Source organism: Oreochromis aureus, linkage group 5, assembly GCF_013358895.1.
Source record: "Oreochromis aureus strain Israel breed Guangdong linkage group 5, ZZ_aureus, whole genome shotgun sequence".
Lineage (NCBI taxonomy): Eukaryota > Metazoa > Chordata > Actinopteri > Cichliformes > Cichlidae > Oreochromis > Oreochromis aureus.
This window is the reverse complement of record NC_052946.1, coordinates 4,527,078-4,671,256: the sequence shown is the minus strand read 5'-3', so window position 1 is coordinate 4,671,256 and position 144,179 is coordinate 4,527,078. Positions and strand designations below refer to the sequence as shown.

Here is a 144,179-nt window from a genome sequence, read left to right as displayed (position 1 = left end):
TTTGTCAGAATTTTGACATTTTGTTAATGCACCTAGCTGTTTTGTGTTACTGTTTGTTGATGACCCTGCGTTAGGTGTCTCACATGGGATTTGTTAATACACACAAAAAAATCACAGTATGTAGAAACAGACACGGGCAGCTGTTAATATGCAGCACGCTCTCTCCCATCTCCCTCTCTTTTGTTATTCAGCTTGAACGATCAGTAGACTGAAGGTTGAGAAAAGCTTACTTTCAAGCTCTCCTGCTGTTTTGGGTGTTTTATTTGGAATGATTGGGCCTTGCAACATCTGAGTTTTGTCCTTGTGCAATATCTGAATGTAACCCTTTGATTACATGAGAGGCACGGCATTTCAGTCTTCTATTTTTTTTTTCTTGGAACAGGAATTTCAAAAGCTTCTTTCCCACAGCTGAAGCAAGAATAAATGAGAATTTCTTCATCTGCTGCCAAGAAGATGCAGCATTTCTTTTCAGCTGGACACACATGCATTGCATATCCCAACACATATCCATGTAAATGCTGTAATAGTTGAAAAGGATCCACAGTAGTACAGTACACAAGACTGGGATATTGATTTTTCTACAACTATTGGATGTCTTTAGATATATGATGGTGTGGACAATACAATGCCCACTGAAAATGCATGCATTCTGTGCCTCTTTGTCTGGCAAACAAAGCTATCCTCAGCTGAATGCAGGGAATTTCGACAGCCTGCCTGGATGCTCAATACTCAGATCCATCAGTGGCCACCAACCAGTGAGTTTTATTTTTCTGTTTCCAGAACCATATCAGCACTTTTCATCGTCTGCCTCTGATAGGATGAGCAGCGAGTTGGAGCCAACAATGTGACCACAGATATGCTATCTGGCATCTGACATCTGTGGTGGTTTGTCAAAATGATCGACAGGAAAGCAGCTTTAGACTGTGCACCAAAACATAATATGTATCATCGCTTTTTCTATTCAATTTGGTCCCCAAAGCAAAAATACTAAAGCTGATGTGTACAGAGAGCTCAAGTGAAACTAGAATGTCTGGGATGTAGTGCAGCAGTAAGAAAACCGAATTCCAAAACTTCTCTGTCATCTATGTTGACAGCATACATACTTGGAACACGAGGTTATGTTGATATTGTGGTTAGATGGTAAATTTTAAATTTCATAAATATTGGTCTTTCAGCATTTGTTTTGTGCTAGTTTCACTTACAAACATCATAAACCCTTGATTGATGGTTAAAAACTAACTTTATTGTCAGTACCGTTGAGGAGAATTTGTGAATTTTTGGTCCATGTAAGGTTTCTAATCGTAAAACGTTGCCAGTTTTATTTGTATGAAATCATCTCATTTTAAAGTCTATAAAGTGGTAACATGTGACTGGAGCCATTGGAGGAAATACTGGTGTGCATGGGTCAATGGTTGCACAACGTGAAAGCAAACCTGGAAACTAAAATGTGAGGAATTTTAAAGTCAGAGTGGGAGCCGTTGTTTAAAAACTAGATTACATAAAACATTTAGCCAATTTATACTATACTATACTATACTATATCTTGCCTTCAGTCACAATCAGATGTGACTGAAGTGCAGATTTCAGCTTTAGTTTGAGCGTTTTTTTTTTCAAAAGTTTTACAGTGCATCCAGAAAGTAATCACACTTCTTCACTTGTTACACATTTACATTACACCTTTAATCCAAAATGGATTCTATTCATTTTCACTTCAGAATTCTGCACACAATATCCCAAAATGACAAAAAAAAGTTGAAAATGTTTTAAAAAATATATATATATATATATATATATATATATATATATATATATATATATATATATATATATATATATTGGGCTACAATGTTGAGCATTTGGGAGTCAGAATCAAATATTACTAGAACATTAATACACTGAATATTTTTATGATGCATTTACTGAATGGAGTTAGTAGATGGGCTCAGTCTATTGCTCCAGGGGTGTCTGGTATTCCTGCAATGCCTTGCAATACTCCATAGCATGTTACTCTGAAATTAGTCATCATAAGGGAATTTATTAAACTGTCTTTGCAGTTGGAAACAGCTGACAAGCTATTGGTCTCTGAAGAGTAGCTGTCTTTTGAAGGCACAGGTTGTAATAACTTAGAGCAGGTTATTACATATGTTAATGACATATGTGGAATTCTGTGGCACCAGAAATTTAAGTTGTTCTGTCATTATTGGCTACATCACAAAAAAGAAAAAAAAAGAAGAAAAAAATGCAAATAAAAACTTCCTATACAAATTGGCTTCAGGTAGATTAAATATTTTAATTAGAATAAAAATTCAATGGGAGTACATGGGTATAAATACATGAATTTAATAGTCATTTTATTCTTTGAGCAAAAATTCAGGTCTGGAAATATTGAAAAATCACTATTTCTGGACCATGTTTGTATCTGACTTCTTGCATGATGAAGCTTTAACCTGAATGTGGATGACATGGTGAACTGTTTTCACAGACAATGATTACTGCGGTGAAATCCCTGACACAATCATACCTATTTTTAATGCAGTGCTACCTAAGGGCCGGTGGATCATGGGCATCAAATACTGATTTTCAGTTTTGTCCATTGCACACAGAGATTTCTCCAGAATCTTGGAATGTTTGATGATGATGAGACATTCAAAGTCTTCGCAATTTTATGTTGAGGAAATGTGCTAATATTTTTCATGAAGGAGCAAAATTTAAAAGATCAACAATATTGCTCTAATAGTCTTTAGCATTCCAGCAATGCCATGGATTCCTCCACGGCATGTTGTTCTGAAAGTGTTCATCATAATGGAACTTAATATCCCTGGGCATTAGCCTGATGACTCCATTTTTTACCCTAGGAATGACACGGCTCTGAGAAGGAAACTGGTACCTGAGGTAAAGAATAAAATTAGTAAAATATTGTACTTTAAACATTTAAAATGTCTTCTATGATCTACTATTTGTCACACACACACACACACACACACACATATATATATGTATATATATATATATATATATATATATATATATATATATATATATATATATATATATATATATGTATATATATATATATATATATATATATATATATATATATATATATATATATATATATATATATATATATATATATATACATATAGATATATATATGGCTCAATGGAGGAAATCACTTAATTTATTTTCATTTTACAAGCATCCCACCCCTTTTATACCAGTATAACATGTTCAGACATATCCGTGAAGGATATAACACTGAGAAATCATTTATTCGCAGCACTCACAATTCATTTTGAGAAAAACATGTAGACAAAAACATGTACTGCCCAGAATTACAGTATGCTGAAATCAACAAACTGTTGATGTGAACACTCACAGTGTTATTAATGCGTCTTTGATGGATTCCTTCCTTCTTTCCTTCCTTTGTTCTCTAAGCCTACAGAAGGCTTTTTCAGTTGCATTCAGATTTACTTGTGACTGCATGTTGATGCACAGCAACAGCTTTCAAATACAAATTCCATTCTATACTATTATATTTGATTTGTCCAGCTACATTTGAGCTCCTAAAATAGAGCACATAGCAGTAATTCCCCTGTGGGTGAGATGATATTTTGTTAAGTTAAAAGTCTGTATTTTAATTGCATCTTAATTCATTTCTTTTCAGATCTAATGTTGTTGTATACAGGATCAAAATTATATATAAAATGTGCCAATTTCCACAATCTTCTGAACCCAACTATATAATCTTACTTTGACATACAAATGAACGTATATCTAAACATGTACTGCCCAGAATTACAGTATGCTGAAATCAACGAACTGTTGATGTGAACACTCACAGTGTTATTAATGCGTCTCTGATGGATTCCTACCTTCTTTCCTTCGTTCGTTCTCTAAGCCTACGGAAGGCTTTTTCAGTTGCATTCACATTGCCAGAAATGTATTAGAATGGGGTGCTGGTTTAGCTCAGTGCATTGAAAGGGCGACCACATGCCATACGGCTGAGAGCGGCGCACGTTTGAGTCCGACTGGCGGCCCTTCTCTCTCTCAAGCCCTGCTTTCCTGTTCTTTAGCCATTGTATCTGTCAAATACAAGCTGAAAAAGGCCAAAACAAAATATATTCGAAATCTGTACCACGGAGGTAAAATACTGACAGGTAGTTCGAATTCACACCGAGCTTACTGACATTTGTTTTAAAGCAGATTTGATCAAATTGATTCCCTTTTTTTCTGTTTCAGGGAACTGTTATGTAACCACAAAAGTGTTGTGTGTGCCTGACACCAGCTATCATTTTGACAAATATTTTGTCACTAACTTTCTGGCGTCCAAAATGAGACAAAAAAGATTTTAAAAAATGGTCACCATCAGGTGGGAATGTCTCAGAGAGAGGCAAATAACAATGCCCAAAAGCCGACATGAGAACTTTTTTCTTTAAATACTGCTAGTAGAAAAAAAAAGGTAACATTTGATCTTTACACTGATTAATCAACTAATCATTTCACTTTGGTTTCACAGTTCCTGGGGAAATAATGAAGCTGACATATATTACAGCAGTCAACAGGGGTCCAATAAACAGATTTTAACCCAGGGGTTAAAAAGGTCATGGTATTTATCTGGTAGTGGGAATCAACCATGTTGGGGTTTTTCATGTTGTGTAAGGAAGCAATTTTATATTCCATCTTCATATGTATACAAACTCGAAGGTAAATGCATGCAGATTACTGGCATTTTTTTTCTTTTAATAAAATACCGACCGATGCTATTACCTGAGCTAGAATATTTGTTTATACCAATACTGATGCTTTTGCTGGGAATAAAATTGACACTTTAAAAAATTTCTTCACTGTCAGCAGAGTTAAATACATATTTTGCTGCTTGCAGACCCACATAATGAGAGAGGAGAAATAAATGTAAGACTTAAAAGCTATTCAAACACATTTCAGCAAAATGCCACTTTGGAGTTTTGTAAACACTGGCAGTGATTAAAAATGAATCAAAACAAGGGTCTCTCATCAAAATAGCACTGAAAGAGGAGACAAAGCTTTAAGGAGGAAACTGCCAGATGTCATATGTATACCAATTCATCCCTAACAAATAGAAAAAAGGAAGATTATGCGTCAAACACTTTGTCGTGTTATGCCAAAGATAACCACAGCCCACTCAAAATAGTAATAGGTCCATCAGTATCTGAATGTTGGCTTCTTTCACTCTCATCAGGGATTGATATTGGTGTGATGCTTAGTCACCTGCTCAGGTATCTGATTTAAGTAAAGGTACTGATTGAGCATTGTTCATTAGGTTCATATGCATTCTTATTATTAGAACTATCAAAGCTTGGAAAAGCGGCACAGACCCAAAACCACTGCTGCCTTAATGTATCCTCATTGTCAGTACTAGTGTGCTAGCTATCTCTCACAGAGGAGGAAGTATGTGCTCTTCTTGATGGGTGCAATAAATCAGCCCCTGAGCTGACAGTCAGCACAGGGCTGATCAGAATAAGAGTGGTGGTTGCAGTAGGTAACCCAGTAGAACTGAAAATGCCAACGATGTGTCCATTTCTGCATTTACTCTATACATCACACCCTTAAATCATTTTTCTGATGGCTTCTGGTTATAATATCGTCCTATTATATTTCTTTACAATGCAAAGTGCTTTAGCTTTCTATCAGGTTCTGAATAAGGCATTTTCTTTGCTGTTACAGAAGGGTTACTGTTAAGTCTGGAAGCAGAAAATGACATTTACTCTTGTTAAAATAGTTTTAATGCCCAAAGGTCATTTGGCCAAAATTAAACACATTCTTTAATGTGGTTTCCTGTCTTTAAGAGCACATTCAGGAGCACCTCTAAAATAAGAAAATTAAATCACAACTATAGGAGAAGCTGTAGTAAATAGTACAAATTCAGTGCATTAATTTAACATCAGTTTGTGTCCTTTTTGAATTTTTACTCTTTTTAAAAGTTTTAACAGGATGTATAAAAACCAGGTACATCTTTACTGCTTTAATGCTGTGTGTAAACACAATATCGCAATATCCTCAGGTGTGGATGCAAGAGTAATTTCAAACTAAGGTCAGACCTACATCTCAAACTCCACAGGCCTCACTAAGCATGTTAAATGTTAAAATCCATGACAGTACAATCGGAAAAAGACTGAGTATGACTTATTTGTAGAAAAAAAGAGAGAAAGGTTCACTCTGAAAAGAGCATGAACATGATATCATGGCTTGGGTTTGGAAAGTTGCATCTGAACAAATGAGAAGAAACAATGTTCTGGAACAATGTTTTTTGGACAGAAGAGACCAAAGTACTCTCTACTTTGGCCTCTTCTGCACAACGCCATGTTTGGCACAGCACCATCTTATGTAGCGGTATGTTTGAGTCAGCTAACGTTGCTTTGCTTTCTTTCAGGAACAATTCATTCAGTTCTTTAGAATGAATTGTTTTGCCTCTGTGCTATGTTCTTCCTGTCCTTGCAGAGCTGCCCTTCTCAAGCCGTGTATGGCAACAGCGGGAGAGGGACTATTGGGGAATAAATGTACATTCATCCTGTACTCCGCAATTTTTTTGGTGGGGTCATTGTCCTTGAACCAGGGGAAACGTGGGAAGTCCTGGTGATCCTGGAAGACCATGAAACAATAGAGCAACTGTTCTACATCGGCTGCCACCGCCACAGTTTCCTTACGGAAGTGAGTGAGGACACCTAAAAGTGTATTATTTAAGTTAGGGCCACATAGCAGGATGTCATTAAGGGAGACACCATCATAAGGCTGGAGTTGCGCACTGCCCATACTTGACCTGGTTTACTTGGATGATACACTCCAAAGATTGGCAAATACCAGCACTCTTGTTCACCAGTGGGTGGTGGCACTGGTTCAGCATGACCTGCCTCAAAGATCTTCTTCATAAAGGCAATCATATGTTATTTCATGTCTGCCCTCTTTTTCAGCATGTACTGTAACATCAAAAGATGGTTGACTGCTTGGGCTCAATTGCTGGTGAGTTTGCGCCTTGGTTGCCTGAAGGGTAGTGCTGCCACCCAAGTATGTGAGTCATCCATGAAAGCCTCCTTGTCCATTATTTCCAGAAAGACTTTGTCTTTCACAGACATAGCAGGCTTGCTGTCATGTGGTGTTTACTGGAAGACCCCTTTACTAAGGCTGTCTTTCCCATCAAACAGGTTTTCCCATGTGTTAGTGCCTGGAAAATGAAGCTGAAGCACTGGAGTGTCAAACTATTCTTTGATGTGGAGAATGTTAGTGCAAGGGTCGAACAGAGATGTATGTCCGAAGCCTCTAGATTGTCTGCATGTGGCGCTCGATCCAGTTCTGCAGTTCTTCCTGCTGTCAGTGCCGCCACCTGCTCCCTCCACGTGACCACCATCTCGGCCACCATTTGGGCCAGCTCCTCCCCTGGCTCGCCCGGTACTGGGTCTGCCATGCCCCCATCCTGGGTTTCGGCACCACTGTGACAGACCCAACCACTCGTTCAAGCTCTTCAGCATACTTTTATTAACTACGGTTGCTTGTACACACAACTTGGCTATAGCTCTGCAGCTCACTGCCGGACACATACCAACAACAACAAACATTCAGTCAGCACAGACTTTAAGCTGGCAAGGTGTGATTGCAGATGCTGTGCAGGTGCGTCCACCTCCCCTGCAGCAGCACCGCAGACCATGCCCTACCACACTCTCACTGTCTTACTATTGCAGCATGGTCTGGGAGAGACATCTTGCAACTTTCACTACAGTCCATCAGTCTGGAATAGAGTTGAGAGGATTACCATATCTAGCAATTCAAAATGCTGACAGTAAAGTCTGTACAGGACATATGTGGAACATGACCCAAACAGTAGACCAACAAATGGACTTAAATCACAGGAGATTGTCAGGTTCACACAACAAAGCTTTAACAAATTAAGATGGAAGAGGAAAACTAAAAGATGCTAGCTCTCAACCAACACTGGCAAGGGAGATGGTTTACTTGGAAAGCTGTGACCAACAGGGTCATAACATGGGCTGATATCTAGAAGATGCCTCAGGCAAAGAGTTTCCTGATCAGAGTCACATTTCATACGCTTCCAAGTCCCTGGACTGGACTCCACCTATCCGACCCTGACACACATCCTCGCTGTTTGAAAGGCAGCACTGAGGCAGGGCTAAATACAGATGGCGACCTGGCCAGGTCCTCGGCAAACAAGCCAAAATATTGGAGTCACACAGGATAGAAACAAAAATTGCTAGCCCAGATACGTGACAGCAGCTCATCCAGTTCAACAGCGATGTCCCTCAAAAGAGAGGACACTCCTATCATTGGGAGGTTATTGGTAGTAACAGCTGACCTTGGCACAACAACAATCACAACAACACCACTACGTCCAGATATTGTGTTCAAGTCATCATTTTGCCTTGGAACTGTCCCATAGATGCCATTTTTGCTCAGTCACTTGTTTATTGCTAAATGATGAACCCTGAACTTAACTAATGCAAGTGAGGCCTTCAGTTCTTTTTTTGTTGTGATCCTCTGGATAAGTCATTGATGTGGTCTTGGAGTAATTTTGGTAGGCCAGCCATTCCTGGAAAGGTTCACTGATCCAAGTTTTCTCTGTTTGTGGATAATGGCTCTCACTGTGGTTCACTGGAGTCCCAAACCATAGAAATGATTCTGTAACACTGTCCATGCTGATAGATGTCAGTGACTAAGTATGTCATCTATTCTTGAGTTTCTTTAGATCGTAGCACGATGCATTGCTTTTTTTTCTTTTAGTCTATTTCATTTTAACAGTGATTTCTTGATTTAATAGGTTTAGCACTAATCAGGCATGGGTGGAGCTAGTGAAATAGAATAGAATAGCCTTTATTGTCATTGTACAGGGTACAACGAAATTGGAGTGCCACTCCCTTGGTGCAAAAATACAATAATAAATATAAATGTAAAATATAAAAGGTACATTAAAACAAACAATAGTAAGTACAATATATACAGGATAGCAGCATTAATATAATGACAGTAAGAATAGCAGCATAATAATTGACGGTGACAGTATGGAGTAGCTAAGCAGTTTCAATTGTTTTTGTGCTTATTTACTATGGTGATAGCTCTGGGAAAGAAGCTATCCCTGAATCTGTTTGTCCTGGTTTTATGTGACCTGTACCGTCGGCCTGATGGTAATAGTTCAAACACTTGATTGCTGGGGTGAGAATGGTCCTTGATGATATTGCCAGCTCTGCTGAGGTACCGAGAGTTTGCAATGACCTCCAGGCTGGGCAGAGAGCAGTCAGTGATCTTCTGGGCTGTGTTGATGACCCTCTGCAGTGCTTTCCTGTCTGCAGCTGAGCACCCTGCATACCATGTTGTTATGCCGTACGTTAGGATGCTCTCTATGGTGGCTCTGTAGAATGTCACCAGCAGCCTCTCCTCCAGGTTGTTCCTCCTGAGCACTCTCAGAAAGTGGAGACGCTGCTGGGTCTTTTTTTACCACCGCCGTGGTATTTGCAGTCCAGGAGAGATCATCAGAGATGGTTAATCATAGTTAATTCATGATTTAACAAGATGAAGAAATATTGTTTCACATAGGGCAAGGTAGGTATGGAAAGTTTTGTTTTATCACTTAATAAATCAAGTCATCATTTAAAAATTAAATCTTATCTTTACTAGGGTTGTCTTTTCTGACTACATTGTACTTTCAATCTCTATCTGAACTTTGAATCAAAGTTCAATTTGTTTTGAACATTTCCTATTGCTCAGTTTGTTCAGTGGGAAAATAACAAAATCGCTTCTTTGGAGCCCCCTAATGCTTTGCACTCTGTGCTTTGTTTACTCTCCAATAAACATTATTCGATGGATGACTTCTCTGTAATGGACTTATTCAGGTGTATTGACTAAAGCCTGTAATTCACTGCATTCAAGGTATAATGCCTGTGGCTGTGTTAAGAGATGTAGGTGTTTAATAAATTCACAACAACAGCCACATACAGTGTATACACTCCTGCTGAGTTACTGTCTTCATGCTGCCACCATAAATTGAAAATACAATAGAGGGCAATTAGGAGATTATAATGCTAATAGTCACATGGGAAGTCCCAGTTAAAGCCAGACAGAAAATGATGGTCATCACAAAATATATAGTGTAAATTTTCTTGGGAGTTTTCTAAACAACTTAGCTGTACTTTTATTAAACATAAGGCAGGTGAGTTGTCATGGACAGTCCTCCTTGAGCAATCTTATCTTAATGACCTTGTAGTACCATATCACCCCATTAGAGTACGTCGCTCTTGCACTGCAGACTTACTTGTTGTTCCTAGAGTATTTAAAAGTAGAATGGGAGGCAGAGCCTTCAGTTTTCAGGCCCCTCTTCTGTGGAACCAGCTTCCAGTTTGGATTCGGGAGACAGACACTATCTCTACTTTCAAGATTAGGCTTAAAACTTTCCTTTTTGCTAAAGCATATAGTTAGGGCTGGACCAGGTGACCCTGAATCCTCCCTTAGTTATGCTGCAATAGGAGTAGGCTGCCGGGGATTCCCATGATGCATTGAGTATTTCCTTTTCAGTCACCTGAACACACTCAACATGTGTTAATAGACCTCTCTGCATTGAATCGTACTTGTTATTAATCTCTGTCTCTCTTCCACAGCATGTCTTCTATCCTGTCTTCCTTCTCTCACCCCAACCGGTCGCAGCAGATAGCCCCTCCCCTCCCTGAGCCCTGTTCTGCTGGAGGTTTCTTCTTGCTCATAGGGGGTCATATGATTGTTGGGTTTTTTTTCTCTGTATGTATTATTGTAGGGTCTACCTTACAATATAAAGCGCCTTGAGGTGACTGTTTTTGTGATTTGGCGCTGTATAAATAAAATTGAATTGAATTGAAATTGAATATGGAAATGTCAGGAGCTTTTTATTTACTATGAGTAAAAGTCTGATCCAATTAGTGTAATGTGTAATAAAAGCACAATGTGTAGGAAAAGATTGCTGCTATCTGTCTTCACTAAGGAGAACCTGCTTTACCAACTAATGTCAAGTTTTTATGCTTTGTCTGTATCTCTGCTGAAGTCAGTATTTGGAATACTGGATTTCTGATTTTTCTGGTTATAAGCCATATTTCTATAAATTATTTATGAACAAAGATTTCTTTAGCTAATCAAACTAATTAAATGATGTTGACAAAGGAAGCAGATAAGGCTTATCATGTTTCAAGTCCAAGTTCAAGCTTTACAGTAAAGGGAAGCACTTTCCCCTACTCCTTCTAAAAGCATGGCAGGCTGTTTAATGGGGTAGTTAACCTAAATTACCACAGTGAAGCTTGTTTTCTCAAAAATTATTGTTTAAAAGTTATTACTGCCAGGCTGTTACTTAATACTCCCACTAACTAGTAAAAATAAACAGATGATGATTGTGTCAGTTCTGTCAGCTGCCATTTTTCTGCCATTGCAGAAGAAGACAAAGTATCATGTTGTTTTATCTAATTATCAAATCAGCTTTACTGCTTTGACACTATGATGAAAAAAAATTTACTCTTACTAAAATGTATCCTTTGTACTGCAGTCAAAACAAAAACAAAACAGTATTCAGATGGACAAGGGACACTATAATGCTATAAATAATGTTGGGGGTCTTAAAAAGTAGCCTAGCATGTCCTATAAGAAATGTGATGGCATAAAAAGCTGTCAAAACTCCTCAATCTAAACTTCTTTGTAGAAGTCAATGAAAGCCACTTCCCATACTAAACCTATATTGAAGCATTCCTTCTCTGAGGTCCATTTCTCACAGCTTACACATACCGAGCAGCTGAACATAAAGCAGGAGCAGTCATTATTACAAAAAAAGGATGTGTGCACACGTGTGTGTGTGTGTGTGCATGTGTGTGCAAGTGCACGCTGGCTTTGAGCATTGCTTGCATCACTGACTACTTTTTTAATTACAATTAAAATGATGAGTGGATAATTGATCTGAGCTACTTTCTTCATATATGGTGATGTATTAGCGTTGATACACATACAGAAAATGCATGTTTATGTAATTGTGTTCAAAGTCCTTAAGACAAGTCTTTTCACCTTAGTATTGCTAATGAATGAATCAATCAAATGATGATCTAATAATAAGGGAGCAGGGATAAAGTCAACAGAGCAATTACCAGGATATAGTTACCGGACTATGTCTGATAAACAGGGGCTGAACCAGATCATGACAAGGAGACATTCTCCACCATGGCTATAGAGTAAATTGTCTGGATCACACTCTCAGAATCATATTGATGGTTTACATTGTATTGTTTGATTGTAAAGCATACATCATTCATGAAAACACAAGAATTGGGTGCACAAGTTTAAAATTATTAATGTAGTTAATATGACTATGTCTGATAAACAGGGGCTGAAACTAATCAAAAACAGCAGGACACAAAGGGAATATGAAGGGGTCAATAACAACAGGTACAGAGTGCATAAGACCATACTGCAAGCTTCAGGAATCAATGAAATCCAAACAGAATGTAAATTTTAGTCACAGCGAAACAGTTTACATGTACTTTTTCCTCTTATCCAACTCAAACCTGTCGACTCACCTTAATACAGGGATGCATGTTTAATAAAATATTCAGATTTTTTTAAGTACCACCAGCAATATTTCTAAACAACATTAAGACTGAACAAGAACCTCTAGCACAGTGAATTTATTTGTATCATTATATTTTGCCCCTGTTGGAGGAAGATGGGCATACTCTTGTCCAGGCTTTCATGTCACTGAAAAGGTATGCTTTAAAATGTAGTGGTACAAGTCTCTTCTTTAACCATTCAACAATTATTCCATGATATTAACATATGAGCCTAGTGAGCCTTAACTAAGGGAAAATCTGACAGGAAGCAGCAATTGCAAAAAGAGGCTATAAAGCTTGGTGGTTCACTCCTCATCGTGGTAAGTGCTGTTTGCCATTCAAGATTCAAGATTCTTTATTTGTCACATGCATGGTTATACAGGTATAACACGCAGTGAAATGTGACCTGATTCAACTTAGTTATGATCTTTTTTGACCTGTATTGTCTTTAGGGAGACTGTTACGGTCGCTGACCTCTGGTGGCTCTCCCTCGGGGAGAGAGAGAGTTTTTTTTCCTCTTCTTGTGTTGCAGGTGTGCCTCATGAGCCACAGCTGAGGGGTGTTTCAGCTCGTCAGCCACGGCATATAGTCTGCCATCCTAAACTGCCACACCCCTGCCATTTTCCCCCATTTTGCCAGAGCTGTGAGCCATAGTGTTTTGGGCAGCAGGCCTTAGTGTGTGTGCGTGTGAGAGAACTTAAAACTCTGAACTTTGTTTTTCTTTCTTTTATTGTGAGCAGAGGTGTACCCTGTGTTAATTAGTTCATCGTTGTGGAAGCAGGTAGGGGTTCTCTGCCATTTTTGTTTCAACTGTTTTCTCCTGTTTTGGTTAGACAGGGAGCTCAGCCATTGTATTTTGTTTGGGTTAGAAAGTTCTTGGTTTGTTTTTTTAGCTAAAAGGGGTGTTTTGTTTGTTGTTTTGGCCTTGGAGACCCTGAAGAAGAAAAGAGCTTCCTGTGTTTATTATTTTACTGTAGTAGTTTTGGGCAATAAATCATGTTTAATGACATCTGTTTTCCAGTAGTTCATATTTTCTTTTTCACTTTGTGTTACCCCCCACCCCAGCCAACACTTCGTTCTTAAGTGGGGCGTAACATAAGTGGGGGCTCGTCCGGGATTTATTTTGGATATGGCACAGTTTAGCCTGGGTGATTTTATAGCTAAGCCTGCATTAGATCAGCTCGATGCATGTAGGAAGGAGGATTTATGTGCTGTTGCTGCACATTATGAAATCCCTGTGGCTAAGTCCATGAAGAAGAGCGAGTTAAAGTCTCTTGTTGTCAGTGGGTTGGTTGGGAAGGGTGTGTTCCTTCAGACGTGGACTCGGGGATGCCGCGTCAGTCCTCGACACCGCTGATCAGCCCGAGGTTTGTGCTGAGGAGGGCGGGGACACCCACGGTGGTCAAACCAGGTGGGGAAAGCCACCAGCCTCTCTTCCACGGTTTGAGCCCTTCTCTGTCGAATCCAGTAATTCCAGTGTTAGTGCACGCTTAAAGGCACGCGTTTGGCTCGTCTTGAACTTGAAGCCAAAGAAAGGGAACGTAAGGATGAGCTTGAGTTCAAGCTAAAGTGTCGGCAGCTAGAAGCTGAGACATCTATTAGGTTACGTCAGCTGGAGTTGCAAGCTAACAAATTGTCTCCTGAGCCTTCTGCTCCACCTTCAGTGAAGGATGAAGATAACCTTAGTACTCCTTCAGATAATTCTCCCTTGCTCCTGCACCTCCGACATTTGATGTAGGCAAAAACATTGCCCTGGTTCCACCATTCAGGAGACTGAGGTGGAGGCCTATTTTAATGCGTTTGAGCGCATTGCTGTGGCTTTACATTGGCCCAAGGAGGTTTGGTCCCTTTGCTTCAGTGCAAATTAAGTGGTAAAGCACAGGAAGTATGCGCAGCTCTCACTATTGAGGACAGTCTTGTGTACGACAACATCAAAAGTGCTATACTCAGAGCCTATGAGTTGGTGCCTGAAGCTTACAGGCAGCGTTTCAGGACCCTGAGGAAATCCACTGCTCAAACATTCCTTGAGTTTGCAAGGAAAAGGGATACTATTTGATAGGTGGTGTCAAGCAAGCAAAGTTTCAGAGTTTAACGACTGCGTGAACTGGTATTGCTGGAGGAATTCAAAACTGTGTTCCTGAGCGTACAGTGCTGTACCTAAATGAACAAAAAGTTGCCACTTTGCAAGAGGCAGCTGTCCTGGCAGAAGAATTTGCTTTGACGCACAAAAGCGTATTTGTGGGAAAGTCTGAATCACCCTACCATGAACAGATGAAAAAGGACACAAAGCCGCACCCTCAACAACCTAGGGGTTCCTCGGGTTCCAAGTCTGATAGACAATGTTTTTACTGTCACAAAGTGGGGCATATAGTTTCTGAGTGTTTGGCCCTTAAACATAAACAGGTGCCCCAGCAATCAAAACAAGTGAAAGGGGTTGGCCTGGTCAAGTCACTAAACTGCCCCTCTCATGTGACCACGAGTGAACCTGATAAGTGTTTTAAACCCTTCATTTTTGATGGTTTTGTCTCCTTGACAGGGTTTCCTGGGGATCAGAAGCCCGTGAGAATACTGAGGGACACGGGTGGCTCACAATCATTTCTATTGGCCGACGTTCTGCCAGTCAGTGATGAGTCATCTTGTAACGCGAGTACAATAGTGCAAGGTATTGGGATGGCCTACATACCCGCACCATTACATTGTGTTCATGTGCAGTCGAAGTTAGCCTCTGGTTTTTCAAGGTTGCGGTGAGAAACTCGTTTCCTGTTCAGGGTGTTGAGTTTATAATGGGAAATGATATTGCTGGGGACAAGGTACTCCCTGTTCCTGAAGTGGTGGATAAACCCAGCCGTGTCCCAGAAGAGGATGAGCTGTTGAAATCCCACCCTGATGTGTTTTCTGTCAGTGTTCTTACCAGGTCACAAGCTCGTAAGCTGGAGGAAGTGACCCTGAGTGAGACTGTTCTTGGATCTGTTCTAACTGGGGACAGAGAGCCGGCTGTTAGCCCTTCTAAACCAGCACTCGATGAACAGGGTCTGACTACTCTATCTGAGGTTCTTCCTTTGCCAGTCTCACGTGAGTGTTTGAGCCATGCTCAGGAAAAGGATGAGTCACTTGCTAAGTGTTTTAAGGAGGTAAGCGAGTTAACAAACAATAAAAAGGCACACAGGTTTTATCTTGAGGATGGGTTACTACTAAGGAAATGGGTCTCAAGACCTGCATTACAGCAGGAAGGAGGTGATGAGGGTTGGGGGTGGTACGCCAAATAGTCATTCCTAGGGATTACCGGAGTGGCATATTGCAGCTTGCGCATGAACACCCATGGTCAGGTCATTTAGGAATCACTAAAACCTATGACCGCGTTCTTCAGCACTTTTTCTGGCCAGGTCTGAAGAAAGACGTTGCCAAGTTTTGCAAAACATGCCAGGTTTGCCAAATTGTGGGTAAACCTAACCAGACAGTGCCACCTGCTCCTCTCAAACCCATCCCGGTAGTTGGGGAGCCTTTTGAGCGTGTTTTAGTGGACTGTGTGGGTCCTCTACCCAGAACAAAAGCGGGTAATCAGTTCCTCTTGACAATCATGTGTGCCACAACCCGTTTTCCTGAAGCCATACCACTTGAAAAATCACCGCTCCCACTGTAATTAAGGCTCTACTTAAATTCTTTTCAACATTTGGTCTGCCTAGAGTTGTCCAAACTGACCAAGGCAGCAATTTTCAGTCAAAACTGTTCAAGCAGACTTTACAATCACTTGGTATCAAACACATCCCTTCCAGCCCTTACCATCCCCAGTCACAAGGTGCACTAGAAAGATGGCACCAGACCATAAAGTTGATGATGCGAAAATATTGTCTGGTGACTGACAAGAACTGGGATGAGGGACTGCCATTTCTACTGTTTGCAGCTCGTGAAGCAAAACAGGAGTCCCTTGGTTTCAGCCCTGCTGAACTAGTTTTTGGGCATAGTGTGAGAGGGCCACTAAAAGCTCTAAAAGAACAGTTTTTATCTGATGTGCAGCTGCAATCAAATGTGCTTGAGTTTGTCACGCAGTGTCGGGAACGTTTGTACCATGCCTGTGAAATAGCTAAAAAGTCTCTGTCAGCAGCCCAAGGGAAGATGAAGCGGCGGTATGACAGGAAGGCAGTGCAGCGTTCTTTTAAACCTGGTGATCAGGTACTCATGTTGGTGCCCACATCTGGTCCATCTCTGTCAGCCCAATTTGCGGGACCATATGTGGTAGAGAGCAAAGTCAATGACACAGACTACATTGTTCGCACTCGGATAGAAGGCGCAAAACACGGCTCTGCCATATAAATATGCTGAAACTGTTTCACTCTAGGGAAGACGATCACGAGGGCTCCATCTCACTCATTTCTGTGCCCATAAACCATGATGATGGTTTGGTGAAGGGTAGTGAAGGTCAGCAGAGTGGTAGGCTCGCAAACTCAGAGGTTCTTGGTGCCTTAGACACGCATTTCTCCTATCTTCCTCATGACGAGAAAGATGACGTGAAAAATCTGATCCAAGCGCACCCTAGTCTGTTTGGGGATGTACCATCTAGAACCCCAGTGTTAAAGCACGACATTGGCGTGGGTGATGCGTGCCCTATTAAGCAACACGCATACCGGTGCCCCCACTCAAGAGGGAATTAATGAAAAAGAGGTACAGTACCTGCTTGAAAATGGTTTGGCGATACCTAGCCATAGCTCTTGAGCTCTCCATGTCTGCTGACACCAAAGTCAGATGGTTCTCCTCGTTTTTGCACTGATTTTAGGAGGGTAAATGCAGTCACAGTCCCTGACTCATACCCCTTGCCTCGCATGGAAGACTGCATAGACAGTATTGGAGCCGCCACCTACATAACAAAGCTAGATCTGTTAAAAGGGTACTGGCAGGTTCCTCTAACTAGCAGAGCCTCTGATATTTCAGCATTTGTTACTCCAGACCATTTCTTGCAGTACACAGTGATGGCGTTTGGCATGCGGAATGCACCAGCCACTTTCCAACGACTTATGAACTTTGTGTTAGCGGACATTAACCATTGTAATGTGTAGTTGGATGACATTGTGGTATATTCTTCTTGCTGGACTGATCATGTGAGTGCTCTGAGGGATGTTTTTGCTCGTTTAACCCAGGCTTCCCTAACTCTGAACCTGGCAAAGTGTGAATTTGCCAAGGCGGTAGTGACATACCTCGGAAAACAAGTAGGACACGGCCAGGTGCGTCCCGTGAATGCAAAAGTGGAGGCCGTACTGAGCTACCCGGTGCCCACCACAAGGCGGGAGCTCAGGCGCTTCTTGGGTCTAGTGGGCTACTACAGATGTTTCTGCCGGAACTTTTCGACAGTAGTGGCTCCCCTGACTCATCTGTGCAGTCCAAAGGAACCCTTCGTATGGACTGCTGAGTGTCAACATGCATTTGACTGTGCCAAGTCTCTCCTTTGCAGTGCCCCTGTACTGGCTGCTCCGGACTTCAGCAAGGCCTTCAAGCTGGAAGTGGATGCAAGCGCTACTGGCGCTGGGGCAGTACTACTACAGGATGGAGTTGATGGCATCAGTCACCCGGTTTCCTACTTCTCAGCTAAGTTCAAGCCTCATCAACTCAACTATTCCACCATCGAGAAAGAAACCCTGGCCATGTTGCTTGCTCTGCAGCATTTCGACGTGTACGTGGGGTCAACCACCGCTCCTGTTATGGTTTATACTGACCATAACCCTCTGGTATTCCTAAACACATGTACAATCACAACCAAAGACTGATGAGATGGGCGTTGCTTGCTCAGGAGTACAACATAGACATCCGACACCAGAGAGGTATCGACAACGTGGTGGCTGATGCACTGTCCAGGACCCAGTGTTAACCTCAATAACGGACTTGGTGACAGTTGTTAAAAGTGTCTGCTTCACTGTATGTGATATTTTATGTGGGGGGGTGTTACGGTCGCTGACCTCTGGTGGCTCTCCCTCGGGGAGAGAGAGAGTTTTTTTTTCCTCTTCTTGTGTTGCAGGTGTGCCTCATGAGCCACAGCTGAGGGGTGTTTCAGCTCGTCAGCCACGGCATATAGTCTGCCATCCTAAACTGCCACACCCCTGCCATTTTCCCCATTTTGCCAGAGCTGTGAGCCATAGTGTTTTGGGCAGCAGGCCTTAGTGTGTGTGTGTGTGAGAGAACTTAAAACTCTGAACTTTGTTTTTCTTTCTTTTATTGTGAGCAGAGGTGTACCCTGTGTTAATTAGTTCATCGTTGTGGAAGCAGGTAGGGGTTCTCTGCCATTTTGTTTCAACTGTTTTCTCCTGTTTTGGTTAGACAGGAGCTCAGCCATTGTATTTTGTTTGGGTTAGAAAGTTCTTGGTTTGTTTTTTAGCTAAAAGGGGGTGTTTTGTTTGTTGTTTTGGCCTTGGAGACCCTGAAGAAAAGAGCTTCCCTGTGTTTATTTTTACTGTAGTAGTTTTGGGCAATAAATCATGTTTAATGACATCTGTTTTCCAGTAGTTCATATTTTCTTTTTCACTTTGTGTTACCCCCCACCCCAGCCAACACTTCGTTCTTAAGTGGGGCGTAACAGAGACATCCTAACTTGTTAAGACACCATATGAAGAGGAGCTTTGAAAGTTAGGCTGAACAGAAGGCATCCTGGCAACTACCCTTAACCTCAAGCACCTCCTTCATCTGCTGACACTTTGGTTTTAAAAGCCAAGGTGGAGATGTGTTTAAATGGTTGCCTGTTTGTTGAGAGTGAACGCCAAAAAGTACACTCGAGTGATAAACCACGTCAATACAGCAACAACAACAAGCCGGCTTTAATTATTTTAACATAAGTACTGATGAAACCAGGAGACATATTTAGCATGCACATAGAGTCATTGCTTATGATCTACATGTCCAACTGACACCTCTGTTTAGAGAGAACTACAGGTAATAGATTTATAGGTTTTAATTATCACAAATATTACGGGATCTTGGTTAATGCTGTTTCATTGCTCATAGAACAAGCATGCTAGCAGTTGGGTTAAACTGGGCAAACTTATTATGAGCTACATGCACCATCATACTAATGTCAGCCATGGATCTAATTTGATCTTGTTCACTATGTTACTGAACAACATTTGTCAGCTAGCACTCAAACAAACAAAGCATTAGCTGATAGGAATATAAAAGATTGTAAATGTCATGGTGCAACCAGTTTCTTAAATATATCCCTCGCATTCATCCTCTGAGGACCATAAATGTCTGTACAAAACTCCATGGCTATACAGCAAAAACTTGTTGAAATGTTTCAGTCTGAATCAAAATTTATGCTTCTTGTGTAAATTGATTACATAAACTCTGGCTCTAGCACCTCATTAACATTCCTTTTCATGACACGTTAGTAGGCTTGGCAGAAATTAGTGAAAATGTGAGTTTTCGTCATTGTATTTATTTATGTTCTTTTTAGTCATTTTCATCCCATATGTTGATGTTTTTGATGAATAAACTAATTTTATTTTGTTTTATGTTGTATTTCTTGCTAAGACATCATTGTTAGGTAACCAGTGCTGCAGTATGTATAACTGCTGGCAACAGGAGGTGTGTGGGACCAAAGATAAACATTTCTCAATTTCCAGGCGAGAGACTGAAGTGAATACCAAAGAGAGTGAAGAATATGACATATGACCTAGTAATAAATATATTAGAGGGTTACCTAGGCAAGTGAAGCCTGAAATGTCCGCAAGCAACTGGCCATCAGCTTCACGCTGATGTGCGATGGGCTAATTGCTCCCAATCTGGATGTAGCTTTAGGCGCCACATGTTTTTAGCCACCACATTTAATTCATTTCAGTTCAGTTTTATTTATACAGCGCCAAATCACAGCAGTCACCTCAAGGCTCTTTATATTGTAAGGTAGACCTTACAATAATACAACAGAGAAAACCTCAACAATCATATGATCTTGTGGCGGGGTGTGGCTTGGGCGTAGCTCCAGGGGAGGTTGAGACACGCCGGAGCTCCATTAGCTCATCCTGCCTCCCCTGGATAAAAGAGCATGCCGGGACCTGAGGTTGTTGTTGTTGTTGTGTGGCTGTAGCTGGAAAGCTGCAGCCGAGTGTTGTGAGAACAGCAACCGGAAATATAAAGTATTGAATGTATGAACTATGTGGTCGGGTCCATCATTCCTGTTACAGACCCCCTGTGAGCAAGCACTTTGGCAACAGTGGGAAGGAAAAACTCCCTTTTAACAGGAAGAAACCTCCAGCAGAACCAGGCTTAGGGAGGGGTGGTCATCTGCCGCCACCCGTTGGGGTAAGGGAAGTTAGACAGTGACAGTGTGTTTATTTAAAGTGATTAACAATGTGCAAAACAGTTACAACAAAGATGTGATTTCCTGCGTAGTGAAGAATCTCAGCTCCCGGTGCAATAATCCGTCTTTGGATACATGATCTCCTCAGTCCCCACAGAAATATTTACTAAGGTTTGAGAGTTTTCTCCAACGAGGTGTGAGTGGCTTGAAGTGGGAAGTGCCAAGGTCCTGATGTAGCACAAAGGTGAGAATACACACACTCACACAACACAGAAAACGGAGAGATAGGGGCTCCGGACAGAGGGAAAACAACAACCACAAAATGGCAGGTCATGCCAGCGAGAACCGGGGGATCATGACAACCTAAGTGAACAAAATAGAGTCTGAATCAGTACTTGTTGTTTTAAAAGCTCAAGTGTTCCTGTATAGTAATATGATTTTTCAAGTGTTCTATTGAACAAACTAATTCAGACAAAAACATGATTTTTCAATCTTATGCAATAATCTCCACTGGTGTATTTTTCCCCTGTTATATCAGCTATTTTAGATGTTATTTTGTCAGTTATTCCTAATGTTTCAGTAGGGATCCATCCATAGATCTCCACATCTCTTTTTGAGCCATGTGGTTCTTATAAGACTCAGTTGTATTGACGTTTGTAAACTAGAGTCACAATTAAATCGCTGTCACTTAAATGTAAACTGAATTTCCAAATGTTTTACTCAGCTTTTGATGAGTCTGCCAACACTCAGTCACAGAGGTCATGAGAGCGATCACATTTATGCCAAGCACATGAGGCGAAGAACTTATGATCATAAAGTGAAAAGCTCAGGCAGAAATACTGATGTAACCCCACTGCATCATACTTCAAGAGGATAAGCTACTGTACTACTTATTGCATCATATTTCAGGAGGATGAGAAATGCAAATATGATGAAAGCCTGTAATTACAAAAGCTGATGTGATGATTTGTCATCAGCTACTTTTATCACCTCCTCACCAAGTACTATACATTTATGAATAAAAACAACAACCAAACAAAAATGACAAAAAAGTAAGAGTTTGTTTCCCATTGCACCATAACTGTTTCTATAAAAGTTACAAAGCTATTAGCTGTAGCTAACGAATCAAATGCATCACTCTTTTTTTTTAATGAAACATTCTAGATAGACACAATACACTGTAAACACAACATTAAAGGTGCATAACAGACTGCAGTAGAAATAGCTCTGGTCTTGTGCTACATATTCTACACTCATTGGCACAATTTTTAACCAGTGTTGCTTCACTAAACAACCACTAAGATCCAGTATTTAGAACAACTTTGGATATAGAATAACATTAGCTTCCCAACTTGCAAGCAGTCTGACATGTTAATGTTTAGCAGCTTTATGCTGACCCTCAAGACCATTTGCATCCTAACATTTAAACAAATGACAACAGTCGTTATTTTTCTTGGACTTTACAGGCTGCTGTGAAGTCTGAAGGAGGAATGGCAATGGGTAAAAATAATTGCTCTACATATGATGCTATAAGGGGATTCTGTCTTTTTAGTCATGTCTTTTGATTGAACATTGCACCTGTGCAACTGACTGTTGGAATATGGGTTTTAGTTTAGTTTGAGTTTGGAGCTTTGCATTGCCCCAGATGAGGCTTCAAGCTGTTTGACAAAAAGCAGCAGTTGGTGATCATGTATATCCACGGAAACAAGTGGTTATCACAGTAGGTTCACTCCTTTTCCCGGGGCTAGGGAAAAAAGCTGACAAGAAGTGATGATGAGTAGCGAGGAAGGGGCATAAATGGAGGGGAAAAGGACCCGTCAGAGCATTTGAAGTTTATTGTGTCATTAATCGCTGACAAGATAAAGATGGCATAGAGGAAAATAAATGACAGCAGCAATAATCTGATGGCATAAAGCAGAGGAGGTGACTATATCATCAATTTAAGACTGCACTTGCTTGGCATCAGGAATTACACTATTGCTAGTGTGTTTCTGTTTCAACCATGTGGCTGATATGTTGTTTGTTTAATTTAAGACTAAAAGAAAATTAAAAGAATGAGAGGTAAAACTTGAGGGGGTAGGGACAAATAAGTAATTACTTCTGCCTACTCCTTTTCAAACAAATAATGAAATGATATTTGGAAATGATTGTGAAGGCACATGTTTGAAATAAAAATGAACTGAACTGAACTGAACTGAACTGATGCAGGTGCTGCTTTTCTCCTTTAACTAAAAAAGGCATCCAGAGGGTGCAACGAACTATTTACAGGTTTTTGCATCCCGCATTTTGAAGCATCAGAGTTAGCATTTTGCTGTAAAAGACAAAAGTAGGGTGGCTGTAGCTGAGGGAACACAGCAGGTCATCTACCAATCTGAAATTTGGTGGTTCAATCCTTGAGTGCTCCAGTCTGCTTGCCAAAGTATCCTTGGGCAAGATACTGAACCCCAAGTTGCTGCGATCAAGTATCGCAGCAAGTATCAAATGGTATAAAGAGCTTTGAGTGCTCAAGTACAGTAGAAAAGTGCTATATAAGAACCAGTCCATTTACCACTCTTTTTGATAGAATCAACATTGTTTTGCCAAGGCTTTTAGGGATTCTAGGTATCCGTATATATATATATATATACCTCATTGCTTTTTGTCCAGTGCTAAGGACAAAGGAGGTATCGCAGACTAAAACCACATCTGGGGTGGGGCCGGTGCAGTGTTGTTCTACTGTGGACCGCCCTGGGCCAGTGCCGGATGGGGTTTTCCCGGTGGCGATAGATGAGGTGTTCAGACCTTTTGTCTCTGTGGGTTCTTTGTCACTGTCTGGTGATCCTGCGGACCAGGTTCCAATCACCATATTAAGGGATACGGGGGCAAAGCATTCCGTAGCGCGGCGTGGAATTGTGCCTTTCTCTCAGCAGTCGTATTGTGGCTCTGATTTGTTGGTGTGGGGAATTAAGATGAGTATTTTGCGCATGCCGCTTCATACTGTTACCTTGTCCTCGCCCTTTGTATCGGGCATAGTGCGTGGTGGGGTGCAAGATCAGCTGCCAATTGAAGGCAGTGATCTTATTCTGGGAAACGACTTGGCTGGGGGAAAGGTGTTTCCGGCCACTCCTGAAGTCACTGAATGTCCTAATCCGGATATTTTGTGTCATCCTCTTCTGGACTTGGCGACTCCACAGTTTTCCCAGCATGTGTTACACGTGCTCAGGCTCGTCTCCTTAGTGACGTGGTGGACATATCTGAGACGTTCTTGGATGGTTCTGACTCACATAATAGCCCTTCCCGGAGGTAGCGATGAGAAATCTAAGGTTTTTAGTGTAGTATCAGAGGACTTGTGTTTGGCGGTGAACAGGGAGCAGCTCGTTGAGGCTCAACAGTCTGATGATACTTTGTCTGCCTGCCGTTCTGCTGCCTTGCAGCAGGTGGCTGCACCTGGTCCTGCGTCCTACCAATTTGACCACGGGGTTCTGTTGCGCAAGTGGACTCCGGTGTCTGGGTTAGAGGGTGATGTGGTCACTCAGGTTGTGGTGCCGACGGAGTACCGACCCCAGGTTTTGAGTCTTGCCCATGAGCATCATCTGTCAGGCCACTTAGGGATTAGAAAAACGTATGACAGAGTGCTCCGCTATTTTTTTTGGCCAGGGCTTAAATCTGATGTGGCTCTTTATTGTCGGTCCTGTCATGTTTGTCAGGTGTCTGGCAAGCCCAATCAGGTCATCCCTCCTGCCCCTTTACATCCTATCCCTGCAATAGGTGAGCCCTTGAACATGTCATAGTGGACTGTGTAGGGCCCTTGCCGTCAAGACCAAGGCAGGTTACCAGTATGTACTTACCATAATGTGTGCGGCTACACGGTTTCCAGAAGCTATTCCCCTGCGATCGCTCAGGGCAAAGGCCGTTGTGAAAGCACTAGTTCAGTTTTTTTCTACATTTGGGTTACCGAAATACATTCAAACCGACCAGGGATCTAATTTCCTGTCTAGGGTTTTTGCTCAAGTTATGTCTGAACTGTCTGTTAAGCACCGGGTGTCTAGTGCTTATCACCCAGAAACTCAGGGGGCATTGGAGCGATTCCACCAGACTCTAAAGGCCATGTTGCGGAAGTACTGTGTTGAAACTGATGCAGAATGGGATGTGGGCCTGCCATTGTTGTTGTTTGCCATTCGAGAAGCCACACAGGAGTCCCTGGGTTTTAGCCCGGCAGAGTTGGTTTTTGGGCACACTGTGCGTGGACCCTTACGTCTGCTCCAGGAGAGGTGGCTTGCAGACCAGCCGAGACCCGCGCACAATGTACTTGATTATGTGAGTTCGTTTAGGGAGAGGTTGCACGCTGCGTGTGAGTTGGCACGTAGCTCGCTTTCTAATGCCCAGAGTAATATGAAGGAGAGGTATGATAGGAAAACCCTCAAGCGTACCTTTCTGCCTGGTGAGCATGTTTTGGTTTTCCTACCAGTTGTGGGTTCATGTCTTCAAGCTCGCTTCAGTGGTCCTTATGAGGTTGAGCGCCAAATCAGTGACACAGATTATCTGATTAAAACCCCAGATAGGCGGAAAAAGTCCCGGTCTGTCACATCAACATGTTAAAGAAATATGTGGTCCGTGAAAAGACTCATACCAACATGGGCTCCCCTGTTGTGACGGTGGGATCACCCTCCTACCAACCTGAGGTGGATGGGTTGCATGAGCACCAGGAACCAAGTTCTGGGGCACGCTTAGAGAATTCTAAAATCCTGGAGGATCTTAAGGCTCATTTGTTTTACTTGGATGAGCCCCACAAGCAGGACATATATAGTCTGATTTGTGGCCATACCATGCTTTTTAGTGACAAACCGACTCAAACCACCGTGCTTGAGCATGATATAGATGTTGGTGACCACAGGCCCATTAAGCAGCATGCCTACCAGGTCAACCCAGTAAAGCGGGCTGTTATGAAGAAGGAGGTGGAATACTTGCTGAAGAATGGTTTTGCGGTCCCTAGCTTCAGCCCCTGGAGTTCACCTACCCTTTTGGTGCCTAAATCTGACCAAACTCCACGCTTCTGTAATGATTACCGCAAAGTAAATGCCGCCACTAAACCAGACTCTTTTCCGCTCCCACGTATGGATGACTGCGTAGATAGGGTGGGGTCAGCCAGATTTGTCACAAAGCTGGATCTTTTGAAAGGTTATTGGCAGGTGCCCCTTTCACAACGGGCGGCTGAGATCTCTGCTTTTGTGACACCAGACCACTTCCTGCAATATACTGTGATGCCGTTTGGGTTAAGAAATGCTCCGGCCACGTTCCAAAGACTGATGAATACGGTGCTATTGGGTGTCCATGGCTGTGAGGTTTACTTAGATGATATTGTAGTTTATTCACCAACATGGCCAGAGCACATGGACACGCTATGGAAGTTTTTGCCCGGTTGAAGGATGCCTGTTTGACAGTGAATCTTGCCAAGTGTGAGTTCGGCAAAGCTGTGGTTACCTATCTGGGGAAACAGGTGGGACAGGGCAGGTACGCCTCTCACGGCCAAAGTCCAGGCCATTTTGGATTTCCCAGTACCAACAACACGGCGTCAACTTCGCCGTTTTCTGGGTATGTGTGGCTACTACCGTGGGTTCTGCAAAAATTTTGCCACAGTGGTTACTCCCTTGACTGCGTTGACAAGTCCGTCACACCTCTTTTTGTGGAACTCTGACTGTCAGGAAGCATTTGACTCAGCCAAAGCCCTGTTGTGCAGTGCCCCAGTGTTAGGTGCCCCTGATTTTACTCAAGGCGTTCAAGTTAGAGGTGGATGCCAGTGCTTATGGTACAGGTGCCGTACTTTTGCAGGAGGATGACCGGGAATTGATCACCCAGTGTGCTACTTCTCAAAAAGTTCAATAAGCATCAGATGAATTACAGTACAATTGAGAAGGAGACTCTAGCGTTACTTTTGGCCTCCAACATTTTGAAGTGTATGTCAGTTCCAGCCCCGCACCAACTGTTGTTTATACTGACCACAATCCCCTGGTCTTCCTTTCTCGCATGCGAAATAACAACCAGCGCCTTATGCGTTGGTCCTTATTGCTGCAGGACTTTAACATTGACATTCATCATCTCCGAGGGGCTGATAATATTGTGGCCGATGCACTATCCCGAGTAGAGACCTAGATTCAGCATCTCTTAAAGGGTGGAGATGCTTGATTTTAGATAGGGGTGTTATGACCCAGGTCATTGTTGCCGTGTGGTGCTGTTACTTGTCACACCATGCGGGGGCATTGTTTGTACTCTGTGATGTCTGTGTTATGCAAGTTTCCAGGTGGAGGCTGACCATTGGTGGAAGAGGGAATGAGGCCAGCTACAAATTGGGACCTGACTGGGCCGGCAGTCTCCTCCTACTTCCTGTTTCCAGTGAGCTGCGCGGTTGGGGCCCTTCGTGCCGTGTGACAGAGCTAGGCTGCAGTAAAAACAGTGTAGAGAGTCGTTTATCTGGACATGGTAGCTGTAGGGGTGGGAAGCCATTTCTTTTACAACCTTTTCTCCTGTTTCGGGTAGGGAGACAGGTTAGAGGTTTGTATTTTTCTTTTGGGGTTGACTCACTATAGGTAAGTTAGTTCTGATTTATTTCCAGTGTGTTTTGTTTGTTGTTTTGGCCATGCCCACCCTGACGCTCGCTACCTGTCAAGTTAATAAAACGACTAGTCATTGTAAAGCTGTGGCTGTGTGATTTACTTCTTTTTATTATTTTTCTTGTGTTGCACTCCAGCGCCCCGGGCGGTGGTAATAATATATATATATATATATATATATATATATATATATATATATATATATATATATATATATATATATTAGTAATTCTTACACTTTGCTTATCATTTTCTAACTTCTCTCTAGCTGATACAACTATTATTATTTTATGTCTATTTTTTTCCCTCTGTCTGTTACACTGCCATGAACCGAGGATCACATGAAAGCTGGACCCAAAAGCAGACTCAATACACTCACTGAGAACTATGTACAAGATTTTACTTACAGAGGGAACGGGAGCAAAACAAGGATAACAAGAGTGAAGCAGGAGCCAGAGGGACAGGCACAGCTCATTTGGAAGGCTGTCCTGAGAGGCCGTGATCGGGACCACGGGAGCTCTGTAACAGAGGGAGAAGATACTGGCAGGTAAGGGAGCAGATGAGTAAGGAGAATCTGACAAAGGTGCTATTGGCTTACATGGAGGGCCAGGCTGAAGAGCTTTGGGGAGGATTTCCTTGGGACAATCCAGAGAGGGGAGGAATGGTTCCCTGAGTTGCCAAGAGCATCTGAGCTGGCAGGAGGACAGGCAGATGAAGTGACTGGAGGATGATTTCTTTAATAAGAACTGACAATGGAGGTGGAACAAGGAAGCCAGTGCTGGAGGAAATGAACAACAGGTGGTGAGTCCAGGGCGGGATAGTGCAGAGACCTGTGCACAAGTTAAACATGAAGAGCAGAGCGTAGACAACGCCTAGTTACCACAGTAGGTGAGTAAACAAACTAGGGATGAGTCCTCCTGTAACTGACAGTGGGTGGGGGTCGGGTGCGACACTGGTGGCTCCATCAAGGAGAGTAGCTAGGGAACCATCCTGATAACAAAACGCAAAAAAACCCTCAGCTGCTCCTACGGACCATGACAGCAACCCCCCCCTCCCCTCAAGGGTTGCTTCCTGGTGGCCGTCCAGATCGGAGCCTGCGGAGAGAAGCGTGAAAATCGGTGATCAGACAGGGATCCAGAATAAACGACCATGGAACCCAGGAACGCTCCTCCGGGCCATAACCGTCCCAGTCCACCAAATACTGCCTCCCCCATCTGGCTTAAATTGGAAAACGTGGAACCTTGGAGGAATTCTCCAGGATGCAGGAAGCTTTAGCCCAACTGCCACTGGACTGATGACGGTGTCAGTCTCATATGGACCAACTTGCGGAAGGCAACCCTAGAGGAATGTCCCTGGTGGGTAACCATACCTTTTGCCCCGGTATGCCCCAGTTTTTGGCATGTCATTTTCCAGGACGATGTTGCTTGACATGCTGGACTCACCACAGCCGAAAATAATATTTGGGATGACAAGAACACCGGTGTAAAGGCGACTACTTGTTTCAACATTCATTTTCACCTTGCCACATTTGAGCAACATTGTGTAGATGTGTAGTTTTAAGCAACAAAGCTCTTCAGTGATCAACTGTGATACCAATGTCACAGTGTTCTGCTCCATGAACCATGAACCATGCATGCAGTTGCAGATATTAATTGAGATCTAGACTGGATGGTTCCCATCCAGCATTGAGGGGGTGCAGGGAGTGTCATACAGCACTATTAAATCTTTCACTAAAACACTAAAACTTAAATCAGGGCTAATTAATCCCATTGTAAAGAATTTTTTAACACCCTGTCAGGCTCGGGAGAGGCACAGGATTAGATGATGCTTATAGGAGGAAATCTCACAGTTCTCTGCAGAACACAATAGAATTGAATTACATAGCCAGACAAAGTGAAAGATAACACTAAGAGGAAAAAGGGTTAAGGAGGTGGATCACATTTATATCATATACTTTTTATATATCCCCTCATTTTTGCCAACATCTCTACATACTATCAGGGAAAGTGCCTATCAGCAGTAACCTTGTGTAAGATAAGCTCTTACAGGGTTTGTTCATTGACAGGGTCCATTTCCTGCAGTCAACTGATCCTATGAGGCATGTGATAAAAAATTCATAGGCCTTCTGATTTAAGATCTAAAATAACAGACTACCTTAATATGTTGGAATCACTGCCTCAGGGCTGAAGCAGCGTGGAAACATTACCATATGGAGCTGTCAGCAGCCACAGCTTGTGGAATACATTTTGTGGAGGCTAAAATCACTTTTTCTTTCCAAATGCTTCTTTGTTAGATACAGCATAAGTACTGATTTAGCTTGTAAAATAACTCAAATCTGAGCTTTAAGATGATGAGAACAACGAGAGAAATGAGCCATGGGCTTCTTTGATGCTTGACACATAAATCTCAACTTAAGTGTCAAATAAAAGAATTATGTTTTGAGCTAATACGGATGTCAAGTAGTAAAAAAAGGACAAGTTCTGCATAGTTTTGGCCATTAATAAAAAAAGTGAAATCACATCCGAGTTGCTAGACTATAAAATAGACATTTTAAAACAAATATTATGCACTCCAGTTTAAAAGGGCACTCCACTGATTTATGGGCCCAGTTTTTCCAGTGTTCATCTGATATTTCTACTCTCACCCAAAGCTGGTTGAAGGAGACAGCAGGCCAGAATCTGGATATTCCTTCCTTGTATGTTGAACTGAAAATACATTTATTGTTGATTTTCTTCATGTGGCCTGTTTGTTTACCTTTGAATTAAAAGCACATTATTGTCAGTCTTTAAGTCAGGCATTAAGTGAGGTGACACGATTAAACCAACAAAAGCAGTTTATATGAAAAGACTGCAAGTTTATAGGATCAATCATTAAAAGACTAAATCGCACAACTCTTTTCAATTCACCGCCCACCTGTTTCAAAATGCTTGCAGCAACACTGATCACTGGTTTCTATTGCTGTTTCCATTCCAAAACACTTAAATTAAATGCCTTTGTTTAATTTAACTAGAGTCACTAGTTTTTGAAGTAATTAAGATAAAAGTGGATTATCTTTGCTCACTTCTCACCTCTTCTGTTCTGTCTCCTTCTCCAAGGTCTTCTGGCTAAAAGTTTCCCCAAAACCTCCCAACACTATTTTAAGTTTCTGGGAGATACCAAGTAGGAATTCACCGAGGGGGATTAGTTTAAATTTACTATTATTTTAAGTAATGCATAAAGTGACTCACAGTAATAATAAAACTTCAAGTTTCAAAGTGTTGAATATTTTATACATTTATATATATATGAAGTTCTGATGAAATGCAGGGTTAGACTTCTCTGTACTTTTTTAGTGGTTGAGGTCAGAAGAGATTATACAATGTAACCAGTTTCTAGAAGGCTCACAAACTGTGTGTAGGCTACACCATTAGTATTCAGAACCACTGTTAGTATTTATGTATGTGTTCACTCTTGGATATTCTGTATGTCACCTGTGGCTTAAGCCTCCTACACTGAGTGTCTAACTGCTAAATAGCCAGATTTTACTAAACAATGATCAAAATCAGAATAAATAAATACTTAGCAACCTTCCTGTATGAAATTTAGCGCTGAAAAAATGCAAAAACAATTTGTTGTTTAGTTTTTATTCTTTCTCCAGCCCTCATTTTGCCCCCTTTTAAGGAGTGTTGGTTTATAATTACTTATTATATATTAATGTGTCAGTACTCTGTAAATGTACTGCATTAAACAAATAACTGTGTATATTACAACTTATGAAAGAAATAATCTTGTAATATGAATATAGTATGATACAGTTATGATACAGTGAATGATCATGAATAATATCAGGGGGGTAATCTCGCCTAATTAAATGACAAGAAAAACACTACATGTTCCATGTACTCAGAACACACAGTAATCCTTGATAACCAACATCAGATCCATTTTAATAATAAAAACGTGAAAAGCGACAAAATGACGATGACGTTGAGGAAGAATATCAGAGTATAGTATTCTGGTATACCACCACACCTAGAAGAGCAACATCTACATCAAATCTGTTGTTATTGTTATTGCTGCAAAACAAATAGTAATAATTATGATGTCTTAATAGTAATAATGTATTGTGTTAAGTATGAAATAGATGCTTACTATTAGAAAGTAGGAAATAATTCAAACATTTCATATTTTTGTGTGCCTATGTATGGATGTATGTATTTTTACATATGTGTATTTGTCTATGCAGTGCCATGAAAACTGTTTGCCTTCTTTCTGATTTATATTTGTCACAATTAAATGTTCTAGATTTTGTAAGTCACTATTAAACGTGTTAACGTTAACAGTGTAAATAGTTAATGTAACGTAAAACCATTCATGTGGGTTGCCCAACGTATTCGGTGTTTCCCACGATGTACTAAAGATCAGCTCTTATACCAACTGAAGATTGGGTGCACTGAATGCAAGCATTTGTTAATGGCTGCTGAGAAAGGTGGAAGGTGTTTTTACTCTCAGTGTCCACACATATTAAATGCAAGGAAGATATTCTCTGCTGGTGTGGATCAATTAGCATTCTCAGATACACAATAGGGGACACCATTAGAGTCGGTGTAATCCAATAAAGGCAGTCAACAAAGGGCCTCCAGGGGAGAGCAGAAATGAAAATGGGTCTGATTTGCCATTACATCCCCAGCTGATAGCAACACATAAATACACATGCACCACACACAGAGGCTCATTTAATTCATTACTAGAGCCTCAACATAGAGCAGAGTCTCAGGCTGCATTTGCAATAGTGTTGTGTTGTTTAATGGTGTTGAACTGAGCCTTGGTACAATGTACAAACAGCTAATGGGTAAATCAGCATGCAGTCCTCTAAATTGTGATCACATAAAAGATTGAATTTCTACTTGTGTTTCATTCTAATTTTACGATACTTTGGTAGAATATCTTGTACATACCTGCTAGACATGTATTGGTAAGGTGTTCTAATATTGTTCATCATTTTACTAAGATGTTCATTCATTGAGAAAAGTATCTAAACTGTGATTAAGAGTAAGGTTACAAACATTGCATTGTGCAGGTGCAATCATCTCTCAGCTTGTATCCCAGTATACTCTTTCTGAACAGCTGGTACTCCTACAGAGGCTTTGCTCCCGTCGAATGCTGCCTCTAGCTGTGCTCGCACATACATTGCATTAGGCCTGTGACAGAGTAATGTATGTGGTTTCATTTGTCTCAGACATGGTGATCTAAGTTTTTATTTAAACCTTGCTGCTCTCACAGATCATATTTTATATTCCGCTAAATAGACATGGCTTGTGGTTAAACACTGCTCTGTGATTGGTAAGCAGGAAAGGATGTTTTTCAGGGAGAGAGGATGTCTTACGTGGTAAAGTTATACTCAACACAGGTGGTCCACAGTTTTTTGTTTGTTTGTTTTTTTGCTTTTTCATTTAAAACCTGATGTATTGTAAACAAAAAAAACTTAACCACTGTTCTCAACATAACCTGACCTCAGAAAACCCCAACTAGTTCAACAAAGTTTGATGAAAGGGGTCTAATTATTTTTTATTTAAAAATTCGAAGTATGGATAATCAAAATACTACTGGGCCTAACACAGAACCCTGTGGAACTCCAATGCTAACTTTTTTGTATGAAGAAGACTCATTGTTCATATTAACCAAATGCAATCTATCACAAAGTACAACTTAAGTCAGCACTGCTCAGTTCCTTTACTTACAGTTATCTATTCTATTAAAATGTTCCAATCAACAGTATTGAACACTGAGGTCTTGCAGGACAAACACAGAAGCCAGTCCGCTGCCATAGGCCAGTGCTGTCTGTGCTATGATGAACTCTTTAGCTACACATACAGTTAAGCCCAAAATTATTCATACCCCTGGCAAATTTTGACTTAAAGTTACTTTTATTCAACTAGCAAGTTATTTTTTGACTGGAAATGACACAGGCGTCTCACAAAAGATAATAAGATGATGTACAAGACGCATCATTGTGGAAAAAAAATATTTCTCAGCTTTTATTTACATTTGAGCAAAAAGTATCATGTCCAGAATTATTCATACCCTTTACAAACTGTCACAGTCTCTGGGAAAATCCAAAGTTCCATACCATTCCAAATAGTCAAAGCTGTTCTAAAGCATCCCAATTACCCTGATTAATTGGAAATAGCTGTTTTGATCAACTCAACAGGTGAAAAACAGCAGCTCTCTGCAGGTGGTCTGTGGACATTCATGGCTAAGACAAAGGAACTCAGTGAGGACCTGCAGCTGTGCATTGTGGCTGCTCACAAGTGAGGAAAGGGCTACAAGGCCATATCCAAATGTTTTCAAGTTCCAGTGGCCACAGTGCAAAGTATTATTAAAAATACAAGATGTTCCGCACTGTGGAAAATCTCAGAGGACATTGTCGGAAGCCAAAAGTGAAACCTGTGCTGGCCAGGAGAATAGTGAGAGAGGTGAAAAAGAATCCAAGGATCACCACCAAGGCCATTCTGGTGAATCTGGGCTCTGCTGGTGGCAATGTCTCAAGCCAGACAGTCCAACGGACACTGTTGGGTTCCACGGATGCAGACCAAGGAAAACGCCACTTCTCCAGGCACTTCTAAGGCATGCAAAAGCTCATTTGGCCTTTGCAAATGCTCATCTGGACAAAGAAGAAGGTTTCTGGTCTTCAGTGTTATGGTCAGATGAAACAAAAATTTAATTATTTGGTCACAATGATGTTGGCATCATTGTGATCATTTAACATAAAAATGGAGAAGCCTTCAACCCAAAGAACACCATCCCCACTGTCAAACATGGTGGTGGGAACCTAATGCTTTGGGGTGTGTTTTTAGCCAACGGACCAGGAAACCTAATCACAGTAAACAGCACCATGAAAAAGAGCAATACATGAAGATTCTCAACAATAACATCAGGCAGTCTGCAGAAAAACTTGGCCTTGGGAACCAGTGGACATTTTAGCACGACAATAACCCAAAACATACAGCAAACGTGGTGAAGAAATGGTTAGCAGACAACAACATTAACGTTTTGCAGTGGCCTAGCCAGAGTCCTGACTTGAATCCAATTGAGAATCTGTGGAGGGAGCTAAAGATCAGGGTGATGGAAAGAAGACCCTCCAACCTGAAAGATTTGGAACTCATTGCTAAAGATGAATGGGCAAAAATGCCTGTGGAGACATGCAAAAAGCTGGTCTGCAATTATAGGAAGCGTTTGATTGCTGTAATAGCCAATAAAGGCTTTTTTCTATTGACTATTGAGAAGGGTATGAATAATTCTGGACATGATACTTTTTGCTAAAATATAAATAAAACCTGAGAAATATTTTTTTCCACAATGATGCCTCTTGTACATCGTCTTATTATCTTTGGGGAGACACCTGTGTCATTTCTGCTCAAAAAAGAACTTCCTTGTTGAACAAAAGTAACTTTAAGTCAATATTTGGCAGGGGTATGAATAATTATGGGCTTAACTGTATATATTACCATTCCTCTGCAACTTACCACACAGCTGATTTACAACATTGCTTCTTGAAATGATGGTTAGATTGCAAATTGGTGTATAATTGGCAAAGACAGCTACTCGAATGAAGGCTTTTTAAATAATACTTTATTATAGCAACATTAAAAGACTTTAGAATTTAGCCCATTAATAAAGATAAATTGATCATGTTTAATACTGGGGGTTTAATTAATGGTAAGACATCTTTGAACTGTCTTGTAGGAATAAACATGCTGACGATTTGGAGGAAGTAATTATTGAGGTTAGCACTGTGGTTACCTACTGTGATGATACATCTGTGGGAAGGCTGTGATTATTGTTTTTGCATTCATGGTTAAATAGTTGTCATGCAAGTGTACAAAGGTTGATTAGTAAAGTCAACTTTGAAATGATTTGTAATCACTCAGGCTCAAAATTTCACTGACCCTTAACTGTTGTCATAAAACTCTATTCTTGCAGACAACACAGCACAAAGCAGACGAAGCCTTCTGCTGTTGACTCTCCGAGCTAAAAACCATCAACAATCAGTCTGTTCTTCCACATTACCTGCTTACACTGTTAGTCAGCTAAACTGACTAACAGTTTGACTAACAACAAATATGATGTGAAGAAGGAAACACAGCTGTGTCTGATTACATCTGTAATTAGTCAGTTTTTAATTACTGTATCACAACAAATGTGTTGATACTAATTAAAGAAGTTCAGTGACAGGTGATTTTTATAATCTGTCTGTGTAGTATTTACTTGTAATGACTACAGCATTTTTCACCCATTTAGGGTTTAAGTTACACCGTCAGATCTTCTCTTACTGTAATGGAAAGATTATGGTTCAATTTCACACAGAAAAAGGTCCACAATGACTTGGACACAACATGTGTTACATTTGTTTAGAACCAATATTTCTTTATTGAACCTTATCCACAATGCTTTTGTGAACTGTTGTGGTGTATTCCAGGAAGCAGGCCTAGTGAAAACTGGGTTTATAAACTTCTACATTATAAACCTCTCATTCCTCTGAATAAGAGGAACCTGAGAACATACAATCTAACAAACATTTTATTTTATTTATTTTAGTTTCTCCATATGTCATCTCTCATGAGCCTTGAAGCAGCTGATGATATGTGGTGTCCTTTTCTCATTCACCCAATTATCGTTCATTCTATTATTATTATTATTATTATTATTATTATTATTATTATTGTTGTTGTTGTTGTTGTTGTTGTTATTATTATTATTATTATTATTATTATTATTATTATTATTATTATTATGTTGTTGTTGTTGTTGTTGTTGTTAATTTCTATAACCATCAATAATGGAAAGGGATTCTAAGATCCAAATTAAAGATACTATCATTCCCTGATGATCAAAGTTACAGAACTTGCCATTTTCTGTCACATCTTGTTTACCTGAAAAATATTCTCCAGCTTTTACATCTCTAAAGTTATGTACCACAGGTATGGCCTCAGGCCCAAAAATATTCCATCATAAACTGTTAATAGGTTTAATATTACAAAAAGACAAAGGTTTTTATCAAGGATACGATTCTATCAAATGGACAATTAATTCAAAAATAGTTTCATAGAAAGCTGTGTGCAATTCCTCTTGAAATTCATCATCGATTAAGCAGGTAAGAAGTGCTGCTGTCATTTGACAACATTTGGCTAAAGGACACTTCACAAGTAAGTGAAACACGCTGTCCTTAATGATCGCTGTCCTGAGTGATAGCAGGGACACTAATGTGGTCCAACAGTTTGTGCATTCTAAGGGAAAAAATGACACTGTGGACCTCAATAGCATTTACAGTCCCGGGTGTACACTGAAAGCAAAAGTGATGGATGATTGCAGTGGTGATTTTCACTGTCTTATTTACCCTGACGACTTTTTACTCCAGATGGCCATTCGGCCTGAGGTCAATTATCTGTCCATCAGGATGGAGGAGAAGTCTGTGAAGAGCAAAGGTGATTATCAGTACATGTCTGGGATTATCATATATATATATATATGTGTGTGTGTGTGTGTGTGTGTGTGTGTGTGTGTGTGTGTGTGTGTGTGTATAAAATAAACGCTTTCTTGAAAATAGATAAAGAAAGTGTAAACTTATGAACAGAAAATATATTCTTCCTCCATCATTTGTGTTCCTTTAGTCTTATAGTATTCCACTTACACCTCCTCTACTGTATGTCACAGAAAACCAAGTTAGCCCGACAGTTGTTCATTGTTCAGTGGACACTTTGTAGTTTATGTTGTTGCTAAAACAATAATGTAGACAATAATGAAATATGATATTTAGGTCTCATTGGTGGTGGTGTAATAGATTGAAATGTGTTTTAAAATTCTGTTTCATTTTTGTAAGTAAAATAACAATAAAAAGACAAAAATGAAGAAAAAAAAAAGCAAAACATACGAAACGAAAAATAATTGGACTAGATCAGTGAAGTCACCAATGAGCTTGACAGCGTGGGAAAGTGAAAGTGATGTAAAGCATAGTTAGAGACCAAACTCCTGGGAAGCAGGCAGGTGTGTGACTAATTCAGTTCAATTCAATTCAATTTTATTTATATAGCGCCAAATCACAACAACAGTCGCCTCAAGGCGCTTTATATTGTAAGGTAGACCCTACAATAATACATACAGAGAAAAACCCAACAATCATATGACCCCCTATGAGCAAGCACTTTGGCGACAGTGGGAAGGAAAAACTCCCTTTTAACAGGAAGAAACCTCCAGCAGAACCAGGCTTACAGAGGGGCGGGGCCATCTGCTGCGACCGGTTGTGGAAGAGAGCCAGAGATTAATCACAAGTATGCTTCAATGCAGAGAGGTCTATTAACACATAGTGTGTGAGAAAGGTGATTGAAAAAGAAATACTCAATGCATCATGGGAATCCCCCAGCACCTACACCTACTGAATACAGATCTTCCTTATTGAACTTATGCATAACCTTTGAAATGAAATAAAAATAAAAACTAATGAGAAACTATAAGAACTCTAGAATGATTCAACATATTAGAAGAGAGGAAAGAAACAGAATGAAGCCAATGTTTGCATAAGTGTTGAAAAAACGTCCCCAATGGGGGAAAAGATCAATCTTTCTTATGGGTAGTTCAATCAGACACTGCAGCTACATTTGATTTGCTATTAATTAAGGTGATGTGAAAAACAACAATGGTAATGTGCTCAAATGACACGTCACGTCAATCATTATGTAGCAATAAATTAAGTCCAATAGCAAATCAGTTATTTAACATCCATATGACACATATTTACCACACACACACAGCTTATTGGTATACAGCTTGATCCAAAGTGCTCTGTAAATACGGACTATAATACCCACTAGGATAAAGCACAGGCAGATTAGTTGCACACTATGCCTCTGGCAGTTAATGACATTAAGAAGAGTCATTCAGTTGTCATTAAACTGGGACAAGAGGCTTTTCACTGCCACTAAATGCAACAAATATAGTGGGCTTTTCTTTAAAATAAATAAATTAGACAAAAGACAATAAAAAAAACCCATGCAAATGTACGTGTGAAAGGTCATTATTTTAACCTAACACGTTAGAAGGAGCCTGTAGCAGCAACTGAAATGACATTATTAATGTTTCATTTATCAACACTAGGCCAATAAATCAAGTCAGTTTGAGTTATTGGAGAGCAAAGTTTACATGCACACATTTGGATGATAGAAGCAAATGCTAAAAAGCCATCAGGTTTGGTTTATGTGAAAAGGAAAAAGATGAGCTCTTCTCATCCTTCTCAACCGTTAAAAAAAAGAATGAAATTTAAATATGTTATTAAAACTAATTCCCAACTCTTACCCCAAATCTTGAAACAAAACAAACAAAAACAGAACAAAAAAATTAATTACTAAAACCATTCATGGAAATGGTTCTATTATTGAGCTCTGTAATATGATTTTTGACACTGACTTTCTAATTATAATATTCAGAGCCAGAACCACAACCCCAAGCAACATTTACTGACAAAGAAGACATGAATAATAATGGTTAGATGGAATTGGTAGCCTGATGGTTCTTTGGTATTCCCAGTTGTGTTTGGTAGCATCACAAGGCCAACTTGGACATAGTTTTAAATGAATGTTTGTTGGCTTTCCTGAAGATGATCTACTAAAGTCCAGCTGAAAAGTTCCTCACTGAATCTCCAACTCACCCAGAGCCTTTGAGTACCAGTCATCTCCATCCATGCTAATGTACCTGAAACTGGATATGCCATGATCAGATACAGCCCTGTGACTGACTGGTGACCTGTCCAGTGTATGAAACTGTATTGAAAGCCAAAATTGACAGAAAAGCCTTGCTCACCCAGACATATCTGTGATCTGACATGTGTGACGTGTCAGTTATACATGGGTGTGGAACATGACGCTATGGCTTTTCAGATGTAATACATTATGAATCTTAGCACATCAATGACATTAATGCCATACATCAATGAGGAGTCTAAGGAGCTTGGAAAGAAAAGTGTCTGGACTTCTTTAAGTTTCCTTGAAGACGTTTCACCTCTCATCCGAGAAGCTTTCTTGTTGTTAATAGCGCACTTTAATTATGTTACAGTTACATCCACTTGGTTTTACAACCCATCGTAATCTGTCAAATCCCTTGTGTGCATTCTGAGGCATATTACCTGAGTTCCTGACTTAATGATAGTGAGGTCTTATCTGAGAAGACTGCACACACAAACGCTGTCATAAATGTACACCGGAGTCTTTAGTGAGTTTCGCTGTGCAGCAATTAAACGGGGAGAGAAGGAGGGGAAACAGTCAATATTCTTGCTGAGAAGAGTGCACAGTGAATTAAGCTCCAGCTTCTGGCTTCTCATTAGCATTTTATTATACTGCTCCATCACCATGCATGTAGCAACAAGGCCAAAAACCTCACCAAGACCTTGAGCTGCACTATTTTTCATGGTGGCTTATGTAACACTCATGACACCGTGTGTTCTGCTCTTGGTGAGAGACAGAGTAAGCACAGAGGAGAATCCATCAAAAATCCTTTTCTTAAAGCCCCTGCAAGTAGAATTTAAACCCTTAAATGGACCTGCCTCTAAAGCTTGTGCATACTAAAATGTTAATGTTAGAAACCTGTCTCCAAATGTTGTGTGCTGGTCAGACATGCTTTGGGTATCTAGGTCTCAGATTAGACAGCTTTACTGCTTTTAAAGTAGTCAGCAGGACAAAGTCACCTTCCATTACCAAGCTCAAGAAAAGACTCTGGAGAAAATAACACCTCATTTCCCACTGATATCTGTTTCTCCACTTATAACTAACTTTGCCTTGCTCTGCTAAAAAGACATGCAATCTAAGTAAGTAAACTATAAATACATCTCAGAGTATTGCCCAAATATTCTTGACTTTAGTTGTAGGGCTAAACTGTAATCTCAAAATCAATACAGCTTTTAAAGCCATGAAATCTAGCTGAGGAAATAATGGTATTGGAAAACAAGCATCAAGAGCACAAAGCATTCTTGGAAGCTCTTTGTGTGAATGTTTGACTTTGATGCTGAAGAAATCTTAAAACCACTTCAAGGTCATCTCCTCCTCCACTTCAGGGCTGTTTCTACTACTTCTACTTTATTTAGATTAACCCTAAAAGTCAATTACATCTGGTGAACAGGTTGGATGGTGAGCAAATGATGAATGTTGATGATTAAATTCCAGTAGGTCACACTGCACCATGGAGGAAATATTTATCGTGTGAATGTCAACAAAGTCTTGCATCTGACATCATGTGCAGTTTGTTTGGATAAAAGAGTGATGCCCGTCCACTTCACATATTTTTAGACCTGCAGTCATAACAGCATTTCAAATTGCAGAATGTTATATAGACAATTTGCAGCACGCTGTGTAACTCTGTTGCTTCCAGGCTGGACTACTGTAATTCTTTATTATCAGGATGTCCTAAAAACTCGCTGAAAAGCCTTCAGTTAATCCAAAATGCTGCAGCAAGAGTCCTGACAGGGACTAGAAAGAGAGAGCAGATTTCTCCTGTTTTGGCTTCCCTTCATTGGCTTCCTGTTAAATCCAGAATTGAATTCAAAATCCTGCTCCTCACATACAAGGTCTTAAATAATCAGGCCCCATCTTATCTTAATGAGCTTGTAGTACCATATCACCCTATTAGAGCACTTCGCTCTCACACTGCAGGCCTACTTGCTGTTCCTAGAGTATTTAAAAGTAGAATGGGAGGCAGAGCCTTCAGTTTTCAGGCCCCTCTTCTGTGGAACCAGCTTCCAGCTTGGATTTGGAAGACAGACACTATCTCTACTTTCAAGATTAGGCTTCAAACTTTCCTTTTTGCTAAAGCATATAGTTAGGGCTGGACCAGGTGACCCTGAATCCTCCCTTACACTGTTAAAAAAAATCCTAAAAAGACAGTAATATTCCGGCAGCTGGGGCGCCAAAATAATACCAGAAAATAACAGAAAATAACTTTCTCATAAAAATACGGTTATTTTCAGTAATAACAATACAGTTTGTTGCCCTAATTTTACACGGGATTTTGCCTTTCTCAAGTGCTTTTAAACATTAAATTAGTAACATTTTAATGTGATTAAACAATGAAATTACCTATAAACAAGGTCAATGAATGCGGCAATATGAATAATAATACTTAAATGTACAGAAATATACAGTTAACAGTTGGTTTAAATAACAATAATGGATTGCATTTATATAGTGCTTTTCGAGACACTCAAAGCGCTTTACAATTCCACTATTCATTCACTCTCACATTCACACACTGGTGGAGGCAAACCACAGTTGTAGCCACAGCTGCCCTGGGGCAGACTGACAGAAGCAAGGCTGCGATAGAGTGCTATCGGCCCCTCTGGCCATCACCAGTAGGTGGTAGGTGAAGTGTCTTGCCCAAGGAACCAACGACCGAGACTGTCCGAGCCGGGGCTCGAACCGGCAACCTGCTGATTACAAGACGAACTGCCAACTCTTGAGTTGGCAGTAAATAAATATTTGATGTAAAAAAAAGTTTATAAGAATCATTTTATATATTTTTCCATAGCATTACATTTGAATTTAACAGTTCAATCTTTCAAATAACAGACAAATATTTATGAAATTATGATACATTTGTTAATGTATTTTAACAATCTAAATATGCATATGTACAGACAGATACATTTTAAAAACAACAAAATTATGCTTTATTACATTTACAGTGATTTTATGTTATTTTACATTTGAAATGTGAAATCACAGTCTATTTATGTAAATTTAATGATATTATAGAAAAACAGTAGAAAACTGTAAAATACACAGTACAAAACTTTTATATTACTTTTTTTTTTTACGGTGTAGTTATGCTGCAAGTTTTTCCTTTTCAGGCACCTTTCTCACACACTATGTGTTAATAGACCTCTCTGCATTGAATCATATCTGTTATTAATCTCTGTCTCTCTTCCACAGCATGTCTTTTATCCTGTCCTCCAACTCTCACCCCAACCGGTCGCAGCAGATGGCCCCGCCCCTCCCTGAGCCTGGTTATGTCGGAGGTTTCTTCCTGTTAAAAGGGAGTTTTTCCTTCTCACTGTCGCCAAAGTGCTTGCTCATAGGGGGTCATATGATTGTTGGGTTTTTCTCTGTATCTACTGTACAATATAAAGTGCCTTGAGGCGACTGCTGTTGTGATTTGGTGCTATATAAATAAAAATGAACTGAATTGAAAGGAGCCAGTTGAGGTGGTTCGGGCATCTGACAAGGATGCCCCCTGGGCGCCTCCTGGGTGAGGTGTTCCGGGCATGTCCCACCGGGAGGAGGCCCCGGGGCAGACCCAGGACGCGCTGGAGAGATTATATCTCTCGGCTGGCCTGGGAACGCCTTGGTGTTCCCCGGATGAGCTGGAGGAGGTGGCTGGGGAGAGGGAGGTCTGGGCTTCTCTGCTTAGGCTGCTGCCCCCGCGACCCGACTTCGGATAAAGCGGATGAGGATGGATGGATGGATGGATGAATTGAATTGAACTCTGCATGAATTGGAACAAAGTGTGACTACTTCAGAAATTACCCAAAAATCCCAATTTTTTTTTAGATTTCTTCACCATCACTGGCGCATGAGTAAAAAGTACTGACAATGAATATATTGTCAAGCTTTATTGTAAATAATTAGTTTATAAAACAGCACTTTTGTTGCTGCCAGTCACAAATGATTGCACTGCAAGTGAAATCGATGGTGGCAATGGCTTCCACACTTGGCTGCTTAGTATACTTTATGGAATTCATGAGCAAGGATTTATGATGTGCAAGTGGAAATGAATTTGTTACATAAAAGATAAGATGTTTGTGCAACTGTTTTATGGCACAGAATTCAAATACTAAACGTTTCTCCCTCTGAAAACCAGAATCAACTTTCTTGGGTTTGTAATATGCTCTGTGACATGAGCTGTTCGTTTCTTCTCCATACTTTTCTCTTCCTGCCACACTGGTGCAAGTTAATCTTGGTTTCACTTGTATATATATATACATATATATATATGTATAATTAAAATCTAATCTGGCCTTCTTATTCTTCAGTGTAACTTTGTTTGTACCTAACCCTTTGTATCTATAGCCGTGGAGGCATCTCTGGTGGATCACACTTCACTTGGACATGAAAGTGCCTCTCAGTCAATTGTGCAATTCCTTGTAAATAATTAATGAACTATTTATAAAAATGGTAATTCCTAAACAGTTAATATAATACTATTTATAAACTGCTTTAATTAAAGCTGAACATGCGTACTTCGGTCACATTTTCATTGTTTGATCTAAAATCTACTCTGGTAGTGTCATGAAGGAAAGTCACACAAAATGTGCCACATCCTTCAAATGCTTATAGACCTAACTGTGAAAAGGGCAGTGAAGATTAAGCTATGGAGGGGGAGGAGAGAGGAGGGCAGACCAGAAAGACAGAGATAGCAATTGAAAGGCACCCTTGGGCAGGAAGTAACAGTCTGTGCTAGAACTTGGACAGATGCTGTTCAGGGGGAAAAAAACAAACATAATAATCAAGTAACATTTTAATTAAACACACAAAAACAAGGCACACGTACTTGAACAAAGACTTGAGTCCTCTCAGCATAGCACATTTCCTCACACGCAACATGCAAATGTTCTTTTTTCTTCTGGATCATTTAAAAAGGAAGCACAGTGTTTGTTGTTGTTTGTTTGGGTATTTTTAAAAAATATATTTGCCATGTGATTTATGTGGTCCAGTCACATACTGTAGGTATAGAAAGCACACAAAGAAGATCATAGCTATCAGGCATCATACAATAAATCATAAGCAGAGTCTGAGATCTTTAAAAAAAATGTTTAACAAAACTTAAAACAGTCTGTGCTCTATCCACACTCAAAAAAGTAGTGCACAGACTTGGTAGGGGGATTATGTTTTTTCTTTGATATGTACAGTTCAGTGACAGCTATTAGCTACAGGTGCTTGCATCGGCACATTCGTCAAAGCAGTCACACCCCTGACTCTAATCCTTAATAGTTGAGCTACAGAGCAAAGCTGTTTCTGTTCCAGGTTGAATATATTCTTATTTTTTTCAGAAAAGTTGAACACTTTAGTATGAAACTCTGCAGGCTGTATTACTTTCAGATACAACCTCCAGTGGCCTCCTAAGGAAAACTTTTGACACATGCACATTGGCTTCATGTTTCAGCCCCAGAGGCTATGTTAGCTGTTAAACAAGCCCACACTTGCTACACTTGTATTATAGCAAAATAATAAAAGGCCACACTGAGAAATATAAATAAAAAAACCACACATTTTTGATATTTATATACATGCATACATCATTTTCAAACTGCAATGTGATTCAGATATATATCTTCATTTCCTCATCCTCATCGCTGTGGTCATTCTGAGTCCCCGTTATGTCTTTATTTGCGATTTCATTCTGTGTCTATGATCCTTCTGCATCTCTCTACGGCCTTGTTGCATCCACTTGTAGTAATTTTAAATTACATAACTGTCATTTTGTATTTACTTTATAGTCAGGATTTCTCTTTTAAATCACTATCTTTGTACTTGTGCTGCATTTGTGTGTGGTCATCGCGCGTCTCTAAGGAATGGAAGAAGAGCACAAAGAGACAAAGAATGACCACTCAGGTAGTCGATTTTCATTTCTTTGTGGTAATTCTGTATCTGTGTTGTCTTGGCCATTCTGTCTGTAAATGTATTCCTCTTTTGTGGTCATGTCGCTTTGCTTTGTGGTAATTGTATATCGCATTCTGGTCATTTTTATATTTTAATGTTCTTTTTGATGTCATTCTGTAACGTAAAAGGACCATTAAAGAATGCAAGATGACTGCAAAGCGTTTACATTTTTTTGTTCTTCAGTTAAGTACATTTCATAATTGGTGTTGCCAAGACATGTTGGAACTCGGTAAGGCCCTGTCTGACACAGTTAATGTGTCGAATGTAACAACATGCACAACATTGCAGGCAGAATTTGAAACAAAAGGCAAGCCTTTAATGAACTGATCAAATCTCCAAATTAGATACAAAAACTCAAACAAAACCAAACTTCTGATTTTCAGACAAACCTTCTGAGCCATTTTAACATTGGAGTCTATGGAAGAGTTGGAGGGAGGAGGCTGTGCATTGGTGACATTTATGAAAGAACCATAACACCTATTACAATAATAAACACATTGGATGAAAGAGGACAGCGATGGCTACGTTTTGAGGGTAAAATGATGGCTGTAGAGCGAACATTGTGAACACAGCAGCAGTTTTAAGAAAAGATTTTAAGATCAATTCCCCCCCTCCTCTCACTCTAGCAGTTGAGCTGTCTCACTCTAGCCCCAACATTCCGTCCCATACACACCCATTATAAACTCTGAAACGGATGAAAAACATCATGAAACTTAAACTGGAACTGAAGAAAAAGTATAATAGATATTGAAAAGATAAATACAAGTTGAATAGTTGAACGTCTTGGCTTCGTTTTAAAGTTTGAATGGTGGCTCTATGTCAACGTATGTGGAAGTAGATACAGTTGAAAGAGGAGTAAGTTGAAGGAGAATTTGAAGGATCTCCCCATTGAAATACATGGGAAATTTTTGTTGAAAAAGTTGAATAAATTTAAAAATATAAATGTTAAAATGAGAAAAATACAAGCACACATGTCCAAAAGAAGAGGAATCTAATGGTGTTTGAATGGTTTTTCTAAGTTGAACGGTTTTGAAGGAGATAGAGTCCAAAAAACGTACGGAAAAATAATAATAAAGATTCGAAGAACAATACCGTGAATGCTTTTCAAGCATTCACACTAATTAGTCTCCGAGAGGCAACAAACTTGTTTACAGAGAACTGGTAACCAACTAAAAGTGATTACAACTGAAATTGAAAGAGCAGGATTACTTTGGTTTTTAGGCTGAAAAGTTTCAATTTCTTTAAACTTCTGTCTCAGAGAAGCTCCAACTGTACCACTGATTCTGTGTGCAGCATGCATAGAGTACACATGACATTCGTCCACTGAACGGTGCACACATTTCACTTCATCAGTCACACAGCGGGCACAAAGTATAAACACAATCAATCACAACACAGCCCCAGCCCAAAATGGTTAGTGACTGATGAATGAAAGAGAAGGCTGTTAGCTGGAAGCTATGCCACATTATGGATTAGTTTGAATGAACACGAACAGCTCGCACCCATCGGAAGGTTCCTCCACGTTGATTATCGTTAGTGTGATTGATTTTTTTTGTGAAACACGAATCAGGTTTATGATACACTGAAGCCCCATGGCTTCGTAAATTCTCAAAACATAGGATTGCAACACAAATTCTCACTGATCCCGTTCAGCTCCCACAGTGAGAAAAATCACACACACGCACGCACACACATAAACACACTCAATGTATATTTCCATTAGCACTTCCCACTGTGCTAACATGAGGCCCGACTACATGACTCACAGATCACAAAATGACCATTTGGCACATTTTTCATATAATCATTATTCTATTTAGCTTCATGTTCAACCCTTTCACACCAAATTTAAAAAGTAATTAAATGCCAAGAACTGAAGCACTTCAGTGTAAGTGTGTAATGAGAAATCATTTACATTTACATTAAGAGAGAACAATTTTGTTTTATTGTTTTATTATCGAATTGCTTGTGTAGTCACTCAATAATTGAATCACCCAGCACTGTTATCTATTTTGAATAAAGTAAAATATCTTTATTGTTTTGCAGGAGAGAAAACTAAATTCAGTTTCCAGCAGAGTCCATTAACCACTTTTGGCTGGAGTACTGTACTGTCTTTATTAGGCTACATTAAATTTAGGGGCATCGCTTCCTTTTTATGAGTCAGTGGAACAAGTCATTTGTCACACTTTCCTGTTTCAGATTTAAAAAATAAACTGTAATATTAGTCAAAGGTAACTCAACTAAACACAAAATACAGTTTTCAAATGATGATATTTTTTATTTAAGGAAAAAGACCTATTCAAACCTAGCTGACCCTATGTGAAAAACCAATTGCCCATTAAACGTAATAAGTGGCTGTGCCACCTTTGGCAACAACAACTGCAAACAAGTGTTTGTGATAGCTGGCTATGAGTGTTTCACATCACTGTAGTGGAATCTTGTTCTGCTCTTCTTTGCACAACTGCAAGCAGGATAAAGTAACAAAATAAAGAATAAAGCTAGTGTAGGCTACATTGTTAAAACCACAGGCCCACGATGAAAGCCTTATAATGTAAGGTATTCCAACAGATTTTTTATATAAACTAAGTTAAAGTAAAATAGAAAATAAAACTTACTGTCCATAATGCAGAGCAGTTTATTCAGTGACCTTCTACCCCTTGTTCACTCAAATGCCTCCAAATTCTGGCCAATGAAGATCCTGGACTCTTCGATGGGCAATTTTTTGGCAAACAGGATTTGCAAAGAGTAAAACCTCCAGATAAGGGCAAGATTTGGGGCAGTTTTTATGGTATTCTGTTGCAGTCATTAAAAACCATCATATCAAAATCACAGGCTTCTTACTGACAGGCTGGCCTGACCTGCCATATAAAACCAAATGCTTTTCTTTAATCAGTGACATTTCTTTCCAATGACAATAGACTGATTGGATGTACAAAGTAAACATATTGAGGAGCTGTGTTTTTCTCATCTCATCTCAGTCTGTTATGCTGTATTGGTATATCTTTATACTAAATAAAAAGAAAAAATTTTTAAGTCGTTTTGTGTAATTCTTACTATACAATGGTTTGACTGGTCAGGTGTGATTGGGCTGAGCTAACTTAAATGAAGTAAAATCAGTCTGACACCCCTACACTGGAAAAAAATACAAACAGGTCACCAACATTTAGTTTAATTCTCTTTTTTCAGTCTTTTTACACGTCATTACTGTGCCCTCACTGCTCACCATTCATCAAAATTTCAGTTTTAACTAAAGAAAAACCCTAAAGCTTAATGCTGCCGCCACCATGCTTCACCATTGGAAGGTTGCTCTTTTGGTTAGGTGTAGAAATGTTTTTGGTCCTTTGCCTCTAGTATACCATTTGGAATTATAGCCCCCCAAAATTAACCTGAACATATTTGCTGACATGCTTTTAAAAGACTTGATGTGTAGCTTTGTGTGGTTTAGTTGGGCATGGATGTTTTGCTTCCATCTTGAAACCCTAAAATACTGAGACTGCTGTCACATGTAGGCCTTTGGGTACCTTCCCTGAACAGGTTTAGTCTTTTCTTCTCATCAGTTTTGAAGGGATGTCTAGTTCTTCACTTGTGGTTGACTGTCAAAGCATGTTCCATGGTATATCTAATGCCTTGAAAAATCTTGATTACCCTTCTCCTCACCTCCTTGAGTGGACTTTTTTATATCCAGTGTATGTATATCTGCCTTATTATGCTTCGCCCCCTTTCAGCATCAAATTTATTTTGCCACCTTTTGTGAGAATAGTTTTTCTTGCTATTTCAGTACCTGTCAACATCCCTTGTCCTTTGGCATCCTGTTTTTGTCTGCATTTGGTTCTTCCCATTGAACATGAACTCCAGCGTGAAAATAAAAAATAGTTCTAAACCAAGATTCATGATGTTTAGTGCATCAAGATTTGGGGACTGAATAGCTGAATGCCCAGTAGTGTCATTAATAATTGGTAATCCATCTCTCCAATTTAATGGCCATCACAGATAATTGGCTACACTAGCTGGTTCCTATGTTTGATTACAACTCAAGGCTCAACATCACGGCTCAACATCATGCATCACTGTGTAAAGCAAAAGAAAACATCCTTAAAACAACAGTTACACATGCACAGTCAACGTGAAAAGCAAACTGTTATGTCTCAAGACCTAGTTTAATCAAAACTGAGTGCTCTCTGAAATATCTGGAACTACTGGAAACAACAGAAATGAAGTTAACCATGAAGTAAGACTGCAAGTTTGTATGTTTTATTTGGTTTTTCAGTTCCCACAAGGCATCAAGACCTGTTATAAGCAACCAGGAGCTTTTCCCTCCCTCTGCATCAGTTCACTATTAAAAAGCAGTTTATACCATGTACACCTTCCTTGCCAAATACTTGCGTTACAGTAATGTCAAAGCTGTAGAGGTTTTTTTCTTCCCCCACACCAGAAGGAATGTTTTAAATGTTACAGTGCAAATGTCACAATTACATCAAAATAATATAATGATTAATGGCTGAAATCCACACAGCTATTTTAGTTTCAGGGGCTATAGCTCATGTCTCGCTGTCATGCTGTAATGGATTACAGGGACATTTGAACAGAACAGAGCCATTGTTAATGTTATTAGTAACAGCTGTGCTTTTCATAATGACAAGTTCTGCTTTTGGAATGGAGTATTTCATCTAAATTCAACTCCAAGAACAAGAAGAATAGCATCTATTCCAGTATATATTATGTGACACAACAAAATGTCTCTTCCATTTTTACAAAGCCCAATTTAAATTATAAATGAACATTTTTAGGTCAGCCATCCAAAGGGCTAATGAGCTCATCCCATGGTGAAGTGTCCACTGTCCACCAGATCATTTGTCGACAGTTCACAAGAATCACTACTTCTTCTGCATCATTGGTCAGAATTTAATCAAACGTATTATCACTAATGGGTCTTCACCCCATTTGTAATCAAGGTCATGATCATATTTGTTGTTTTACAGGTGCTTTTCCCTTTTACAAGAATCTGTATTCCTGAGAGTATTGATATGAATTGTACATCTACATGAAATGACTACGTGTGCCCACCTGCCACCTATTCATTAATACCGTCAGGTTTATTTATGGTATAGCTGCTAAAGTTATTGGTGTGATAGCTTCAAACATTATGAACTTATTTGAGACCATGGAGGGAATAGTCTATTAAATAATAATTGTTTGACTCCTACAATAGGAAGGTATGGTTGGGGTTTTCATATGAACCTCATGCTAAAATCACTAATATGGTCATTGCAGTGACATGCTGATGCTTTCACATATGCTCATGTTTGCATATTTGTGCATTTAGAACCATCATGTTCTAAATTTGTTCATTTATTGAAATTATAAACTGCATGTTATATATTTGTACAGTGATTCAGTGAAGTTTGCATCCTGTTACAGTCTTTGAATACTTCTTGGTTTATGTTTCCAGTTCCATCTTTCCCCCCCTGACTTGTACTCGCTTGTCTGTTCGTCAGTGTTACTTTTCCTTTTAGTTATACAGAGTTGAAAAGGTTCTCCTCTGTTTGATTGCAGTTTATACTTGCTTGCCTTTGTTCTGCTTCCACATTTCCTGATTGTTTGCATCACTTTAATTGTTCACACCATATGTCTGTTTTCCCAGTAAGCCCATTGTGTATATCCAGCCATGTTCTCATCAGACTGCTAGACTGTCCGCTCACTCATTAACTGCCTGTGTTTATAACTTGAGTTACATTTAGTCTACATTAAGTCTTCAGCCTTTGTGTGCAGCACAGGTTTTTTATTTATCTCGTAGCTTGATTTCTGTTCATGTTTAGTTTTTTAGATGGTGGTGTAATTTACAAGGTTTCAGGATCTCATTTGTCATCACCCCTGAGCAGGGGACATGGACAGTCCTCGGATTGTATTTGGCTCCCACTCTTGTAAACCTCCGTGAAAGTACTCACTTGAGTACTTTCTCTGTGTCCTTCTTTTTTCTTTCCTATATTAATTTCAATTTTCTAATAAATTTCTAGATAAATCCTCATTGTCAGCTTTCTGTTTGTTTAGCAACCATCGATCCATGTTACTTATGTTTCCTCCACTAATCACACTTCTCTGTGATTCACCCTCACTGAGCTATAAAACATATCAGTCAAATGCAGTGTTAACCGCCTAGGACCTGGCGTCCACATATGTGGACATCACATTTGACCAAAATACTAAATATTGCTCTACAATGGCCTTATATCCACTTACGAGGACATTATACTGCCACTATTCTATCGAAATTTAAATCGAATGGCCTCATATGTGGATCTCATTTTTCTCAGAAACAAAAATCAGGTAAAAAAAAAAAAAAAAATCTTCTAATTCTTTGTTTTTACATTCATCAGGTCCCAATCAGCCCAAATAGCAAAGAGAAATTAAAAATGCATGCCATGAAAGAGTTTGGGTCTTAGGAGGTTAAATTAAATGTGTCACTCACCTGGGACTCAAACCTCAATACATAAGCAGTAAATTAGCTGTAACGTAAATTCAATGTAAAGTGCCCTGACCAGAGTACTCAAGTTATGATTTGGCGCTTTATAAATAAAATATAATTAAAAAACAGTATAATATAACCTGGTAGATAAGGTTAGGGTTAGGGTAGGCTGGTGATTCTCTGCTTGTCTGGGTGGAGTCTTTCTTTCCTGGGTTTTGTTTCTCTGTAACCTGTTCTACATTGTTTATTGACACATGGTGTTTAGGAACAAGGCTCACTCTGACACATATGGTACTGTGCTAAAGTCTCTTTTTTTAGAAAAAAAAGTATTTAACTAGTTAAATGAGAAATACATGTAGCAATTTATTCAAACATCTGCAGATATACACAGAATATAGTATATAAGGTAAAAATAGACAAAACGAGCTTGAAAGTCGATATTTGGCATAACTACCTTCAACACCCAGAACCATGTTTTAGCAATGTACTGCTACCAGGGGTCAGCATCAAATATTTGGAAGAACATGTAAAGTGGCTCCTCTTGTTTGACCTCTATGACCACTTTCCTGATGACTCATTGGACATTACAGGCGTAGTTGTCCATTTTGTGAATGTTGGTTATTCTAAATGTCCTCTAAGGAAAACAATCCAGAGTATGCTCTTGCCAATCAGTGTGCAGTTTGTGGTCACCCTTTTTTCATCTAGGACTACATACAAGCATTTGTGTGGAGGCAATAATGCACAACCATTACCGTCTGCCTACTCAGAGACACAAAGGCAGTACTATAAGTTCTGCTAAGAAAAGCATGTCCCAGAAACATCCATTATTGTAATTCTGTCTATTCATATTGGCATTTTTTTGTACATGGCAACTATTTACTACTCTAGGTAGTAAATAGTTTAATACACAACCTTCAGCTGTTTATTATATTTAGCAACAAAAAAAAACACCCAAAGAAAACTTCCTTTAAGCTTCTTTACTTTTTTATTGCACACTTTTATTAAATCACAATTCATATTTGTTTGTTTTTTTTTGTTGTTGTTTTGTTTTGGGCTAGAGGATCACTGCCTTACACATCATCAATTCTGTTTGATGCAGAAAGATAATTTTGCCGCGGGTCAAAATATGATCCATGCTGCAGCTATGAAACACACTGCCTGAACTCTGGTCTGAAAAAAACCCTACAGAGTGGCGTCTCTTTGTATTGCGCTCCTCTCCTGTCAGGAATGAGAGTGTTGTGGTGACGTGGGAGCAGCTGTCAGATGTGTGGCTGGATAAGAGGAAACTGGGTGCACGCTGTGACAGCTCATTGATGTCCGTGCTGTGGGGGCCTACCACTCCCTCCCGTGGCTCCACAGCATATTCTCTGTCAGGACCATTGTGCTGTGAGTGGCAGTGGTCAAGGCTCCTGCGGGAGGCATGGGTACATGCTAGGGCACACAATTTAAATCCTAGGATTCTGACAGTGCGCCACCATGAACAGAATGCTGTGAGCTGGTTTAAAACTAAATGATATTCAAAGTCTGTTGTTTCTCACAGCTGCTCAAGAACAACCAACTGTTACAGATCATTGCCACAAAACATCTCAAGAAGCTTTGTGGTGACTTAATCTAATTCAAGTTAGGTTGATTAAAATATAGACTAATTAATTTAATGCTAAAATAATTTGACCTGAGTTAGCCAAGTAATATGGTATCTAAGACTGATTTTACCATAGTAATCATCATTAAAATTGTCTTTAACAAGCATAAATGAACAACAACAACAAAAAACAAAAAAAGGGAAACATTGTTCATAATTTGTGGCTTTTGCTAACACCATCATGTTTACTATAATGAGAAGGGAAACAGCCACAGTTATTCACTAGGAAATATACAGTGAGTGAGGACAGTGAGGACATCAGCCACTGATGTTAACTCAAGAAAACTTCCACAGTCTGACTGAAGAATTCATCTCTTAACATCAACCACATTCTTATAGCAAAACCACACTGAGTTACAGTTAGGCTCCATTTTATTCACACACTAAACAAGCATAGTTTAATCATTAATGACTTCATCATCTGGAGTGAACTCAACTACCTCCACATCAGCACCAGTAAGAAGAACAATGAGAAGGAGATGGTGATTGACTTCTGGAGGAAACCACCACCCAGGAACTTCATATCATCAGTAGTCAGACTGGACAACATCCACACATAATAAATACTGTTTAAAAATACTTGCATGTTAGTATCACACTACTGTACTTTATGTACATATAAAAAAGAAAAATCTTGGTCCATTTTGTGCTGCTGTAACACGTGTTCTCTATCATATCGAGACTACCTCTCCACTCCATTACATATTCCATATGGACGGGGTATGACCCCCCTTGGTCGTGGCATCATACCCCGTACATATGGAATGTGTAACGGAGTGGAGAGATAGTCTCTCACTCAGAGAACCAAGGTTACAATGTAACTGTACAATTTTTCCCAGTGTGGGATTAAATCAAGTCTGTGTCTATGTCTAGCTGACTATTTGATATGCAGAAACAGTCTTTCACAGGAAACAGGGTGCTAGCCTTTGGTTGTCCTTACTGTGCTCAGATTTATTACTTATTGTGCAAAATATCTCAAAACTGTCCGTGGTATTAGTGTGGTCTTTAGAAAATCAATATACCAAACAGTATACCAGTATCTTGAGCCAGAGACGTGTGTTGGAGCAATTCCTTACACAGGGCCTCTTGCTCCAAGAAAGACTTTTGTAAATAGCCCCTATCTTTTTAGATTTGAGTAAGTTCATCTCTCTTTAGCCCAGTGAAATGTCATTAGTCCACTGTATTTGCATATATTATATTCTGATGTGCAGCAGCAACACTAATGGGAACAAGAAGTGCTCCGAGAGCACAAACTGAAGTGGCTCAGGCTCTGGGCAGTACTTACTTCAAAGGGAATTTTTAAGGGTATTGTATTTTATATCTTTTAATTTAGTTTTCTTTGTTCTTCTGAAATGCACTTTAGGGAAGTTTGTAGTGCAGTAAAAATAAGCAAAGTGTAGCATGACAGATGTTTGCTTTGATTGAACAAATATTATGTAGATGTAGTTAATGGATGAGATGTACTGATTTGTAAATGACTGGGAATGAATAACTTGAGCTTAATATATAATATTACACCACAGAATATTTATAACTCTTTTTTTCTTTTGACAATAGTTTTTGTTAGAGATATAAAACATTTTGAAGGCAACTTGACTGAAAAACAGATGAGGTCAAAAGTCAATGACATTATTGGTGCAAACAATAATATGATATTTAGGATCAGTATCATTTCCTAAATGTTGGCAACACAAACAAAGGCAGTAGAGTTTTAAGCATAGTGTTAAAGATGAAAGACATTTTATGAAAGCTTGACTTTATTTGACCTTGAAGAAGTGGAATATTTGGATGTTACACTTCGATATTACACTCCTACAAAGTTTGATCAGAATTCATTAAAAACTTTTTGAGCCATCATGCTTACAAACAGAAAGAATGACATGCATGCACACAAACACTGCCAAAAACATAACCTCTTTGGCAGAGGTAATAACATCTGCTCTATGAGGCACACAAACAAATCAAGTCAAGCTGCCAAACATACAGCTGGGTGAAAACTCTGAGACCACTTCAAAAATGTGTTATATTTTCAAGCAAATCTAGAAATAACTTACAAATCTGAAGAGTTAGAAACATTCCAGAGAAAGCTGTGAGATGTTAAGAGGAAAATAAATATTTTGCATTTCTCATTGTGTAGATCTAACGATGCTCGCGCAGATTAGTGGCACTGATTGTGTAAACACGTGTAGCAAAGGTCAGATTTCAATGAATTGCTTCCTCCCATTGAAGCGATGTTTGCTCAGCAAAATAAACCGGAGGCGTAAATTATAAAGTAAGTTCGACATAGCAAGGCTTTCTTTGCATGAGCTGGCTTAACAAAACCTAAAGCCGCAATCAGATAATGGCTGTCATTGCAAGGCTTATCAGGTTTCTTTGTTAACAATCCCTCTGTACATGCTGATATAAAGGGTGTATTTGACATGTCATTTGAGCCTTCGTGGAGCATTTCGCCTACTTCAATAAAGTGGTTTAAATGAACAGCTATAAACAATATTTTAAAACAAAATGGCAAATGCAACAATGTTGGTGTAAATAGTACAGAACAGGGATGTTGGGAAATTAATGGAAACTGTGTAAATGTATAAGGACATCTGTGTCTGTAGCTGCAGTGACAGCAGTGTAAAACACACCTGGCAGCAAAGGCCAGACAAATTGGGAAAAATAATAAGAAACAATTCAACATAGTTTGTAGTTCCTGTGCTTTTATTGTGGTTTTTATTAGACACTGTGTCAAAGGAGCTGGTCTTTTCAAATAACAGAGGGAACCTTATAGAGTGTCCAGTGAGATCCAAGTGCTAGTGGCTCCCTTGGCATTTGTTTGTCCAAGGTATGTGTAAGTGGTGAAAAGTCTTCATTTTGCAGCTGAAGTAGATACTATAGTTTTACCTGAGTTTGTCCCCAAATAGACATAAGAGTCCTGTGCACTTATCAGTGTTTGCTCATGTGCTTAACCCACCAATGCATATCTCCAATCATTCTTTAGACAGAGAAGAGTGCAGAGAAGTCATTCTCTCTCATGACTTAATTGTGTTCATGGTGGCCAAAAATGGTAAAGAATTAGATGGTTCATTTGAAAATGTGCAGCTTTCTACTGAGCATTTTAGGGTGATTATCACGGATTCAGACCAGACCAGATGGTGTAAGCATCTTCTGCAAAAAGGTCATAGAGCTGGAAAATATAAAGCGAGATCTAAAGAGTAAAAGAGTGAAATCAGAACCAGAGCATGAAAATATGGCATTACTATGTCACTATATGCACTATTAATGACAGGGCATCCTTGTCCCCCAGCAGGCTGAGGGATTTGTGTTAGAATTTAATCAAATAAAATTCCTTCTGTTTTTCACACCTCATTGAAACTACTGACCCAGGCACGACCCAAGACAGGCCATCTGACATAGCTCCTTGTGACTATTAATTGGTGATCTCAGGTTAATTTCATAAGTAAAACATTGATGCAAAAATATGAGTGAGGGAAAGGTAACTCCCTGAGCTTATTACCAGTGTCAAAGTACTGTAACAAAGATGGTGAGGAATTTCAGTATATCTGAGAAATGTGTGATTTGGCAAAGTCTATGCAGCAGTTTGTGTGCATGCAGGTAATGTGCAACTGATCACCTGACCAAAACTACTAGAAATAATTTTACCTGAATCACAGCATTATATCCTAACACTATGTATATGATTTGTGTATTTATTATCTTTAAACTTCCAATAAAAATCATTAAAAAGGAACCCTTCATGCGTTCTATCAATGACTCTTTAAAGCCTCCTTTTACAGATATCATGGGGAAATGGCCAAGAAACAGTCTTTTTTTTTTTCAGTTCAATAAGTTCAGTCTATATTACAGCCATAGTTGTGTTTATCTGCATTACAAAAATATGGCTCAATGAGTATTATACTAAAATGTATGGAGAACACTGTCAATACCTGCTGACAGATCACTTCTATGTCTGAGCATTCTTTCCTTCTGAAGATATACTCTCACAAGTCTGGCACCTAAATCCACTGGATTTTCCAAGAATGGTGATGCCAATTCCAAAGGAGCTGGCAAAGGGTGGTGCTTATTTTATGAAGTGCTGGTGTGCCAGCCTTAGTTCCACCTGGAACCAGTGAGTAACCACACCTCTAACTTCTCAGCCACAGAAGCCCTAGCGCATACACATATTCCCACTCAGAGAGACAGAAAGAGAGAATGATGGAGAGTGAAGAAAGTAGCAAGCAAGCACATAATGGATGTTGTATTTGGTCTGTATACAAATACTCCTTGCTGCAGATGTATCCATCAACCAAACTAATGGGAATAGATATGCCAATATTATTGTAGGGTCTACTTTACAATATAAAGCACCTTGAGGCGACTGTTGTTGTGATTTGGCGCTTTATAAATAAAATTGAATTGAATTGAATTATTAGCCATAACTTAGCACATGATTGACTGTTGACATCCAGACTAAATATATCAGCTCTGGTATCCACAGAGCTGATATATGGAGAGAAACCCTCCATGCATGGTAAGGAGCTTTCTTGTCTTTATGTCAGTGGCTTCTATCTCCTCCTTTGGCCAGCCTATTACCCCAGCAGGGTACCTGATCATGGGCAGGGCGTAGGTGTTGATAGCCCGGATCTTGTTCTTACCGTTCAGCTTACTCCTCAGGACTTGCCTGACCCTCTGCAGGTACTTGGTGGTTGCAGCTTTCCTAGCAGCCTCTTCATGGTTCCCATTCGCCTGCGGGATCCCCAGGTACTTGTAACTGTCCTCTATGTCTGCAATGTTGCCTTCTGGTAGTTCAATCCCCTCAGTTCTGACTACCTTCCCTCTCTTTGTTACCATCCGACTACACTTCTCCAGTCCGAACGACATTCCAATGTCATTGCTGTATAGCCTGGTAGTGTGGATCAGTGAATCGATGTCTCGTTCACTCTTGGCATACAGCTTGATGTCATCCATGTACAGGAGGTGGCTGACAACTGCTCCGTTTCGTAGTCGGTATCCGTAGCCAATCTTGTTAATGATCTCATTGAGGGGGTTCAGGCCTATGCAGAACAGCAGTGGGGACAGAGCATCTCCTTGGTAGATCCCGCACTTGATGGTGACTTGTGCTATGGGCTTGGAGTTGGCCTCTAGTGTTGTACGCCACATCCCCATTGAGTTCCTGATGAAGGCTCTTAGGGTCCTGTTGATCTTGTACAATTCTAGGCATTCCAGTATCCAGCTGTGGGGCACTGAGTCATAGGCCTTCTTGTAATCAATCCAGGCAGTACACAGGTTGGTCAGTCTGGTCTTGCAGTCTCGGCTGACTGTTCTGTCTACCAGTAGCTGGTGTTTTGCGCCTCTGGTATTCTTGCCAATCCCTTTCTGTGCCCCACTCATGTATTGACCCATGTGCCTGTTCATCTTAGCCGATATGATGCCTGACAGGAGCTTCCATGTAGTACTGAGGCAGGTTATTGGTCGGTAGTTGGATGGGACCAGTCCTTGGGGATCAGGACCGTCCGACCTTCGGTTAGCCATTCCGGGTGTCTCTCGTTAACTAGCAGCTGGTTCATTTGTGCTGCCAGACGCTCGTGGAGTGCAGTCAGCTTCTTCAGCCAGTAGGCGTGAACCATGTCGGGCCCTGGTGCTGTCCAACTCTTCATACTGGAGACCCTTTCTTGGATATCTGCCACTGTGATGGACCCTGTTCAGGGAGGTCGCTATGGTCTGCCCTCAGATCCACTAGCCACTGAGCATTGCCGTTATGGGTTGCGTCCTTCTCCCATATCTTCCAGTATTGTTCCGTCTCCAGCCTTGGTGGTGCTGTTCTCTTATTGTTCCCTTGCCACTGAGAGTACACCTTTGCTGGTTCTGTGGAGAACAGCTGGTTTATCCTCCTTCTATCTCTCCGGTGTACCTCCTCAAGACTGCTCAAGTCTTTGCTTGGCAGTTTCCAAGGCCTCAGGTATGGACTGCTGTTCAACTTGTAGCCAAGCATCTCACTGATCACTGCTGCCGTATTGTAGATGAGCTTGTTAGTGTCGGTAATCGTGGTTGTAGGCGTGTAGTTTAACCACTACGCTATCCAGCTGCTATACGCAGGCAAGTCCTGAGGAGTCAGCTGAACGGTAAGAACAAGATCCGAGCCATCAACACCTACACCCTGCCCGTGATCCGGTACACTGCTGGGGTAATAGGCTGGCCAAAGGAGGAGCTAGAAGCCACTGACATAAAGACAAGAAAGCTCCTTACCATGCATGGAGGGTTTCGTAAGGAAGCGGGCCGGGGACTGGTGAGTGTCACCACCATAGTCCAGGATGAGACAACGAACATCCAAGAATACATTGGGAAGATGGCCCCAACTGACCGAGTGCTCAGTGAATACCTCAGGCAGCAGAAACCCAAGAAAGAGGAGGGAGACGAGGAACCATCATGGAAGGACAGGCCCCTGCACGGTATGTACCACCGGCAGATAGAGGAGGTGGCTGATATCCAGAAATCCTACCAGTGGCTGGACAAAGCTGGACTGAAAGACAGCACAGAGGCACTAATCATGGCAGCACAAGAACAAGCTCTGAGTACAAGATCCATAGAGGCTGGGGTCTATCACACCAGGCAAGCCCCCAGGTGCAGGCTGTATAAAGATGCCCCAGAGACAATCCAGCACATAACAGCAGGGTACAAGATGCTAGCAGGCAAGGCATACATGGAACGCCATAACCAAGTGGCCGGCATAGTGTACAGGAACATCTGTGCGAGTATAATCTGGAAGTCCCGAGGTCAAAATGGGAGATGCCCCAAGGGTGGTGGAGAATGACCGAGCTAAGATCCTGTGGGACTTCCAGATACAGACGGACAAAATGGTGGTGGCTAACCAACCGGACATAGTGGTGGTAGACAAACAGAAGAAGACAGCCGTAGTGATCAATGTAGCGGTTCCGAATGACAGCAATATCAGGAAGAAGGAACACGAGAAGCTGGAGAAATACCAAGGGCTCAGAGAAGAGCTCGAGAGGATGTGGAGGGTGAAGGTAACGGTGGTCCCCGTGGTAATCGGAGCACTAGGTGCGGTGACTCCCAAGCTAGGCGAGTGGCTCCAGCAGTTCCCAGGAACAACATCGGAGATCTCTGTCCAGAAGAGCGCAGTTCTGGGAACAGCTAAGATACTGCGCAGGACCGTCAAGCTCCCAGGCCTCTGGTAGAGGACCCGAGCTTGAAGGAGAAACCACCCACAGGGGCGAGATGGTTTTTTTTTTTTTTATATATATACATATATATATATATATATATATATATATATATATATATATATATATATATATATATATATATATATATATATATATATATATATATATATACACATATATGGGAGATGCCCCCCCAAGGGTGGTGGAGAATGACCGAGCTAAGATCCTGTGGGACTTCCACATACAGACGGACAAAATGGTGGTGGCTAACCAACCGGACATAGTGGTGGTAGTCAAACAGAAGAAGACGGCCGTAGTGATCGATGTAGCGGTTCCGAATGACAGCAAAATCAGAAAGAAGGAACACGAGAAGCTGGAGAAATACCAAGGGCTCAGAGAAGAGCTCGAGAAGATGTGGAGGGTGAAGGTGACGGTGGTCCCCGTGGTAATCGGAGCACTAGGTGCAGTGACTCCCAAGCTAGGCGAATGGCTCCAGCAGATCCCGGGAACAACATCGGAGATCTCTGTCCAGAAGAGCGCAGTCCTGGGAACAGCTAAGATACTGCGCAGGACCCTCAAGCTCCCAGGCCTCTGGTAGAGGACCCGAGCTTGAAGGATAAAACCGCCCGCAGGGGCGAGATGGGTGGTTTTTTTTGGTTTTTTTATACATATATATTAACCAGTATAGTCACTTTTGTGCTGCCTCTGGCTGCAGCACTGAATTTTATGTTAGAAACCGACGACATGCTGTTCACTTTCACTCTGTCTCTTTAGCAGTAGGTGGTTCTTCGTAGTTGGCTAGCTGAACTGAAAAGGGAAGATTCACCTATTAGCTATAATGTTCAGGTTTTTAGAGCACTTTATGAATGAGGAGCATGAAGCTGCAAACTGACACTGATGATTTTTCCTTGCTGGTTGGGTGTACTGAGTGGCACAATCAGCTACTCTCCACAAGATGCAATCAGCAGTATTTTATGTAATAAATGATCTTGTTTCCCAATTACATCCAAACAATTTGCAACATAACAACTTACTACATGTGTGTCACACCTCAAACATAAATACGTTTCTTACCAAAGCAACATCCACATTACAGTCTCCTTCACTTACACTTGGGCTTCACTTTTCTTCACTCAGTGAGTCAGTGTGAGATCAGAATTTCTAAACCAAAATAAGGAAAGCAGGTTTCCAAAAGTAAAGCATCTCTTCCTCAGAGGCTCCTGTGTTTATTTTGTTTTGTTTGTCAGCATATGATAATACATTTTCCCTGCAGAGATGCAGATAGATGTTAGGATGCTAGCTGGATTTATGTTTTCTGTTAAAAGTTTTGCTTTATGTCCTGTTTTATAGCCAGACTCCATTTGTGATCTACAATTTATCCACTGATGATTTGCATATTGCATGAGGTTTGGTTTGGCGATTGAAAGAACCACAACAGAGGGCTGGCAGGATAGCAAGGCAAACACCCATAAAGGCAGTGTTTCATGATTCATCACTGCCTGGCTTTGAGAATCAGATGATGTTTACAGCAGCCTGGATGGACAGAAAGGCATTGTTTGACTGAATATAAATTGTGCTCTGTCTCTCTGCTCTCTCAACTAAAAGTCCAAGGAAAAAAGTCTGAAGTTGCATTATAGCACAGTACTGTCCCACTGTCAGTTAAAATAGTTTGAGATATAAAACATTACATCTCCTTTACAATATGAGCAAAGTTATATGGTGTACTTTTATCAGAACAACAGAAGTGATCTGAATTTCACTATCCTTTTCCCTGCAGTCAAATTATTGTTTAAGTGAAGGCAGTAAGCAAAACGAATGATGTGTGATGCTTCTCAAAACCAAATTATAAAGTATTCCTTGTGGAGAAACTGACTCACAAAACAAGAGATTTTCCTAATGAAATTCAAGACCAGTAATAATGTTCACTCATATATTCAGAGAAGACAGAAAGCATCGGTCTACAAAGTGTGCTAGTGTCATCATGTTTTCCCATGATGTCACCCACTGGTTTGAGGACTTTAGTTAGTATGAATGGCAGCTTTCATGGCTTGCATATTACCAGTAACAATGAGCAAAACATGTGCAGGCAAAACAACAAAATTAAAATATTAAGGCTACAACGTTTCTCCTGAGATTAGTTTCAAGCCTTCACTCTGATCCAAACCATTTCCTGCATGTCATTCCCCTTTCTCTGTAGAAATGGGGAGACCTCTTCACACACTGAGGTTAATTTTAGAGTTGCATAAAGCAGTGTTTCCGAACCTTTTGGAGCACATATTTCACACTAGAAAATTCACACGGCAAACCACCAAACAAAAATGTCACACAAAGCATACGGATAATTTGTCCCCGCGCACCAGGCATAGTGGAATAGGCTCAGTTTGTCCCCTGTATAACTTTTTTTGCTTTCTTCTGACTACCACTCATGCTAGGGCCTTCATGTGGGTCAGAGTTGTCTCCAGGACCCAGGTCAGACTGACGACTTTTTCTTTTCAAATATTTATCTATTGCTGCGTCGTTTCACAGCATGACTATTACAGGGGTGCACATAAGTGGTCCGCAGGTGCGCATTCGCTGTCAAAATAAAAGACGCGCACCAGATAAGAAGTTGCAAAGCGCGTTTCCGTACATAAGATTTTCTGGAGGAGGACAGACATTTGTTTAGAACTCTTAAAGATGTCGAAGAAGCAAGCTCCTTTAAGCAATTACTTTGGTGTTCCTCCACCTCCAAAGAAATGTCAGAAGGAGTCCGAACCGCAAAAGAAGCGCGTATTCTCGGAAAAGTGGTTGCAGGAGGTGAGCTGGCTTCAAACAAATGATGAACGCACAGATATGTGGTGCAGAATATGCCGAGAAAATCCCACTCTAGCGGACAAAAACAGTGCCTTTTATATGTACGCAAACGCACGTTGAAACTTCTTATCTGGTGCGAGTCTTTTATTTTGACAGCGGACCACTTATGTGTACCCCATTATGTAATTTCTTCTTCGTCTTCTGTTTTACTGGCAGTTGGCAACCCATTTAATTAGAGCAGGTAGTTGTACTGCCCTCTAGTGGAAGAGAATGTAATTGTTCTGCCCGTTACTCAGGCCAATCGCTTAGAGCAGGGGTGTCGAAGTCCAGGCCTCGAGGGCCGGTGTCCTGCAGGTTTTAGATAACACCCTGGGTGAACACACCTGAATCAAATGAGTAGTTCATTACCAGGCCTCTGGAGAACTACAAGACATGTTGAGGAGGTAATTTAGCCATTTGAATCAGCTGTGTTGGATCAAGGTCACATCCAAAACCTGCAGGACACCGGCCCTCGAGGCCTGGAGTTCGACACCTGTGGCTTAGAGCAAGGGTGTCCAAACTTTTTACACTGAGGGCCACATACATAAAAATATAGGAGGGGCTGGGCCACTTACTAGAAATTAGGTATATAACCTTAACTGTACTGTATTAAAGTTAGAAAAATCATTTAAAAGTGGTCAAATGTGTTATATTGTTGAATATAATTAAAGACAAAACTGCCTTCATCACAGCTTTCCATAAATGGATCTTTATTGATTTATTCAGAAAAAGCTTTGGTAGCTCATCCTCAGAACAGCAGCAGATTTCTTCTTGGACAGAAGATTTACAGCACAGAGAAAAAACAATAAAGGGGAAAATAGGACGGGTACATTTCAAGCTTGTTATTTAAGTTCTTAGGCTTAGCAACACACCTATTAACGTTCGTTTGAAACCATTATCAACATTAACAGACTGAACTGGACTTAATAACAGGAGTCCATATAATTTTAGTAAATTATTCTGGTGAGTATCAGCTGTGCTGGGTATGTAAATCGGGCCATCCAGCTGCGGTGCTGATCGTACGCCACTTGTGGCAAAAATCCGGACAAATGTCACTTGATCAAGGAGCAGATCTGCATCAGATGAGATCAGCTGACTTTGCGTGTGCGTGCGCTGTGCACAGCGGTGTGTACTCTGTGCGTTAACAAGAAAAACGCATATAAGAAAGTGGTGCGCAAAAGCAGGGTAGTGACAGAATTGATGCGCATTATTGATATTTGAAGCATGTGTACCTGCACATTAACACACCGGTACTGTGGAATATATTTTTTACTCACCTAAAGTGCTCGTGCTCTCGTCCACTCTCTGCAAAAAAAAATTAGCAGCTGTGCGGTGTCTGTGGCATCGGTGCTCTCATCACATGCGATGGAGTAAAAATCAAAAGCACAGCTTTATCAGACAGTTGCAGTTTAATGTTGGCTGACAGTCTTCAATGCGTGGCACAACTGTATTTCTGGACATGCTGACGTTGTTGAAGTCCTGCACTTTTTTCGGGCACATTATTTCGGTGACTTTAACGAGGCCGCGTTTTATGAGGTCTCCATCTGAAAAAGGCTTGCCATGTTTTGCGATGAGTTGGGCGACCTTATAGCTGCTATTGGAGCCTTTTCCTGGACAATTTGAGCACGAAAAAAATACTGTTGCTGACCCCGCAGGAGAGCTACCCTTTGCTTTAATTTCTGCTCTTGCTCAGCACCAGGGTAGGATGCATAGGCCTGATGTTTGGTTTCATAATGACGTCGTACATTATACTCTTTCATAACTGCCACAGTTTCAGTGCAGATCAAACAGACACACTTCCCCTTTAATTCTTTGAAGAAATATTCACTCTCCCACCGTGTCTGAAATTTTCTGCACTCACTTTCTACCTTTCGCTTCTTTGGTTCTGCCATGTTTGGTAACTTGGGGGTAAATTTCTTCTGTGATTGTCCTTTTTGGTGGAGCAACTGCCTTGATCAACAGCAGCTCCCCCTGGTGTTAAAACTAAGAAGTGCAATACACTCAAAGTTGAAGCATGGGCCATATTCTATTCTATTTATAAAATTACTTGAGGGCCAATTAAAAATGGACCGCGGGCCGGAGTTTGGACACCCCTGGCTTAGAGTACCAATCAGGTGGAACCAGATAATCTTCCACGGCACATCTGATCATTTCTCATGACACACCTATGTGCTGCAGCACAGTGGTTGGGAAACACTAGCATAGGTTTCCAAGCTTGGACCATCTGATTGTTGGGGTTTTCTCTGTTTTCTTTGTATTATTGTTGGGTCTTTACCTTACAATATGAAGCACCTTGAGGCAACTGCCGTTGTGATTATATAAATAAAACTGAATTGAATTGAAAGCATGTAGAGTCCAAAATTAAGAAGTTAACTATGTCATTAGTAGCATGTGAAACATTGCTGTATAAGTAACACAAGAACTAAAACAAATATCAAACAACCCGGAGAAGAACCCAGCATGATTGCTGGGGTTCATATATACCTTCAGATGACCAAAAAACCCCGGTGACACACATTTCTCTGAATAAGCCACTCCCCTAATCAAAGCAGCCACAAAAGCGTGGAAGTTGAATTAAAGGCCAAGAAACTACTGGAATAGTATTTCATTTTGTCTCAAGTGAACAAACAATGGATCAAATTGGATGGATGAAAGCAATGTTAATTTTGACAGCAAATTTTAATCTAGTTTTATTTCTAGTCTTTTCTTAGTCTTTTGACTGAAACTTTTTAGTTTAGTTTTTGTTAAAATGCTAAATTAGTCATAATCTAGACATTTACATTCTTTTTAATAGAGTATAAAGTATAAAAAGTATAAAAGTTAGTCATGTTTTTATAGGTGATAGTTGCTTCAAATGATTTAAAAAGCATCTTATTTTTCATGACATCAAATGCAAAATGTGTCCATATGTGTAGTCTTCTCTGTCTCCCAAGCTTTGACATTTAGTCAGATTTTCATGCAAAACATGGAGCATCAGAGTCAGTTGTATCTCTCCAGAATATCTTCATCTCTTTTCTTGTTTAATTCAATTTCAATTTTATTCATACAGCGCCAAATTACAACAACAGTCGCCTCAAGGTGCTTTATATTGTAAAGTAGACCCTACAATAATACATACAGAGAAAAACCCAACAATCATATGACCCCTTATGAGCAAGCACTTTGGCAACAGTGGGAAGGAAAAACTCCCTTTTAACAGGAAGAAACCTCCGGCAGAACCAGGCTCAGGGAGGGGTGATCATCTACCGCCACCCATTGGGGTGAGAGAAGGAAGACAGGATAGAAGACATGCTGTTGAAGAGAGCCAGAGATTAATAACAAGTATGATTCAGTCCAGAGAGGTCTATTAATACACAGTGAATGAGAAAGGTGACTGAAGAAGAAAAACTCAATGCACCATGGGAATCCCCCAGCAGCCTACACCTATTGCAGCATAACTAACAGAGGCCTCAGTGTCACCTGATCCAGCCCTAACTATATGCTGAAGAAAGTGTCAGTACATTTCATTACAGAGTTTGTCCTTGTGCACTAGTTTTTATTTAGTTATCATCTTGTTTTTGTCAGAAGAAAAAGTCCTTGATGAAAAGTATGATGAAAATTATTGGTTATGGAAATTGACACTTGACAAACGGTACAAATTTTATAGAGTTCACATTTAGAAGATATAGATGAATGGATCAACAAAACATCTCCCTTTAACACAAGAATCCACTGTTTGTTTTTTGAAGAATGACCAGTCTCAACCTTTACTGTACTGCTGTGTTTCCCAATGTTTTGGCCACAAAGGTACTGCAGGTGGATGGCAGTGTTCAGCTTGAAATTACTCAAAAATATGTACAATTACATATTTTGTGAATTAAAATGAATTACAATGGTAATAGGAAGGGGTTTGTTAGTGATGTTATTCATTTCTCTGACCTTTACTGCTCTGTATTGAAGTTTAAGTCCCAGTGGAAGGTGGATCCAGCACTGGTCTTAAAACTTTGCATATGACTGGGTAGCAGCATTAGCAATATATAGTCAAGAGACTATGTGTATGTTTGTTTGTTTTTTATTGTTGTTTTCTTTTCTTTTCCTTTTTTTAAAATAAAGTTTTCTCTTATATTTTGATTAGAGTGAAGATTTAAGATTGGGTGGGCCCTGTGGGAGCTTCTGGTTTTTAAGCCAGCTGCTGCAGTCATGACTTTGGGAATGACTGCTTTACTATATGTATTCTCTAAATAACTTTAAACCTTAATAACGTTTTTCTTTCTAATCAGACAATAAGATTAACAAGTTCAGGAGGGAAGTTCCCATGCCGAAAACTTGTTAATGGACTAAAAGTGTTGTCCCTTGAAACACTGGCTGAACATTACACAAATTTGCTCTGACTTGATTATTTATTATGGATATAAATGAGACCAAAACTAAAACCAAAAACTAGTCTAATAAGCAAAACAGATGATGTGTGATTCCTCTCAAAGAATAGGATTTATTGAGTACGCACTATAAAGAAATTCACCAAGCCAGGAATACTGAGGGTGTGACTTTCTCATATCATGTGAAAGGAAGCTACTTATCCATTTTTCTTCTCTAAAAATAGAATAATGATCATAATAACAAATGTGAGGAATGTCTAAAGTGACATTTTTTTACTCTTTAAATTTTTACTCTTTAAATGAATAAATAAAGGATGAGTGACCAATCTCTGATGAATGCAAAACCTTAGATGGTTTGATGATCTTGACCATCAAAACTGATAACTGAATCGAGTCCCAACCTTCTTCGAATTATAATATGCTTCCTGCTTCCACTTCTGGTCCTCCTTGCCTTCCTCTTTCAATTCCGGCATTCCAGTTTCCTCAGTAGGTTCCTTGGAGGAGCCAATGCAGGATAACCAAGCAAAACCGATCACAGGTAGAGGGAGAGGATCAAACAAGGCTTTTCATTTGTCTTAACAACCCTAGACGTTTTGTCTCAACTTGTTCAGTCCAGCCAAAAACCAGAGCCTCCCAGTAAAAATGGCACTGCCAGCTAGTAGTAAATAGGTAGATAACTATAGTAGTAATAAAATTTTAAAATTCTACAGCCAGAAGGTAGCGAAGAGAAGCAAAGGTATCCAGGAAAAGTGCAGCAAGACGCTGTCAGAATGGTATGTTTTAAACTGGTCTAAAGACTTAAGGAAGCTTTATTTTTATATTATTTAATTATTGAAGGGGGCAGGAGGGGTATACTGTGCACTACTGCTTTTCACAGTTACATTGCGGAATCCCTCCTTACTTTAGGGAATGTCTGAATATTGTAGTAATGTATCCATATATTTTACCATATAACAAGGTTAGAATGAAGTCAGGGTAAAAGATGGCATATTTCTATCATCGCTAACACTGATCACATTTTGACAAACTAGATGGCTGGTGACTCAATGCTGAAAATGCAGGTCTGAAAACCTGCAGAGTGATTGTAGATTGTGAACTGGCTGTTCACTCATTGTCTGTAACTTCTGAATTTACTACATTTCTATGGTGGAAGTTAGCTTGACCTATGGAGCAACAACAGCCATACTGAGTGGAAATATACCGTGGTAAGGATTTAGTGCCTCTAAACTGATGGAAGCATATTCCCAAAAGGTTAAGAACAACAACTATTTGCAAAATCTCTGCCTCTACACTGTTTAGCTTTGGGTAACCTTTGATCAAAATGTAACATTTCTCCCAATAGTGGGCACTTTTGCCATTAAGGTAAGGCTAATCTGAACAATCCAAAAAAGAATAGTTTATTTTGGATGATTGTTGTTGATTGTTCTGCATTTAACTGAATGGGTAGATGTGTTAAACTTTTAACCAGGTGCATGTATAATAACCTTTTGAAGAAAGCCTACTTGGTATAGTAACTTATAAAGAGATATATTAAAATTAATGTAATGACAAACTATTGCAAGGTTGTAAAACTCTAGCCCTGTATCTCTGTGTGTGTGTGTATTTTTTAAGACGTGTGCAAATTAATGACCGTCTCATCTAAAATAGGACACACTTTAATGTACATACAATTTTGAATGAACAGATTCCTGTTTTCAGCGGCATTAATGTTCTTCTGAGTCTGTCACTTTGTAAGTTTGTTTTTGCTGCCTCGGTAGAAGTGATTGACATTCTGAATCCCAGATCTGACATGAATTAGACAGCCTGTTTTGGGCAATAAACACCTCACCAACAATACTGAGCACTATGGGTTACCATGGCAACTGTCAAAGCTGATATTACAGCCACCCCTTCTAGTCAAAATGAAAAAATAAATGTGACGCAGAGATGCTGATGGTATATACAAAGCAATAATGTAACAGTAGCATGTATACGATGACATCATAGATCTTCCTGTATGTGTTTATAGTGAGCTTGCAGTCACTCCATATGGTTGCACTTGTCACTCAGGGCTGTTTTGTAGATGAATGAGAAAGGAGCTTCTCAAAGTCTGCAGGGAGGTATTCTTGGATCAAAACACACCGTTACCATCTGCACAACCAAAGCCAGAAGGAGCAATTATCTCACACATGGACAGGATATTTTCATAACACCAATTCTTAGATAATTTTTTACCAAGCCCATAATGATTGTGCAAAGCAGTCAAGTGTGCTGGAAATGCCTTTAGACATTCTACTTCATTAGAGGAGACATGTAGGTAAGATTATAGCAAGATGTTGTTAGGATGCCTGGGTCGTTGACCCAGGGCTTTTGAGTTTATTATATTATTTATCATTTCTAGTCTTTGGTTTCTTTGTTAGAGTTATGTCTTATGGTTTATGTCTCTGTGTTCTCTAGTTGCTGTCTCCCTGTGTCCAGTCAGTCTGTGTCTGTAGTTCAGTCTGTGTTATGATTCCTGTTTTATTTTGAAGGTCTATGTCTGATGTTAATGTGTCTGGTTTTGCTTCCCCTGTTTCGTTAGGCCTGATTTGCCCCAGCTGTGTTTCCCTCCTGTTGCCCATTTCCTGATTGCTCCCTCTATGTATTTAAGCCCTGTGTTTCAGTTTTGTCATTGTCGTGATCTACCGTTCATTTTGCTGTGTGTTCCGTCTGCCTGTTTCATGTAAGTTTATTTTGTATTTTCGGGGTTTTTGTTACTTTTTGCCATCCAGCATTAAAGCTGAGTTTTTGAAATACACTTTTGCCTCCGAGCGTCTGCACTTTGGGTCCTCCCTACCACCACTCCTGCCTGCACACAGCCTTAACCTAACAGATGTAACTGTTTTTAAAACCTGATTTCTGATATCAAACAGATTCAGGTGGTCATCCACTTGAATGGCTTTCAGGTAACAGATGGACTCTTGTCCATCTTAACTGCATGGATATTCTGCCTTCTTAATGTGTTGGAGGTAGTTAGTTGTGTTGTGTCAAAGACTATTTGTTTAGAGCCCTTTTCAGCTACTGATCTAATTTATATTACTAAGAAAAAAGAAAAAAGGGGCATTTAAGCCATGAAGGTCAGTTGGATAAAAAGAATACCAAAACTTATCTCTGATGCAGACTAGGTAATCCAAGGATTACGAGTCATGTAAATGAGCTGTAAACTTTGACTCAGAATAGATCTTATGTCATGTAGGAGATGCATTTTTGACATCAACTGAAGGCACTTTTCTGAATTAGGCTGGCATAGTTGAAATGCAGCAAGGGAAGTGCTACATGAATTCAAAGATCCAGGGTTTTGGTTCACTATTTTGTCATATAGTGTGTGTAGACTTTTGACTATTGTTGTATATAAAAGGGATGCAAAACTCTAACCTGCGAACTCCACATTCAGTACTTGCAGTATAATGACATAGTATATTGTGTTTATTTCACAAAAATGTGTTTATTTTATATGAATTAAAATGAAGGAATACATGAAGGAAAGGAAAGCTGTAGATGAGGTGGGAAGGAGATTTTGAGAGGAGAGGTGTGGTGGTAGAAGGACAAGAATAGGTTTGGGGTAAGCAGCATATACTTGAATTTAAGTCAGGGAAACATCAGACAAATTGCAATGCTAATGTTTATGTGTTCAGCTCTGCTCACAAAAACCAAAATGCATTTTCATATCACAGAAGAGGAAATGACAAGGATGGGTCATTCACCGGTGTTAATGTGTGCACCATACTGAATGTGAAAAGTACCTTTAAATTAGGTCCACATACAGATTTAATGGTCTGAAACGTATATTTATCTGCATGCATATATTAAGTTGCATTTTCAAAAATATAAACAAACATGAGAAGAAGTTCCACAGAAATTAAACAGATCCAGTGTCTCCTGGATTTAATATCTTACCCTGCTGACCTTGCTCTTCTTCTCACTCCTTGAAATTGTGGTAGCTGATATAAAAAAAGGTTAAAGAGATCGCTGTATAGCTGTCAATTCAGTCTGAAAGCATAGCTATTTCTAGGTTTAACCAGTGACTCTGTATGCAAACAGCAATGAAAACAACAACAACAACAGTAATCTAAACATATATGTTCAAATACCTGGTAACTAATCTGCTCATAATTGAAGGCTCTGGTAATAACACTCTGAACAGCCAGCCAAACAGCTCCTACTCCATATACAACCATCTAGTAACCAAATAAACTGTCAATCACACATCAACAACTACAAAAAAACATGCACTTAATTCCTTCTTTGCAATAATGTGATGAATATTTCTCATTTTCTGAGACAGTCTGAAGAGTATCTTTTCTACTTAAAACAGTATCAATGTTTGTTCACATTTTATCGTCAGTTTTGACATAGGAGATAAAATCTTTGTTCCAGCCATGTTTGCAGAGAGATAACTGAAACATGTCTCTAGAGATTGTATATAAATATCACTGTATCCACTATAGGGAATAAACATGAACTAAAAATACACCACTGAATGAATGAAACCTGAATGTTTTCAGATTGCTGACCCAGAAGAGGGACCACAGCTCTCCTCGCATCAGAAGCAAAAAATCTCTATCTCTAAATCTCTGTATTGGTTCACAGGTATTAACATACAATTTGACCCATTCCTGATTTCTTGGGTTTATGCACATTTGTCACACATGTTTCACATCATCAAACATGTTTTAATATCAGATGAAGGTGAATACAAAATTTTTAAATGTTTTTTTTTTAAAGTTTATAAATGATGATTTCATGTATTAAAGGGGGACAGCTATCCAGAACTACCTGCCCCTATGTGAAAAAGTAAAATCATGAATTAACTGCGATTAGCCACATTTTTTGAAAAGCTGATTTCAACTGTACTACAGGGTGGGCCATTTATATGGATACACCGTAATAAAATGGGAATGGTTGGTGATATTACAGTCCTGTTTGTGGCACATTAGTATATGTGAGGGGGCAAACTCCTCAAGATGGGTGGTGACCATGGTGGTCATTTAGAAGTCGGCCATCTTGGATACAACTTTTGTTTTTTCAATAGGAAGAGGGCCATGTGACACATCAAACTTATTGGTAATGTCACAAGAAAAACAATGGTGTGCTTGGTTTCAATGTAACTTTATTCTTTCATGAGTTATTTACAAGTTTCTCTTTGTTCACAGCCATTGACATGTCGAAGAGGTTAACACGTGAGGAGCGGATTGAAATCGTGTTGATATCTGGTGAACGCAGTAACCGGGTCATTGCAGCACATTTCAATGCAAGACACCCTACGAGACCACCCATCTCCCATGCTACAGTTAGCAAACTGCTTGCTAAGTTTCGTGAAACTGGTTCAGTGTTGGATTTGCCAAAATGTGGAGGCAAGAAAACTGTCACTAATGAAGAAACATCAGTGGCTGTTCTAGCTTCATTCAGCAAGAGCCCACAGCATAGCACTCACCGCATGTCACTGGAGAGTGGCATTAGTGGAACATCCCTTCGGCGGATATTAGCTACTCACAAATGGCACCCTTACAAACTCCAGCTACTGCAGCATCTCAACGAGGATGACCCAGATCGGCGCACAGAATTTGCAGAATGGGCAAAACAAAAATTGGAACAGGACCCTCAGTTCACGCAGAAGATTTTGTTCAGTGATGAGGCAAACTTTTATGTGAATGGTGAAGTTAACAAACAAAACCACCGCTATTGGTCTGACACTAACCCACATTGGATGGATCCCTCCAAGACTGTTGGAACAACAAAAGTGATGGTTTGGTGTGGTATATGGGGTACAACGATAGTGGGTCCATTCTTCATCAATGGAAACCTCAAGGCCACTGGATATTTGAAATTGCTACATGATGATGTGTTTCCCTCTTTATGCACTGAAGCTGGCACGTTCCAGCAAGATGGTGCACCACCACATTATGGGTGCCAGGTCCGAGCATTCCTAGATGAACAGTTTCCTGGAAAGTGGATTGGTCGTCGTGGGCCAGTTGAATGGCCCCAAGGTCTCCCGATCTGACCCCTTAGACTTTTATCTTTGGGGTCATCTGAAGGCAATTGTCTATGGTGTGAAGATACGAGATGTGCAGCACCTGAAACTACGGATACTGGATGCCTGTGCTGGCATTTCTCCTGCGGTGTTGCTATCAGTGTGTGAAGAGTGGGAGAAGAGGGTTGCATTGACAATCCAACACAATGGGCAGCACATTGAACACATTTTATAAGTGGTCAGAAACTTGTAAATAACTCATGAAAGAATAAAGTTACATTGAAACCAAGCACACCATTGTTTTTCTTGTGACATTACCAATAAGTTTGATGTGTCACATGGCCTTCTTATTGAAAAAACAAAAGTTGTATCCAAGATGGCCGACTTTTAAATGGCCACCATGGTCACCACCCATCTTGAGGAGTTTGCCCCCTCACATATACTAATGTGCCACAAACAGGACTTTAATATCACCAACCATTCCCATTTTATTACGGTGTGGCCATATAAATGGCCCACCCTGTACATTCAGACCTGATTACTGGCAGAGCTGCTGAATCAAGAAATCACTCAAATAAAAGCTGTCTGACAAACTGAAGTAGGCTGAAAGATCTCATAAAGCAACACATTGTGTCTCAATCTAATGAAGCTAAAGAACAGAACAGAAACAAAGCCACTGACATTCATCAAACTGGAAAGGGTTACAAAGCTATTTCTAAGGCTTTGACACTGCAGTGAACCACAGTGAGAGTTAGCATTGACAACTCATCCAGGTGTTAACAAAACAACCCTGAACAACATCTGAAGAACTGCAGGCTCAGTGTTCATGATTCAACAACAAGAAAGAGAGTTTGCAAAACCTGTATTCATGAGAGAGTTCCCACTAGAAAACCACCACTGACCAAAACATCCTGTGAGCTAGCAGACAAAAGCTGAACTTTCTTAAAGGTTTGAGTCCATCAAACTACTCATGTGGCATCAAACTAAAACATCATTTCATAAAAAGAACATCATACCAGCAATCAGCCATGGTAGTGTTAGTGTGATGGTCTGGGTCTGCTTTGCTGCTTCAGGACCTGAACGACTTGCTGTAAATGATGGAACCATGAACTCTGCTCAATACTTCTCCAAAATCCTGAAGGAGCATGTTCATCAGTTCATCAATTCATGCCCTGAAGCACAAACTCACTTGAGTTATGCAGCAGGACAAAGATATGAAACACAGCAGCAAGTTCAGCTATGGATGGCTCACAAACAAAACACATGAAGGTTTTGGAGTGACCTAGTCAAAGTGGAAAATGTGAAAGACTCATTACCAGTTAGTGCAACAGCTTGACTGCAGTTCTTGTGCCAAGGGTGGCACAACCAGCGATTAAGTTTAAGAGCAATTACTTTTTCACAAAGGCCAGGTGGGCTTGGATTACTTTGTAAATGATCATTGGACTTGCATTATGAAATGCAAGCGTGACAAATATGCAACAAACAAGACATCAGGAAGAGGCCAAATACTTTTTGATCGCACTGCCTCTTCAGCTGCCAAATGGCAGAATCACAGTTCATTGCACCTGCAGGTAACACTGCCAGCCACCGCCTTCATTGCAGTGGTGAAAACTGTGAGTATGTGAACTCATGATTGCTCTGTGGCAACACAGACATACCAGTGGCATTTCAGGGGATTTATTATGAGGAACTGCACATTATGACACACACTGAGATCAGATAAAAATGTCATTGATCCCTATGGTCGCAATGCACACCCCGTGGTGCGTTTGTGAAATGAAAAGATTTGGTTTTTCTTGTTCCGTTGTTGCACAGTTTGACACGAGGTAAAACTTTGTAAATGCAGCTGGGAAAGATACTCATTAGAGTGGCCTGTGAAAGTACAATAATTGTGGATAGCAAAAGAAAAGAGTATAAAGGTTAGTTAATTAGGGAGCTGGCTGTTACAGCGTATGCTCTATGACTTAATACATATTAGTCACGTATATGCAAATATGTCCTGCACTGTTCATAGCAGGAAGGTATGTGTGAAAAGGGCTCTGTGTATACATCATTCAACACAAAAAGAAAATTAACTGGATCAAATGAGCTTGATACAGCCAAGACCTGAACTGAATTCTGTGCTGCTTCTCTTCTATTAAATGTGTACTTTTCATCCTAGCAAAACTTAAAATAGCTCCAGTTCACTGAAGATTCAAATTCATTGTGTGGCACACAACTTAAAAAATACAAATAAAAAAAAATCAATAGCCCTGTTGTGTAGAATCAAAGTCTCTCTTTTCTTCTAGTCATAAAGCCACTGTGCCTGGCATTCACTACAAGATATTCTGCATCATCATTCTGTCTCATCAATGCTCCAGTGGTTAAACCCTTTATATAATGATGCAGTATTGTCTCGAAAGGTTGGATGGACTTGTATTATACAGTGATGATGAAATAGGAACCACCTGATTTATTTCTAAAGCTTTCCTGCCAAGGCTTTAAGAGTACTTCACATCTCATCTCCATTTATATTATCAACAGGAACGTACAAGTCTTGGGAAAAAACACCAAGTGCACTATTCACTGCAGTTAGGATCAAACTGCTGTTAGAGGCCTACAGTTAGTATTTAGATTTTTTCTGCCTCAGTATGCTAATTGAAGAGTTTTCACATTAATTCGGGAATTTAACAAAAATATATGAAAAAAACACTCATTCCAAAACAGACTACACAATAGTGTAATAAAGTGTCCCTGCTCACTGATCTCAGTGGACCTGCTAAAGGTTTCACTTCTTTCTTTCATACTTTTTAAAATTTTTAACACATTATCTATGTTTATGTGATATTGTTGAGACATTACAAAATATATCAAAATGACACGTTTTACAATTAAAACACATTAAATGAAACAAATAACATAATTACAAAAATAAGCGCATTAGGGACACAGTTATTTAGCTTTTAATCTGAAAGGGAAACAAAGTGATACATTGAGTTCAAAAACGGGCCTTTAAAGACGGACCTCAACCAAAACATACGGTTAACTTTCAAAATAAAAGCAAAACAAAATCATCCGCACTAGAAATGCACAATAAAGTTGACGGTGCCTCTTTGTGAAAACGTGAAGTTGAGCTGACAATTAGGCAGATAATACTCCGAGAAGCTCCCGCATTCTACGAACACGTTTCTTCTTTAAATCTCCGCTAACAGCGTAACTGTACGTCAGTTACGCGGGTTTGGAGCTCGCGCGTAGTCGACGCACGTACGTAGAGCTGGAACAGAAATTAAGCGAACTGTCCAAGAAACACTGAAGAAAAACGTTTTCTTTTGTTTCGTTCACTCAATTCTGACAACAGCCCCGCTTAAACACCGTCAGGAGGGACAGAGAGTCTCCGTCTCTTTACATCCAGCTGCTGTTTGGTGGCCTGCGTTATTCCACAGAACAGCAGCAGGTGAGTCACATCGGGTTGTTGCTAGTTTCTGTTCTCTGAAATGGCTCCAGGCTGTTATGCCATATACAGCGTCTCTGGTGCTGTTTTTTGTTCTCCACGATGAAAACAAACAAACATAAAAATAAGTCGGGTCTATCGTTGAAAACGGCCAGCACACAAACAGGTTTGGCGGCTGTGTGTACGGCTGGAACATTTCCTTGTCCCGTTGCGTCTTTGTAATATGTATACAAATCACTGCGCATGCGCGAGACACGAGCCCCTTTTTTGACAAGCTAAAGCTTAGGTCCTCGTGTACCGCTTGTGTGTTAATGACGACAGTTTGTTACAGTGTGACACAAAGACATTTTGAGCCCATACATTTCAAGCTCTTATCCATCTTTTAAAACAGATAAATTGTGTCCTGAGACTTCCTGTGCATATTTACGGCAGTCACAAGTTTAGGAAATTTTTATCTCATTCCTTTTTTTTTTCCGATTAGATGAAAGAAGCAATGCCTGAAAAACATGTCTCACAAAGAAGATAACGAGGAGAAGAGTCGGTAAGGAGTACAAACAAAGAACATGACACTTCCAATAGCGCTTATTAACACACTGGGGAAATCACTGCATGTAAATGAAATACACACTTTTGACTTTCCTCTTTCAGCTGCCACCGCACTGATTTGTATGCCAGCATCCCTCGAACATGTCTGCCTATTGTGTACCACCCAGACTACAACATCACTTTTATGGGCCTTGAAAAGCTTCATCCGTTTGATGCGGGGAAGTGGGGGAAAGTCATCCGCTTCTTGAAAGGTAAGCGAGTGAAGAACAGAGTGGCAGATGGGGAGGATATCTCCCTGAGCCGATGAACACTGAATCACTCAGACTGAGGTCGTAAAGGCGAAAAGAGCCAAAGAACAAAGCAGAAACAGTGGAAGAGGTAGTTGTAGTTGAAGAAGAGGGAGTAGGGGAGGCAGAGCAATAGAGCACAGATAATTAGAGAAAAGTCCCTGTGGGAGTTTGTGCAGGTATAGTAGATGAAGGCCAGTGTGGGCTTGGAGGCTGAGGGAAAACAGTTGCTGGCTAACTGGCATGACTTCACACCGAGCTGTTGTCAGGCTGCACGGTGGATCATCTGTGCTGTTGAACGCGTCGCACGCAGCTTAATGAATTCACAAAACTTTCAGAAGTTAGGAGTGCAAATAAAGAGCTGAGCTTGTGCTGACAGAGGAAAACCTTGGTTTTTCTAAATTTAGCCATGCAGTAATTGGAAGAAAACTGGATGATATTGCAGAATTACTCAGCATATTTAGAGAGTGATACAAAGGAACTGGTTGTGCACTGGGTTTTTAATGAGCCCTCTGTGTTACGTCCAGAGTCGGAAGCCGATTTTGGACCACTGTGTTTCAGCGGTCTAAGGGAATAACATGTAAAATGGCCCATAATTGACCGGCTGGTGCTCATCAAAAATAACCTACGCTTCTTGATATAGTGACATTAATTTATCATGAAACTAAAAATTTAAACTCCACGCTTTTAAGCAGCTACTTTGGGACTGTTTCTGCCTGATTTTACAAACCTCTCTTTAATGCTTTATAACTTCTTATGCAAACACTACAGCTCCATGGTTAGCGGTTTACATTTTAGCATTAAATAAAAAGCACAGGTTGCCTAAATTATTTATCTCTAAGAATTAAATGAATCCCCCCCCAAAAAAAACAGTTTTGTGGCGCACTTTCTTTGAAGCCACGGTACTTGATAAGTATTGTACTTATCAGTTCAAAAATTGATTCAGACAGGTTAGCTGGCTAGCTGGCCTGTCTGTTCAGGTCTGTGATTGTTTTTTCACCAATCACAACTATGAGTGTTCAACAGTTCTTTTTTTTAAAATTGCAGTTATTGAAATAAAAATCCAGTATTAGTGGCAAACAAAACATAGACCATGTGCTTCCTCATGTAGTCTCTTAAAAGAATATACATGCATTTGTATGTATAAACAATGTATATAGTGCAACACTGAGGTTCTGGATGCAAAAGTCACATTCATATTCTCCATAGGAATTTTGATTATGAGCCATAATGTAACCATATAATGTAAACTTAACATGAAACATTGTGAAATGATGGTATGTGCTCCTGTAGAAAACACACATCTGTATCATTTCAACCTCGCTTTACCAAAAAAGCATTTTACTTGCAATGCCAAGGAAAAAAAACTACTCTGCCCATAATCCTGTATTGAAACAGCAATGCCTCTGCTTTGTGGAGGTTACTGTTACCATGGAGATGTTTAAACCCATGAAGATCAGGTCAGTTAGTGAGAGCAAAATTTCAGAAATGGTGAGACTGGTGACTCCACTCAGGAATGAAGGACTGTACCATACCGATAATACGACTATACTTTACTACATACAGCACACAAACTGCAAAATCTATTCAAAATTGTTATTATATAACACTATGACAATTAAAGGATTAATTTTGAGAATGTTGGAAGTTGTTCGATGTGGACCTTTTATAAGGCATTATGGGATAAGTAGTTCCTTCACCTTTAAAGATAATTATGTACACACTTTAATTGTTTACACATTTGCCTAACAAGCAAACAATGGGTCAATGAGCCCTTCTGAATAAAAGAGCAACCAGCAACAGCTTCTATGTACCCAGTCTTGTACCTTCAACTTTTTCTTTTTTCTTTTTTCAGTTTTTATTTTATTTTTTTGATCCACATCAAATCTTTTTCTGCTCATGATTCACCCTGTAGCTTGTAGGTTTGGTTCAAGGCTTAAAATTCTTTATTTAACGATATTCTGAAATGTCATATGAATGGGAAATTCACTTCTGAAATCAGAGCTCTTAAAGTGGGTGGTCACCGTTGCAGTCTACAATTCAGCCCAAGCGGCCTGTGTTTATCTCAGTAATGAACTGATAACCCAACAGCAGTTAAGATGATGCTGTTGAGTTGTAATTGACAAGTCAGTAGTCAGTGAGAGGGCACCCTATCATGGTACCGTACTGGAATTCACTGAGATACTGAGAGCAACCTATTGTTTCACAAATGTTTGTAGAAGAAATCCACATGCCTAGGTGCTTGATTTTATACAGATGTAGTTCAGGTGGTAGAGCAGGTCACCTACTAACTGGAAGGTTGGAGGTTCGATCCCAGGCTGCATTCCAACCCCATGTTGCCCCATTGCATTGGTGAATGCATCCATCTCCAATGGATTGTATGAATACTAATAGTAAGCACTTAGAAAGAGCATAGATTTAAAAAAAAAAAAAGTGCTTGTTAAGCTCTTTGAGTGCTCAGAGTAGAAAAGCGCTATATAAGAACCAGTCCATTTGCCATAGCCTCTGGCTATGAAAGTCATTGGATGAATACCTGATTGAGTGTATACCTTGGGCAATATAGTGTACATAAACATAGACTTACATTCGTTTATGTAACAGAACTGATAACTCACTGGAGAACAAGGGGATTAAACCTAAGAAAGCTGTCTAAGGTGCTTCTAAGGCCACTTTTGTACTGCCCCTGGCTGCAGCAATGATCTTAAGAAACCAAGGATCTACTATCCACTTTCACACTGTCTTTAAGCAATCATTGGTTCCGGGAAAATCCACCTGTTAGCTATACTGTTTGGGTTTGTAAAGCACCTTATAAATGAGGACTGTCAGGGGTGGCCCATAGGGTCCGGGCGCCACAATCTGCCCCCCAAAGACTCCAGTCCAGCCTGCTGGACAGCTCTGGAAAATATGAAGGAAGATGCATATTTTTGAACTTTTAACTATATTTTTATAAGTTTTAGAGCTTTTCCTGCTGATAAAGACCTCCCCACTGCCATTCAAGCCACACAAAAGTAGTTAAAAAAATAAACAATTAAATTATAGAAAAGTTCCTGTTTTTCATTGTCTGCTATAGAAATTTCAGTTTAAAAAAAAAGAGAGAATTTTTTTTAACTGAAACTTGTTTTTATAAATATGGGGCAGTCTGAGGATTGAGCTGCCAGAACTTTTTCTGTAATTTTACACATCTGTCATGTAGAAAAACTGAGGTGGACTGTTGAAATTATGCTTTTCTTTAAAAAAATGTTATATTAAAATATCTCTGGGATTAAATGTGTAGTTAAACGTCTTTGTACTGACAGAAAGGGGAGTTTCACTTGTCCAGCTCACTTTGATGTAAAGTGGGCTGAACAAGTGAAACTCCCCTTTCTATATGTGGCCCTCATTGTAAAATGATATTCTGAACTCTGAACTATACCAAGTGTCTTAAAATTGTGGTCCTCATTATGGTCCTCTCATACTGCATTGTATTATCAAGAGAACTGTTTCTGTTATATAGTCCACTCTCTTTAGAATAGAAACTCCTGTTGCTAATGCAATAAGCACCACATAGCCTCCATAATTCCTGTGCAGTTTAATGACAATCAGCTTTGAAAAACTAAATATTACAGCTTTCATAAATGTAGGATTTATTACATTCTCCTGTTTCTGCATGCAAATTAGTCTGGTTACTGATAAGAGTTTCAATGATTGCTGACATCTTGGTTCAGATATTGTATTACAGTAAAACATACTAAATACCAAACTAATTCCTACAAATTGTGGAGCACAAAGGTTGTAGAAGCTCCCCCTCTAGCATCCAGTGTTTTGTAACTGTACTCCCTCCCTCTGTATGTGTTGCAGAGGAGCAGTTTATCAATGATGGGAACCTTGTGGAGGCCCGTGAAGCTGCTGAGGAGGATCTGCTGGTCGTTCACACCAAACGCTACCTCAACAGATTAAAGGTACCCTATCTCACCCATAGTACAGCATCTATCACTTTGACTGGCATCATTTTTCTTCCATCTTTCCTGCCGTAACACATGAATTTAATCAAATTTATTTGACATGGAGTGTCACCTCACTGGAGAGGATGAAGTCTGAACCTGTATGTGAGGTCAAGACATAGTGACTATGATGTAATCGGGCTCACCTCAAGCTTGGATTCTGAGATGAATCTCCTGAACATGTTTTAAACTTTATATAAAACTGGAATTACCTGCAGTGGGAGGTGGCAGACAGGGCAGGGTACACTTGCGTTCCCACGACTCGGTGCGAGTATGTTGGGTTGTTTTTCCTTGTTGTATGAGAGTGCTGCTCCCCTACAATCAGCGCCTGCTCCCCTACCCGTACTGTGCTCCGTGCTGAATGTCATCTGTGGCGGATGGCAGTTCAGACTATCTAGTCTTCCTCGAGTCTCTGGGTGGGATGCTGGAAGGTACCCCAGCTGTGTACTCCATTTTCTTACTGGGAGAGTTAATGCCCACATAGAATAGGATAGAAATTGAAATATCCTTTATTGTCCCTCATTGGGAAAAATCTGGTTCCAGCAGCAAAGTGACAGGCAGATTAATGACTGTAGAGTATGAAAAAAAACACTCTACAGTCATTAAGATAATAAAATTTTTTTAAGTGATTAAAAACAAAAGATGGAAAAACTGTGCAAATAACAGCAGGGATATGGGCAATGACATTGCAACCTAGAGGGAGTGACTGGGGGAGTAACCTGCACAATTTGAACCTGAGCCATGTTCTGTCAGTGGATCTCTGTGCTAATTATGGGTAATGAACAACATGCTCAAAGATAAGGGTATTCTCAAGTGCACATGCCACCAGGATGCTCTAGGTTGTAAGTTGATGGATTTTGTAATCAAATTGTCAGATTTGCAGGTGAAGATGGGAGTAGAGCTGTCAGCTGATCACCACCTGGTGATGAGTTGGATCAAGTGGATACCTGACAGGTATGGCGCACCCAAATGTGTAGCAAAGGCGTTGGGAACACTGTGATGTTCCTGGGGTTTATGGGATTTGCCCAGAGTTCCTTAAGGCTCTGGATGCTGTAGCTCTGTCTTGGATGATGTACGGGGGTGGCTATAGCTCAGGTGGCAGAGCAGGTCAGCCACTAACCAGAAGGTCGATGGTTCAATCCCAGGCTGCTCCAGGCTGCATGCCAAATATCCTTGGGCAAGATACTAACCCCATGTTTGCCTACTGGCGCCAGTGTCCGGCAGCCTCTGTCAGTGTGCCCCAGGGCAGCTGTGGCTACAATGTAGCTTGTCATCACCAGTGTGTGAATGTCTGTGTGAATGGGTGGATGACTGAATGTAGTGTAAAGCGCTTTGGGGTCCTTAGTGACTAAGTAAAAGCGCTATACAAATACAGGCCATTTACTATTTACCGCTCAAAGCTGGGGACAGTGCCTCTGAATTGGCAGACTTGGGTGACGATTCCCCTCTTCAAGACAGGGAATCAGAGGGTGTGCACAAACTTTAAGGGAGATCAGTCTCCCCTTTGAGATGGTTCAGGGATCTTACTAGGATGTCTCCTGGAGGTCTGGGTATAGTGTTTCAGGTGTGTCCTACTGGGAAGAGGGCCTGCTTGGATAAACTGTAGAGATTACGTCTTTCAGCTGGCTTGGATATGTCTAGCTTTCCACTGCATGAGAACTAGAGGAGGTTGCCCAGGAGATGGAGGTCTAGCCTCTACTTAGACTGCTGCCCCTATAATCTTTTCACTCTAACCTGTTGCACATCTTTTACAGCTCTGTCTCTCTGCCTAACTAATCAATGCAAGCCCTTGTCCCCTTCTTTGACAACTCTTCTGTAACACCTATTGCCTGTCTTAACTCTTTCCTGAACTCTATGCAACATTCTTTCTTCAACTTCCACCATTTAATCCTTGGCTTCACTTGCCTCTCCCCTGCCAATACCTTGCAGTCTGCTCTCTCTTTCACCTTCTGCATAAGATGTAGTCTCCTCCACTCTTATACATCACTCCCGTTTTATCCTTTTCACTAAATCCATCACTATTTTTCTATTATACTTTTTTTTGTCTCTTTAACACCATACATTCCCAGCACTTCCTCATTACTTCTGTTCATGTCCACTGAAGTCTGCTCAATTCTCTATCACTTCATCCATCTTACTTCAGAATTCTTCTTTCTCTTTTAACTGACATCCAGTCAGTTATCAGTCACCAATCAGTCCTCATCTGATTAATCCTTAGTCCTCAGGGAATATCATGTCACGGATATTCACAACATGGCAAATCTCCTTTGAGCTTTTGTGCTTTTAATTTATCATCTAGAGGGACTGATTAGCGTCTACATTTATTTACCTTTCCCTGAGTGGATTTGGGAATTTTGAGTTGTCTGTGGATGTCAGGAATACTGACGTTTCATTGTAAAGCTCTTCTAGTAGAGTGCCTGCTACAGAGGAAGCAAAGCTGATAACAGTATTTCTGTCACATTCACAGGCTTTGTATTTATTCTGTTTTCCCTCAGCTGCCCAAGTGAGGTACAATAGCTTTATTCTTTACTGTCATTTTTTCATGAGAATTCAAGCTTCAGCCTGAACCCCCTGGCAACATTATTCAGTTTTTCTCCACCTTTATATCCACATCCTTTTTTACCTTTCTTTTTTTGCTTTGCTTTCCGTGCTGTTCATTCAGTTGACGGCAACTTGGTTTTGTTTGTCTTGTGACAGATAGCAAAGAAAAAAACATCTCTATACCGCTCTAATTATGTTTTGCTTCCATTTAGTGGTCTCTGGTGGTGGCAACCATCACAGAAATTCCACCTCTCCTGTTTCTGCCTAATTTCCTGGTGCAGCGGAAGGTGCTAAGGCCTTTGCGGACCCAGACAGGGGGAACAATAATGGTAGGTATCTGACACCCTCATTTCCTCTTCATGCTTGTGGCTGATAATGGCATGTTATCTAGCCTCATTTGTCAGAAGTAGAAATAGAGATGATGTCCTGTAGTGTACCACCATCAGATAATGATGAGATCCACTCTTGGCTCCGTTTACTTTTATCAACTAATACGAGTGCAGCAGAAATGTTACAGTTCACACCCACTGCACTCAGCATCCAGCCAGCACAATGAGGTTCTTCCACAAAAAGCCTTGAATTTTCAGTGACCTGAAGTTGAACTCAAGTTGCGCATCTTAGTAGATATTCCACATATGGTTTTAGTTTGTGTTTTACAAAAAAAAAAAATAACTACATGCATGAAATAACAGTACAGTACTCAGCAGAAAATTCCAGGAGGAGGACAACACTGCAACATTCCAGCGCACGGATCACTATTCTGCAGTAAAGTGCAGCGCTCTTTAATTTTTTAGTTTTTTTTTTTTTGTAAGGTTCTGGCCTGTTGCCGACCATATACTGCTTTATCTCGCATGGAAGACTGTGCTTACACAGGGCTATTTTTTAATGTAGCTGCAGAAATGACATTTAGTAATAACTACAGAACCCGAGATGTTCACATTGTTTTATTACCTTTAGAAACTTTACATTACCTTTATGTTCAAGCTCTGTGACCATGTTGTATTAACAAAAGACTTTGCTTTAAATTGATGCTTTCTGTAAAAGAATTCTAAGGAAATAAAGGTTCTTGTTTTGTTTAGTCTTGTGAGGGTGAGTACTTCCAAGGGAAGGCAGCCTAATAGAAAACCTGTGTTAAATATATATATTTCATATATAAAAAAAACAATCTCTGTGGTGGAGTTTTAGGGGGAAGATGGGGTTTTCTCTGTTGAACATATCGTGTGTTTGCGCTTTTAAATGGAAATACTCTTTCATGTGTTTTGGGGAATGGTTACTTAAGTTGTTTTAAGTAGGATGAACAATCTATGTGACTTTGTTTGAAACATTTTTTGTGATTTACTACTTTAAATCTGTAATGGTTATGTAGAAGGTTTCATCTTTAAAATCCTGTTAGTTGTCTGTGTGAGGCAAATTGGTTTGAAACATTAATATTTTTTATCCAAGTTTATCTGGAATGCATTCTTTCTGTCTGACAGGCACATAAAAGCTAAAACTCATATTGACACATTATTTCTCTTGGATTTATATCTTAATATTTTTGGCTGATCTGATTGTGAAGGAAATATTAAATTAAAAGGTGGGAATCCAGTGGAAATCCTAAATCCTATAAATTGATTGATTTTTCTCATGTAGTTTTTAGTGGAGCATAGGGAGAAACTGGAACCTGGGATCTGCCTTTTTGAGCCTTCTTATGGAAAATGGAGAAATAGAGAGTAAGAAATAAATGGAGTACAAGAAGAAGACCTAAAGAACCTGAACTATATGCCCACTATAATGCAAACAACGAATATCATATGGTTTTCAATGCATACGCTTGATATAATTACAAATAAAATCATGCCAAATGCATTTTCTCTAAAAGAGATGCATTCTGGGCCTGGTGGTCGATGGAACTGATGAGTGGTGCACATGAGATTTGAGGGCTGTTGTAAAATATGCCTGCTACGCTCTGTTAAAGAGTGTTCTTGTTTTCCCCAGACAGAGTGGAGTGTTACGCACACACTCTGTCCATGGCCAGACTGTGTGCATACATGCAAATTTGTGTTATTACTCATCCATCAGAGAACCGTACTGGCATTTACACACAATCTCCCCAGGTCACATCTCCTCTCATCAGCTCTTATACATGCTGGTCTCTAGAAGAACATGGCAGAGCAACCACTCTTGTCTTTTCCAAGCGAGAAATCGTGACCTACCACGGCCTTATCGTTGTTTAAAAAAAAAAAGAAAAGAAAAAAAAAAGGTCTAACTGATGACATTTTAACCGCCAGTACTTGAGAATATTTTGAGTTTGAAGGTTGAAACTACTTTCCTAAGAATGCCCTTTATTTGCGAAGTGGCTTAGATAAATAAGCCTTTAGTATGTTTTTTACTAAAGGCTAAGCCAGGAGTGCAACCAGGCCTTAATAATGTCTTCCTGAGGTGTAAGCAGGCACATCAGAAAAGAAACTAATGAACCTGAAACACTGCCCGTCTCACGTTTCTTAAGAAAGCTGCTCTCAGGAGTAGATTTGGATCAGTGAGGCTCTGCAATGAAATCTCCAAAAGGAATTGTAAATATTCCTTTTACATTGGTATTCTGCTGAATAATTCTTGGCTTCAGATATGTTAACTTTTAAAGATTTTAGGATTTTGGAGGGTAGTACTCTTTAGTCCCACTTTCTTTATTTCTTTTGTTTGACTTCTATAATATCCCGCTCTACACCACAAGCTGGTATGTGTGGCTTCAGGTTTTTGTTCCATGACACAGTGACAGGGCTCCCATGGACAAGTTGTTTGAAAACCTGTCACCTTTTAATTACACGTCACTGCTGAAGTCTCAGCAGAGCAGAGAGCTTCACATGGGACAAAGTTGGAGCACCAAAGGAAAGGAAAGAGCACGAGTCCATTTTATTTTTCCGGTTAACCCATTAACTGTTGCAGTAATTAAATCTGTTGTTGTCCATATGCATATTTAGAAATAGTACATGTTTGACATAGTTAGAAGTCAGATATACTAGTGGTACTCATTTTTAAAACCAGCATTTGAATGCATCATTTTGCACCTTTTATTTGTTGTTGTTTTTCACTCAACATGAATCAGTTCATGGTGACTGCAGGAGTCACTTGAAGATTCCTGTTGCATTCTGTAGTTTATTTTTTAAAAGGTCATTTTCCTTTCAGAGGATTTTCTGTCTCTGTCAACCAGAAAGGATCATTTATACATTTTTATGGTCACATAAAGTTCTGAACTGAAATATTGTCTCTTTCACAGGCAGGAAAACTTGCTGTTGAGCGCGGATGGGCCATAAACGTAGGTGAGTTTGCAATATATGCACTCTTCCATGTGTCAGTAATACATCTATCTGCAATCAGCTGATATATGTTTAGCTTTGATATGGGAAAGCAGTTTACCCCACACTCTTCACCTCCCTATAGAGCCTAGCTATGGAGGTTTCCATGAGATAGTGGTGTCACATGCCAGGTTTCCAGTGTCTTCAGCATGTAACAAAAGCCTTCATTTCCCACAGTGTTATATGTATGCAGTCTTTGCATATAGCTTAAATTAGGTGGTGAGTTATTCTTTTTTTTTTATTACTTAATTAATTAATTAAATTTTTTAGTAAAAAAAGAATACTAACAGAAAAACAAAACAAAAACAAAAAAACACTCCATCCATCCATCCATCCTCATCCGCTTTATCCGAGATCGGGTCGCGGGGGCAGCAGCCTAAGCAGAGAAGCCCAGACCTCCCTCTCCCCAGCCACCTCCTCCAGCTCATCCGGGGAACACCAAAGGCGTTCCCAGGCCAGCCGAGATGTAATCTCTCCAGCGCGTCCTGGGTCTGCCCCGGGGCCTCCTCCCGGTGGGACATGCCCGGAACACCTCACCCAGGAGGCGCCCAGGGGGCATCCTTGTCAGATGCCCGAACCACCTCAACTGGCTCCTTTCAATGTGGAGGAGCAGCGGCTCTACTCTGAGCCCCTCCCGGATAGCCGAACCTCTCACCCTATCTCTAAGGGAGAGGCCAGCCACCCTTCGGAGGAAGCTCATTTCTGTCGCTTGTATCCGCGATCTCGTTCTTTCGGTCACTACCCACAGCTCGTGGCCATAGGTGAGGGTTGGGACGTAGATCGACCGGTAAATTGAGAGCTTCGCTTTTACACTCAGCTCCCTCTTCACCACGACGGACCGGTGCAGCGTCCGCATCACTGCAGCCGCAGCACCAATCCGTCTGTCGATCTCCGGCTTCCTTCTCCCATCACTCGCGAACAAGACCCCGAGATACTTGAACTCCTCCACTTGGGGCAGGAACTCATCCCGACCGGAGTGGGCACTCCACCCTTTTCCGGCTGAGAACCATGGCCTCAGATTTGGAGGTGCTGATCCTCATTCCCGCTGCTTCACACTCGGCTGCGAACCGTTCCAGTGCGAGCTGGAGGCCCTCACCCGATGAAGCCAACAGAACCACATCATCCGCAAAAAGCAGAGATGAGATTCTGAGGCCACCGAAGTGAAAGCCCTCCGCCACTTGGCTGCGCCTAGAAATCCTGTCCATAAAAATTATGAACAGAACCGATTCAAAAAAACACTCAATTATTTTTATTGTTTTGGTTGCAAAAAGTTCAGTTTTCTATTTGGAATTTATATTGGACTCGATGTTTGGTTTCCACCCTATTTTTTGTTTGGTTTGGTTTGGTTTTTCTTTCCCCACTTAGCAGAAATGCATTTTGAATCATTTGCAAAGGGAATGCTCTGTGTTAACGAGATGCTACAAACTTTTCAACATGAGCGTCTGTTTCTGGTAGCTGTGAGTGAAACAGTGTTCAACATAAAGTAGAACATGCTGATCAGTTTACTTAGCCGCTTATCACCTAGAGGAGGAGTGGCGCAAACACAATACTCGCCAGACATGTATCGTATTTTTCGGACCATAAGGTGCACCGGATTATACGGCGCGTTAAGCGAAACAAAACAGTCAGATAAGTCAAATTTTACTAATCTCATTCTTCTTGCTTCCTCCACTTCCGTACCATTGATTCATTAATGTTGAAGTCTCTCGCAGTTCGTCTATTCACGTGTTGTTGCAGTATATTAATGACTAACCTCGTATTGTGGATGGATTATCTCAGTTGTTCTCCTGACTGAAGTTTGGTCCGTTTACAGCATCCTGCCATGCGATTGCATTTGTCCCTAACCATCAGGAACCCTCACGTTAACTTTTATCGAATGGGAAAAAAAGTTAGGATTCATGCTCCAGCTTCACTGTGTTTATGTTATGCTAACGTAGCTGTGTTGCTAGCGATCACGTAGCACATCATTATATAGCAGCTAGCCCAACTTCAGTAACCTTACAAACGTCACTGCTGTTTAGTTTTCTGTCTTCATTTATGTTGGAAGTGATAGCAGAGCTGTACGTTTTATTTTTTTCAGAAATCTCTCAGTCAGAACATACTATATCATGGTTAGGTGGAAACTAGCAAGTTCACTTCCTGCTAACTTCTAACTCCATTAAATTTAATCAATTCTGTTTTCATGCATGCCTGGATGCTAAACTCAGTTGTTACACCTGGTAAAGCAGGAACACTGATAATTTTATTAAAGATGAAAGGATTTAGACAGTTGTAAACTCTCAGTGATGCCGCAGTGTTCATTTGACTTTGGGACCTGAAGAAGACGGAGTTTAAGACCCAGATTACTCCGCGAGGCTCCTGACTACAGTAGCCGTAATGCTCCGACAATCCATCAAGTGGTGCGGCTTCGTAGCTTACCAAAGTCGTACTAAAACATTTTTTGACAGATTTTTGAGCGCCATGTACCACATAAAATCGGTTCGAGGTCAGTAAGCACAATCAGAATTCATACATAAGGCGCACTGTCGATTTTTGAGAAAATTAAAGGATTTTAAGTGCGCCTTATAGTGCGGAAAATACGGTAGCATTTTTACAAGTGCTAGCGGTCTGCCATTTAAACAGCAGCAAACTAGAGTCAGGTATATGTACACATTGCTTTCCTGGTATCCTCTCTATCACAGCAGCTAGTGTCTTAGCTCAAATAAATGCATTTGTTTGCGCTTTGATGAAGCTGCAGAAACTCCACATAAACTGCTCAGTTAAGCGGCCACAATGTTTTCATTTGGGATTTTTTGTTGTAAACTTTGCTGCAGGCTCACAGCAGAAACATATGTGCCTGTTGCAACATGCAGGGTGTATCTATATAAAAGTCATTCATAAAGACAATGACATTAAAGTGGACATGAAATACTACATTGGAGCCTTGGTTTAAAAAAAATAAAAACACTGACATAGATTTAACATTCTCAGTGAAGCTGGATTTAAGAAATAAGTTCTTAATATTTTTGGCTTTCCTCCTTTTGAGTCAGGTGACAGGTGGTTCACCGAAACAATAAACTCGAGTCAGAAACACTGGGATTTTTTTTTCCCTCTTCTGGCCGTGTGTACCGAGCAGCACTATTTTATGCAATAAAACAGCATTTCTTTTCCCAAGCACGTCTGAACAGTTCACAACATAATAGGTCACCACATGTGCATCACACCACAACTATAACTAATACATAGAAGACATGAGTAAACTAGAAGTGATCATTTGAAAATCTATTTAAAATGTGTCTAATCAGAACTGATTGTTAATTAAACCTACAAATCCATAATATAAGCCTAGAAAATACATGTATGCAATTCTTAAATGAAATCAACTGCTCTGATTTAAGCAGAAATCGTGGGACTCATCTGTATGAAGGAGCAATTTGAAAAGATAGGTTTGAAAGCATTTAGTATTGACTGTAGGACCTCTTAATAAATTTGAAAAGAAATAAAACTCTCATAGTAGCACTCTATATTAGCATTTTATTCAAGATCTTGTTATTCAAGATCTAATCTCATTTTTCGGCAGACTCTGGGGCCTTCTTTTTCTGTTTTAGGCCCACAGCCATGAAGAATCTTTTCCACAATGTATTCTTCTTTGTTTTTCCTGGGAGATTTTCTAATGGATCAGCAGCTTCTCCCAGGAGCTGGAGGGCCTGTGATTCGGGGACAAGGTGTTCCTCCTGCTCCGAAACCTTCATGCTCATCTCAGCGGTGTTAACTGTGAGGCTAGATGCAATCAGCTCTTTGATTTGTGATCTTAGTCCCTCCACCTCTCTGATAAGTGACTGCTCCTTCTCCGAGATGTCATTTTGCTGGGCTAGGAGCTCACATACCTGCTGTTCTAGGTGTTCCCTCGTGGCCCTCAGCTCTCTGATGAGGAACACATCCGTTAATGCCCTTTCTACATGCAGTCTGTTCTCCTGCATTAGATGATGTTGAATTTGCCCGAGTTCTTGTTGAAGCGCTGCACTAGCTAGTAGCTCCCTGTTGTTATTCTTTTGCTGCTTCAAGGTGTCACAGATCTTTTGCAACCTTCGTACCTCTTTCTTTGCTTTCTTCTCTGCATTCATGAACTTGTTCTTCAGACTTCTCTCCTGTTTTAGTTTATTTGTCACCCTGTCCAGCTGTTGATGTAGCCGATCCATCTTTTCAGTTGACTGTTTCATTGATGTATTCTGTGCCATCATGACGTTGATCTGACTGAGAAGTCTGTTACCGTGTCTCATAGCACTCTGCAAAGTCTTCTCCTTTTCCTTCATCTGCCTTTGGAGGTACTCTATTTGAGTTTTCTGTTCTTCCAGCTTGGTGGCCCGTTGAGCAGCCTTTTTTTCTAGGCAAGCACACAGAGTCTCAGCACTTTGGAGTCGATTCTTCAGCTCTTACACTTGTGAAGCGAGCTTCCTCTCCTGATTATCAGAGTCCTGTAGCAGCTTGGCTAATTTATGGCCTGACAAAGAACTCCAGTCAGGATTTAGTGACTTGTTTATTTTTGTTGTTGGATTAAATGTTGTCCTCTCTGATGAGCTGTGCTGTTTCAGACAGGGCTGCAACTGATGATAGTTTATTTATAAGTTGGCATCAGAGAAACTGTAAAGAATGGAACTGCGTCAGTTTGAAGACATAAACTAGCTCCACGTTGCTGTATACACTTTTGAACACTGCATTGCAACAACAGTTTTACAAAGCATGTTATGGAAAATGTGCACTGTATTTACTTCTAAGATTAGAAAAGACTGCCTTATTCACCCAACCATATTGTTATATTACAATGACAACACTGAGAATATAGCATAAAACACACTTTTCTGTTCGACACAACGACCGAGACTGTCCATGCCAGGGCTCGAACCGGCAACCTTCCGATTACAAGGCGAACTCCATGATAGCATCCACGATCCACGATCCATGATAGCATCCGACCACATCCCAATGCTTTTCAGCATACACTTTTATTTCTGGTTATCGTCTTAACAAACACACACGGACGCTGCTTTTCAGCGGCATCCTGCACGACGACGGCGACAAGTCGGCGAGGCGTGATTGCGGATGCCGCTCAGCTGCGTCCGCCTCCCCAGCAGCCGCGCCGCAGACCACGCCCCGCCACAGTACTTTTCTCTGGTCCCCTTAGCTCCTAGCCTACTCGCTAGCAGCAATCAGACCAGGAGTGACATGTTTAGCTGCATGTTCTCCTTAAATTGCTCTGTCTGATTGGTATCCAAAAAAACAATGGGCAGGTTTACCGACTGAGAAGATAAAGAGCCTCATCTAGCTGTTACTGATGTTAAAGGGGGCAATACACTGTATTAGGAACTGGGGTATGTAAACCTCAGATCAGGGTCATTGGGGTAGTTTGTGTTGAGATTATGATTTAAAAAGAGTAAACACAGTTGTTTGACAATAAATATGTTCAGCCTACCAGAAACCATGAGTGAAAGTAAAGTTTTTGTGCTATCATTCATATTCTCTGAAAAATGGTTAAGAAATCATAAATTCTGCCAGGGTATATCAACTTATGAGCGCAACTGTATGTTAATATAGCACAACGTTCAGTTAGCTTTACACAAATATAGAAACATCCTCCAAAGAACAACTTTTTACTTTGGGTACATTTCAGAGCTGGTACTTTTTTACTTCTACTTGAGTAAAGAAGTTGAATCAGTACTTCAACTTTTACTGCAATATTTTGTTTTTTAACACTAGTATTTGTACTTCTACTTAAGTACAGAATGTCTGTACTTTTGCTGATTCCCCCAAGAGGACCCAAGGAACACGGTTGAATGCCTTCTCTAAATCCACAAAACACATGTAGACTGGTCAAGCAAACTCCAAATCAGCTCTGGACGTTTTTAAAAATGTCCTAAATTGCAGGTTTAGAGAATCAGCATGTTACATTTCTCAACACCATGAGGATGAAGAAGCCTTATAAAGGACTGTTTTTGAAAGCTAGGCAATAATGATCGTCATATTTCACCAGCCACTTTTCCAGCCTTAATTAATATTTTGCTCAAAACTGTATTTTAATGAACGTGACCAAAGCATGTCAGAGGAGACTATATTTCTTAACCTGAACGAAGGCTTCTCATCCCAGTTGTTAAAAAAGGTCTCTTCACACAGTGCTTTTTCCTGTAGACTGCTGCTGTCCTAGCATTATAGCAGCATTAGAACAGTCCCATTTGGTGTCAGTAGTCCCACTGTTATACCACATGGGAAAAGCAGTCTTTTTTATAAGGTGCAATAAACTCAATAACAGCCCATTTTAAATCGGCAGTTATAGCCATTTTGAATAATGGACTTCTAAGAAACCTGCTCGGCTAGTCTAATGGCCCTGAGACAGAGCCTGTGAATTTTCTGTTTCCCAGGAGGAGGCTTCCACCACTGCTCCAGCGACAGAGGAGGTGGATTTTGTGCCTATGCTGACATCACTTTGGCCATCAAGGTAAAACTGAATCAGACACTTTATTTTTTGGGTATTCCCCATTATTTAACACATTGACTTGACACTCATTGTTAAAACTGCCATTATTAAAAATCAAGGCATGAACCCGAACGCACAGTTGGAAAAAGGAATGTTTTCACTAGAATAGCCATAAAGTACAAACAGCAATCGCATGAAGCTCATTGTTCTTTATGGATGAGTTAAAAGATTAATTTGGGCATTGTGAACATTGTTCTGCTTGAGTTTTTAATGCAATTCCACGTGAGATGTAAAAGTTTTTCTCATGCTGGGAATGTGCGTTCAGAAGGACAGTAAATATTTTCCGATTTATCTCTCAGTTTCTGTTTGAGAGAGTCGAAGGAATCTCCAGGGTGACCATCATCGATCTGGATGCTCATCAGGTGAGCCAATACATCACATCTCTCCATGTCAATTCACAACACTGCTTAGCAGCCATCATTGATGACAAAATAGCCCCACTTTTACCGCCAGAGGCTCCCTGCAGGCAAATTTGGCCCTTACATTCTGCTGAATCTGATGGTATCTTAAAACGTCTCCACTGACAAACAGCCGAATGCATACAGACCTATGCAAACAGTAGGATGTTTTCAGCAATGTTAGGTACCTTGTTTGTTTGGGCTTTTTTCATATTGTGAAAAATGTGTCCTAACCTGATGAAGAACCACTTTAGATATTTTTTTAATTAAAACAATGGCTATTTTTACAACTACAGCTTAAAAATGTTTAAGGCCAATATTGATTAATTTCATTCTGATGCTTTTCCAATAATGTTGGAACACAACAGAATGAATGCTGTTCTTGAAGGTCATTTCACATTTGTTGTGGAGATTTGAGGAAAACGAGTGAAAAAACAGCATCCAGACATCATATTTCTGTATTCCTGCATCTTTCCAAAAAACGTTTTATATACATTGTGAGAATTTTGCTAAATGCAGGGCTCTCCATCCACCATGGGATACTTCCCCACTGACCTAATCCCCCTCTCACTCATTTGTTTGTTCGTGTGTCCCTCTGGGGACGGTCCTTCTGGGGCGTGGTGGGTGCCTCTTGCTATGTTAAGAGGTGGAGGGGTTTATTTGTTTATGAATGCAAGTAACTGTAATTTGGCATCTTAATCAAAAATAATAATGATGTTCTTTATTATTTTTCTTTGTTTTCGTAAAGCAGTAAATTTGTAAAAAAAAAAAAAAAATAGCACACACAAAAAAATAATTTTATTTTACAATTTAAAAATATAATTTTGACTAAAGAGGTTGTACATACTAGTGGATTAACAATTAAATTTTGGTAATTACCAGTACTGTTAGTTTAAGGCAGCTTTGACATAAAACTTGCATTAGGTGGTGGTGTAATATATGGAGTGCCAGGACTGACATAATGGATTAATTTAATACACCATTAAATAATTAATTAACGTTAACCGGTTTGTTTACATATTCCACTTTCCGTGTTCCACATGTTGCATTCACAGATTCTCATTTTCACCGAACGATCGTCTCTTTCCGCCTGGTCTTGTGTCTCTGTGCTTCTGTAACATAAAGAACGAGCTGACATTTTTCTCACGACACCAGCGATCAGCTCAACAGGCTCTCAGTTTACCTGCATGCATCCTCCTCCTCACCTGTCAGCTGTGTACAGTTTTTTTTAATAGGTCTGGTACTATTTCCATAACCAAAGTGTGCATTTTCAAATCTCTCAGTACAAAACTCACATTTGATCACATTTGTAACACCACTAGTCATTCTTCCGAATCTGATGTCATGATTTCATTGTATTTGCACATATTTTCATTCCACTTAATCATTGTTTCAGAACACATGATCATTGTGATATATTTTGAGAACATTTGCTTTAATCACCCAAACAAAACAGTAAGATCTTTTCTCAACGTAGTACTTTTACCAATCATTTCATTCAGGAGCAAATAATACAAGGTAAGCGTTTCAAATTGTCCTTGGTGATGATTGAGTGTAACTGAACTGTAAAACTTTACACAGCAAATATTACACTTATGTTCAGACATTAAAAAAAATTATATATATATATGTACATACATACACACACACACACACACACACACACACACACACACACACACACACACACACACACACACACACACACACACACGAAAAAGGGAGGAAAAAAAACAAGTCATTTACATAGGCAAAATATATTTTTATTTTATTTTATTCTTATCACTTTTACACAATTAAAAGTGCCCTTCCCAACCCCCTGGGCGACCGTGGCTCAGGGGGTTGGGAAGGGCACCTGTGTTTCGGAAGGTCGCCGGTTCGATCCCCGGCCTCTCTGTCCTGGTCGTTGTGTCCTTGGGCAAGACACTTTACCCTACTGCCTACTGGTGTTGGCCAGAGGGGCCGATGGCGCGATATGGCAGCCTTGCTTCTGTCAGTCTGCCCCAGGGCAGCTGTGGCTACAACCGTAGCTTGCCTCCACCAGTGTATGAATGTGAGAGTGAATGAATAATGTCATTGTAAAGCGCTTTGGGTGCCTTGAAAAGCGCTATATAAATCCAATGCATTATTATTATTATTATTATTATTAATTTATCAAGCCGGTCATTAACATTGGGCCATAAATTTTCATCAACATCACAGTGGATGTCTTCGTTGTTCAGGCACCGTGGGAAAAATCTCCTGGCATGACGAATCCAGGCTTGACATTGCTCAGCAGTTATATCACCACAAGCTTCACACATGGCTTGAAGAAGGGAGACATGCTCATGGGGATGGCGATCATACACCTTCCACCTCCATGTAGAGAAGAATTCCTCAATTGGGTTGAGGAAAGGGAATATGGTGGAAGATAGAGGGTCATGAAGCGAGGATGTGTTTGAAACCATTCCTGAACCAGCTGTGCATGGTGGAAGCTGACATTGCCCACACAACAACATAGACGATGTCTTCTCCTGACAGGCCTGCTCCAGTTCATTTAAAAAAACTATCAGGTGTTCAGCGTTGTATGACCCTAGAACTGGTCTACAGCCTACCACACCATCTTCAGATATAGCTGCACACATTGAGATGTTTCCCCACGTTGTCCAGGGACTTGGATGGTAGCCCTTTGTCCAATAAGGTTACGTCCTCTGCGTCTAGTTTTGCCAGATTGAAACCGGCCTCATCAACAAAAATATACTTGTGATGATTCACAGCAGCGTCCAGCTCCATCACCCTCTAAAATGATAATTTAGTTAGTTTTTTTTTTACAACTAATAGTTGTCAGTACTGTTACAGTAATTCCATGCCAGTTTAGTGTTGTACCTGAATATATTCTGAACGCAGTTGTTTCACCCGGACATTGTTCCTCTCAAAAGGAACCAAGTAAATTTGTTTCATGGAAACCTGGTGCTTCTTCAAAAGCCGGGCAATCGTTGGAAGGCTAATTGATGGTACATTGGCAAAGGTGTCATTGCTGTTCTCAATAGCCTGTTTGATTTCAGACAGCCGTATGTCATTCCTTGCCCTGACCATTTCCACCACAGCCAACTCCTGCTGGTCAGTCAAAACACGTGGGCGACCACCACCAGGTTGTCTCCTGTTAATTCTGAGGACAATCATATACTGTCAATATTGAAGTATTACAAATTACATTACTGTAAACTGACAATTACATGTTGTTCATCTATACAATAGAGTACTATATTTTAGAAGTGAAGTTGCTATAGCAGACATACCGGTTTTCTTGGCAAAAAGTTCTGATGATAGAGCTGACAGTTGACCTTTGTAAATTAGGCTGTACCAACCTGGCAGCCTCAGCCATGGTAAAGCCTCTGTTAACCACATGGTCAACAATGATGGCCCGGACTTCATTAGAGATGATGGTGCGTTGTCTTCTGCCTACATTTCTCTGAAGACCACCTCTCTGTCGAGGAGCACCACCACCTCTTTCTCTTTGTCTGTGCCCACCTCTTTGTCGAGGAGCACCACCACCTCTCCGATGAAGGTTTCCTCTCCCTACGAGTCTATCCTGCTCCATATTTGAACAGTGCAAAGTCCCAAACACAGTTCTACTTACAGGGAGTGCAGAATTATTAGGCAAGTTGTATTTTTGAGGAATAATTTTATTATTGAACAACAACCATGTTCTCAATGAACCCAAAAAACTCATTAATATCAAAGCTGAATGTTTTTGGAAGTAGTTTTTAGTTTCTTTTTAGTTTTAGCTATTTTAGGGGGATATCTGTGTGTGCAGGTGACTATTACTGTGCATAATTATTAGGCAACTTAACAAAAACAAATATATACCCATTTCAATTATTTATTTTACCAGTGAAACCAATATAACATCTCCACATTCACAAATATACATTTCTGACATTCAAAAACAAAACAAAAACAAATCAGCGACCAATATAGCCACCTTTCTTTGCAAGGACACTCAAAAGCCTGCCATCCATGGATTCTGTCAGTGTTTTGATCTGTTCACCATCAACATTTGCGTGCAGCAGCAACCACAGCCTCCCAGACACTGTTCAGAGAGGTGTACTGTTTTCCCTCCTTGTAAATCTCACATTTGATGATGGACCACAGGTTCTCAATGGGGTTCAGATCAGGTGAACAAGGAGGCCATGTCATTAGTTTTTCTTCTTTTACCCTTTCTTGCCAGCCACGCTGTGGAGTACTTGGACGCGTGTGATGGAGCATTGTCCTGCATGAAAATCATGTTTTTCTTGAAGGATGCAGACTTCTTCCTGTACCACTGCTTGAAGAAGGTGTCTTCCAGAAACTGGCAGTAGGACTGGGAGTTGAGCTTGACTCCATCCTCAACCCGAAAAGGCCCCACAAGCTCATCTTTGATGATACCAGCCCAAACCAGTACTCCACCTCCACCTAACTGGCGTCTGAGTCGGACTGGAGCTCTCTGCCCTTTACCAATCCAGCCACGGGCCCATCCATCTGGCCCATCAAGACTCACTCTCATTTCATCAGTCCATAAAACCTTAGAAAAATCAGTCTTGAGATATTTCTTGGCCCAGTCTTGACGTTTCAGCTTGTGTGTCTTGTTCAGTGGTGGTCGTCTTTCAGCCTTTCTTACCTTGGCCATGTCTCTGAGTATTGCACACCTTGTGCTTTTGGGGATTAAGGAGGTCCTCGAAGTATTCCTTCCACCGCCTGACAATTTTCTCAGTCGACGTCAGCAGCGCTCCGCCAGCACTATACACAGTGCAGGTAGAGCACCGCTTTCCCCTCCTGAGACGCCTGACGGTTTGCCAGAATCTCTTCGAGGCAGTCCGAAAGTCTTTTTCCATGGCCTCTCCGAACTCCTCCCACACCCGAGTTTTTGCTTCAGCCACTGCCCGAGCCGCATTCCGCTTGGCCTGTCGATACCTGTCGGCTGCTTCCGGAGTCCCACAGGCCTAACCAAGCCCGATAGGACTCCTTCTTCAGCCTGGTGGCTCCCTTCACCTCTGGTGTCCACCATTTGGTTCGGGGGTTACCAGCACGTCTTCCGAGGAGGAAGCAGTCTGGGGATGAGGGGAATGACCCGCCAATTTCCGGGGGCGAGGTCACTGAGGCAGTTAAACAACTCCTTGGTGGCAGAGCCCCTGGTGTTGATGAGGTCCGCCCCGAGTTCCTGAAGGCTCTGGACGTTGTAGGGCTGTCCTGGTTGTCACGCCTCTACAATGTTGTGTGGAGATCAGGGGCAGTACCCCTGGACTGGCAGACCGGGGTGGTGGTCCCCATCTTTAAGAAGGGAGACCGGAGGGTGTGTTCCAACTACAGGGGATCACACTCCTCAGCCTCCTGGGAAAGTCTATGCCAGGGTGCTGGAAAGGAGAGTTCGTCCGCTAGTCGAACCTCGGATACAGGAGGAACAATGCGGTTTTCGTCCTGGTCGCGGAACACTGGACCAGCTCTTTATCCTCTCAAGGATACTCGAGGGTGCATGGGAGTTTGCCCAACCAGTCTACATGTGTTTTGTGGACTTGGAGAAGGCATTCGACCGTGTCCCTCGGGGTGTCCTGTGGGAGGTGTTGCGGGAGTATGGGGTGTCTGGCCCATTGCTACGGGCCATTCGATCCCTATACAACCGTTGCAAGAGTTTGGTTCGCATTGCCGGCAATAAGTCGGACTCGTTCCCGGTGGGTGATGGGCCTCCGCCAGGGCTGCCCTTTGTCACCGGTTCTGTTCATAATTTTATGGACAGGATTTCTAGGTGCAGCCAAGTGGCGGAGGGCTTTCGCCCGGTGGCCTCAGAATCTCATCTCTGCTTTTGCGGATGATGTGGTTCTGTTGGCTTCATCAGGTGAAGGCCTCCAGCTCGCACTGGAACGGTTCGCAGCCGAGTGTGAAGCAGCGGGAATGAGGATCAGCACCTCCAAATCTGAGGCCATGGTTCTCAGCCGGAAAAGGGTGGAGTGCCCACTCCGGGTCGGGATGAGTTCCTGCCCCAAGTGGAGGAGTTCAAGTATCTCGGGGTCTTGTTCGCGAGTGATGGGAGAAGGAAGCCGGAGATCGACAGACGGATTGGTGCTGCGGCTGCAGTGATGCGGACGCTGCACCGGTCCGTCGTGGTGAAGAGGGAGCTGAGTGTAAAAGCGAAGCTCTCAATTTACCGGTCGATCTACATCCCTACCCTCACCTATGGCCACGAGCTGTGGGTAGTGACCGAAAGAACGAGATCGCGGATACAAGCCGCAGAAATGAGCTTCCTCCGAAGGGTGGCTGGCCTCTCCCTTAGAGATAGGGTGAGAAGTTCGGCCATCCGGGAGGGGCTCAGAGTAGAGCCGCTGCTCCTCCACATCGAAAGGAGCCAGTTGAGGTGGTTCGGGCATCTGACAAGGATGCCTCCTGGGCGCCTCCTGGGTGAGGTGTTCGGGCATGTCCCACGGGAGGAGGCCCCGGGCAGACCCAGGACACGCTGGAGAGATTATATCTCTCGGCTGGCCTGGGAACGCCTTTGGTGTTCCCCGGATAAGCTGGAGGAGGTGGCTGGGAGAGGGAGGTCTGGGCTTTCTGCTTAGGCTGCTGCCCCCGCGACCCGGCCTCGGATAAAGCGGATGAAGATGGATGGATGGATGGATGTGCTTTTGGGCACTCCAGTGATGTTGCAGCTCTGAAATATGGCCAAACTGGTGGCAAGTGGCATCTTGGCAGCTGCACGCTTGACTTTTCTCAGTTCATGGGCAGTTATTTTGCGCCTTGGTTTTCCACACGCTTCTTGCGACCCTGTTGACTATTTTGAATGAAACGCTTGATTGTTCGATGATCACGCTTCAGAAGCTTTGCAATTTTAAGACTGCTGCATCCCTCTGCAAGATATCTCACTATTTTTGACTTTTCTGAGCCTGTCAAGTCCTTCTTTTGACCCATTTTGCCAAAGGAAAGGAAGTTGCCTAATAATTATGCACACCTGATATAGGGTGTTGATGTCATTAGACCACACCCCTTCTCATTACAGAGATGCACATCACCTAATATGCTTAATTGGTAGTAGGCTTTCGAGCCTATACAGCTTGGAGTAAGACAACATGCATGAAGAGGATGATGTGGACAAAATACTCATTTGCCTAATAATTCTGCATTCCCTGTATATGGTAACTAATTGTGATCATCAGGGGGAAACAATTAGCAATTAGTATTTCTAGATTGAAAGCTCTTGCAGCAATGTGTAACTTACAAATGACCAGACAACAATCAGTCAAGTTGGAAATCCGTGGACATAATGAATGATTCATTGATTAAACGTTAAGATCAGTTGAATGAAGTGACAGACAAATGTATTAAACTGACTGATAAGAGATGCAAATCCAAAATTTTATAGTGATAACATTATGAAAGGCAGTAACTGTGAACGAAACATTTATTTAGATGAAACACTTATTTTGTGTAGTGTCAAGGATATTTTGTCATTATGTGTATTGTACTAACACAATTGAAAATATGCTGAAATGTTTGAAAAAGGTGCACTTTTGATGATCTGTTGTGATATAAGTACTAAGAGTTTTGGAAATGTACCAATTGCTTGTGAAAACTGCGCCAAACCAATAGAAAAAAACTGTAACACCTGCTGCTAATTCAAGAAACACGCCCACGTTACCTGGTGTTAAAAGATTATTGAACATATATGTGATCAGCTCCATGAAATGTATTCCTTAATTCATCATTAAGCACATGTCTACGTGACTTTTCACCTAGTAACTTGTGTGCAGGTACTAACCGCTTCCTGTCTTCAGAGAACATTTAGAAGTGAAACCTCAGCTCTTTTACGAGTAGAGAAGGGAAAAACCCGCTGCTCTGAGTGACGTTGTTACCTTGAGAGAGAGACACACACACACACACACACACACACACACACACACACACACACACACACACACAGAAACATCTTGTATAAATAAAGAAACGCAGACGGTGACAAAGTGCGAGTCCATGAGTGTCTCCTGTGCGAGTGCTCTGTGACCGTCCTCGTGAGTGAAAGAACTGCAGTGTTTGTGTTTTCTAACTCAGGAGTCTTAGCTGAAGAGAGAACGGCAGGGTGATTTAAAGAAATCCCCTGTCACCTGGTGATAGTCACAGTTTAACTGGGCAGCCGGTGCTCGATATAACACGTCGGCGAATTTTTCTGCACAAGTTAAGTAAATATGTTTTTTTTTTTTTCCCGAGCGCAGAGCTGCTGGAGCTTGTTTCCCTACGGAGCACTTTATAGGCGAACCTACTTTATCAGCTGCTGATGTCCAATCACCGGCACACATTGAAACCTCACCTGAGTTTTAGCTCTCAGTGGTTAAACACTGTACTTAATTCACTCTGGTTTTGTCTGTCGGGTCACGTTTACTTCGCTGTTTTATTTATAACTAAGCAAATCTGTTTGGCTGAGGTAAAAGTTACGCTTCATAACCGCATAGTTTTACTGAGGTTTAATGGTTCACTGGCACATGTGTTAGACTGAACCATTCGCTTTTCTTTGTCTGGTGTGTTTTGGATTTTTTAACAGTGAATTTTGAGATTAAACTGACTTTTAAAATGTTTTTATATACAAAGAGGAAAGAGAAGGTGCATTTCCACCGAGAGGAGCAGAGTTTGCAACAGCGTGTTCATCATGAAGACTGCAACCTGCACAGAAATATTATATCATCTGTTTTTTAATAGTTATTCAACTGTATTCTAAGCACCAGGTATCTGTTGGAATTTTTAGAGTTTACTTAACTAAAATTAAATTGGGTTAACATATAGTTTGTGTGATATTGTTTTGTTTTTTTTGTCTTTTTGCTGTTTCGGTGTGTGAAAATGTGAAATAAATAATTAATTTAATGTGTCAATAATTAATTAATTAAAAATATTTATTTAATTAATTATATATTATTTCATTATAGCAGTCCTGCTGTTCCACAGTAATACATTTAACACTGTATAATGTAATGTATAATGACAGAGAAATTAGGATCTATTCTCTCATTTTCCAACCTGCTGTGCATCATTTCTGGGCTGAACTCACTTAAGCTGTAGAAAACAATGACTCAACCTTTTTAAGACCCTGATTAACATATATTTGCCTTAAGATGTATTTTCAGCATAATGACCACCACCAATTAGGCTTAAGAATTATGCAAACACTGATGATGTCTTAACAACCCTGGTTCGAGGCTGTATTGTATTAATAGACTTGCATTCATTTTTGAGACCAGTTTGCACGTAATAACCTTCATCTATTGACAAATGGTAGGGATCAATATAGATGCTGAGTGAATTATTCATTAAGAACGAAGAATAAATCTACGCTGCCCTCTTAGCAGATAATTGGGCTGAGAGAAAAGCAGTAAAATCCTAATTATAAGCTGGAAACATCAGGCACCTGTGGCTCAGGTGGTAGAGCAGGTCGGTGGATTGATCCCTGGTTTCTCTTGTCCATGTGTCGGAGTTGCCCCCAGTGCAACCATCCAGAGTGTTAGCATGTGTGTGAATATTGGATAGAAGTGCTGAGGTACAGAGAAAAAGCATTGTACAAATGTGTGTGTGACTGTGTGAATGTGACTTGTAGTTGAAAGCACTCTGCGTGCTCAAATTGAGTAGAAAGGCACTATATAAGTATCGGTCCATTTACTATGACATATAACGTTTTCTTGTGAGCAGTGTAATAGATTCTACAATGCTGTGATGCTTTTTCACCCAGACAGCAAAGCAGTAATGATTTTTAGGTTGAGTTTATAAGACGCTTGCTTGGAGTCCAGTTCTGAGAGCATATCCTTATCTGTCTATTACGTTTATAAAGCATCACCTGATACGGAACCCAAAATATGGATTTTATGATCTCAGATACATATATCCGTTGATCATTATATAGTTCATAATACTTAATGCTTAATAAAGGCGAGCAGTTCATTATTTTCTGCAATATAGAGCAATATTATGTCTGGAAGGAGAGAATCTGTTCAAAAAATGTTCACCTGACTTACCTGTACCAGGACAATCACTGATGTTTTCTAAAAGCGTTTGCTATGATGACATCTCTGCAGTGTGTTTTTTCATAGCTCAGTATTCCATCACAGGTTTTGTCACTTTGAATAAATATTTGGTTAGGCCAGCTATATTAATGAAATATTTATATTTTTTACCCAACCATGCATTTGGCCTAGCCCAGCTATAAAGGGCAAAAAGTGAGGTACACCCTGGAAAGGTGGCACAGGGTTAACACAGAGAGACAGACAATTACTCCTGCTCGCATTCACAGTTAATCTAACATGCATGTCTTTGGACTGTGAGAAGTAGCTGAGGTAACCAGAGAAAGTCCACGCAGGAAGGCCCAACCAGCTATCACAAGGTCACAGCCGCAGCATTTTACTGCATTGTACTTTGTACCAAATGATCATCGGTGGCTGACAAGTGGTGCTCGTTTTCAGACATGTCTGGGTTTGTGTTTTTGTTGTGTACACTAGTTCACAGCCCTCGTATTTAAGTAAGCATGGATGCGCCTTCTTTTTTCATGTACACATCTTTGCCTGCTGGCGATGTACCACTACAATACTTCAAACTGTTGAAATAAGTTGAAACTTTTTCACAAAGACCCTTGGGACTGTCAACCAGCTTTTAAGTTATCACCTTCATTCTTCAAGGAGAATGAAACAACGACGACACTGGCTTATAATCTATGAAACAAACATACACTATAAGCCAGTGTCCAGATTTCACTGGCATAAAGTCCATTGCTTACATTTCTTCCCTAAGCAGTTATCCAATTTTTATTGGCCTCCCTCAGTACTGGTTTCTTTGCAGCAGTTTAGTCATGAAGTCTTTATCCACACAATCTTCTTGTAACAGTTTCTCAGATGTTGAGAAAGGTCTACTACTTAAACTCATAAGGATTGATGCAGGCTCTAATGTGAGGTGAAGTTAGCTGGTAATTTAGGTGGCTAACACTAATGGGCTCTCTCTGCAGCAAAGGGAACTCTTGGTCTTCTGTTTTTTCAGGCAGTCCTCATTCTAGCATTTGAAGGTTTTGGAGATTGCATTTGAAACTTTTAATGTTTTAACTATACATTGGTAAAACACCACTCATGCTGTCAAATACAGTAGTACAGTTAGAAATTCCAGGGACCGTTCACCATCACTGACATTCAACAATTTTATGATGATGGTGGGTAAAATAATCCCATTCTAGGAGATTAGGGTGTGAAGATGTTGCTCGTCAACATCTTAATAGTTTTTGTTTGCTCACTAATTTGTGTTTTTCTGTTTTTTTCCTGTGTTCTTTTTATATAAGTTTCTTTGATTTCAGAGGGTTTTTTTTTCTGGAACGTAGAAAATAGTTAGAATATTTTAATATAGAATACAAAGAAAGGGACAAATACTCATTTAATGCTTAATGAGTAGGGATGGGAAACAAGAACCAGTACTTCCATTACTTGGAATTTTTAGTTTGCTCATCGATTCAGCTTATTGGTTCCACTTGCACCAGGACAGAAACGGCTTCATTATGTTGCTAACACAACTTTGGCTCTTTGCAAGCACCTGTACGGACAGCATGCTAATGCTAAACTAGCCAAGAACCCAGAGTGATGGTAAAGCTGAGTAAACTTTGAATCCAGGCCAGGAGCCAGACTCTGAACAGGTAACAAACTGATGAACAGTCAGTCTGCATCCTCCGTTTCTACCTGTTCATGTTTCTACAGTTGATTCATCGCAGCGATCTCTTTAAAGTCTCTCTGTGCCGGTTTTTATCTTTGCTTTGTGCTGTCGCTTTGTGTTCACACCTTTTGTAAGAATACCTTTTCGAGAAAAATCGTATGTGTGTCCTCATTAGATCAGAAATTTGTCTTTGTGTCTGCAGCCGGGGGTTATATAGTTAACTTTTATAAATCTCTATTTGTGAGTGTGAAATGAAATAATGGGATATGCTATCACTACGTGGGTGAGCATGTATGGGAAGTGGTTTTCTAAACAGCTTCTCATTTTGAAATCAATTTTTATTTTCCGTACTGAAACCTTGTTATTCTGTGTTCCAATTTTGACTTTAACTCTGTTTTATTGGCATTGAATTAAAACAGACATTATTATATTAATTATAAATCACCAAAACTACAGTGTATGTCTATAAACAGTCAGCAGCCTAAAAAAATATTCTCTGCATCTCTGAGATGGAAAAAAGGGATTTTTCTTTAATACTCTTTGATTATGATTTGTTAAGCATTAATGGATGGTTCTTATATTTAATTCAGATGTTCAAGCTTAGTTAGGGAGGATAAATGTTCCAAAGAACTGAGGGAAAATTCCTTTTTGAAGGCTTTCAGCTGACACTAACAAATGACAGTGAAACAGCAGTCTTTTATTGTACAGTACAGGATGTGAGGAAGAAGATAAGATGAATAAGATTGGAGGCAGCAGGAGCTCAGGCAGCATATGAGATGATTCATAGTCTCCGCATATCTTTTAGATTTAGAAGACAGGGCATTCACTTATGTAGTCATTTTCTAAAAGAAGTCTGTGTGACCCCTCCGTTCAGTATGTTGGTTTATTCATGCAGTATAAAATACAACTACATGCAAAAGTTACAGTTGTCTATACCCTTCAGATGCATCCATGTCTTGATTGTTATTATATGATGTCTACAATGCATCTCTAAAATAATCTAAGGGCAAATAAATATGTCTTGGCTGTTCTGGAGAAGCTTAAGGTGGGTCTTTCAAACTCTTTAACCTATGTGCTACATGCAGTCCCATTTCATCTCAAGTTCTCCAGACTATTAAAAAAGAGAGGAGACAGAAAACAATCTATGTGTATATCATTACATGCCCATCAAAAGTTACCAATTAAAATAGGATGTATTCTGCTTTTCTGTATTTCCTGTCACATATATACTATTATACAGAGTTTATTTAGTGAAACTTCTGGAATGTTGATGTGGTCAGTTAGGTAGCAGAGGGTGTTGTTAATCAGTTTCGGCTGCTTTGGTGTTACTGAAATTAACAACAGATGCACTAAAGGGGCAACAATGACACAATCCCTAAACTGGAATGAGTTTACAGTTAGACATTTTTTTTCCCTCATCATCGTTTCTGACTGGATGTGCAAAGAGGAACAGGATGGGCATTGTCAGTGCCCTACAAAATGCCCTCCAACAGACCACTGGTGTGAATGTCTCTAACCAAACAATCAAAAATTGACTTCATTAGGGTGGGCTGTGAGGACCCAGTCTCCTCTAGTATATGTCCTGTATATTTGGTATTTGCACCCTGTGATTTTCAGGGTCTGGAAAAGCTGTAACATTGGTCACCATGAGCAGTTTGGTGGTAAGTCTTTGATGGCCTTATCCATGGATGGACACAGAGACCTCCACAGACTAGGCAATGGCACCCTGGCTGCCATTAGGTATCAGTATGAAATCCTTGGAATCAAAGGCTACGTTCACACTGCAGGTCTTAATGCTCAATTCCAATTTTTTGATCAAATCCGATTTTTTTGTCTGCTTGTTCACACTACAAATAAAATGCGACAACAAACGCTCTCTAGTGTGAACGCTCAAAGCGGCCCGCATGCGCAAAAGAAGACGTCACACACAACGCGCTCTGTTTAGACCCAGACCAAACAATATTGTTTGACTGATGGCCGTTAATATAAAGACTTCGGAATTCACGTTTCCCAATTTTTGCTTTAAGTTATTTTGTTATTTACATAATAACGTAAATAACATAATAATTATCCTTGTTTCTGTTTTAGAGGAGCGCTGCTTCAAAGGATAGTTGCAGATTTCTGTCAGAATCTGCAGATTATACAGTATAAATAAAATGTTCACGTTTCTCCAACGTTGACTTCCCAAAAGTCTCACTAACATCTACACGGGATGGCCAGGAAGCGTTCGCGATGTCTTCTCGCTCACTTCTCCGGCGCTGATAATTGGCGTCTGTCTTGTGTCAGTGACGTAAAAGACGGATTTAATGCGACATGACCGTTCACACAGCAGTCGCTTTCTAAAACATCGAATATGTATCGGATTCAGTACCACATACGAAAGTGACCCAGATCGGATTTGAAAATATCGGATTTGTGCCGTTCACACTGTCATACCATGATGGGATATGGGTCGCATAGGGTCAAAAAAATCGGATTTGATGCGCTTTCGCCTGCAGTGTGAATGTAGCCATTGTTGGACCCCGCAGTGGTACAATTGGTCAATTTAACTGACATCCCGTGATATCTGCTTGCCACGTCACTACTACTGTATTCCTGTTTTGATGCCTCTTTAATATGGTTATGTAAGGGGCAGAGCTCGGTGGCTGTTAGGGGACAATGTGACTTACCTTTCTCCAAACTGCATGTCGAAGTGTCCTTGGTGAATATGGCTTTTAGTATAGAAGCACTTCGAGTGCTCAGTAAGAGCAGAAAATTGCTGCATAAATACCTGTGATTTGCTATTTGCCACACCACTCTGGTTGAGCACTGTAGCCCCACCCACATGCTCTTCAAAACCTTTTGTCTTAGAGGGACAAGCATGCATGATATTTTTGATTTCACTGTAAGAATAAAAAAAAACCAAAATTTGTGATTACGAATATATAGATTACTGGAGTCAACCATTTTTATTAGGTTTGATTAATCAATTCCAGTAATAGACTGAAGTTTTTTCTAACTGTATACTAATCTGTTGATTATTATGATACTCTTGTGTCCTCTGCTATCTCTGACCAGAGTAATAGGATCATGAAAAATGTCCCAGCACATCTCTAATATAGACTTTTTTCCCCCTTATTCAGAAGTTGTTTTGATTCACACACCTAAAGTTATCTGGGTTATATGTCCATATGGGCTGCTGATGGATGATGGGATACCTGATTACAAATGGTTTTAAAGAATAAATGTAAAGTTTTTCTTTTCTTTTCGATGAGAGGAAATTTATTATAAATCAAATTGTAATGTTCATTGAAATACATTTTTTGCAAATTGAGACGAGATCAAATCTAAAGGCTTAGTCCAAATTGACATTCAATGCTACAGGGGGCAATCAAGTAAAAGAAAATGCGCCCTCTTTTAATTGGAGTTTTTATGCATCATCATATAATAAAAAGATCATCTGGTCCTTTGCAGGTCTTAGGATTTGGTAAATACAACCTCAACAACATGTAACATGTTAAACTGTCCCATTATTTATTCATGAAAAACTAAGCCTAAACATATTCTCACACCCTCTTGCTGAATAATAATTACTGTAATATTAAGTTTCACTCTCACTAAATAACTAGTACACCTAGTTTCTTCAGGATTTATAAGATTGTTTGTCAATATCTTTCATCTAAAAAAGTCATGTTTTCTACTAAGTTTAGCCTTCACATAAAGTGAAGTCAGAGTTTGGTACCAGGGAGTTTCATAATATAATAATAAAAACAAATTTCCCACGTGTGGGACTAATAAAGGTTATCTTATCTTATCTTAAATTAAAAGTAATTAATCATAAACAATCCAGCGGGAATACAGTTTGGGTTACAGACTCACAGTGTAGTTTATTGCTGCTCTTTTAGAAATTGCATTTTTCCCACTGCATGTCTGTCATTCATGTCATGGAGTGGCATGACATGCATGACGGACATCATGGCATCAACCACTGAAAGCATTCCTTTTTGGACTGCAGCTGGGAGAGATTTACTTCTCACAAGCAAACCCACAGCGTCAGACTGAGTTGTTCACACAGTGAAGCTGTTGTTACATCGTGGAGTCAGCGTTCTGGAGACTGGTGATTCTTTATTTAATTGTCTGCTCTTGATGCAGCATCTGCCTTCTCTGCTTTCACAGCATTTGAGCTAATGTTGGCTCCTCAGTGACACTTTGGCTCACTTTGTTCATTTGTCATTGTTTTAGATCCATGCTATTTTTTTATATAAACATTATTGTATTTAGTTCTGCATTTGTCTGTGACATTTGTCATGAATGCAGTATTTAAGTTTAATGATGAATTTCTATAGATATTGCAGTCCTTGTGCTCTTTCATGTGCAGCCCTGCTTTGCTCCACTCACTCACTTGATCTTTACTTTGGATTTGTCGTTGAACCAGACATGAGAGCCTATCAAGCAGCCATCTTTACCATTCATCATACAAAAATGCATTACACAGTCATTGAGCATGATGCTCAGCTGGTACAAAACTGTCCTTCACGTCCCATACATCCGCTATTCCATCCAGTACTACTAGACTTGGCACAAAGCCTAATCTCCTGACAGCAGCCAGACACTTTGAGTGACAAATGGAGGGGAGGGAATGAAAAGTGAAAAAACAGCCATGAGTTTTTTGAAAGCATTTTTAACATTTAATGCCTTCAGATGACAAGACTATTTATTCCTCATCTGCTGCTGTCAGTCAGCGCAGCATGTCTCGGGTAAACAAATGGGTCTGAGGGACACCTGTGTGGACCTCGGCACTTTCAAATGATGTACTGTAGCTGACTGTCAAAGACATCTTCAAGGGTGAAAAAGGCTTACTTGATTCAGTTTGTCGGTGCTTAATGATGTTTGGAGAAAAGTGACAGCATCAAAATGTTTTCATGTTTTTTTTCTTTTGTTTTTTTTTAATGGCACGTGGTCCTGCTGTTTTACAGGGAAATGGACACGAGCGTGACTTTTTGGACGACAGGCGAGTGTTCATCATGGATATGTATAATCGCTACATTTATCCTGGAGACGAATATGCCAAAAGTGAGTGAAAAGCACCGTTGATTTTCCTCTCAAACTGCCTCTTTTGACCTTTCAATTCATAACAATTTTGAAATAATTCGTACCTTCAAACAGGTTTGTCGTTCACATGTTCTATGGGACTTAAATGCATGACAAAAACAAACCCAACACTTCTCCAAATACCCCATCAAGGTTGAGGTAGTAGTAGTGGTTAGTTGCCTTCCCCCACTCCCATCCCTTAGATGTCACTGTGTACCATTTTAATTATGCTGTGATTTCCCCGAGCACTACAACTCACTCTGTTAGCACTCAGCGGGAAATCTAGCACGCAGCAGCCCCTGCGACACCATAATCATGGCTTCTGCACAAATTAATCTGTCAATACATTAAAGCTACTCTGACAGGGGCCGCATTCCACTGTGTAGCCTCGATTCTAACAATACTCTGCAGAGCAAATGTCGCAGTGTGCCTTAAAAAAATTCTCTCCGTCCTCCATCCAGTTATCTTGCTCGGCACAATTAATTGAATTTAAGACATTTTATAATTGTCTCTCCCCTTAAGAGAGTAAAATAAATGTATATTCTGGCTTGTTTAAGATAAAAAAAAAAAAAACTGCAGTCGTATTCTTTTTCACATTTTTTCTCTGAGACACATTTATTTCTCTGTACCTTTAAAACCCAAGCTTAAATGTTTTTTTTTTCTTGAAAGTCTTGTAAAAACTACCAAGAACTTTTTGTTTTACTTTAATGTGCCGTTGCACTGGCTTGTCCTGTTTTTACAGCCTTATTCTGTTTAAAAACATTAAGGTTTTCTAATTAACCTTTTTCATAATGTTCAAGTTTAATTAGTATAAATGGAATTAAAGCACTTCTGCAGAATTGTAAAATTTTAGAATGAAGAAATCCAGTTACCTACATTGATGTTCTATTAAAAAAAAAATCAGATGTTGTTTTAGTTTGATTTGTTAATCAAACAGAGTATTACTAAAGAAAGTCAATAAAATGTACTGTAAAATATAGATGAAAAGGTCTTGTGAAAGTCGGAAGAGCTAAATCACATATTGGTCCAGCATCCTTACTTGATACTTGTTATAAATAATTAGCCATTTTCTCTAGTGTCCGTCATACACAAATACAGGTAAAGGGAACAATATTGACCATATTGTTACCGTTTAATGTATTACTGGTTAAACATGTAATTGATCTGGGTGCTGCTTTTACATGTCACATCCACTGTGTTGAAGATCAAACAAGTAACATCCAGCATCCTTGTTATAGAAGTTTGGTTAGTTTATATTTTTTAAACTAGGGATGCTGAGGATGTATTTCAAGTTGTTTTTACACCCAAAGCCACTTTCACCTACTGAATTAGCGCTTTATTCAATCAGTGGTAATTTTGTCAACTTATAATTTTCATTAGTTTTCGTTGGCGACAAGAACGAATGCTTAAGGAAAAACACTATGATAAAATGTATCCGGTCTTTAAGGTGACGAACCCTGCTTCCGGGCCCAAACTACTCTGCGTTTAATAAGCCTTTTGTGTTTTTAACATATTTTAATGCTTTGTATCTTGTTCTGTTTAATCTCAAAAAGCCGCTAAAAACAGTCAGTGATCACTGTCGGCCTCTCTTGGTTTTTATTACCGCTATTCATTTTAAAGCTCAGTTTTTAAAACCTTACGATGTAACTACAGCCCAGCCCATGCAGCAGTATATTAATGACTAACCTGGTATTGTGGATGGATTATTTCAGTTGTTCTCATGACTGAAGTTTGGTCCGTTTACAGCATCCTGCCATGCGATTGCATTTGTCCCTGTTGTGAAATCGGTTTATGTTGTCCTAGTAAGGCTACCATGGGGGCAGCCACTAGGGGTCGCTATAATACTGGTGTACATGCTTCTTCAGAAATGGATGTAGCCTCATACACTGCTGCTACAATTCAATAAAAGTGGTTCGTGCTTGAGAACCCTGCGTCTTATTGCCTCCGATCATGACATGGTGTCAGAATTGAGGACTTCACGCCAAGTTACACGGAGAAATGGCTAAATTTGGACCTCCGGAGCCGTTCGACTTTACACAGCCGGCAGAGTGGCCGATATGGCGGCAGAGATTCTTCCGTTTTCGAGTGGCGTCCAAGCTAGGGATGGAGAGCGGCGAAGTGCAGGTGAACTCGCTTCTTTACTCCATGGGGAGAGATGCTGAACCAATATATGGCTCATTTGTGTTTCCTGCTGCTACAGAGGCCAGGCCAAGTCCGCAGTTTGAGTATGATCTGGTTATACAAAAGTTCGATGAGCACTTCGTCCCAAAGAGAAACGTTATCCACGACCGTGCCTGTTTTCACAAACGGAGCCAGAGGGTCGGGGAGACGGTCGAGGCTTTCGTGCGGAGCCTGTACGAGCTCGCGCAGCACTGCGAGTTCGGCGGCAGTAAAGACGAGCAGATCCGGGACCGTATCGTCATTGGATTAATTGACAAAGATGTTTCACAAAAACTCCAGCTCGAGGCGGACTTAACTCTGGATAGAGCCATTCAACTAGCACGCCAGAGTGAACAAGTCAAACAGCAAAGTGCGGAGCGAGTGGAAAGCACTGTGAATGAGGTGAAACAGAGGCATTATAACAGCATGAGAAGGAGTTACTACCAACCTCGTCAGGTACGTGAGCAACAACATGGTGAGAGTAACCCAAAATGCCAAAGATGCAACAGGGTGCATGACAAAAGAGAAAACTGCCCAGCCCACAATAAAAGATGCAGAAAGTGCAATAAATTGGGACACTTTGAAGTTGTATGCAAAACCAAAATGCTAAAAGAGGTCAGGGCTGAGGCTGTAGAGGATTCAGATGAGGATTCATTCTTCATAGGGGAGCTTTTCCTGGGAGCAGTAACTGAGCCAAAAACAACAGTCATTGAGGAGTCAGGCTCAGATGCCGACTGGGACATTGAGCTACTGGTAAATGGCAGTCCAGTTGATTTCAAAATTGATACAGGCGCAGACACCACTGTTATGACAGAAACAACCTTTAATAAGCTACAGCAGAGACCCAAACTTATCCAGTGTAAGCCAACTGTGTACAGCCCTGGTGGAAAAGTCAAGTGCATGGGTAAATTCCTTGCTACTATAGTGTACAAAGGCCAAAAGTACCAGTACTGGATTACAGTTATAAAAGGGCAATATGTAAGTAACCTACTGGGAAAGACAGTGGCGAAGCGCATGGGACTAGTCGCTAGAGTTAACAAAATCAATAGTGACTTAACAGAGGATGTGTTTGGAGAAATTGGCCTGCTGAACTGTGAACCTGTAAAAATCGAGCTGACCGACGATGCAGTGCCGTACAGTGTAACCACCCCACGCCGGGTGCCTTTTCATTGCACATGTCAATAAAGTTGACACAATGACAATAAAGTTGAATTCTATTCTATTCTATTCTATTCTATTTTCCTCTCCTCCCAAAGGTGGAAAATGAAATAAAGCGCATGCTCAAACTTGGCATCATTGAGGAAGTCACCGAGCCAACAGACTGGTGTGCACCAATGGTGCCTGCTCCAAAGTGCAACAAGGATGAGGTCAGAGTGTGTGTGGACTTAAAATGTCTGAATAAGGGTGTAAAGTGCGAACGGTACATCTTGCTCACATTGGATGACATAACTCCCAAGTTAGCAGGGGCTAAAGTTTTCTCCACTTTGGATGCCTCCAGCGGGTTCTGGCAGATACCACTGGACCCCAGCTGCCAAAAACTAACCACGTTCATAACTCCCATGGGCAGGTTTTGCTTCAGACGCCTGCCATTTGGCATAACTTCAGCACCCGAGATCTTCCAGCGGCTCATGAGCACCTTGCTCAAGGGCCTAGAGGGGACTGTCGTCGTGATGGACGACATACTGGTTTTCGGGGCTAACAAAGAGGAGCATGACCAACGCTTGGATGCAGTATTACAGACAATCAAAGCATCAGGCCTTAAGCTCAACAGGTCCAAGTGCCACTTCGGAAAGAATGAACTACAGTTCTTCGGTCACATCATCAGTGCGGATGGTGTGAAACCTGATGATGGCAAGGTGGAGGCTATTGCAAGGATGCCCAGCCCCCCCAATGTAGAACAACTCAGGCAGGTACTCGGATTAATAAACTATGTTGGAAAATTCCTGCCGGGCCTGTCCACAGTGCTGCACCCCCTCTCCAACCTACTCAAGAGACTGTAAGGGCGTGGGGCGAGCCTCAGGAGCAAGCATTCAACAAAGCAAAAGCAATGCTCGTGGCTGCACCAGCACTTTGTTATTATGATGCAGGCCGACCAACAGTTGTCAGTGCGGACGCCAGCAGCTATGGCCTGGGTGCTGCACTGTTACAGGACCATGAGGGGGAGTTACGGCCCGTTGCTTTTTGTTCTCGCACACTCACAGACGCAGAGAAAAGATATTTGCAGATCGAAAAAGAGTGTTTAGCATCTGTCTGGGCCTGCGAACGTTTTGCCCACTACATCCAAGGCATGGGTCATGTACGTCTACAAACTGACCATAAGCCCTTGGTGCCTTTGATCAACTCGTATGACCTTGATAAAACGCCACTGAGATGTCAGAGACTGCTGATGCGGCTGATGCGATTCAATGTCACTGCTGAGCACGTTCCCGGCAAACAGTTAGTGGTGGCGGACGCACTCTCCAGACATCCACTGCACGGATGCTACCCGTCCGAGACAGACAGCCAGGTCAAGGCATATGTGAGCAACGTAGTGACAAGCAAACCTATCAAGTCACATGAGTTGGAGGAAATTCGTAGAGCTACACAGAGGGACCCAGAGCTTCAAAAAGCAATCATCTTCATCAGACAAGGGTGGCCTCGGAGAATGGCAAAGAGCTCACCACTGCAAGGCTTTTATGGAGCCAGAAGCCACCTTTCAGAATCAGATGGTCTAGTGCTCTACCACGATCGCATCGTAATTCCCACAGCACTCAGACCCAGTGTCCTTGACCAATTACATGAAGGCCACCAAGGACTAACTAAATGTAGAGAGCACGCAAGATCAACAGTGTGGTGGCCCAACATTGGACTTCAAATAACACACAAGGTGAGGTCATGCATCTTTTGCAGAGAGCACAAGCCTACACAGCGACGGGAACCCCTCGTGACTACTCCTCTGCTCAATGGCCCCTGGCAAAAGATTGTGGCTGATCTGTGCGAGCTCGAGGGTAAGAACTTTCTTGTCGTTGTTGACTATTTTTCAAGAGACATTGAGATTGCTTCCCTCACTACAACAACCAGCAGACAGGTCAGTAACAAGCTGAAACACATGTTCGTTAAATGGGGCATCCCGTTAGAACTGGTCAGTGATAATGGGACGCAGTTCACATCAACAGAGTTCCAAGACTTCAAACTGAGTTATGGCTTCACCCACACTGCGTCGAGCCCTCATTACCCCCAGTCAAATGGAGCTGCTGAAAGAGCCGTCCAAACGGCCAAGTACATTCTCAAACAGCCTGACCCCTGCTTAGCCTTAATGAGTTACCGCTCTACACCAATTGCAGCAACCGGTGCAAGCCCAGCTCAACTTATGACAGGACGTCAAATCCGCACCACCGTCCCAGTACTCGAAAAGACATTGCTGCCCAGTCCAGTCAATAGGGACACGGTGTGCCAAAGGGATGCTGCAGCTAAGGACTCTTACAGATTCTTCTACAACCGCAGACATTCAGCTCGTCCACTTCCTGAGCTTCTCCCAGGCCAGGATTTTGTAGTGAAGCTTGACGGGGAAAAGGGGTGGACGACTCCAGCCAAGGTCATCAGTAAGTCTAAAGAGCCGAGATCCTACTTGGTGGAGATGGCGAATGGGAACGTGACTCGCCGCAACAGACGACACCTTCAGCCTGTCCCAGGCACCGCTGATCCTGAGGAGCAGCAGCAGAGCACTATTCAAGCTACACCGACTACTCCAACTAAAGGAGCGGCTGCTTCCCAAGAACCAGCAGTAAGGCAGGCATTGCCAGTTCCTGTCCCGGGATCTCCTCTCCGCCCTACCACACCTGTGAGAGTGACTTCCAGGGGGCGGGAGATTAAAGTACCTCTCAGATACAGAGACTGAGGGCTATCTCCTTTCTATGTTCTAAGGGCAGAATAATCCCTTATCAGGACTGAGGGTAGTCTACCCCTGTGATGTCCTGCGTTCTGTCAACACTGTTTTATGTTTAAAGTACTTTTGTTAAAGGGGGAGATGTTGTGAAATCGGTTTATGTTGTCCTAGTAAGGCTACCATGGGGGCAGCCACTAGGGGTCGCTATAATACTGGTGTGTACATGCTTCTTCAGAAATGGATGTAGCCTCGTACACTGCTGCTACAATTCAATAAAAGCGGTTCGTGCTTGAGAACCCTGCGTCTTATTGCCTCCGATCATGACAGTCCCTAACCATCGGGAACCCTCATGTTAACTTTTATCAAGTTAGGGTTCGCCCTCCAGCTTCACTGTTTATATTATGCTAACATAGCTGTGTCACTAGCAATCATGTAGCACATCGTTATATACCAGCTAGCCCAACTTCAGTAACCCTACAAACATCACTGCTGTTTAGTTTTTTGTCTTCATTTATGTCGGAAGTGATAGCAGAGCTGTACGTTTTAATTTGTTTCCGAAATCCCTCCATCAGGACATGCTATATTGTATTTAGATGAAAGCTAGCGAGCTAACTTCCTGCTAACTTCTAACTCCGTTAAATGTCATAAATTCCATTTTCATGGATGTCTGGATGTTAAACTTAATTGTTACACCTGGTAGAGCAGCCACACTGATCATTTTATTACAGATGAAAGAGTTTAGACATTTTTTCAACTCTCAGTGATGCCACAGTGATTGTTTGACTTTGGGACCTGCAGTAGTTTAGGCCCTAGACAAGGCTAATGACGTCAGACTTAAAGACTGGATTTACACTTTCGTCGATGAATTAAATGCTCCCATGAAAACACGACAAAATGTGAATTCTTGGGAGGAAGAGAAAAGGAGACACATTTCGTGTATGATGTTAAGGAAAATAATATATTTGCAAACGGTGTGGAGAAACTCTCACCGGTAAAACATTTTAGTCAAAGGAATCTACTTCAGATTTTTTCTATGATAATCTTATATTTTATCAACTGAAACTAAACTAAAATAAATCTGATGCCTAAATTATGACTAAAACTAAATCAACATTTGCTGTCAAAATTAACACTGTATTCAGTACACTTTAAAGGTGCAATATGTAATATTAATGTTCACAAGTGTAACTCTAGGTGTCTAACTCTGAAATAAGAAACAAAGAATTACATGGAATTAAAAGCTTTTCCCATTAATAAAACGTGGTCATATGCAGTGGTACAGACCAGGGATGCAACATGAAAACACAGATGTCTAAACTGACAGCTGTTGTTTTAGATTCTGCTAATAGTCTTAGCTAGCTCATAGTTTTCCAATGAACAGCAGCTCTCTGACTGAAAATGCCTCATTGTTGCCAGAGGGGAATGGCCAGACTGCTTCAAGCTGACAGGAAGGCAACAGTAACTCAAATAAACACATTATAACCATGGGAACAACGAGGGCATCCCTATTGAACTTTAAAGCACCAAGAACAGGAAACTCAGGTTACACAGACTCACTAAAATAGGACGATATTGTCTTGGCACATATTGGATCACTTAGCACCCAGTGAGCATGATTTAAACACAACAGTCTACCTAAGTATTGTATGACCAGAGTGTAGCCATCCTTTTATGCATGTTTCCACAGGAAGCAGCATGATTTCACACAGCTGACATGGCCTCCATAGTACCAGATCTCAATCCAACAGAGCACTCTTGGGATTTGGTGAAATTCAAAGCTGAAAAATCTCTATGTGATGCTATGGAACAAAATCTATAAGGATTGTTTCCAGCGCTGTGTTGAGTCTGTTTTATGTAGAATTAAGGGAGTTCTGAAAGCAGAAGGGGCTCCAACCTGGGACCAGTAAGGTATCTATAAAGTATCCATATACAAACACAAAGACTTCAAAGTAGATATTCATTGTTATTGAATATCTTTTTTTAATATCTTATTCATTGTCTTTTTACGCCACCATTTTAAATTATTCCCCTCTGATGTTGTGATCTCAGGTGCAAGTGCTCTTTAGAATGAAAACTACGATTAGCATCCATGAGTAAATCGAATTAAAGTATCATTAATCCTTTATTTGCAGAATAAACAATTTCTGTCTGTAGCCCCGCTCCTGTGTGACTTCAAAAATGGTATTAGTAAATATTTTATATTTACTTTCTGATGAAATGTTGTCTGTTAACCAAAAATATGGCATGGGCCGTGTTGAAGCTTTACCCCTCTCATTTCACTGATTTATACTTGATGGTTAATGGTCTCACTCAGTGCCATATGGTGTCATACTATGTCAAACTGCTTGTACTTTTCAATAAAACTGTCTAACCTATTAATAAAAAGTTTTTCTAATATGTTTTAAAACAGGGGAAGTATAGACACTAATCTGAGGTTGGAAAGATGATGGTTACTTCCTGCTTTATCTAACAGTAGAAAGATTTTCAATTTACTTGGAAAAGTACTCATTTGGAAGCACATATTACAGATACGAGTCAAAAGTTTTACAATACCATCAATGGCTTCCTTCACTATTCCCATACCAGCTTCATTACAGTCAGTCGACAATTTATTCTTACACTTTCTCATAATATTCATTTCTTTTATTGCTCTCAGAACTCTGCCAGTTCTAAAAGAAATCCTGTTAAAATACTACAGCAATTCCTAGACCATGTATAAGTGATGTCTTTGGAATCAACTCCCCATAAATGCTTCTACTTTGTATCAGTTGGGTTATTGAGTTGCTATGTTCGGTATCTTCACTGTGTCTTATATGCACCAGTCTTGTATTAATTTTTTGTTCAACACCAGGAGCAATAAAAAGGAAGGTGGAGCTGGACTGGGGCACTGAAGACTCAGAGTACCTTCAGAAGGTTGAGCTCCACATGGAGGGAACACTGAATGAGGTCTTGCCTGATATCATCGTTTATAATGCAGGGACAGACATCTTGGATGGGGACCCACTTGGAGGACTCTCAATATCACCACAGGTACTGTCACTACAGATTATTTTATACAAGGGTTTCAGAGTAGCAGCAGTGAACTGGGATGACATTGGCCATTTTTGAGTTAGCAAATGACCTCTGCTAATCATCATCATTAGTGGGGTTTCCACTCATGCAATAAAAGTTTAGCAACCCAGCAAACCTATAGTCAGGTAAAAAGAAAGTGCTTCTTATCTTGCTTTATGGGTCGCCATGGGAGATAATCTTTCTCCATCTCACCCTATCCATAGCATCGTGTTCCGTCACATCCATCCTATGCATGTCCTCCTGCACTACATCCATGAATTTTCTTTCTTTATTTCTAATCTTGTCCATCCTGGTCACTCTCACTACATCTGTCATCTGTCCAACACACTCTCTTCAGTCTTTAGTACATTTCCATCTCTGTCCTTAATCAACCTAACCTGCTGCGCATCCTTTCCAGTTGGATCTCCCTGCCTCACGCTGATATAATTCCTTTTCTCCTTCCTTAGTGTCCAGCATCACATACAACTCACTATAACTAATACGACTCATACAACATCATTTCTCTGCTTAATACCTTACCTACCCAACTCCTCCTCATCACCTCTGTTCCCTTCACCTACATGTCCTGTAGGACATATGCACTGACAGTGTTTAATATCAGCCTTTGACTTGTAGCCACAAACTCCTGTCTGACACTCTCTTCACCTCCACAACACTGTTCACATTCTCTTCCTTCAAGCTTACTCCTATTTTGTTTTGCCTCTTATCTATAACATAAGCATTGTACAGTCTGATCTTGGGATGAATTTGCTAGGACAACCACTCCTGGGAAAACTGGCAGCTGGACTTAGGGTTGTATAAGTTATACAACCCTAAGTCCATTTCCATGTTAATCGACAGCAACTGGATAGTTCTCCATGTCTTTCTTCTTGGAAATGGTGTTAACATACAATTTGATTATCCATACCCGGATGCTACTTAACCCTATTAATTCCTATGGAAGCCACAACAATGTACCTTGTTTTTCACACACTGCTTTTGTATTTTGGCTTTATTTTTGTGGTAGTATTTACCTCTTTTTAAAACCTGTTATATACTGGATATGGATATGTATATACACACACACACACTGCTAAAAGCAACGATGGAGGAAATTTAAAAACCAGAGAAATCCTATAACATATTACTGTTTTATCTGTTCTGACAATATCCATCCGTTTCTGTCAGCTAATCAAAATAAACCATTTATTGTTGTATATGACCGAGGATAAATATCATACGGCACACTTCCTTTGGTTATATACACGTTACTTTTTCTGTGGTGTCTCATTTTGTCCTCTCCCTCCAGAGCTGCTCCTATGCAGTCTGTCTGAGCGACCACACAGTTAACAATTACCAATATTTAACCACAAATTGGGCTGCATGTGTTCAGAGAACTAATGTTAGTCTGATACCTTTGATATGTTCTGGGGTTTTTTGTTTGTTTTTTGTGACTTTCCCTACAGTGTCACAGAGGTGTTAATTCAGCTCCGATTTTAGCACTGAGGTCATAACATTGAGTTTTACCAAACTATATGTTATTATATTTATCCCTGCTTGTAATACTTACCTCACATCCAGGTTTATTACTTTAGAGGTGTGGTCAATGTCCTGTACCCAATACTTATTGTAGTATGTAGTTTATAAACAGGAAGTATAAATACAGTGCAGTCTTGTAAGAACTTCACCACCTATGACTAGGCAGTCAGAGGATGATCAAACATTTGTCAGTGCTGGAAAAATGTATAAAGGTAAAGTTGATATGAAAGTTGTAGTGTGTTACAGGTATACATGATGAATCGGGCACTGAGTAGGGATAGCTGATTCTGGAAGTGTTTTTAACTATTGTAAAAAGCTTAAATGTATGGAAGTTTGTTTATTGAAATCCCCAAAAGAGAAAACAGTGTCTGGTCCTAAATAATATGACATATAAGCTCTGCTCCTGTTGCCATGGAGAAGAGCCTAGGCAGAGAAAAATCTCTGTAGCTGTAGCAAATCTAGACCACATCATTGTTTCAGCTGGGGCCAAAACACTTCACCACAGCTGCTGAATTCATTCCTCACCTTAATCCAATAACTTGTCTACAAAACATAATCTCTGGGCCTGCCCCAAAACTCATGTTTGTGACATTTGGAAGTTTTCAAATGTTTGCTTCGGTGACAGAGTGATTCTCTGGAGGTTTATCAGAGCTCAGTGGGAGACATTTCTTTTAATGAGGACATCCTGCAGCTCTCACTTACACTAATATACATCTTTACAGTTACACTGCTAAAAGTCAATACAAAACAGAGAATGAATGAAGCAGTTAAAAGATGTGAGGGTTAAAGCTAATGATCATAGTCATCTGGGTGCAGCATTTCTGTGTATCCCACAGTTTCTTAGAACCAGTTTATTAGAGCATCCAGCTGCCAGTTGCATGCCTATCAGATGATTTTGGGACATTACAGGACACACATTGTTAAAAGTCTTTAGGCTCATAATCCTACATTGTATTATTATGTGTTATTCAGACATTGCGTCCGCTTATCAGACGAACTGTGTAGGTTGCTTTTTTAAATAAATAATAATAGCTCAAAACAGCTTTCCTATTCACCATAACTAAGCAAAAGCACGGTTGGGTTTGACACAATTAGGACAACATTCATTGGATACACTACGCAACTTGGAGGTGCACATTTTTATACAGATTTTCAGCCTCAAATATTTAAGTGTTACTTGCTCTCCCACCATCAGTCCTGTACACTGCCAGCCATAGCAGGGATTATTAGCTGAGACAACCATGACTTGGAGGGAAAACATCAGGATGTGATTAATTTGGGAACAAAAAACAATGAAGATTCAAGTTACTAAGATTTATTAAGGTCACTGAAACAGTATATAAATTACAAGATGCACAAACAAAAGGAAAGAAAGAAATTAAATATCTGATGTCATAGAAATTCAACAGCTTTCGTTTGTTTGTTAGGCTGATTTTGGTTTAAAGTGGGAAACATACAAACTGTCTTATATGTGAAAAATATGCCCCACTCAGTTCCTTCTCTCAAACAGGGTTTTCATTGAGCCTGGATAGTCAGAAGTGACTCTGAGTATGCACTACATTTCACTGAATCGAGTCTCTACTAAATATGCTTGACTATGCTGGCAGTTTAAGTGGATGGGGTGAAGACAAGACAAGACAAGACTGGACCTAGTCTGCTTTATTTGAGCAAAAATGACAACTATGTTTTGGTAAATAATTGTCATGTTAGTTTTTCAACATGATTACTCATCAAGTAAATAAAAATGCAACGTAAAAGAATATTTACAGATGACTTCCTTAAAACCTAAAGAGCCAAATTCAAAAGAAAGTTGAATGGATGAAGAAAAAAGATGGAGGTGGAGGCATTGTGTTGTATTCCAGGTATTGCTATTGATGCCTGAATGGCTCTACCTTGCTAGAGAGTAAAACATTACCTGTTTTTCTGACTACTTCCACTGGAACATAGTCAATTCAAATGTGCCATTAATCTCAGCTCTGACATTAATAAACTGACTGGGTTACAGCTTTGAGGGAAGGTTGAAAAAATGCCCTGCTGAGAGAAAGAATGTGTACTTAAATTCTAAGACAAAAAACAAAAGTTTGGTAGTGAAATGATTGCAAACTAATAATCACATTATTCTGATTTCTACTGGCACTGGTCTCTAAACGGCTTATGTAGGCGTGATAGAAACATCAGGCAGGCACTATGACCAGTTGCTGACTGAAGATATGAAAATATCCATCCATCCATCTTCTTCCACTTATCTGGCACCGAGCCGCGGGGGCAGCAGCCTAAGCAGAGAAACCCAGACCTCCCTCTCCCCAGCCACCTCCTCCAGCTTGAACAGGGGAACAACAAGGCGTTCCCAGGCCAGCCGAGAGATATAATCTCTCCAGCGTGTCCTGGGTCTGCCCCGGGGCCTCCTCCTGGTGGGACATGCCCGGAACACCTCACTCAGGAGCCAGCCTTGTCAGATGCCCAAACAACCTCAACTGGCTCCTTTCGATGTGGAGAAGCAGCGGCTCTACTCTGAGTCCCTCCCAGATGGCTGAACTTCTCGCCCTATTTCCAAGAAGAGGCCAGCCACCGTTCGGAGCAAGCCCATTTCTGCCGCTTGTATCCGCAATCTCATTCTTTCGGTCACTGCCCACAGCTCGTGACCATAGGTGAGGGTAGGGATGTAGATCGACCTGTAAATTGAGAGCTTCACTTTTACACTCAGCCCCTCCGCGAATCGCTACCTTATTGTGGTGGAGGGGTTTGTGTGTTCCATGGATCCCAGGGGCTATGTTGCCCGGGGGCTTCTGCCCCCTGGTAGGGTCTCCCATGGTAAATTGGTCCTGGGTGAGGGACCAGACAAAGAGCGATTCAGAAGACCCCTATGAGAAGAACATAAAGGGAACACTTCACCGGGGCCCCGTCCTGGAGCCAGGCCCGGGAAGGGTGCCCAAGGGCGAATGTCTGGTGGCCAGTCATTAGTCCATGGGGCCCGGCTGGGCACAGCCCAAAAAAGGGACATGGGCCCACCTTGCTGCAGGCCCACCACCCACAAGAGGCACCGTAGGGGTCGGGTGCATTGTGAGCCGGGCGGCGGCCAGGAGCGGAGGCCCTGGCAGACCGATCCCCAGCTACCATGACTGGATATGAAAATATGTCCTACAAAATCCATTTGAAAGGCAACTTTAGCTGGACAATCTCTGACTGCATTAATGCGTCATTAAGATATGAAGAAAGCATGTACACAGCCAAACATACTGTATGCATCCTGTAAATACCTTATTTTGTTTCTGTTGGAACAGATCCAACATAGACTGAAGCACACATCAAAGAATGAGAGCACGCTGTAGCTGCAGCTCATCACTCAGTATTGTACTTCATTTTGGCAATCAACAATTTGAATTCATGTGTTTGATATTCGTTACATAGTGTATTTACTTTCCTAGAACCATTTCATTAGTGTATATCATTAAATGTGTGTACAGAGGCTTGTATAACTGTAAATCATTTGTTTTCACCAAGATCAATTTTATATGCAGATGGAGGCTTTTACTAATTTCCTCTAATTACTGAAATAAAAAACACGGTGTCAAGCATGTTTATTCAGCGCTAACTGATTTATTATTTCTCCTGTCAGACCAGTATCAAGTGGTGTTTGTTAAGGATGTGCGTGGGTGTAGATAGTAAGTAATTAATCAATTAATTAAAAACACGTTTTGGATAGACTGCATGTATTTGCATTTGTTTGAGAGCTTGCATTAAGTCGTATTAGAGTAAATGGGGGCCGAGATACAACACCAGCTGTTAACTGCTGTGCAGCTGTGTGAAGTTGAGCCGTGTAGCCTGAATCTAAGGTTTCACTGAAATGTATTTTGAAGCAAAGTAGTATTAACATGGTTTCTATCTGGGGCTACACACAACATTAAAGTCATTTTATACGTATTGAGTATGTTTGTCACTTGCACACCATGATGTCAACAGATGGTTTTGAGCCCCACAATTTGAAATTTCAGCTTTGGTGTTTTGTCTGCTGACATGTTGATTGTTTTTTTAATCCATACGATTCAAAAAATCGTGGAGTGCTAATTTATGCTAACATTAGCTAGTTAGCAGATGCATTCATAAATCATGTGGGTGGCACCAATTAGTATTGTTATGGGTTCGAAATTGAGGACGAGAGTAAAACAATGATGGTCCAGAAGAGGTCAATCAAACAATTGATTTTAATGAATGCACGCAGCGTGGGGAGATGTAAACTGCAAACCATCAGTCGTAAATCCCCACCCAAAAATACACTTCAGATTGCTTTTATAACATCAGGGTATTATGACGCCCCCTCCTGCGTTTACAAGCACATAATTTGCATCTTAAGAACATTCTTTGCCCCTTGTACAGACAATGATCTATTCTAAGAAATAAATGCAGACACAGAAGTTCCCCTTTCTAGCATCCTCTTTCAAATATGGTGATGATCTCAGGCCTTTGAGGTCCCCATGGACTTGTCCTCCTCTTTGCGTCACCTGTTGCTAGGCAAACTCAAATGCAACAAGAAGCTGAATACATTCAGGCCTTCACTCAGCTACTATTTTACTGTAGCAATATACTCAGCATATAAGCTTTTAAGATTATAGATTTAACTCAACGATTTAAAGTGGTTATAACTGCACCTGTAATAAACATGTTAATATTTGATTATGATAACCCCTGTAATACAAATTATAACATAATGCCAGCAACTTCAATAAATGCTTGGATGAAATGATAATTAATGCAATGATAAAGATGATGGTTATGTAAAATAATCCCTGTAATTCCACAATTCCCTCTCTTGACGTCTCTTCCAGAGACGTCACTACACCATTTTCTTGTGTCACTCTCCGACCCACTCTGTCACCTCTGGATCCATTAATGGCATCCATCCATTCCCAGGTCCACTGCCTTCGCTCTGACCCTCTCTAGCCGTCCCCTGACTCAGCAAATCAGACAATAACCTCATGTCATCTACGTGGTCCAGTAATAAAACGCCAGCTCCCACTTGAAAACACTTCATGCTTAAGTGGTCTCTGCTCCTTTCCTGGGTCCCTCTCTAGTGGAAATCTAGTGGAATGGACCCTCGTCATCAATCACTAAGTAAACTGAATTGGCGCAGGTCTCAAATAAGAAGCAGAAGACACTTGGGCCCTCGCTCAGGCCTGCTACTAGATTTATATGTTTTGTAAGCATGCATGCAATTAACCTGCTATGTTCTCATCTTCCCTCAACATGTATCACCTGGACACTCTCACCAGTGAAGCTTAAAACCCTCTTGGATAGAACATCAACTCTAAACAAGCACAGATATGCAATGTGTATAAAATGAACTAAACCTGTGAATAGAATGAATGTGATGACAAACAAATTCAATGCAATATGAACCCTGTAAACAATATTACTGATAAACAATGCTGTAAAACATGTTCTTAATGCAATCATAATAATGCAGATTATATAATAGGAATAAAAGAATTTCTGAATCCCCACGTTCCCTCTTCTGACATTCCGACAAGGAATGTCACCACACCTTATGTTGTATCACTCCCTGCCCCACTCTATGGGTTCTAAGTTCATCTAATAGATTCCCTCAACCCAGCCAGGGTTCGCAACCCTCGCCATTATCTTTACCAACCATCCTCTGACACAAGGAATGATACAACAACTAGCGATGACCAATATTCCCAAAAATACAGTCAAAGAAAACATCACTGACATAGCCACACCTTTCCATTGTCCAAACACAGATGTCATCCAGGACGCCAGCAGATTTTCGATACCTGAGTCTTCACGCATAGTTTTAGACAAAGTTTTCAAGCCCTCCAGAGCTCGGGTTACTGAGCCATCTGGGGCAGTATTATTAGGGATAAAAGTGCAGCACATGTCTCCGAATATGGCGCACCCGCCTCCCTTCTCATGTTAAGGGCCATTCGATTTCCCATCAGCAAACTCGGACCCAATTGTTCTGCGAACCCCATCATGGCATCCCTGGTTAGGTTAGAGAGTCTCAGCAGATTGCAATGAACATAGTTAATGCGATCAACATTCTTATTAGGTGTCACCCAAAGAAATATACTTTCAAATTCTACCACTATCAGATTTACCAGCTTGTACTCATTAGGAACTCCCCTGGGCACTCCTATGGAGTCTATCCAGGTCGGCGAGTTCAAACGAGGGTCATATGCATGGGTACCCTGGGTCCCTCTTTTGGCCAAAATGTATCTCTTACGTATGTCAGCTAAAGTTCGCGTGTTATGTTGTGGAATAGCCTTTACCTGGTTTCCAATAAGCATGAGCGGAGCTCCCAATCGCACCATCGCACATGTCCCTACGCTTCCCATAGGAACACGAGTACTTTCCCCACAGTAATAATAGAGCCCACTTCTTGCCCATGTTCCAATTACCGTGCTAGGGTCGCTTACATTGTTGGTGGTTCGTCCCGTGAGTGTGACAGCACACCTAGTTGGGTCGATCTCTCCCACCTTGTACTTTTCATTATCTGTAGAAAACTTGAAACGTAATTATCTTATTTTAGCATAAATGGTCCCACTGCTGTCTGCTTTGAAATGGGAGGGAAAAGTCTGGACAACAAAATACAGTTGCCAGTAGTCACTGCACTTCTAGTTAACTGTAACATACAATCATAGCCCCATTCATCCTCTGATGCAATGGTGCAGGCTCTGTAAACAACCGTGACCTAGCTGAAGCACAGGCAACACAGTCAGATACATGTTGTTCTCTAGCATTTTGGGCCACCCAATCAAGCCAGAGGTTACTGTCCTTGAAACCCGTGGCGCGCTTTATCAACTCCTTAAGCTTCAGTCTAAAGTAATCTGTTGTCAGAAGTACTCTCCCTTTTGGTTCCTGTTCCTTTTGAGCTACTGTTCCCAAAGTTACCATCTGATCAGTCAGAGTGGTGATTAAGCTTTCATGAGCGGCTTAGACTTTGCATCAACTAAATTTACCCTAAGCATATCATGGGGTGATTGCAGACCCGTACATCATACGCTCTCCAGCTACTACTAGCTCCTGTACACTTAATGACGTCACACAAATCAAATGTGAATGAGCTGGTAGACCCTTTAACATAATTCAACTCTATGCCATTATTCATGCTGAGACACTCATCACCTTTACCTGACACCTCACGCTTTTGTCTTTTTTACCGATCCTGTTTTAGCAACTACAATCTCAGGAAGTGCTGGGCTGGACTGGCCTCCGTGTTCAGACAAGTGGTTCGGAGTGCCCTGCAAAATATAGACAATAAACAACACAGCCATAGTTAATATCATTGCATACGATAAACATGTAGTTGTAAGGAACATTCTAATCAGTTTTCTCATTACGTGTCTCTGATTCGTGTGTTTGCATCATGTTATATAAACTTTGTATACTTTGTAGTGCATTATGCTAAACAAACAAAACCTTTCAATTCCCCAACCCTATCTGTCTCCTCAACGGGTTGTATGTTTTCAATGTTTCCTTATTATTTTGTCATAAAAATAAATCAAACAAATAACTTAAGCTGTGTGACGGCACCTTGCGTTTACGCCAGGCTGTGAGCTGCCCTAAATCTACTTGCTACACCCCTTTTTTCACCTAGTTTAATTTTTTCAATCCTAATTTAAACTATTCCTGACTTCCCTCAGTGCACACTGTAAAGTGTAAAAGATACAATTAGCTTTCTCCTGGTAAAAGGTCCTACATTATTTTCTCAACCTTTGGAAACATCCTCTATCGAGTTAACCCATTTCATTTTTCAAACTTAGGCCTGATTTCTTCGCCCCCTTTAACGGGTAGCGCATATCCGGTCTGAACACTGTTTGGGCAATTTACGAATTGTTCCAGGATTTCTATGTTATGTAAATTTCCTCTCATCCCTTTTATGCTTCCATTATAACCTATGTCTAACAAGCTTTTGATCTTCTTTGTAATATAAACAACTAGGTGTATTTGTGCTCTGTTTTTCTCCTTTCTCTGGTTGGTTCCGTTCGGTCTGGGGCTTCCAGGATTCTCGCCCCCCTATGGTCGCTGTGGTCCTGAAATCTTCTCCTGTAAAAGATAGAAAACACAAAGCCTCTCTCTGCTACACCTCACTAATCTACTGTGTTCATCCAATGTTCCTTTAATTATTCAAACTTGGTTCACAATATCATGTTCTGGGCTTTATCCTTTTTATTAACTTTACTTAATCTCAATGCTCTTTATGTGTGTGAGCAACGCTTTTAGTTCTATTAAACACACCCCGGGTAAAATATACACCATCCCCATGTCAGCCTAAATCTGCACTAGAAAGCACGCTTCAAACTTTCTATCAGGATTTACACCTCTTTTTGCTTCAAGCATATACCTAACATGCAAAAATTACTGTTAATGCCAGTTAGACAAGTTTCCATTATTTACAACATTTTGTTTCACCCGTCTCAGCCTCACATGTTTCCTGTTCACTTATTACATACTTATCTTTAACACCGTCTGCCTCACTAGTTGCTAAGCAGAAACAAAGCACCATGTGTTCCACCTTTGCCCTATAAAATAAATCTATGTCATGTTTGTGTCTGTAAGCATGTTTTGCATTCATTCATTACACTCCACGCCATCCATGCAAGTTAAGAGCTATACAGTTAAAAGCTACAGGCCTTTGGCCTCGCCTATTTTAAATCAAGCAGGGGAGTTTCATTTTACTTTAAAAATAACTCTATTTAAAAATAACAATTTCTGCCTCAGTTTTACCATATCTAAATTATCAACAACCCCAAAAGTGATAAAATGATCCTAGAACCCATCTCAAATTACCTCTTAAATTCCCCCTTTATATTTGGACACACCAGATGTGTCCAAATAAATAAAAACTCAAAACTCAAAGTGCATCACCCGGGCTTAAGAAATTAAAGGAAAACGGTTAGTCATATCATCTCTCCAAACTCCTCAGCCATCCTCCTGTCCGGTGGATCTGCTCCAGCCCTGTAAGCCTGTGTTTAAGGAATAAAATCAATTTAATCATCATGTCAACTCTTCTCAAACTCCTTGCTCCATGCAAAAGTCTGGATCCTTGGAATTTCCTGGAAACAAAACCTGTACTTTACATTTCATACTCAACTCTCCCCCTTCATGATCCAATCAGTGTTATAACAAAAACTAAACTTAGAACAGAACAGTCATCAATCATGTGTTTCTTCAGTTAATGGTAACATGAGTTATATCAAAATGTTTCCTTTTAGCATTTAGCATTTTATAATGTAATAACATAATCCAACCCCAGTAAATAAAACAAAATTCCTCCAAGCAAACATCAGCATCCCCAGAATTAAGTCTTCCACTCCTCCTGTTTGTCAACATTTCATTCATCCCCACCTTGGTCCAGTCACACACTCACACATGCATTAACATCAGGTGTTGCTGATAGTGTGGACTCCTCATAAATAATCAGAGTCTTCACTCTCAGCAACATGAGCTCATTCATTTGTTTTATTTTGTTTTCTCTTTTTAGAAAATAGTTCTTTATGGTTTTGTCTGGATTGGCTCGCGGCAATCTTTTAGACAGGGACTTTCAATCTGATCAGGTCCCCACAGGTAGCCTTTCCTCCACCCATTGAAATCTGGAAAAGTCACCTCTTATCTGTTTATCCGGAAATTTGTCAGCGCTGTTAGTTCACTTTCTTCCAGGCCTGCTTAAGAACAAAAATGAGAAAAAAGAGAGCTGATTATTAGCTCATCAAAGTACAAAACAAAATCACCTGACAGGTTTTTTTTTTTTTTTTTCTTTCTTTTTTCTAAGTGCACTGTTACAAAAACTATGGGCCCTTTTAGACATGTCCATGTTTATCAAAACTCCCTCTATTAAAATGAAAAACAACAGCCCCAAAAATCTGAAACAATCTTAAATTTCACCCATTCAACGCACTGAAAACCTTGTCAAAGCTGCACCGTTTTACCCACAACCATGTCTCCTTTGACACTTCACCATACTTAGATTCAGCCTAAAATATAAACACGTTATAACAATGTGTCAACACTAAATTATAAATTTCTTGTCCAAATCTGCACCTCTGAACTGTCTACTTTGCTTCCCTTCCTCAAGGCCTCAATCACACACAGGAAGCTCCTCTGCGTCACTCACTCGAGCTAATTTGCATACTGAATCATATCTCCACAAGTAAACTTGGCAAGAGAAATACATGTTTAAAACTTATCACATTATTCAATTATTTTCATTTTCTTTCTATACTAATCACTTACTTTGGTCAATCAGTGCAAGAGCACTCCTAAGTCACCCTTTTAAACTACTTTAATCACTTTTCTTCTGTTAATTTCCATAGCTCACTCCCCTGTCATCTAACTTCTTTGAGTCAACTTCAAGCTTTAAGTCTATTTTATTAACCATTCACACCATTCTATCACTCATACAATTAGCAAGCTGATCTTCATTGCGTATGCTTGTGTTCTTAGCCAGGTTTATTCAATATCTCTATGCATTAAGCTTCGGGAGCTTGTCTTTGTAAGGTTAATGCATTCTCTGTTTGTATGTGTGTGTATGTGTTATTTTGCATCTATGGCTTCACAGTCTCCCAGACACTTCCCAATTCTCCAGTTAAGCAGTCAGTTTTCTTTTTTCCCTGAATTACTAACCCAAACTTTAATTTCCCACCTTGAATAAAGCACTCCTAGTCTTCAGCCAGGAGCTAGGGCTTGCTTTTCAGGTTCATGGACACATCACGCTGTGAACAATTCAACCAGAAACTTGCCTTAACTTATCCATTGATGTTAACCTCTAATTTCTTCCGACAGCTGGATCTGGAGAGTTGGTCCAAGTCTGCTTTACTCCTGAAAATAACCAAACTAAGACATTTTCATTATTATCACAAGTGCTTAAATGACCCATTTCTCTATCTCTGGTCAGAAATACCAATTATGCCATGCATGTAAGCGTGTTCTTCCTTGCATTTCTATGTTAATTGAGTGTAAGCTGCTTCTTCATTGCATCCTAAATTATAATCCGTTTTACTTCATGCATTTTCCACTGAGCTTTAGATTCCAACTATCTCACTTCTGATTCATTTCAAAAATAATCTCACATGTAACAATTTGTATATGTGTGTTTTCTATTCGTGTTTACCTCTTTTAAACGTGATATGGTGGACATCACTAAACAACCATGAGTTCCCGCTTCAATTTTCATTCCAATTATATCCTATATTCTCGCAGTCAAACTCGTCCAGCTTCACCTCTCACTGGTCCCTTTTTCATTCACAGAGTCCTGTTCGGGTTTCAAAGCTCCAGCAAACACAGTCTCTTTCTTCTCTGTTTTGATCTTTCCGTATTCTTCTTCGAAGTTAAGTTCCCGTCCGACTTTTCAGTCTTCTCTTCCAAAATCACTTCAAGCATGGCAAATATGACACTCAATGTCCAGTGCTCTTCCACAATTCTTTATCCCACTCTTCAACTGCCCAGCCTGTATTTTCACAGTACATGTTGCTTTTCTTACATGCTGGTGCTGGTGTCGTCAGTCGTCATCAGTGTTAATGGATCGGGGGCACTGTCGTTTGCCTGCTGTATTCGAGTCCGCGATGTTCTGTCGGTCTTCATCAGGCGATTGACTGTCCTTTGAACTTCTTCCTGTCAGACCGTGTACAGAGAGTTAGAGTGGGGCCTCATCTTTCCTCAGCCCTCAGCCTCAACACCGGCTCTCCACAAGGCTGTGTACTGAGTCCCCTACTGTACACTCTGTACACACATGACTGTGTTAGTACCCACCCAGACAACGCAGTCATCAAGTTTGCAGATGATACCACGTGGTGGGGCTCATCTCAGGGGAGATGAGACGGCGACAGAGCTGAAGTTCAGAGGCTGTCAGATTGGTGTGTAGATAACAACCTGGACCTCAATACCACCAAGACAAAAGAACTGGTAGTTGACTTCAGAAGGAGAAAGTCCGAGCTGCAGCCTGTCAGCATCAACGGGGAGTGCGTGGAAAGGGTCTCCAGTTTCAAGTTTCTGGGTGTGCACATAGACACAGACCTCCAATGCAGCTCTAACACCTCTGCGGTCTTAAAGAAGGCCCAACAGCGTCTCCACTTTCTGAGAATCCTCAGAAAAATGGACCTGAAGAAGGAGCTGCTGACCGTCTTCTACCGCTGCTCCATTGAAAGTGTGCTGACATATTGCATCGGTGTATGGTTCTCCAGCTGCACCACAGCACACAGAAAGGCACTCCAGAGGGTCATCAATGTGGCCCAAAAAATCATTGGACATCCTCTTCCCTCCCTGAAGGACCTGTACAGCACTCGCTGTCTCAAGAGGGCACGCAGCATCCTACGAGACTGTACACACCCAGGACACCGGGTGTTTAAGCTGCTGCCGTCTGGCAGGAGGTTCAGGCTGCTGAGGTCCCGAACAAACAGACTCAAGGACAGCTTTTACAACAGGGCAATAGCCCTAATCAATGCAAATAGCTGACCTGATTGGCTACCTGCCTGGACTTTTTTAGGGGAGGTAACAATGTTTAAAACAATAACAATAGTAATATTTATATTTATAACAAGGTGCAATAATAATTAATGTGCAATAATAACAGTGTGCAATACACATAACACTTATTCTTCTTTTTTATTTCTAAGTTAATATACTGTGTTGTGTTGTTTGTGTTGCGTTGTGATGTGTCATATCGTGTCGTGTTGTGTTATATGTAGTACCGACGTAGGACAGTTTTTCCAATTTCATTGTACTACTGTACTATGTATGACTGTGCAATGACAATAAAGAATTATCTTATCTTATCTTATCTTCTTCTCAGTTTAGGGACAAAGTGACAGGTGAAGCTGTAGAATTTCAGCCAAAAAGTGGCCTGTTTTTCCCAATTGTTCCTCTATACTTTCTTGCCGGTTACTCAAAGTTCAATGTTGAGAGAAGTCCACCTGTATTGGCACACTAAAGCATACAATTAGTATTATATTCATTTTTTTTATCTTAAAACCTCGATTTGCTTCATCTTCTTAGAATTTAACTCTGTCCATTTCTCTGGGTGCTCCCCTGACATCATCAGTCACACACACACAGCAGCACAGTATTTCCTATTTCTCTTTCCTGTTTCTACAGATTAATCAAACACTTGTTTTTTCATATTTACAGTCTACAAACCCTCTTTAGTTTTACTAAGTCTTGGTCTAAAAACAATACACCTTCCTTTCATACACACTTTTAAATAGAGCTCTTTCAAACATAAAAATAAACTCAACCTCTCATACCATCACTCATACATTTCTTGAATTAAAAGCATTTGCAAACTTTAAACATCCTACTTTACCTCACAAAAGAAATATATTTCACACTCCTTTATTTCATACACACTTTTTAAACGTTCTAACCTCTTTCAGACGCCATGAATCGTCTCACACACCCTGCCTTTTCTCTCACTCAGACAACTCCCGCAGAGTCACTCAAATCAAATACTGACAGCATTCACACGGTTAAAATCACTTAAAATACACTTTCCTATGCGTATTTTGGACATGCCTTCCATAATCAGAAAGAGCAAGTCAAAAGAAAAGAAAAAGAAACTGAAACCTCTCATCATCCTCACAGCTTCTCACCCCACACACATAACTGAAAAATAAAACACACCAACCTTTATGGCTCAAAATATATACATCTATCAAAATTCAGTCATTTACTATACATCCACACTAATATATTCAAACTGTATTTATACTCTCGTAATAAGCAAAACCAGCCTCTTAATTACAGGCATTTAGCAATATTGGCAAACAATAGTTATAAAGCTCAATACTCTCGAAACTGAAACCACCCTCTCTGCGCGTCACCGCTCCTCATTTACATTTACACACCATCAGTGCACATCCGGCTGTGCATTGCTGACACAGAGACTGATCTTACTCATAGATCTCATATTTTATATTACACAGAGACGTCTTTATATTTACAACTGCAGTATTAGGCCTGAGATTGCACAACCTACAGAATTTTGACAAATTTAAATTAACCCTCCAAGGGACAAACTCCAAGTTTTTTATTGTCAATTACACAGTATCAGTTCTAAACTGTATCTGGTCGAATCCCTAAGATCCCTAACACAATTTAAAAGCGTCCAACACCCAAGCTCCAAGCTTTACTACCCAAAAAAGCGCAAATACCGTTCCAAACGGTCAAGTGATCCAATCACTAGCTTATCTCAGGATGCCCTGTACCCCACGGTCAAGCCAAACCGAGCTAACCCTATTCGGTGATAGGTCAACAATGTGCGTCCACATCGAGGAGGGATCGCAACGTCCGGGCTATGCGCTTCTTAACAGACGCCGCTGTCGTTCTAGAAAAATTTATAATAATTTGAAACAACAATCAACACCTCAGAACAAGTGTATGACCGACGCAGGTCCAACCTTATAGCCAATTGGGAGTGTAATCCACAAAACGACCAATTAATTTATTATTCTAAATTCACTCTGCAGTCCAACTGCTTTAAATACACTTATTCTCTTTACTCTTTACTTATTTTCTCTTATTCTCTTTACTTATTTTCAGCGTTTCATTATCATTACTTCAATGTCAATTCTCATGAGATTTTCACCAAAATCAAAACAGACTTTTACCAGTAATTTCAGTGAGTAGACTTTAATTTCTCATGTCCAATCTGGCACATTTTGGAAATAATTCAACAGGTAGTGCCTTACCTTTGAATAAGCCGGCTTATGTCCACTCACTTCGACCACTGACTCGTGTCTGCTCGTTCGAGCGCCTCGGACCCTCTCGGTCTCAATCTCCAACTCTCTCTCCTCAACCCTCGGCCAATGCACCAAATGTTATGGGTTCGAAATTGAGGACGAGAGTAAAACAATGATGGTCCAGAAGAGGTCAATCAAACAATTGATTTTAATGAATGCACGCAGCGTGGGGAGATGTAAACTGCAAACCATCAGTCGTAAATCCCCACCCAAAAATACACTTCAGATTGCTTTTATAACATCAGGGTATTATGACGCCCCCTCTTGCGTTTACAAGCACATAATTTGCATCTTAAGAACATTCTTTGCCCCTTGTACAGACAATGATCTATTCTAAGAGATAAATGCAGACACAGAAGTTCCCCTTTCTAGCATCCTCTTTCAAATATGGTGATGATCTCAGGCCTTTGAGGTCCCCATGGACTTGTCCTCCTCTTTGCGTCACCTGTTGCTAGGCAAACTCAAATGCAACAAGAAGCTGAATACATTCAGGCCTTCACTCAGCTACTATTTTACTGTAGCAATATACTCAGCATATAAGCTTTTAAGATTATAGATTTAACTCAACGATTTAAAGTGGTTATAACTGCACCTGTAATAAACATGTTAATATTTGATTATGATAACCCCTGTAATACAAATTATAACATAATGCCAGCAACTTCAATAAATGCTTGGATGAAATGATAATTAATGCAATGATAAAGATGATGGTTATGTAAAATAATCCCTGTAATTCCACAGTATCTATATAAAGAAGAATTGAATTGTCCAGGTGGGAGGCCAAAACAGGGTTTTACTTTTGTTGTAACATAACACATTGTTACAGAATTTATTGTTTTGGCCTTGGAGACCCCAGCATCTGCTCGCTTCCTTGTGTTCATTTTGCCTTTATGAATTTGCTACCTAACTATCAGAAAAAAAACTATGTGAGGTAAATCTGTTTGGTGCAATGCAGATATTCTTTGTGTTGAACTATAATATGCCCGGGCCTGTGAATCCAGCCCATTTGTGTCTAATATTGAATGAATCTGCACTGCTTTAGTAGCAGGAAAGAAAAATGTGTAACTGTGACAGGCTCAGCTAAGTCAGGCCACGTGGGCTCTTCATGTAACTAATTTATCAGGAAATTTCAAATTGTACTGAGAGCTGGTCCAAATGAGCCAAATTGGAATTTATTACCTACTGTGCAGAGATTTCCAGCCAGTGATCCTGTGAATCCCAGAAAGTAATTGGCGCAAATAAGGTAAATGTGCAGGATGTGTTAGTTGTGGTGGCATGCTATTGTATGTTGCAGACCTAATTTGTTAATTTAAGCTGGTAAATGTTCTTAAAAAAAAAAACAAAAAAAAACACAGTGCAGCTTAAATAATTATTATTTGAAGTTCTGGCTGAACATGTGTTTCTGCCATGCTTAATAATGTTCCAAATCACTCAGTGTTTTAACAGGTGTTCCACAATAAATGACAGTGTTGACACAAACTAATGACCATTTAAATCCCTCCACAGACATGCATGTGTGCTTCTTCCTCTAGCTGTTCCAGAGCTCAGTAACTCAGTGTAGCGAGTTTCTTAGCCATAACTTTGTCCTTGGGTTCAGATCAGGACTCTGGACAAGACATGTCGACGTTATCAGCATGTTTTATCAAATCTTTTATCAATGAGATGCACTGTCTTGCATAAAAAGTGGTAGCTGTTTGTTCCTATTCTAATATCAGCTTCCAGTATGTTACTGAAGGAAGTTCTAATAAACATTAGTTTTCTCTGTTGGGTAGCTAAACTTATAATCACAGTTATCCTGGTTAGCAGTTGTAATGTTGAACATTTAGCACAACTATTTGTTAACTTGAAAACCACCAAAGCAAGAGGACCTGGTTAAAATAATTGTACAAAAGTGCATTTTGTTTCACATTTATTCTGTTTTCATAATTGCTGGAGGCCAAAATTGTCACTCAAGTTTGCCTTTGAAATGTAATTGCAAAGTCCTAGTTCACCCTGCCATGGAGGTTTGTCAGAGGCCAGGCCTTGCACTCTTTGCACAGTTTGCCTGTGAACATCATGCCTCAGCTAAATTAAATTTGCTGTCATCACTTAAGGGAACTTTGGCCTGGGTCTTTTTGGTCCACACGCCATGCTCCCAGCAAATTTTATTCTAGTCTTCTGTCTGTTTACGCTTTGAGGCTTGATCACTGCAGGTCATGCTTTTAGTCATTTGCTTAAACAGAACCTTTTACCATTCAGCACAGAATTGGCAGGCAGTTTTAGCTACAGTGTTGAGTAGATTACCCCCTCATTATCTCCATAGCATCCTGTTCATTGCACATTCATCTTGCATGGGCATGTTTATGAGTATTAACGTTGAACAAATCACATTTGCCACATTAATTTATTACAGTCATATACTAGAGTTCAAGTTGCATGTCTGCTCCATTAGTGTGATTGTAATGCTTCAATATTCTACAAATGAGGCATCCTTTTGACCTTAACCTTAACGTGTTGGTAGTTAAATAGCCTTTGTAAGATTCTTCCTGAAAGTGGCAACAGATGGGAGATTATCACCAATAACAAAAAAATCGACAAGTGTAGTTTTGTTTGCAGCTCTTTGTCTGTTCATGTTAGTATGTGTGTTTGGGTTTGGGTCAGATCTTCCTGTTCTCTCAGGAGAAAAGAAGTCCAGAGAATCCAGAGAAGGTAGTGCTTGAAAGCATGGAGAGGCTGCCTCTTCTTCTACCTCTAACTTTCTTCTCCTTCTTCTCTGCCAGGGCATTATAAAGAGAGATGAGCTTGTGTTCAGGGCTGCGAAGCGTCGGGGGATCCCTGTACTCATGGTGACATCTGGAGGATATCAGAAGAAAACAGCCCGCATAATCGCCGACTCCATCCTCAACCTGCACCGGCAAGGTCTGATAGAAGGCGACGCCGCGGAAGGAGAGGGATCGTCACCGCTGACGACCCACATGACGTCCACCTCTGGATCAGCGGGGTCAACATCCACAGCTGTCTGAGGAGCCTTAATCCTGGAGCTAACACTAACATACCTGACTTTAAAGCACTAAGTAACTTTATATTGTGCTGTGATCGTGTGACAGCTGTTGTAACATTCAACACTTGTCTAAACTCAGATTATGTAACAAGAAATTTGCACATGTACAACTTTAATATTCATAAGCTTTGGTAACATTTTCACATTTGTTATGCGCAGGTTGACACATACTCAAAGGGAATAATCATTCAGAGGGAAAAAGCTGTCTTTAAACAACCGTGTTTTCACAGCTACGACTTTCATATGGAACAAAAGAGCTTTTTAAATGTTTAATCAGTAGGAGAGTTATGGGTTTTATGTGTAATGTGTGATCAGGTCAGCATTTTGGCTAGAGGTAATCTTTAATCTCAGGAAATGCAAAACTAATAATAACGTATGAAGCATATGCTATATTAAGGCTTGATGTACTTAAATAATATACTTCCAATGTATGTGTAAATAATGTCTCAAGTTATAATATAAATATAAAACGTATATAATATAAAAACAAACATAACCGCACATGAAAGTGTAATTATCTTAATCAGAAGTAATCTTTGGGTGAATCTTAACATTGAAAGAAGATCAAATCTATATATATAAGTGACTAGTGTCTTAATCGAGATAAGATATTTGTGCTTTGAATCCAATCTAATATGTACAGTTAATGTTTAAAGTTATTACAGGTACTAATTGTTCCTGTAATTGAAAAGATTTGAGACACTAAAACCTTTGACTGAACACTTTAACTGCTCAAGAAACTCAAGTCCGCCAACATTTTACACTCCTGAAATTCAGTCTGCTCGTTCCAGCGTTTTTTCCGCCATGTCTAGATTTAAGTCTAAAACCCAGAGTGTTCAGTGATTAATGAGAAAGCCTGTACAGTAGAGTTTCCAGTGGCTTTCACTTTTGATTGGTTGTTTATAGTTAGACACACAGCTTCCCTAATGATGTTTACACATGCAGAAACTTTGTAAAAGGAGCCACAAAAACACTGAGATCAATATGATTAATGCAGCAGCTGAACCAATATCACCGCTTCCAAAAGATAGTAAAGGCATCGTCCGACACAGACTGAATACAAGCTGTGTGCTGAGGTGTAATGATCACTACGACATTTTATTATAAATCTCTGCCTAAAACATGCACTAACTGAAGTCACAGTGCATCACAAGCCTTTCTGTGAAATACTGGCATTGTCCTTCTTTGCTAATATAAGCTGATATCAAATGCCAGGGCATAGTGGTGGTCCCAGGTGAACCTACATCAGTGTTGGCTGTGGAATCATTTAACATTCATTATATTTTGGGTGTGTCATGTTTTTGGCATTGCAATGATGTATTTGTTCATGTACATATAGGAGAATTTAAAGTTGCTATTTTTTTTCTATTTTTTATATGTACAGTTTTGTGTGTGCGTGTGTGTGTCCATCTACCCCAAATCAAAAAACAAACATCAATGGAAAACATTTTGTGAGCACTTTATAATTGGCCTTGCAGCTATGATGGCCACATTGCAAATACTGGTTATCGCTGGTGCTGGCATAGCTAAAGCTAGTTAACTACATGTATTTAAAACATCAACAGACACATGGCCATAAACGCTGTGTGAACGTGAAATCCACCCAAGCATCCCTCTATGGTAAACAACTTTTTTCACTTAGCATTACAAAAATGGCTTTTAACTTTTTACTTCTGCCAGGTCACTGGCAACCCATCTGAGGCTGGTTTGGAATTTGGGAAATGTCCACCAAGCAGGCAGAAAAGTGAAAATGTGGTGCTCTGCCCGAAACATATAGGATTACAGGACGGAGCCCAAAGCTTGGGCACTGCAGCGACAGCTTTGACTCATCCACCCACACCAATTATGAACTCATTCTGATAACCTCCCTCCTCTCTCATTCATACTAAATGAACACTCCTGGTTGCAACTGTCACAACCACATTAGGTACAATGCATGCTTGAAGTGTTAAATTCAGAGTAATTTGCAATAACACTGCCTGCGTAACCTATTAGTAAGTCATCCTTGATTGATTGAACAAGTACAAAAACCAAGTAGGTATTCGCACTTGCACTTTGCACAGTAAATTTTGCCCTATATGTTGGGATGCCTTTTTCTGGAAAGGCATCCCAACAGACATGCCAAAGACATGCATGTTCAGTTGAATGGTAACTAAACTGGCCGTAGGGTAGATATGCGGTTGTCCCTCAGTGTTAACCATGTGGTGGATTTGGGACCAATCACCTTTCACCCTATAGTGGACAGGCATTGGCTACACAACCCTGTTTTGAATATGGATTTAAAAATGGATGGAAATAATTATCAAAAAAAGAAAACCTTAAACTCCTTGTACTAATTCATTTCTGCTGTTGAGGGTACAGTTTGGATTTGGCTTTAGACTATTAACTGAAAATACTTTCCCCATTTGGCCCAGTAACATACAATGTTTAAGTAGTGTTTAATAACAGCAGACAAGGGTTCTGCAATATCACCATGAAGGTGGTACGAGGGTTTTAATCCTAGTGTTTGTCATTACATTCAGTTGTTCTTTGCTATTTTGTGGCTAACTAGACCTAAAGTGGCAGCTGGAAGGTGCTGCTGTAATCTTCATGTTTGTTGTGTGCTATTGCTACAGCTGTACTGTGAAAGTTTATGGCTGTAATGCAGACTTGCAGTTATTTGAAAGATTCAAAGGTCCATCTTTGAACAGCGTGAAAGCCGTATTGGGGTACTTATCCTGGAAGCTGTTTGGAAACACTCAAAACCAAACTGTGAAAGGCGGGCCATAGTGGTGTCTGTGCTAATTAGTTAAAGCCTTTGATCTTGCATGCTGCTTTTGAATACAGCTAAAAGGTTTAGTGCAGTCTACCTTTAATTAGGACTATGAAAGTGTTGCTTACTGTATGGAGGTTTGTTCTTAATACACAATGCCATCACAGCTCATCAGATCCTTTTTGTGTCAGCCAGTTTTTATTACTGAATCTTATGTGCCAAAAATAGAAGTTAAAAGCTGTACTATATGTTTTTGCTGTGTGTAAACACTGAAAATTCCTTCTATGCATTTATCATGACATTGAATAAATCCTATAACAACCAATGAGGTTCTTTTCCATGTTTTAAACATTAAGTCTTCATCTATTAAAATGATCATATTCCACATGACCATTTTAACAGCCCTGCTTCATTTAGTGCAAAGGAGGTCATACAATTTTACATTACTAAATGTCCTGGTACAGGTTTGTAAAAGTAGCTGTTCAGTTTCATGTACAGAAATCTGTTTGAGAGTAACTCAAATGACTCTCAAACTTGGTCACCTGGGGGTAATTAAGTTTTGGCGTTCTGTCCTCAGTGAGAAGCCCATATATACATAGACAAGCAGACAATATAATAGCAATGATGACTCATTAGCATAGCTTAGGTTCTCCCAGCCATAGGCAGCATAACAGTGGATGTAGCTACTCACCTACACCTCACCTAAGACTTTGTGAAGTCTTATTCTGAAGCCTTGAGATGAGTGTTTTTGCCACATCCTTGATGATTGCTGAGTTATCAGTCAGAAGTTCGTAATCAATGAGCATATCCTGGATAATCTTCCTTTCTGAAACATGCGCCAAAAAAATTACAAAATGGCTCAATTTAGTGTTGGGGGGTAACGGAATACATGTACCAGCGTTATGTATTTAAAATACAAAATATGAGTAAATGTATTCGGTTAAAGTTACTGCTTAAATCTTCATGGGATGGGTGAAATCTGACCGTGCGACCAAGCTGCTCTCAGTGTCAAAAGACTCCAACCCCAACCTAAAGAAACATCTGGAAGTAAGTTCTTGTTTAAAAACTAACATTAGCCTACCGCAACTACCTTGTTTTAGTTATGGTAGCTACCTGGATTACGTGCCACTTCAGCATCTTTGATGTAATATTGCTGTGTGACTTATTGCTATTACTGAAGGCTGCATTACAAACTGCTAGCTGCAAATAATCATGTGCAGTTCTGAAAGCAGACAGAAAGAAAACAAATTACTGATACAGAAACAGTTTTCTATATGAGATCACTGCAAAAAGTGCAGCCTTACCTAACATCCACCCTACTGTTACTCATTTTCTATAAAGATTTAAAAATCTAGTTGGTATTGCTTCCAGAACTGCACATGATTATTTGCAGCTAGAAGGTTGTTAATGCTATCCATCAAGTCTAACACTCTGCAGTCTATGAACTAGCCTCAGCTAATGCCAGCTAACAATGTTAGCTCGGTGGCAAGTAGCCTTCATTAATAGTAATAAATCACACAGCAATAGTACATTCATGTAGTTGTAAAAAGCATGACAATATATTAAGTAATCCAAAGTATTCAGAATATGTTACTCTCACGGAGTAACTTAATGGAATACGTTACAAACTACATTTTGGGGCATGTATTGTGTAATCTGTAGTGGAATACATTTTAAAAG

General features: G+C 40.4%; 1 protein-coding gene across 1 annotated transcript; it reads left to right on the top strand.

Annotated features, from left to right (window-relative positions):
* Nucleotides 1–75,335: 75,335 nt before the first annotated feature.
* On the top strand, nt 75,336–142,824 carry hdac11 (histone deacetylase 11). Its single transcript, XM_039612226.1, has 11 exons — nt 75,336–77,013; nt 77,492–77,551; nt 77,659–77,807; nt 81,681–81,781; nt 84,577–84,693; nt 87,618–87,660; nt 94,089–94,165; nt 94,504–94,566; nt 111,228–111,324; nt 120,219–120,397; nt 139,467–142,824. The coding sequence occupies exons 2-11, from the start codon at nt 77,517–77,519 to the stop codon at nt 139,707–139,709; spliced, it is 1,104 nt and encodes a 367-aa protein (XP_039468160.1). The 5' UTR covers nt 75,336–77,013; nt 77,492–77,516; the 3' UTR covers nt 139,710–142,824.
* Nucleotides 142,825–144,179: the final 1,355 nt, after the last annotated feature.

What these genes read in the sequence shown, in the direction of transcription:
- hdac11 (XM_039612226.1), top strand. Translation starts at nt 77,517, where the DNA reads ATGTCTCACAAAGAAGATAACGAGGAGAAGAGTCG. An exon ending in GCTACCTCAACAGATTAAAG is followed by an intron (nt 81,782 to 84,576) that starts GTACCCTATCTC and finishes GCTTCCATTTAG; the next exon opens with TGGTCTCTGGTGGTGGCAAC. An exon ending in TCGATCTGGATGCTCATCAG is followed by an intron (nt 94,567 to 111,227) that starts GTGAGCCAATAC and finishes GCTGTTTTACAG; the next exon opens with GGAAATGGACACGAGCGTGA.